The 144,179-nt window shown below is 39.9% G+C and overlaps 1 protein-coding gene across 1 annotated transcript; it reads left to right on the forward strand.

Moving 5' to 3' along the window:
- The first annotated feature begins 10,981 nt into the window (after window positions 1–10,981).
- On the forward strand, window positions 10,982–107,343 carry LOC130865136 (melanoma-associated antigen D1-like). The gene is given in 4 exon segments (XM_057756012.1): window positions 10,982–11,023; window positions 104,809–105,700; window positions 105,703–105,962; window positions 105,964–107,343. Coding segments are annotated over 4 exon segments (2,367 nt in total). The 3' UTR covers window positions 107,137–107,343.
- Window positions 107,344–144,179: the final 36,836 nt, after the last annotated feature.

The raw sequence follows: 144,179 nt of genomic DNA on the forward strand, positions 1-144,179 counted from the left end.
ATCACACTGAGTTTGAACAAATAAAACTAACAGAAGGAAAAGAGCCCCAAGAGAAAGCACAAGAATCAGAGACTAACTCGGGAGTCCTACAGAAATACTAAATCAAAAGCCATAATTACAAAGAACCTGGTGCAGTGTTAGCCCTGTGCCTGCTGTTTCAGTCTCTGTGAGTTCATATGAGCTTTACTCTGCTGATTTAGTTGCCCTTGTTCTCCTGCTGTCTTCTATACCCTCTAGGTCTTAACATGTTGCCTTCTCTTCTGCAGCATTTTCTGAGCTCTGAGGGGAAGGAAAAGGATTTGTTGGAAACATCTCATTTAGAGATGGTGTTTCCAAGACCTCTCTCTCTCTCTCTCTCTCTCTCTCTCTCTCTCTCTCTCTCTGTGTTTAATATCTGGCTATGAGTCTCTGTATTCCAATTTGCTGTAGATGGAAGTGTCTCTGCAGAAGGCTGAATAAGGTACTGAACTATGAGTATAACAGATTATTTACAATTATTTTACCGTTACATTTATTTACCTATCTATTTTTAATTTATTTTTGACTGGTAGTATTAGTTTTACTCTGTTTCTTGGCTATCTAGTCTCTGATTCTTGGTTGCCCCAATACTATCAAAAATGGGTTCCATTGCATTGAGTAAGCCTTAAGTCAAATCAGATATTATAGCATTTTTGTGTAGTCTTCACAAAGGAAAATTGTACCCACACAAATCTAAAAAAAAAAGTGGGTCTTTGTCTCTATCTCCATCCATCGCCAAATGAAGGTTCTCACCCACTGAAACAGTGGGACTAATCTATTGGGAGCTCACCAAGGCCAGCTGGACTGGGACTGAAAAAGCATGGGATAAAACCAGACTCTCTGAACTTGTCGGACAATGAGGGCTGATGAGAAGCCAAGGGCAATGGCACTGGGTTTTGATCCTACTGCATGTACTGGCTTTGTGGGAGCCTAGCCTGTTTGGATGCTCAACTTCCTAGACCTGGATGGAGGGGGGAGGACCTTGGACTTCCCACAGGGCAGGGAATCCTGACTGCTCTTTGGGCTGGAGAGGGAGGGGGAGAAGGGGAGAGGAGTGGGGGGAGGGAGGAGGAGTAGGGGAGGGAGAGGGAAATAGGAGGTGGGGAGAAGGTGAAAATTTTTTCAATAATAAAAAAATAAAAAAAAATTAAAAATTAAAAAAAATGGTCTCCAAAGAATCAGTATGTCTGTGGACCTCTGTACCTTAAATGAACATGCATTTACACTCTGTAGAGTTACCCTTAATATGAATCACTTGCATTATGCCCAGAAATTCATGCAACAGTGTACTGAGACAGGAGCATAGAGATACAACTCCTACATACTTCTGCTTGCTTTGTACAGATTTAGATATATTTTTGTCTGCTTGCCCAAAGCATACAGAGAGGTAAAAAATAAAATTACTATGGAAAGTTTGTTAAGATTTCTGCTCCAGACAAATTGGGGTTCCTGGAGGAACCATGAGATTAACTAGCTGTTTTCCCTTCCTGGTCTTTCTCCAGCCTGGTTTAATTACATTCTTAGATGAGGCAGTAAGCATGTCAGAACTGAACCCTCTTGTCAAATCTTCCCACCTTGGAAAGTAATATAAATACATTTCTCTGTCGAGGTCATTTTCATTTGCCCCAAAGTTAACAGAGATAACCATTTTCTAGAACCAGACCCACTTAACATTTTAGTAGCTCATCAGTGTCCTCATGAGCAGCTATGAAAATCAATGGGGTGGAATTTCTGAGCCACTGGAAGTTTGTAAAATAAGAAGATTTGGATTTTCACCTGTGCTCATAGAATTATCCTGCAGGTCTTGCGAAACTCCATATTGTTATCTTTCCCCATATTAGTGCTTTTTTTTCTAGCTGTCTACCATGCACACAGTAACAGTTAGAAACCACAAAACATCTCAGAAAGACTATGTCAGTACAGCTCTGTCCACCAAATACCTAACACAGGGGCTGATTCATTAACCCTAGAGTGTTAATTTAGCCATGAATGTATATGCTAGTAAAATGTTTGCATCTATAGGAGCCTGAAACTAAGAAGGTGAAACACAGTAGCCATTTGATTGTGTTTAGAAATATTTGGCAAAATGTTTGTGTACACTGGGTGTTTCTGGAAGGGTTTTCCATAGATGGCAAATTCAGATGGTACTCTGAATATGATCAGCACTGTTCAACACTTGGGCTCAGGTGGAGCAAAAGAGAGGGAGGAGGTGTCCATTAGATAACCTCTTCTTCCTGCTACCATGAACAGAGATTCTCTCTTTCACCACAGGACCAAGAACAATGCTCCAGCAGCCATGCAGCAAAACTTTTGCCACTGAAACAAAATTAATCTTTCTCCATTTAATTGTTTTCTTCATGTATTTATGAAAGCTTCAAAACTGTGAGTTGCCCAAAAACCATCAGGGGAGCTTTGTTTGAGATCCACATGCCTCACCCCACCAAGCCCTATTGAAAATCATTGTCTGCTTAGAACTCAAGTGTCATATTTCGTATGAATTAAAAAGGGATGATTTTTCTTGTCATAAATAATGTAATATAAAAATATATAATTGATTCTAGGCTTGTTTGGGGTTTTAGTTCCAAGAAACTCTACAAATACCGCAACAAAGGTGGTGTATAGTTTAGAACTTGCATTTGTCTTAAAAGCATCATCCCATAGGCTTTCATTCATGTCTATTGCTACTAATAATGGACACAAAGAACCTTTTTGCAAATGCTGTAAGTTTATGGATAAGAGCAAGAAAAAGAACCTGCAAATGTTTAGAATCTCTTATTTGAGACATTTTCAATCCATAATTGTCATGGTTTGTGGATACAGTACTTAAGGACACAGAGAGTGACTGGGTTTTCAAACTTTAAACCATATGACTTCAGGTTTTTTTCATAAAGAAAGAAGTTGAGTTGCGTGGATTGAAGGGTGTCTTCCTCAAATACATGAATCTCTCACTCCAGTAAAATTGCATTGGAAAGAAGGTCTGTAGGAACCAATCAGGGTAAACTGCGGTCATAAAGGTGAAGCCTTGTTCTGATAGAGCTAATATCAGGAGTTTTTCTCTTTCTCACAACTTAAAGGGAAAATTAGAAGTAAATAATTTCATTGCAGCCAGGAAAAGGGTTCTCATAATAAATAAAACCTTTCTGGGGTCATACCATGTGCTTTCCAACCTTTTGTATCATACTTAATTAACTTCATCAGGCAAAGCAGTGTGAATCTTTATTCTTAGAAACACCAGAGAAGCTGAGGCCCTAAGATAAATTAAACATAGGAATTCAAGACTAGCTAAGAAAACAATGTAAGGCAGGCTCAAAAAATCCAACAGCCATACATCCAAATTATTGGGTCTGTTACATGTGAGGTGTTCTTCATGTGCAATACAGTTTCAGTATTACATAGCTACAGACAAAACATACCCCAGAAAGAGAACACACATGGGACCTTGAGCAAAATATAAACATCAGAAAACATATAATGCAGATGGAGGCTTGATAAACAGTAGATTGAAGTGCTAGATATTTTCTTGTGTTTCCAGTTATTATTTATCAACAAAGTATGAGAGCATTGAGCCAGTCACTTCTGTAACGTTGCCATAGTTACTAATGGTGCGATTAATTTCCCTTGTCTTTGCAGAGAGAAAGAACACTGCACAGACTGACAGGACTGAACTGATTATATATCTTTAAGTTTTTAAAATATCTTACTTGACTAAAGGAAGCTGTGGAAGTCTCTAAAGGTGTGTACCATCCTCTGTAAACCTTCCCTGATAATTGTACATGACAGTGAAGTTTGGTTCCTGAATTTACTAATAGCAAATCTAGATACATGCTATAGCATACATTCCTCAAGTGCCATGAAGAGGGCTAAGAGATGTTCCAAAGGTAAATGAGTTTTGATCAGAAGGGAGTTTACTGATACTAAGGAGTTTACTGATACTATCTCTCTCATTTGCATCCATTGGATACAATATATCACAATCATTAGGTCTCTTGTTCACATTCCAGTTTATTGTAGTAAAGAGGTGAGCAGGTCTGCTTTTTGTCCCACCCAGCTCCCTCATGGCTAGCTTAGCCCCAGAATAATTACATGGAAACTGTATTCATTTAAACACTGTCTAGCCCATTAGTTTTAGTCTCTTATTGGCTAATTCTCACATCTTGATTAACCCATTTTTAATAATCTGTGTAGCACCATGAGGTGGTGGCTTACTGGGAAAGATTTAGCATGTCTGACTTGGTGGCTGGCTCCATGGCATCTGTCTCATCGTCTTCTTGCCATTTCTAATAATCCGTGTACCACCATGAAGTGGGGCTTACTGGGAAGATTCTAACCTCTGTCCATCTTGGGTAGGAGAAGCATGGCACCTGCCTGACTCTGTTTTCTTCCTCCCAGAATTGTGTTCTGTCTATTCCACCCACCTAATGGCTTGCCTATGAAAAGATAAAAGCAGTTTCTTTATTAACCAATGAAAGTAACACATAGACAGATGACCCTTCTACATCATTTCCCCCTTTTTTGTTTAAACAAAAAAGAAATGCTTTCACTTTAATATAGTAAAATAACATATAACAAAACTGTTATCAAGCAAGAATTACAGTTACAATATTTAAATCTATTTTATCTTTTATAATAACAAAGAAAAACTATAACTATAACTAACCATTTTTCAACTACATCAAAGACTCCAGAAGTATATAATATTACTTAGGTAAACAAGAAATAAGCAACGTCCAAACTCTAGAAATGACAGAGACATTTCGCTGCCTGTACAATCACCCAAAGTTCTTTTGTATCGTTGGGGCATCCATCATCAGCCTACAGGCCCATAGTATCTAGCAGACATTTCCATGAAGGAGGAAAATTTCAAAGACAGTTCAGTCACTTTCTGCTGTGTCCTGTAGAATGTCTCGTAGACTCTTTCATGAGTCAGGAACCCCAAAATACCATCTCACATTTAGGTAAGTTCAGCAGTCCTCTCTGTGTGGGTTCTCTGTGTCCAGTTTATGTAACAGTCCAAATGGCTATCAAACTCCATAAAGAGCCTCTTTGATGCCCATCTTCCTCTTGAAGTAGATTGGTAGTGCCAGGAGCAGATGTGTCTCATTGTCATGAAAAGACCTAAGTTATTAAACATTAAATATCATATTCTGTAGTCTTTGAAAATTATGAAGAATGCCTATCTGAAATATATCTATGCACATCTAGAAAATCTAACTAACATGACTACAAGTTTGACTATTATTGATGATTATCCATTAACAACCTATATTTCCTAATTATACATTACATTTTTAAATGAACTACACAATCACAATACCTTAATCAAGATCAGAAATACATATACATATAACATAATTGACCTTAAAATTCATACCAATGCAAATTATTCATATCTATATCATATCCCCCCTTAAATATAAAAGAACATTTATAAACAATATTTGGGAATATGGGAGCAGTTATTTCCCTCCAAACTGCTTCATGCGGAATGGGAGCACTATTAATCAGGTCTTTTATGGTGTAACCTGTGTGCCAGATTCATTTCAGTCGGCAGCTGAGTGAAGTAATTTTCTGAGGGTGTTCACAGGATGGCATGGTTTATCATACCATACTGGGACAGAAGCAATCCAAAGGGTTTCACCCTCTGTAAAACAAAAGAAGAACCTCCTTTTCCTTCATCAGTTTATTGTATAATATCTGCTTGAAAAAGAAAAATCTTAAACATAGAAACACATTTCTGGGTTGTTTTGAATTCTCAATTACTTTTCTGATGGATCTGTAAGAACTTATAAACTTACTAATTGAGGAAATGCGGGCCCCTGCTGCTGGGGTGCAGTGTCTGCTGTGCTCTCCTGGACCTGCTCTGCCTGCCCCCTATTTCCCTTGGTCCCTGGCTCATTGGGGCAACCAGGAGTCCCTGTGTAGGTGCTGAGAAGTTCCATCTGGACGGGTGAGTGTGTACTAGCCTGGGGCGGACTGTCCCGGTAGAGAGCACAAACCCCCCTACACTAAGGCTACCCAACCAGAGCAGTGAGTGCCTGCCTAGTGGGCAGGCCTCAGCAACCCCCAAAAGGGAGCGCAGGCACCTCCAGCTTGTACTGCAGTGTCGCCTGTGTTCTACTCGACCCCGCCCTACACCTTGCATTCGGCCTTCTTTCCGCGGGTCATTGGAATACCAGGCATCCCTGTTTTGGTGTTGAGGAGTTCATCTGCAAGGGAACGGTTCCTGCCCCTACACTGAGGAGATACACCCAGAGAGTTAGTCACAGCAAAGACTGGTCCAAGACACCAGGCCTCTCCTGGCTCCATTTGAAGGAAAAGATGGACAGGCGCCAATGCAAGAATTCCCCCAACAACTTGAAAAGCAATGAGACATCACCAGAATCCAGGAATCCCGAAATGAGAAGTGTACACCCTAATCCAGAAGAATTAGAAGAATTCGACTCAAAAGTAAATTATATGAAAATAATAGAGGAGCTTAAACAGGAGGTGAAAAACTGGCATAATCAATTAGAGATTACAAATAAAAAGGTAGAGGAAATGAATAAATATCTCAAAGATACCCAAGAAAACCAAGAGAAACAAGAAAAAGTAATCAAACAGGTAAGGGAAACAGTTCAAGACTTGAAGAATGAAGTGGAAGTAATAAAGAAAACACAAACCGAGGGAAGGATGGAGATGGAAAATTTGGATAAACGAACAGGAACTACAGAGACAAGTACCACCAACAGATTACGAGAGATAGAAGAAAGAATCTCAGACACTGAAGATGCCATAGAGAAAATAAACTCTCTGATCAAAGAAAACAGCATAACCAACAAATCCGAATCACAAAACATTCAGGAAATCTGGAACACAATAAAAAGACCAAACCTAAGAATAATAGGGATAGAAGAAGGAGAAGAAGTACAGCTCAATGGTCCAGAAAATATATTTAATAAAATTATAGAAGAAAACTTTCCCAACCTTAAGAAAGATATTTCTTTGAAGGTCCAAGAAGCATACAGAACACCGAATCGACTGGATCAAAAAAAAAAAATCTCCTCGTCATATAATAATCAAAACACAAAACATACAGAATAAAGAAAGAATATTAAGAGCTGCAAAGGAAAAAGGTCAAGTTACCTATAAAGGTAAACCTATCAGACTTACACCTGATTTCTCTATGGAAACCATGAAAGCCAGAAGGTCCTGGATAGATGTACTGCAGAAACTAAAAGACCATGGATGCAAGCCCAGACTGCTATACCCAGCCAAGCTTTTGTTCACTATAAATGGAGAAAACAAAATTTTCCAGGATAAAAACAAATTTAAACAATACGTAGCCACAAATCCAGCCCTACAGAAAGTAATAGAAGGAAAATCACAAACCAAGGAGTCCAACAATGCCCACAATAACTCAGACACCTAATGACCCTTCACCAGCACAACTTGAAGAAGGGAAACACACAAACTCTACTACCAAAAGAAAGAAAGAGAGAAAGAAAAAATGACCGGAGTTAACAACCACTGGTCATTAATATCACTTAATATCAATGGACTCAACTCACCTATAAAGAGGCACAGGCTAAGAGATTGGATTCGAAAACAGGATCCAACATTCTGCTGCTTACAAGAAACACACCTCAACCACAAAGACAGACATCTACTCAGAGTAAAGGGCTGGGAAAAGGTTTATCAAGCAAACGGACCTAAGAAACAAGCAGGTGTGGCCATACTAATTTCTAAGAAAGTTGACTTCAAACTAAAATCAATCAAAAGAGATGGAGAGGGACATTTTTTACTCATACCAGGAACAATTCACCAGGATGAAGTCTCAATCCTGAATATATATGCCCCTAATATAAAACCACCCACTTATGTAAAAGAAACGTTACTAAAACTCAAGGCAGTCATCAAACCACACACACTAATAGTAGGAGATTTCAACACTCCTCTCTCACCAATGGACAGGTCAATCAGACAGAAACCTAACAGAGAAATAAGAGGATTAAGGGAGGTAATGAATCAAATGGACTTAACAGACATCTATAGAACATTCCACTCAAATAAGAAAGAATATACCTTCTTCTCTGCAGCTCATGGAACCTTCTCGAAAATAGACCACATACTCGGTAACAAAGCAAACTTACACAGTTACAAAAAAATATCGGTAACCACCTATGTCTTATCAGATCACCATGGATTAAAGTTAGAATTCAACAACAATGCTATCCCCAGAAAGCCTATGAACTCATGGAAACTGGACAGTCAACTACTGAACCACACCTGGATCAAGGAAGAAATAAAGAATTTAAAGTCTTTCTTGAATTCACTGAAAACGAAGACTCAACATACTCAAACCTATGGGACACTATGAAAGCAGTGCTAAGAGGAAAGTTCATAGCATTAAGGGCCCACTTAAAGGAAACGGAGAAAGCACACATTGGAGACTTAATAGCCCACCTGAAAGCTTTAGAAAAAAAGAAGCAGACTCACCTAGGAGAAGTAGCCAAAACAATCTTATAAAGGATCATCTGGAGGCATTACCTTCCCTGACCTCAAACTCTATTACAGAGCCTCAGTATTGAAAACAGCTTGGTATTGGCATAAAAACAGAGAAGTCGATCAATGGAACCGACTAGAAGACCCTGATTTTAACCCACAAACATATGAACATCTAATTTTTGATAAAGGAGCTAAAAGTATTCAATGGAAAAAAGAGAGCATCTTCAACAAATGGTGCTGGCAGAACGGTTGTCAACCTGTAGAAGAATGAAAATAGATCCATATCTATCACCATGCTCAAAACTCAAGTCCAAATGGATTAAAGACCTCAATATTAGTCTGAACACACTGAACCTGATAGAAGAAAAAGTGGGAAGTACTCTACAACATATGGGTACAGGAGATCACTTCCTATGTTTATCCCAGCAGCACAGACATTAAGGACAACATTGAATAAATGGGACCTCCTGAAACTGAGTAGCTTCTGTAAAGCAAAGGACACTGTCACTAAGACAAAAAGGCAACCCACTGACTGGGAGAAGATCTTCACCAACCCTGCAACAGACAAAGGTCTGATCTCCAAAATATATAAAGAACTCAAGAAACTAGACTTTAAAATGCTAATGAACCCAATAAAAAAATGGGGCACTGATCTGAACAGAGAATTCTCAGCAGAAGAAATTCAAATGGCCAAAAGACACTTAAGGTCATGCTCAACTTCCTTAGCGATAAGGGAAATGCAAATTAAAACAACTTTGAGATACCATCTTACACCTGTCAGAATGGCTAAAATCAAAAACAGCAATGATAGCCTTTGCTGGAGAGGTTATGGAGAAAGAGGCACACTCATTCATTGCTGGTGGGAATGCAAACTTGTGCAACCACTTTGGAAATCAGTGTGGCGATTTCTCAGGAAATTTGGGATCAACCTACCCCAAGATCCAGTAATACCACTATTGGGAATATACCCAAGAGATGCCACATCAAATGACAAAAGTATCTGTTCAACTATGTTCATAGCAGCATTGTTTGTAATAGCCAAAACCTGGAAACAACCTAGATGCCCTTCAATGGAGGAATGGATGAAGAAAGTGTGGAATATATACATATTAGAGTACTACTCAGCGGTAAAAAACAATGACTTCTCGAATTTTGCGTGCAAATGGATGGAAATAGAAAACACTATCCTGAGTGAGGTATCCCAGACCCAAAGAGAGGAACATGGGATGTACTCACTCATAATCGGTTTCTAGCCATAAATAAAGGACACTGAGCATATAATTTGTGATCCTAGAGAAGCTAAATAAGAAAGTGAACCCAAAGAAAATCATATAGTCATCCGCATGGAGAGGGGAAGTAGACAAGATTGCAGGGCAAAAACTGGGAACTTCTGGGTGAGGTGGCAAGGGGCAAAGGGGAAATGGGATGAGAAACATGAGAAGGGGAGGATGGGAAGAGCTCGGGGGATTGGGATGGTTGGGATATAGGAAGGGAGGATACGGGAGCAGCAAAGTATATATCCTAACTAAGAGAGCCATCTTAGGGTTGGCAAGAAACTTGACTCTAGAGGGGTTAGCAGGTGTCCAGGGAGATGTCCCCAGCTGGTACCTTGGGCAACTGAGGAGTGGGAACCTGAAATGACCCTATCCTATACTGATGAATATCTTGCATATCACCTTAGAACCTTCATCTGGCGATGGATCGAGGTAGAGACAGAGTCTCAGTTTGGAGCAACGGTCTGAGCTCTTAAGGTCCAAATGAGGAGCAGAAGGAGGGAGAACATGAGCAAGGAAACCAGGACCACGAGGGATGCACCCACCCACTGTGACAGTGGAACTGATCTATTGGGAGCTCTCCAAGGCCAGCTGGTCTTGGACTGAATAAGCATGGGTTGAAACTGGACTCTCTGAGCATGGCGGACAATGAAGGCTGATGAGAAGCCAAGGACAATGGCACTAGGTTTCGATCCTAATACATGAACTGGCTTTGTGGGTGCTTAGCCTGTTAAGATGCTCACCTTCCTGGACATTGATAGAAGACCTTCGTCTTCCCGCAGGGCAGAGAATTTGGACTGCTCTTCAGTATGGAGAGGGAGGGGGAATGGTGTGGGGGGAGGAGAAGAGGAGTGGGGATAGGGGGAGGGGAGTGGGGGGAGGGGGCAATATTTGGGAGGAGAGGAGGGAAATGGGAAACGGGGAGCAGGTGGAAATTTTAATTAAAAAAGAATAAAAATAATAATAATAAAAAAATAAAAATAAAAAATAAATAAACTTACTAATTACATTACCTTGCTGGTCGGGCAGGCTCCCCCAAGGATATTTTTACTTATAAAGATTGCGGGCTCGCGCCCCGCCGCCCCTTCTACTTTCCTGTTCTTCACTGGAACCATGCGTTCTGTGAGTTTTTCCCTAATTAAAGCTGTACATATTATTACAATTTCTGTCTGCCTTCATTTTACGCCGATACACTTGGCGCAACAATGTCGGGCTTTTTTGCCCCCGCCCCTGAGAGGCTCTGGAAGGTAGGCTTGAATTTTAGTTTGTGAGAGCTGCACACTCCAATCTCGCAGCCCTCTGCCTGGGTCCTAAAAACACAGCACCCCCGCCAGCTCACCACAGGCCGCCTCCCCACAGTGGACTTTTTTAGTACGTGACTCTGGCCCCAGTGCCGAGTTCGAGATACACTTGGCTATGCCTGCCAGACCTACTCGGCCCGAGCAAGTTAACCCCTCCCTGCCAGGGCAGGGTTTCTCTGTGGTTTTGGAGCCTGTCCTGGAACTAGCTCTTGTAGACCAGGCTGGTCTCGAACTCACAGAGATCCGCCTGCCTCTGCCTCCCAAGTGCTGGGATTAAAGGCATGCGCCACCGACCACTTACGTAACTCGAAGCTGAGTCCGGCCTTGGCTCTGCCCCAATTTCCTGGTCCTCCCGTCTGCTGTTTACTGTTAACTTTCAGTTTAGAGGATTCCTTTCATACCGGCTCTGACTCCTGCCACGTGGACTCAGGTGCACTTTGCCATCACAACCATCTGCTGGCAGGAAACGGTCATTACAGGTAAAAAATTTTCCTTTATAAATAAAAATAAATACAGATTTGATTAAAAATGTTATTTAGACAAAAAGGGGAGATGTAGGGGAGACCCAGACAATCCCCTTGCTGGTAGGGCGGGGTCCCCCGAGGATATTTTTTACTTATAAAGATTGAGGGCTTGCTCCCCGCAGCCCCTTCTGCTTTCCTGTTCTCTGCTGGAACCATGCATTCTGTGAGTTTTTCCCTAATTAAAGCTGTATATATTATTACAATTTCTGTCTGCCTTCATTTTACGCTGATACACTAAAATGACTACTGTATCTTACAAGTTCCCACCTCTCATTTACTTGTTGAGAAAAATGCATAACATCCACCCTTGTAAATCTAAATTTTGATGACTAGGTTACTAAACCTTTTAATATGTCTGTTGTCTCTTTATTGTCTGTGAATGTGTTGTTTTGAGATTTAAAATATACTTTACTTGCTATTTAATGTTTTGTGTTCATTTTGTCCCTTCAAGCACCTTCTGTGCTTCTTTCCTAATGCTGTGTTTTGGAAATATGAAAACAAAAGTGCTGCAAACAAGATACTGATGTTGTAGTGCATAGATTAGAACCTTGAGAACACACACACACACATATAATATAATATATAATTATACAAGATACTGATGTTGTAGTGCATAGATTAGAACCAGGAGAACACACACACACATATAATATAATATATAATTATACAAGATACTGATGTTGTAGTGCGTAGATTAGAACCTTGAGAACACACACACACATATAATATATGATATATAATTATACAAGATACTGATGTTGTAGTACATAGATTAGAACCTTGGGAACACACACACATATAATATATAATTATACAAGATACTGATGTGGTAGTACATAGATTAGAACCTTGGGAACACACACGCACATATAATATATAATTATACAAGATACTGATGTTGCAGTACATAGATTAGAACCTTGGGGACACACACACACATATATATAATATATAATTATATAATATATATAATTTTATGTACAGGAGAGTCCCCAGAGCCTGTGGTAACTCAACATTCTATCTTTGTGGTATGTTACATATAATGTAATAAATAACATTAATTTTTACTTGCCCAATACCTATTCTATAAAACACCAACAACATAGTCTGTTGTGTAGTTAACCTGAATCTCTGACTGAGAGCCACAGGAAGATGAAAACTACTGGAGTCTATGTAGTGTCTCAGAAATCATAGAAGAGTCCTGTCTGGCTTAGATGGCTCTATCTTGCTTGGATAGGATGGAAGGATCATGGAACTGCGGCTCCTGTGATGAGATAGGTGTGAGGATCCCCCCCCCCGCATTGTCAGCACATGGATTTATTCTGCTTATAAAGATGATGTCTACATGTTTCTGTTTTTATTATGGCTTTTTAAAATTTGGTTTAAATATATTCAGATTATTGTTTGGATGTCTTAAGAAACTCTGACAGCTTCCTAGTTTTTTCCTTTTATTTATAATAGATTTTTTCTCTTATACTGTATGCTGATTACTGTTTCTACTCCCTCTACTCCTCCCAGTTCCCCTCTGCCTCCCCCTCATTCAGATCTATACACTGTTTGTCTGTAAATAGAAAACAAACAAGTTTCTAAGAGAAAATAATGAAATAATATATATTAAGATAAAACAAAACTAATGCAAAGGAAGAGGATAAAAAAACACAAAACATAAAACAGAAAGAAAAGAGCCCAAGAATAGGCACAAGAAACAGACATGGACACAGAGACCAACTCCTTTGCACATAAGAATTTTGTACAACCACTGATCTGAAAGCCATGATACATATGCAAATGACATGTAATATAAAGAGAGAGAGAAATCCGTGTATGTGTGTGTGTGTGTGTAAAATAAAATTAAAAATTGAGACTATTTTTCTAAATGGACCTGGCACAACACCGTGAGAACAGGAAGCTGCAAAGATGCCATCATTGAGATCATTCTTTGTTGGCCATCTATGTTGTATGTGCAGCCTACTTAAGGGCAGTTTATTTCCCCAGTGAGATTCCCTCGGAGAAACAAAAATTTTCATTTGTAAGTGGTTATCAGCTGGAGATAGCTTCTGGGTTAGGTATGGGGGCATGTATACCCTTCTGTTTTCAACTCTAGGACCTCATCTGATGCAGACTCTGATTGCTCCCTCAGTCTCTGTGATTTCATGTGTGTCAATCCTGTTGATTTTCAAAGCCTTGTTTCCTTGGTGTCTTCCATACCCTGTGAGTCTTACATTCATTCTGCCTACTCTTTCTTGGGGTTTCCTGAGACTTGAGGGGAAGAGTTAGATAGAGACATCTCATTTAGAGCTGAATGTTTCAGGGTCTATTACTCAAAGGATAGTGTTTGACTGTGAGTCTCTGTATATGGGGCTAGCAAAAAACCTGGCACTAGAGAAATTCCTAGGAATCCACAAGAATGATCCCTGCTAAGACCCTAAGCAATAGCGGAGAGGGTAAGCCTCACAGTAGTTGTGCATTCCTTTAATCCCAGCACTCGAGAGGCAGAGGCAGGCAGATCTCTGTGAGTTTGAGGCCAGCCTGGACTAAAAGTGCTAGTTCCAGGACAGGCTCCAAAGCTACACAGAGAAACCCTGTCTCAAAAGAGACAAAGAAAGAAAGAAAGAGAGAGAGAAAAAGAGAGAGAGAGAGAGAGAGAGAGAGAGAGAGAGAGAGAGAGAGAGAGAGAGAGAGAAAGAGGAAGGTGCCCAAACTGGGCTTGCCCTGTATCCTGTAGTTAGATATATGACTCTCTTAAATGTCACCATAGAACCCTCATCCAGAAACTGATGAAACAGAGGCTGAGACCCACAGAGGAGCCCTGGGATGAACTCCCAAAGTCCAGTTGAAGAGTGGGAGGAATGAGAATATGAGCAAGGACATCAAGACCATGATGGGGACACCCACTGAAACAGCAACTGGAATCAGAATAGGACCAAAGTAGACAGACCCTCTGGATATGGGTGACAATTCCATGCCTGGGACAGATTGTGGGCCCCTGGCAGTGGCACTAAGATTTATCCCTACTGCTTATACTTGTTTTTTGGAACCCATTCTTTTTGGATGCATACCTTGTTCTACCTAGATATAATAGGGAGGACCTTGTTACTTTCCTCTCTGAAGAGTGGATGGGGTGATGTGTGGGAAGGTGGAAGGAAGGGAGGAAGGGAAGGAGTGGGAACTGGGATCAGTATGTAAAATGAAAAAAGATAGTATATTTTCCTTTTAAAAAATGATATAAAATAAAAAGCTTTTCAGTTTTGTGAGGTCCTGTTTATTATTTGTTCATCTTAATGCCTGGATTAAGTTTTTTTGTTCAGCATGTGTTCTTTTTGTGAGGATTTCTAAGGAAGTAATGGGTGAATTGTCATTGGATCAGATTATCTCAGGAAGGAAGAATTTAACCATGGGAGATGTGCTAAAACAATTTGTGTGTTTACAGGAGGCTTCCATTCCTCTGTAAACAGAAGTATTTCTGGAATTAAGTGAGATGTTTACGGACTTTAAAGCCAGAGGAACTTAGCTAATAAATTGGACCCCTTACTTTCCTCAACACTATGAACAAATTCCTGGCCAAAAACAGTTGATGAGAAGAAGGACTAATTTGGTTCCTAACTTAAATGATACAGGCAGTCGCAGAGGGATGGTGTGGAAGACACCGTGGCTATAGGAGGACTTGGCTGACACCAGCAATCAGAGAGAGGGAGGGTTGTCAATCTTCCGGCTTTCTCCTTTCATTTTCAGTTTTGACCACAGCACATGGCACGGTGCCATTCATTCACTTTGGTCTTTATAACCTTATGCAATAAACTGAATTATATAATCCTATTTTGAAAAACCCATATATAGACAAGTAGAGGCATTTTTTTCTCAGTTATCCTAAATCCAATCAGGTTAACAAAAGATAAATATCATAGTATGAATATAAATGCATTTAATTTTCACAGGAAGTGGCTGGCCTTTAAAACTGAGCCTACGGTGTCAGCCTTTGCAAAATCAATTGCAGCATGTTCTGTAAGAGGCATTCTGAGAAGTTTAAGCAAATACTAAAACTAAAGAAATTGCAGTAAGTAATATAATATTTGGAGGATTTAAGAGAATCATTATAATTGTTGTACATATAAAAAGGTTACTGACTCTTTCACAGAAATTTTGATTATTAGAGACATTTCTTCTTGTTATAGTATTTATTTCTAGCATCTATGGCCACTTTGAAAGGAACAATACCCCTTCTGACCCCAGGACTTGACATTCATTATCTCAAGGATCCCCATATCTCTCTGGTACTAGTTTCATATCTGGTTTCTAGAATTGGTCCTGAGTTCTTTGTGATGTTAATGTGGATATAATTATACTGAATTGTTCTAAATCCTTGGTTTCCCCACAATCTTATATGATTAATTAATTTACTTGAACAATACCAGCAACAATAAATAGCAGAAATCAGGAGTTCATGCAATGAACTATTTATATACACAACTGACACCTCAAAGCCTTATCATAGCAAGCTAAGCAATTATCCTTAAACTTTAAATGTGCTTATTTTAAGAACACATACAGTACAAAGTATTTTTTAGTTTTGACATAAAATCCCTTGCAAGTGCAAGCCTTTATTTATTTTATTGTATTAAGCATTGATCAGTCAGTTTACTGTGAATGCAAGTATACAGAAATAAGTAGTTTAAGAAATAAGGTTTTCAGGTCATTTATGAAAAGGTGGGGGCTTATTTGGCATGCAAGTGGACAAAGAAAGAAGGATGGCATTTTATGAGAAAGGTAGGAAAAGTGAGAGTTCCACTGAAAATGTGATTCTGGCTGGGTAGAAAGACAAGTGAAGGAAAATACACAGAGATAAGAAGAGAGAGGATGTGACTTAGCAAATGAAACGTGGGCAACAGTAAACTGAGGTCAAGAGGAAAGGCTGAGAACTTTTAAAACAAATAGTCCTTCATTTTGTTAAATTTTATTTAAAAATTTTAATAATCCATTAAATTTTATGTTGGATTATGAACAATGTTTATTGGTTAACCATAATTGTCTGTAGTTGTTTTATTTTGCTGAATTTTGCATCCCACCAAAAAGTGAGAGATTTGCTCCAATGTGGGATTCAGACTAGAGAAGTGACCACAGAAATAACACAAAGAAGAGCAATCAAGCAAAATATTACCATAAGAAATGCTGACCGGTGTTTCTCAGGTGAGAAGGAATGTAGAAAATTCTTAATGATATTGATTGGAGTTTACCAGTTTCTTCCTGAGTGTGGTATGAAGTTGCATTAACTTTGGAAAGGGCTTTCATCAGGTTGCTGCCATTTTCACAAACGAACTGTGCCTAACACAGGTGAAGTAATCACTAAATGTAAGTCTCAAAATAGTGCCCTGTCATTATGAGGGAGAAGGACCACGGGTTCTGACTCTGCACAGGGGTCCAGGAAGTTTTCTCCCTTGCTCAGTGCTCACTCTAACTCTCTCTGCATAGTGCTATCTAGGTACTGTCTGGAAATATAAGCTTCAGTCAACTTTCTTTTTAAATGTCCTTACACGTCTTTAATTGGCAATAACTGAAAACCATGATGAAGATTATAAACATTTTAAACATGTAGCTACAAATATCTGCATGTTGTTCCCTGGAAAAGTAAAATGAATCTGGAAATTGTTAATCATCTCACAGGCATGTCATATACAGTTGACATCATGAATAAGAACTAGTATATTAACGTGTCCATTGAATACATTAATAGCTTGTGCTTGAAAATGTACATCAATTGCTTTCACACAGAGAGAGATAGTGTAGGTCAGAGTCCACCTGCAAGGCCATAGCTGGAGCTGCTCACTCCAGTCTCTAACTTGTCTTCAGACACTGTCACTGCACTCAGTATCTGAGCTGTCACAAGGGCTGTGCCTTCAATTTGATCTCTAACAGGTAATATCTTTCTCATTCATATGTATGTCTGCACAGGTGTTTGTGTTCATTAGTGCAGGTGCCTACAGTGGCTATAGCTGTTGAATGCCCTGGAGCTTGCACTGCAGGCCATTGTAAGCTTTCTGACATGGGTGCTGGAAACAGAATTCAGGTCCTCTACAAGAGGAGTAAGGGCATTCAGCCACAGAGACATCTTTCTAGACCCAAAACTTATTTCCTTTTATCGGTCACAATCATTGCTTTCAGATGATAACAGTACTTTCAAAACTCTTTAACCTTATATCTTTAAAACAAAATGAAAAGGAAGACACTGTATACCATTCTAGAGTTTGTAGGCCTTGTAAATACCCATATTAATTTTAAAATCCAAATTTTACAATTGTTTTAACAAATGAGTCAAATCTTAGCCCTAAAGAGATACATTTGGAGATTTGTTGTTGAAGATAAAGTGACTGAAATCTTTTCTTTCTCCACTGGTGCTTGGCTTGTGCTGTTTGTTCATTTGTTGTATCCAAAGAGATACCCAGATTACAGGACCCCTTAGAAGAGTTACATGATTTTAGAATTATCTTTAACTCCTGCACACATTAGGGAAATATAAAGAACTTGGTGCTTCTTGCATAAATGGACAGGGATAACTTGTATGAATTGCAGCTGAGAAGATCACACTATAAATCACACTATAAAGCCAAGAAATGACCTTATGGCCTTTTTAATTGCAAGTTCCTTTCTCCTCTTCCTCCTTCTCCTCCTCCTCCTCCTCCTCCTCTTCTTCTATTATTGTGTGTTTCTCTCTCTCTCTCTCTCTCTCTCTCTCTGTGTGTGTGTGTGTGTGTGTGTATGTGTGCTGTGCTATTCATAGAACACTGATGTAAAAGTGAGAGTTTGTTTCATTTTCATGGCCAAGGCCCACAGACAGCACTGAAGAGCTGAACAATCATGACAAAGGCTGGAGATCAGTCACATGACACTTTGTGCTCTACCTGATACAGAGACATTCTGACGAACTGTACAGTGTCGATAAAATTATAGCTCAACTGTAAATTGTCCTGACTTTTAAAAGAACACTTTTTGTTTCAAAGATCTAAAATTTAGAAGTCTGTTCAATAAAGAGTTAAACTAAATAATAAAACTCACAGAAGGCAACACAGTTATCTCTATGACTATAAACATTTGGGGGACAGTGGTTAAGTAACCTTAAGGATCAAGGCTTTGGAATATTTCTTTATTGTATACCTGAGAGAGAGAAAGAGAGAGGGAGGGAGGGAGGGAGGGAGGGAGGGAGGGAGGGAGAGAGATGCAAAGAGAAAAAGAATTTGAATTAACTAACATGTTGTAAAGTGGGCTGAAAGAAAAAAAACAAGAACAGAACATGAGTATCAGTGGAAATACTTTTTGCAAGACATGAAAAATGAATGATGTCACCAGGTAGACTGAGACCTCAGTCTGTTGCCCTTAATGTGTGAGGCAGTAATGATGGGGGACGAAATATGAGTTCTGTTTGTAATAAATGGATTGTTCAGTGTTACTTAGGAAGCTAGACAACATACATGCAAGCCAAGTACAGCACACATGTCTTTCCTTAGATGTATTGAAAAGCATGATTGATTCGCCTACAGATAAAATTTGGCATTCCTGAAATACCCGGGAGTGGGGAGACAAGCAAATGTGATAGGGAGGAATAGCTAAGCTGTAATTAGAAAATCCTAAGTCAGTCGCTCCCTAACAGACTAAGAAGAACACTTCAGGAAGAAGCCTGCTCAAAAGACTTACGGAAGCAGCCTGACACAGCTAAGGCAGTGTCCACTGCACTGACATGACTTCTGTCCAATTGAGTATCATGAACAGTCAGTGATCTTTGTGCAGTAGTTACATGGAGGCAAGGAAACAGACATAAAGGAAAGGCACAGGGCAGGCCAAGAAGAAAGGAGAGATGATCATGCCCTGGGCATGCACAGGGTGGTCAAGAGTTCTTGAAGCCCCATGTCGGAGAAGCAGAAAGCCTCACTAAACCCACACTCTAAAGCTGTCCAAGCATCCCATGCAGCTGTGCTGCACTTGCTGAGGAGGCAAAGGTGTCAGATGTTTTAAAAATCGTTTTTAAAATCATCACCCCAGGGCCTCCCTTTCACCGTGCAAGACATAAAGCACTTGACTTGTGGCTCCTCAACCCGACTCACCTCCAACACAGTCTCTTCAGAGCCCAACTCACTTCATAAAAGAGGAAATAAATGGCTGATACAACAACAGTGTTTGTAGCTGGACAGAGAGTATCAATGGCGGAAGCAGTTTGCAACTCCTTTCTGCTTTGCCTGTAGCATTTGTGGGGTTAGTTTATCCAGTGGTGCTTGGTGGATATTAACAGAAAGTCATCTTTCAAGGACATTGATTATGAGCATCTGTTTAGAAAAAGAAGAATGACTGGGAGCCACAAAACATTCACAATGTACATAAACATTAATTTATACTACCCTCCAACAGAAACAGAAATCATAATTAGTAGACATTAGTGTCAACTCATTCCTGTAAACTGAAGCTCATATGCTCATAACATGCATCCCACAAATCTATCCTTCCTGACTGAAGCTCATGTGCTTCTTACATGTATCCTACTGGAATTAAAATAAGTACTTTGGACAATGAGACCCCACTTCTTCAACACTTCAAGCATCTATTTGTTAGGGGAGGCTTCTCATTCGTTCCTGGACGCTTAGACCTGAAATAATCACTCAGAAACTATATTATTTGCAATACTGTTTATCCAATAGCTTAGTTATATTGCTATGTAGCTCTTATATCTTTGGCTTATCCATTTCTACTAATCTGTGCATTGCCACATGAGTGTGGCTTACAGGCAAGGTTTCAGCATGTCTGTCTCTGGCCACGGTTCCATGGCTTCTGGCCAACTCTGCCTCCTTTCTCCCAGCATTCAGTTTGGTTTTCCCTGCCTAGCTCTTTTGCCCTATCACAAGCCCAAGCAGCTTCTTTATTCATTAACCAATAAAAGCAACACATATGCAGAAGGGAATCCCACATCACCTATCATTACATTATTCTCCTAAAGAAATGAAATAATAAGCATTCAGATGCACATGTTAATAAAGGAAAAAAATTTTTTTTGAAATGTGAAATAAGGTGTCTATGGGCTTGCACTATAAAAGAAAAAAACATGATGATGGTGGTGATGATAATGATGATGATGTTGATAAGTTTATTAAATGGTAAGAGAATTCTGTCTGGATTTTCTATTTCTTTAGATATCTATGCCTTCATGTTCATAAATGGTGGTGAGAGCCCACATATAGGCTCTTGGATTGATGTGTTGCAGTGATGGGTTCCTATTACATATCCCTCCTCTTTCCACACACCATGGTGTGGTTCTCTTAAAGACGAGTACCACTGATTCATAGTGTCCCATGGAACCTCAGCAAATGAGATTGAAACAGAGGTTCAATAGAGGTAAGTTTATTCCCATGGGAAAATGCTGAAATATAAGACATCTACGAAGGATTGACTTGCTGAGGATAAAGGGAACTCTGTAGACAACGTGTACATAAGAATGATACCTCTTTGGATTTTCCATCATTATACACTTAGATAACTACAGCTGCAGCTGGGACATGGAGCACAGAGAGGTTAGTAACAGAGTGAGAGAAATACATGGTGGTTCCCTTAAACTACAACATTTTGGGGTGACTTATTGGGTGTCATGTGTTTATTGCTTATATGTGTTCTTTGGTTTTTAAAAACAACTTTGTGTATTATCTTAGTCAACGGAAATTAACCACCTTCCCTATAGTAAGAGCCATTAGCCTCATCCTCAACAATCTTTATGAGCATATACATAATATTCTTAATAGATAAATGACACAAACCCAATACACTCTTCTGTGCATTTATGCAACATCCATATTAATTTGTTCCCCCATAGCAAAATTTAGTCAGCGAAAATACATAAAAAGGTTTCTTGCAACAAATTGTATATTTTAAATGAAAATTCATCAAAATTTAGTATTAGCTATTTTCAGTTCCAATGCAGAAAAATGTAAAATCTTTTCACTCTTCATCAGATTAATTCTGCAGTATATAGATTCTCTGCCCCCCTTCCCTTCCTTATTACTCTATCTCCATATAGCTTTCTTTCTCCCCTTTAGACTTGAAAGTCTCTGGCAGATTCTGTCATGTCTAAAGTCATCATTATTTGTGGTGCCTAAAGACTACAAGTATTATAGAAAAAAACTTAAATAAAATTTATCCTGAACTGTAATTTTATTGATATTTTCTAAACACATTCTTTGTTTCTGTTTAGTTATTGACACATACAGGAGTTTGAGCAGTCTTGACACAGAAAAGCGAGGAAGAAAGAATCCCGTGATCTTCTCAGTTGGCTTCTGTCACCTCTTAGAAGTATTTGAAGGGCTCAGATGACTGTACGGTATTATGTGTGAATATATTTAGTTACATCTCCACCACAAAACTAGGTTTTATTCAGGGTACTATTTTGGCTTGTTAAATTATTTTTTAAATTTTATGTATGTGTACTACATTTACACAATTTCTCCTCCATCTTCTCCCTAATCCCCTAACTCTCAAGTGCATGTTCTCTTTTGTATGTATACACACACACACACACACACAAATGAATGTATAAATATACACTCTGGTACACTTAATGCTGCTCATACATACATGCATACATACATACATGCATACATACACATATAACAAAGACTGACCAGTTGGTATTAGATAACTAATTAATGGGCTCGTGCTGGTAAAGTGTAATTCTCCTTCTAAGTGGATATGAATTGTCTGTAAATCTTCACCTAAGAGTGGTTTTTCAAGTGACTCTTTGATGCCTTAAATTTACAATAAAATTAGCCATGACAACATCTGCTGGAACTACCACTCTTTAATGTCCCATAGTTTCTTCTGCTCAGATTTAGTGCATGTAGATTACAATGTCATCAAACTTGATTTGAAAATTTTCAAGATCCCTTTTTTTTCTTGTTACATGAAGGTTTCAAAATGAAATGTGACCTGCAGCCCCTGATTTAAACTACTTGAGGAATTGTTATTTTTCATTCAACTCATAGTGAAAGTTTGTTATGTGGTATCTGATGAATGTGGATACAGAAGGAAAGGCAGACATATCTACCCATAGAACAAGACATACCCTAACATATTGGTGAAACCATCAAACAGACAGAAAGGGAAAATTTCTGCTATCCATGTTAGCTGATATTTGACTATATCCTTAGCTTTGGATTGGAGGAAGGTGCAGAAAGTTTGTATACTCCCAATGGGTTTGTTTTGAAAGCACAAGGATTTTAGATAACACAAAAGAAGTGACAAAGAATGGTTATTTATTGAGGGTAGACAGCCCAAGATTATTTGGTGCCAGACATAGAGTAGACCAGTTCTCCATGATTCTTGAGTTGATCAGCAACATGAAGATTTTAGTGCAGGTGTAGCTTTTTGATGTTTTACTGAAAATCCAAGTTCACACTTTATAACAAAATTTTGTTTAAATCATCATTTCTTCATGTAGTGAAATGAAAGTATTTTTAATGCTCAGGAATATTTATCATTGTATTATCACACACACAGATGCTTGATGGACAAACTAGATATAGACAATAAAAGATTGGCTATATATATATGTGTATACGTATATATGTTTTTATATATATGTGTGTGTGTATATATGTACATGCATATGAATACACACACACCTTGGAATTTAAAAGGTCTATTAAAAGTTGTGTTTTGGAAAATAGTTAATGGAATGGAATTTGCTTTTTTGAGACAAGGTTTCTCTGTGGTTTTGGAGCCTGTCCTGGAACTAGCTCTTGTAGACCAGGCTGCTCTTGAACTCACAGAGATCCACCTGCCTCTGCCTCCCAAGTGCTGAGATTAAAGGCGTGCTCCACCACCGCCAGGCCGACTGTAGTGGTTTTTATTTTTTGTATAATTATCTGTGTTTTTCAAATTTTGATAATGAGCAAGAATTATTTATAACCACAGAAAAAGATATCACTGGAGAAAAAAGAAATAATGTATTTTAATATATACTATAAACAATGTATTTTATACTATAATATATAAGAAGTAAATTTTAGCAATGTCTTTTAAGTGGATTTTGCAAGCTTCTCATGTCAAGTGCTTCAAAACACACAAAAGTTTGAAATCCTTGTATGAGAAAATTGTGAAGAACTTGTCTTTTTTTCTAAATTGGTTTTCATTGTTTCCCTGTGGAAGCACTATTGAGATGTGTAAGCACAGAATCCCAAGGGTTCATGAACCAAGTCCGGTCAACTGCTACAGATGTAATATTCTGAGTACCTGTGACAATGTTTCAGCAAAGAAGACACTGAGTCATAACCTCCTGCTGTCCCTGGAACAGTGACAGGACAGGAAGTTACTGTGTGCAGGGATGAAGTTCAGGTATATTGGGCGACATCCACACTAGTATTTGTCTGCAGACAGTTGAAGTCATGATAGAGGAAGGTCATTGGCTAATAAAGAAACTGCCTTGGCCCATTTGATTGGCCAGCCTTTAGGTGGGTGGAGTAAACAGAACAGAATGCTGGGAGGAAGAGGAAGTGAGCTCATACACCTTAGCTCTGCTCTCTGGGGCAGACGCGATTCAGCCAGCCGCAGGTAAGACATGCTGAATCTTTCCCGGTAAGCGCACCTAGTGGTACCACACAGATTATTAGAAATGGGCTAAATTAATAGGTGAGAATTAGCCTAGAAGGCTAGATATAATGGGCCAGGCAGTGTTTAAAAGAATACAGTTTGTGTGTTGTTATTTCGGGGCATAAGCTAGCCAGGTGACCGGGAGCTGGGTGGCAGGAATGCAGCCCGCAGCTCCCTCAACAGAATGGGTGCCCAACGTGTGGACAACTGAATCCACAGAAAGCCTGAGAAAGCTTGGGAAAGAATAGAGTAAAGCATGTTTTCTTGGTAGCAGCAATTTCTCGGGTCTGCTCTGCTTGCTAGAGGCAAGCAAGCGATCTCATCTAAGAGAGGCTTCCTGACTCAGCTTTAGCTGCAAAACCCTGAAGCTCATAAGAGCACGAAACACTTAAATGGTATTAATAAAAGCTGGCTGCATGCTTGTTTGTTTTCAGCCATAGCAGGAAAAAAGTTGTGCTGTATTATTTAAAATGCTGACTTTCTGGGCCGTCCTGCCAGGGCAAACTCTGACTGTTTGAGGCAGAAGGGCCGACTACAGAGAGAGGACTTGAGTGTTGTCTGTGGACATAATGCTGCAGCTTACTTGCTGGCAGGGACCTTGAAACGCCATAGACTTGTGACAATAAACATGGCTACAGCCGGTACCTCCGCCATGAGGTTGAAAACTAAGGAATGGGCTGGATTTAGCTGGCAAAGCCACGGCTTTAATCCTACCCATATTGCTCAGTAATTTAAAGGCTCATGTGGTCAGAAAAAGAGAGATATACAGTAAAGAGAGATTCAAAGACAAAGAAAATTTCTAAATGATTTACAGTGTGTTTAAAAATATATGCAGGCTAAAAGTTAAGGTTCTTAAAAGTAAAAAAAGGAAGAAAGAGAGTAATTGGGTGTGGTAGTACACACCTTTAATCCCAACACTTGGGAGGCAGAAGGAGATTGACCTCTGAGACTTCAAGGTGTGGTAGCACATGCCTTTAATCCCAATGCCTGGGAGGCAGAGACAGAAGGATCTCTGAGAGTTCAAGGACAGCCTGGTCTACAGACTTATTCCAGGACAAAGATATACAGAAAATATAAAATAAAAGTAAAAATAAACAAAACAGAGGTCAAAATAAAGTGCACAAACATGGAAAATACACAGAGAATCTTGATACTGTATGCTATTATGCTCTCTTTGAATTGTTTGAATGCTGTGGAAGGAACAATAGCTGCTAAAAGATATTTCTTTATAAGTGCTGCTGAACTAATCCAACATATATATTTTGAAAATACCTTGACCTCAGAATTTGGATCTAAGGATATGATACTTTGGAAAAGAGTTTCTTCTTTTGTTTTCACAGAGGATTAAAACCCTGTGGATTGTTTCTATCTCAATATGGTATGATAGACCACGCCCTCCTAAAAGGTTGCTGTAAATACCTTTAAAAAATTACTTTGCTCAACTGCCGACTGAGATGAACCTAGCAGACAGTTTATCCCATAAAAGACCTGAATAACAGCACCCCCATTCAGCAGGAAGCAGTTTGGAGAGAAATAACTGCACCCATATTCCCAAACACTGTTTATAAATGTTCTTTTACATTTAAAGGGGGATATGATATAGATATGAATAATTTGCATCAGTATGGATTTGACTTTATTGATATAAATTTAAGGTCAATTTTGTTATATGTATGTATTTCTAATATTGATTAAGGTATTGTGATTGTGTAGTTCAGTTAAAAATGTAATGTATATAGGTTGTTAATAGATAATCATAATAGTCAAGTTTGTAGTCATGTTAGTTAAGATTTTTTAGATGCATATAGATGTATTTTAGATAGGCATTCTTCATATCTTTCAAAGAATACAGACTATGGCATTTTTAAGTGTTTTAATAACTTAGGTTTTTCATGACAATGAGACATGTCTGCTCCTGGCAGCACCAATCTACTTCAAGAGGAAGATGGGCATCGAAGAGGCACCTTATGGAATTTGATAGCCATTTGGGCAAGAAACTGCTCTTGCCTGGACTATTGTATAAACTGCACACAGAGAACCCACAGAGAGAGAGGACTACTGAACTTGCCTAAAGGTGAGATGATCTTTGGGGTTCCTGATTCATGAAAGAGTCTGCGAGACATTCTGCAGGACACAGCAGATAATGAGTGAACTGCCTTTGAAATTTACTGTTTCATTGAAATGTCTGCTGGAAACTATGGGCCTGTAGGCCGAAGATGGATGCCCCAACGGTACAGAGAAACTTTGGGTGACTGTCCAGGCAGCGAGATGTCTCTGTGACTTCTAGAATTTCGTAAGTTGCTTACTTCTCATTTACTTGGGTAATATTATATCCTTCTGGAGTCTTTGATGGAGTTGAAGAATAGATAGTTATGGCTGTTTTCCTCTGTTATGATAAAAGAGAAAATAGATGTAAATATTGTAATTGTAATTCTTACTTGATAACTGTTTTGTTTTATGTAATTTTACTCTGTTAAAGTTAAAGTCTTCCTTTTTTTTTGTTTAAACAGAAAAAGGGGAAATGATGGAGGAAGGTCATTGGCTAATAAAGAAACTGCCTTGGCCCATTTGATTGGCCAGCCTTTAGGTGGGTGGAGTAAATAGAACAGAGTGCTGGGAGGAAGAGGAATTGAGCTTATACGCCTTAGCTCTGCTCTCTGGGGCAGACACGATGCAGCCGGCCACCAGGTCAGACATGCTGAATCTTTCCTGGTAAGCGCACCTAGTGGTGCTACGCTGATTATTAGAAATGGGCTAAATTAATACGTGAGAATTAGCCTAGAAGGCTAGATATAATGGGCCAGGCAGTGTTTAAAAGAATACAGTTTGTGTGTTGTTATTTCGGGGCATAAGCTAGCCAGGCAACCGGGAGCTGGGTGGCAGGAATGCAGCTCACAGTTCCCTCAACAAAGTCATCTCACAGATCAAAGACAAGATCATGTCAAAGACACAACTTGAGTTATAGCATAACAATGAAGTTTCACCTGTCTTTACACCTCAGCATTTAGAAGATTTCTCTCCTAATTGACATTGACTTGACAATGAAGCCAAATAATTCAAGCAGAAAATGTCCAAGATTTAATTTCAATATAGTTAAAGACTGCTGAAGAATTAAGGTGACAAAGGATGTTGTATTTTTAGCATTTCCTGTATTAATTTCTCCCTGACGTGCCATTCAAAATATCTAAAAATTACTGAAGTCAATTTTTAATTTTTATAATATATCCAAATATGGGTTCATTATAGTATTAAAATGCATGCATCATAGAACTCATATGTTCCCTTCTATGAGGCTATGAATTCCTTGCTTTGGTGAAGGATAATAATATATAGTGTATTTTTTAAATGAATGTAACCTAAGATAAATAATTTCTCATTTATCAGTATACAGAAGAATATTGCACATTCTAAAATGAGATTAAGGAAAAATGAAATTACGAGGACTGTATTTATATCGCTGATGGACAATCTACAGATTTTTTGTATAGACATAAGAAGTTCAGTTTAGATCTCTGCTTAAAAGATACAATTTCTTTGCCTTCTTGTGGGACTATTTTCCTCCTACTGGATTGCCTCATCCAGGCTTGACATGAGGGTTTACGCCTAGTCTTTTTATACCTTGTCATTCTGTGTTCTGTTAATATCAATGAGAGGCCTGCTTTTTCTAAAAGGAAATGGAGGAGCAGTGGAACAGGGGGAGAAGGGAGGTGGGGGAAGCTAGGAAAAGAGGAAGAAAGGGAGGCAGAGGTCGGAATTTATTGTATGAAAGAAAAATAAAGAAAAAAGATACAATTTCATGCCTTCACAAAGTCATAACTAATGTTCATTCTCTTGAATAAACATCCTCTGCAGTTTCTAGGTGTTTCAATGAATGGAGTGGAGCATACACAGCTTGAAATCACTGCTTGGCTAAGTGATTGATTTCCGGATAACTAAGGTTATGGTGAGAATTATTTCAGGTAAGACCAGAAAGTCTGGACAGAATGCTTCTGCCCCACATTAGATTCTTAATCAGAGTGCAGTGCAAATACCAGGAGGTTTCTAAATTTCTATAAAAATATAACATCTTTGTTTTAATAACAAATATTTAGGATTTCCCCATTAGAATGAACATAGATAATGTCATAACTGTATTATGATACTTGGGCTTTAGTCCTCAATATAAATTAGAGAAAATTTTACTTAAAATGTGATGTTTTGCAGATTTCTTTATGGATCTTTTACCTGTTAACAACTTGGAAATGCAATAGTTAATACAACTTGTTTTACAAAGTTTTACAACTAGTTGATCATGATCTCATATTAATGGTTTTGATTTTCTATTTTATGTTGCCTTGTCCTTTGAGAAGAATCAGTAGGCTTCGTCAAGCTGAGAAGAATGGTTTACTGTCCATCACATCCTTAAGATGTATTGTTCTCAAAAGTTCTCCAAACTCTCCTTTTTCCATAAGTTACTTATCACACTGACGTGTCCTCTCTCCTTGTAGTTTTCTCGCAAATCTGAATACTGTCTCAGTTGGCGCAAGTTTAAGGTTGGAACTGGTATCAGTCTGTGTCAGCTGGAGGGATCTGATTTATTAGGAACCTTGAGCACTGAAGCATTTTGCTGCATTGTACTGATAAAGCTACAATTAAGTTATATACCCATAGATTAAAGTGTGTACACATAGAAAATTAAGCTAATGATGAATGATATTTCATGTGAGTTTAATAATTTAATCATCTATATATTGCCCTTCTCTGAAGGACTCCAAAAGATGAAATTTCGCAATTGTTTTTTTTCAAATAATCATATGATCTTTTTAAAATTGCATTTTAATGACAAAAACATGAAGATAACCTCTTATTTCTTTGAGCTCTCTGCTACAAGAAAGCTACACAACAGTAGGCTGGAGAGGTGACTCTGCATATAAAGACATATCCTGCTCTTGTGGAGGATCCTGAGTTCAACTCACTGCATCCACGTTTACCAGCAACTAGCTGCTTATAACTCCATCTCTGAGGGGTCCTGTGCCTCTGGCCTCCTCAACCACCTGCATATACTCATTCACACACACACACACATACACACACACACAGATACACACACACGTAAGGAAGAGATATCCATCACCAGAGGACTTGAGTTCTATAATGCTATGATTGTTGCATAAATATGGAAGCTATGCATAAAAGACAGAGGACAGAATGTACTGTAAATTGAAATTGAGGGGATAGAAGGAGACCTTGTTCAGTAGCTAGGAACATTTGATACTTTCCCAGATGACACAAGTTCATATAGCAGTACCCACAAATGATGGATGACTCACATTCTCCTGTAACTACAGGTCTACGTGATTTGATTCTTTCTTTAGTTCTCAGAGGTACATTCAGATGTACCCAAGCATGTGTGCATGAACACACACACATGCTAAACAAAACCAAGAATGCACATTTCTTAGCTCATTTACTAAAATATTCATTGAGTGCCTGCTCTCAAAAATATCCTTTTTAGATTCAAAACATAGAGCAGAAAATTAGTCACATTGATCCCTATAAGTCAGTGAGGAGGTGGATTATATGGACAATGAAGCAGTTTAAAATATATTTAGATAACTGGTTGTGGGAGGTGTCTTTCCAAAAACAATAAAATATTTGCCATTTAACATAGTTGATGAAGTGTTTTGTTGAGCTCAATTTGCATTAAATATTGTGAGTTTGGTTATTAAATCTTTATACAACATAGTTCTCATACAAAAGGAAAAATATTTCTAGGTACCTAAATAAATGCACACACTGTCAGGGAACTATTGAAAGGCTTAGGCAGATATTTAGAGTGAAGAAGCCCTAGCTCATAGTAAACCCATCAAAGGTGCAAACAGGCTGAAATAGAGTTTCATAGCATTGGCTAATTTAGAAGATTCCAACACAAAAACAAGTTAAATAATGATATGTAAATGTGAATCCATTAGGTTTTGAAGTTGCTGACATTTCGATTTCATTTTAATGACACAGAAACTGATTTGAAAATGTTTTTTAATTGAAGTGCTTTGTTCTTTGAGAAGACAGTACCACAAATTTTTGCAAAGACACAAGAATCACTCTTTTTTTTATTTACAGAAAGAAAATACGCCATTGAAGTGCCCTTTGCATGAGATATGATTTTACCAATATACGTGCTTGACTATTCTCCACAAGCTAAGTAAACTCAAAATGGTGTCTCAGGTCTGAAAATCACACACCTTCCTGGGGATTCATAAGGCAATAGAGAATTCAAACAGTTTGCATGTCATTTAACATTCCAAAATTTGGCAGTTTAAAGCACATTAGTTAAAGATAAATGATAGTTTGATATGCTCAACACCATAGTTAGATGTATAAATAAATGCTTCATGATACATTTATTTGAAGAATGCTCAAGCCAGAAATAACACTTGTGTAGAAACTTTTCACAAACTCTATAAACAAAGAACATTCTATATAAACACGTGAGCAGTTTATACATCAGCTCCGAAACAGCATGGCATTTCACCAGTGTTAAGAGCATGCAAGCTGCTGACGGAAGGCTTCGGGAAGTGGTTCTTACTACTACTACATCGGGCAGCAAGAACAGCTCTGAGACTACTACCTTTAAACCTCAGACAAGGCAAAAATCCTGGGAAGCAGCATCTGCTGGATTATCCAAATTCTTTACAGTATCCTGAAAACCCTGCCTCCACGAAGACCATACCACTCTCCCTGAGCAACAACAATCACAGCCCCCTTTGAAGTATGTCCCCCTGTCTACACAACATGTGTTGTCAACTAAACACTGTAGACTTGAATATTGAATTACAGGTTAAAAACAGCCAACAGATCAGAAGTAGGAGAAGAAAAGTGCCCTGCCCATCCTTCTTTATTAGAATGAGCAGGAAAGTTTATAAAGTCAAAATCAGAAGCAGGGTGGAGACCTGCAAATTCCTTACACTTCCTGTGTCCTCAACTCTGACATTCCTTGAATGTTTTTCCCCAATTATTCAAATTATTAAATAACAAGACCCGTCAGTTATATAAGGGGAACAATCAAATAATAGTTACATTTTATTTACGATGAAGATCCCATTTTAAGAAAGGAAATATACATTTTTTGAGTATTTAGCAACAAAAAGCACCAAGCAAAAGCATTGCCTAACTTCATCATTTATCTCAAATATTTATTCTTTCTCAGTAGCATTTGGTAGATCTCAACACCATTGTTTTAGAGACACTTCCATAGCCAGTCAATTTGCTCACAGAGAAAATAGCTAGTGGTAGAAAAGGCATTTAATTGCAAAGCCTGCTTTGTTGATAATTTATTTACTGTATTATGAGCACCACCTCTCATCTCCCGAGAAATCAATGTTATCTATGCAGGTGAAAGATTACAACAGTTTACCATAACTTACATTCCTTACTTCTAAATACCATAAAAATAAACATCCAAGATAAATTACTAAATTCTCCAGCTCTGTAAGTTACTGGGGATTTCTTTTCAATAGATGACTTACGGCCCATGTTTCAATGGCTTCTCTTAAATTATCTATTTTGTTGTATTACATCCTACAATCTTTGAAGCCCCTTTCCATTTAATTTGTTGTTTTTTTTTTATTTTTACTTAAAAATTTCCACCTCCTCACCTCCTCCTATTTCCCTCCCCCTCCCTCTGCAGTCCAAAGAACAGTCAGGGTTCCCTGCCCTGTGGGAAGTCCAAGGTCCTCCCCTCTCCCTCCAGGTCTAGGAAGGTGAGCATCCAAACAGACTAGGCTTTCACAAAGCCAGTATATGCAGTAGGATCAAAACCCAGTGCCATTGTCCTTGGCTTCTCAGCAGCCCTTCTTGTCCGACAAGTTCAGAGAGTGCGGTTTTATCCCATGCTTTTTCAGTCCCAGTCCAGCTGGCCTTGGTGAGCTTCCATTAGATCAGCCCCACTGTCTCAGTGGGTGGGCGCACCCCTCGTAGTCCTGACTTCTTTGCTCATGTTCTCCCTCCTTCTGTTCCTCATTTGGACCTTGGGAGCTCAGTACTGTGCTCCAATGTGGGTCTCTGTCTCTAGCTTCATCCATCGCCAGATGAAGGTTCTATGGTGATATGCAAGATATTCATTAGTATGGCTATTAGATGGGGCCATTTCAGGCCCCCTTTCCTCAGCTGCCAAGGATCTAGCTGGGGACATCTCCATGGACACCTGGGTACACCTCTAGAGTCAAGTGTCTTGCCAAAACTCCCATCCCATCTTTGACTGGCACTAAACAATTCTGGGTTAATAAAACTGATTTTCGCAGTTTCTTATATGCTTTTTAAAAAATTATATGTTGTTTCTTTTTAAATAATGGGATGAGGTTTGTCTTTTGAATATTCAGTTAAGCATAAATGCAGTCTCTACCTTTTTGTCAAGAAAATGATAAGCCAATTTCCTATAGCTTATTTTTTTCTTAAACTCACCTAACTATACCTTGTGGGTTTGAAGAGGGGCCTTGGTGCTGAAAAGCAAGTACTGCTGTTTTACAGGACTCATATTTGATTGCCATCACCCAGATCAGGCAGCTCACAATTGCCTGCCTTTCCAGCTCCAGGGTGTCTGATGTCTTCTTCATCTCTCTGCATATGTACAATTTTGTACATGTGTACAAATTATCCTTTCACTGCCTCTTATGCACACCAACTAAAAAACTGAATTAATCTAAAAATAAGTACTTTGCTATTTATAAATGATTTACATGATCCCAGCATTGAAAAATAATTGACATTGTACCCAAAGTGTTTGTACCATGACTTAACAACTTCTAGCTATATGAAATTGAAATGGAACTTACTTTTTGTCATCTGTAAAAAGTGTTTACTTCATACAATTGCCCTTGGCACAAATGGGATGCTGTTCTTATCTCTTGCCAGCATTAAGGGTTATGAAGTCCCTCAGAAATTAAAATTAAATATGTCCAAACCTTTCTAACCATGAAGAGAACATGTCTCATAAACAATGGAAATTCAGAGCAGATCTACTAACAAACTAAAGATTCAGAGAAGTCCGTCCTGACCCTAATCTCTACATATGTTCATTCCCTTCTCTCCAAAGTCCCTTGTAGATTGAACAGTGGGCTGCGTTCCTGCCTCCCAGCTCCTGCACGGCTAGATTTACTCAAAATAATTACACGGAAACTGTATTCTTTTAAATACTGCCTGGCCCATATCTCCAGTCTCTTACTGGCTAACTCTCACATCCTCATTAACCCATATTTAGTAATCTTTGTAGCACCACAAGCTCGTGGCTTACAGAGAAGGATTCTAGCCTGCTTTCATCTCGGAGAGGAGAGCTATGGCGACCAACCTCACTGCCTTCTTCCCTGCATCCTGTTCTGTTTACTCTGCCTATCTAATTTTCTGTCCTATTAAAGGGCCAAGGCAGTTTCTTTATTTAACCAATGAAATCAACACAAAAGAGAAGACTCTCCCAGTCCCTACTGCATGGGTCTAACTTTGCTTACATAAATGTGTTAGGTATCCACCCTGTCAATGTAACGCTAGTCATCAAGAAGCCTCCAGGCATTATGGAAAATAATAATGTGTATTTCTAGCATAAAATGTGTCCATTTATTTGCCAATTTCAGTGTGAGAAAAAAATAAGAAAGAGGGAACAAGAAACAGTGAATTGGGGTCTAAAGTACACTAAAGACAAGAGCCACGTAAGAGCTATTTCTGCCCATTTCTCCCCAGCTTCACATTAAAAAGGAAAATTATATGGAATAATTTGATAGCTAATTTAGTCATTTATGTAAAAAGTCTTTTATCACATTATGTTTTGTACAATCCTAAAAGTTGAGTTGGCAGGATTCCAGCAACTCATTTCTTTATAATGAAAATTAGGAGTAACTCTTCCATCCCATGCCATGTGGCTGGGGAGGGTGGGATTCAACTAAATGCAGTCTGGGCTTTCTAACCCTAGCCCTTGAAAGGACTCCAGCAAGACCATTGCACCAAACAGGAGCCCACTTGGCACCTCTTCACAGGGCAGTTGGGAACTATTATGATCTCTTTGTGGTGAGGAAGCATGGTCCTGCCCAGGGTCACAATGTATTGAGTAGAACAAGAACCACACATAGGCCTGGGGCAGTTTGCCCTGGGTTCCAAAGGCATCTTATGGTACCAGGCAGACAGCAACTACTATGGTAAACAAAAGTATGGTGTGATATGGAAGAGAGAGAAAGACAGAGGGTTCATGTCCTATGGGCAGGGGCAAATCTGAAGAGGTGGAAGAGGTGAAGAGTGGGCTGAGGTGGTCAGCTTCACTGCTACCCATGGCCACAGTCAAGTCTGGGTCTGAGCTGCTTTTGGGGTTCGCATCTGGGTTCATGGCACTGATGCAGCTGTGATCTCTGTTGCTGTCGATGGATCCTGATACCACTAAGGACGAAGAAGATGGGGTTGTACAGAATTGGCTCCACCCCTCACTGGCTGCAACACTAGGAAACTTGGTCCTTCACTATATAGAGCACTCAGCAGAGAACATCCTACACCTCATCCAGGCAGTACAATCTCACTGCTCCTGTTCGCAGGGGCACGGGAAATCTGACCCTTAGAGCGTGGTAGCATAGGTAAGGAAAGATAGCCTTTTCCCCTCACCAGGTGAAGCAGGTGGGGCATGTGATCCAGCCTCTTACAACATGCAGCTTTTGGGAGAACGGGCCCTGAGCCTCTCTTGAGCAACACAGTAGAGTTGACCCTGTAGACAGGGTCATGGCTGAGCTAGCCCTGAGGGTGTGATTGGAACATAGCTGGTACTGTCTTCCTCCTCTGTAGTGTGGTGGTGGAAAAATGCTTTCCACCCCACCACCAACCCCTCCAGCTGGCAAGACAGCTGCCCCTCCTCATGGTGATAAGGTTGAGGAAGAGTTATCTCTCCTTACCCCTTGCCCCTCACTGCCTGAGACAGACAAGGGAGCCCACCTTCCCCATTATTAGCTCAGCACTGGGAAAGCAGGTCCTGTTCCTCTCATGTGAAGTACAATAAAGCTGACCCTGTTGGAGGTGGAGGCAATGGGTGAGCTGGCCCTGTGTATGTGAGAGTGGGATAGCTGGCCACACTCGCCTAATCTGTCATGTGGTAGTGAGGACAAGGGAAAGATGCCCTTCTCCCCTTGACCCTACCATCTGTGGTGTATGAAGAAACTAACCCTTCCTCTTACCAGCTGCAGCACTTGGGAAAGCAGACCCAAACCTCCACTGGGCAGCACAGCAGAGCTGATCCTCTGGACAAGGGTTTGGCTGATCTGGCCAAATGAGCATTGGAGATGTGACCCTGCCCCTCATCTGCCCTATGGTGGCTTGGGAGGGAGAGAGATGCCTTCTATCCTCTCTATTCCCTTCTCACCACCTGTGGCAGATGGAAGAGCTGGACTTGAGGTCATTAGAACAGGAGAGTTGTTCCTGCCCCTCACCAGAAGCAATGCTTGGGAGAGTTGCCCCTACACCTCTCTTGGGCAACACAGTAGAGCCAGCACTGGTGGTGCAAGTGTAGGAGAGCCAACCCCGAGTGTGGGAAAGCAGGAGAACTGCTCATTCCTGTAAGGAGTGAACTGGCCAAAGCAATGTTGTTGGTGAGGACTGGGGAGAGCTGGCTGGTTGACCAACCTTGCAGCTAGCCAGGTCCAGAAACAGGGGTATGAGTTGGCTCATCCCTACATCCACCCCATCTATGCTCTGTGGGAGAAGGTGAAGGGCCCATTCCTGCACACCCAAACATTTAGGGCCTTCATGATATAGGGCAACCACAGGCTATCCAAGAGGAGTTCCAGTGAAGGCCCAGCATAGATAGTGTAGCAGAAATGAGAGGCTTCAAACCAGGCCAATGATTCTTTGCAATGAACACTTGCAAGTAAACATATATGGGCAAAGGTTTTACTGCATGACACACTGTGTCACACTGCAGATTCCATGTTGAGATTTATTTCCTTTTGTTCTTTCTTTCTTTCTTTCCTTCCTTTCTTCCTTCCTTCCTTCTTCTCTCTCTCTCATTTATTTTGGGAGGAGGTTGCAAAGGCACAGGGGTAGATAGGAAGGGACAGAGAAATGAATCAGATCAAGATGCATGATGAGGAAGACACAAAGAATAAATAAAAAGAAATTTTAAAAAGGTTGTTTTAAAAAAATATGAAAACTGGCCCTGCATCCTTCAGAATGTGGACACAGAAAATAGGTCATGGCACCTGTCATGCAGACAGAAGAGAAAAGCTCTAACTCTGGAGAAATTTGACTGCTGCTGCAACTGTGTTCCACTGTTTGCACACATGCTGACTTCCAAAACCCAAAGAAGAAATTTGTTCAATGAATGCCATTGTCAAGGTGCCCAGGAATTGGTCTTTCTGCTTTTAATATCTTTAATGTTTTAAAAATATTCTTACTGTACACATGATACATGTGAAGGTACGCATGTGCCACAGTGTGTATGTGGATGCCAGAGGACAACTTAGTAAAGTAATTCTCCTTCCACCTTTAAGTGGATGGATTCCAGAGTTTGCATTCAAATTTTCAGGCATGTGTATTGAGTGTCTTTACCCCACTGAGTCATTGCCTGGTCCCAGTAATTTTTCTTTTAATAATTTGTTAAGATTTTTGTTAAAGTAGTATTACTGAAAATTTTAATATGACTAAGTTGTTTTTAGTTATAGTAATCTTAAAATTTGTCATTAGTTCATGTGTATTCCTGAGATATCATTAAGCAATCATCATACATAAAATTCCATAATGTTGGACAAAAATAAAGTTAATATCGATTATACATGTGTTCAGCATAAGTTTTATTTTCCTATTATCTCTTCAGTCTTTAACAGATCAGGGCTTGCACACTGAATTTCTATATTTTGGCCTTTTGTGTTATTAATCATAAAATGGAACCGTAGTTCTACAAATCAAAGCTTTATAGTAATTAAAAGCAGCAGCAGAACAATCTAGTCAAATCTGCCACCATAATGTGGTCTCACTTACAGTAACATCTTCCTAATTTTGAACATCAGATCCAATGCCTATTTTAGTCTGTTTGTATTGATGAAATACCTTAGGCATAATATTTAAATGCCATAAATTTATGTCTTTTGTTACTGGTAGGTGGTTAGACCAAGATGAATTCTGCCTCTAGAGTTGTGGCGGTCTCTGCAAACAGTGGGTCAGGCAGAGTAATAATGCACATGAGGCAAGAAGGTAATCGAATTCAACATGAGTCAGTACCTTGGGTTGGTTCAAAATTCTGAAGTTTTACACTGGGAAGTTTTATTTTAGGCATATTGAAGTAAAGAACAATATGGGGAAAAAAGTTTCTAGTTGAAACAAAATTCCATGTGCACAAGGAGGCACAATCACAATAAATCTCTTCTCAAAGTACTTCTTCCATGAAGATGGGTTCTAGAGATAAGCTACAGGTCTACCTTAAGAGCCTAGGGAAAGACTGTGTGTGGTCTGGGTCATGTTTCTTTCTACTGGAGTCAGAATGACTGGACTGAGTATTTTTTTTTTTTTTAGTGAATTGAGACAGGAAGAGAGGCAGAGACTGAATGGTAATCAACTCTGATGGGAGTGAGTTGTTAGGCTTTCCCATTTCTTGTGTGAAATAGTTTGGAGTAATAGTGACTGTATGCTTGATTGTATAGCTTTCAGAAGCTGATGTCAGGGCACTGGTAAAACAATCAAAAGAAAGAAAGAGGAGGTGCTTGTTTTGAACTCAAAACCATGAACTTAAAATTTTCCCAGTAAACCTGATCATGGGAATTGTAGTACACAATAAGGGAAGGCAATAGAAAGTAGTTAGTATCAAAATTTTGTTTATCAAGGTTTCTGTCTTCTGATTTTCCTGACATTTAGGGAATTATGAGCTATCTGTGACTCTGCTAATAAAGACTGTCAATCACTGTGTGATTTTTCTGTTACAAGATTTAGTTGAGTATTCCACATAAAAAGCAACAAACACAGATATTGATAAACACAAGCATCACCTTGATCTGAAAGAACCCCATCACCTTGGTCAGAAGTACTACGATTTGCATCTGAGATGTTCTCGCAAAGCTCAGATTGAAGGCTTTGTCCTGACTCTGAACCTATAAGACAGCCTCAATTAAATGCTTTTCTTTATGAAAGTTGCCATGTTCATGGTATTGCTTCACAGCAATAGGACATTGACTAAGAAGGATCCCATGACCCTTCATGGGGTGCAGATGCACATGTACTCAAAGCATCTACAGACGTAAAATGCATGAACAAACAAATCTTAGCAATTTATTTTAGGTTACAAATCTAGCGTATGGATTTGACTTAGTATTTGAGATGAAAATTTTGCAGCTGATTTTTAATTAGTCTTCTTTTCACTTATCACGGGGTCTTGAATGGTGAGTGTGATAATTTTCTGTCTATCTACTGTGTACTCACATCTTTAGTTATGAGACTTTTTATAGTATCATGTCGCCTTTTGAAGCTGCAGCTGATTCGTTCATATTCTCTGAAATCTGCTCATTATTTTTTTTCAGCATTTTTCTCTTGTCTTGGATGATTTAAATTTCTTGCTATAAACCTATTAATACATGTTCAGCATTTTTAACCCATTATTCTCATAGTGGGAAGTATGGCCACATGCAAGCAAACATGGTGCTAGCCTCCAAACATTCCATGGAGTTACATTTATAGATGGTTCTAAACTATAATGTGGTGCTGAGAATTGAACTTGGAAACTCTGGAAGAGCAGTCAGACATCTTGAGACATCTCTCTAGTCCCCTAAAGGAAAGTTTTAAATTTTTTAGAGCCTTCGGTTCTATGTGACCTAATAATGTCAAACTCAGATTATTATCCTGATAAATACTGCAGAGTAGGATATAGATCATATTTCAAAATAAAATTCAGCTAGTCCCATTCTGCCACTGAACTGTGAAGGGGCAGGAACGGTTTTGTTGACAGTTAGGATTCAGTTTTAAATGAGTCTCTCAGTCATACATTGCTCTCAGCCGTACATTCAGAAATGGGAGCTGTCATTTAAGTTCCAGAACTATCATCTCTGGTATGAAGTACTGGCTCAGGAACAGCAGAAAATGGGTAATATTGCTGTCCACCATGGGTCTTTAAACACATTCAAGTGGAGTTAAAGTGATGGAAAACTGCAATATCAGCCTCAAATGTTTCTTCTGTGGCTCTTGGAAGACTTTTTTCAAGTCTCTCTGTTATCCAGCAGCCAAAATAGTCAGGAGAGCACAAGTTGATGCAGTTTCTAGGTTTTGGAAATAGCATGTCCAATATCATAACCCCTAAACTTGTTCCTTTCACCCAGTTATGTGAAAATACATGACAAAGGTGGACAGTCTCTAGCAACATTAAACAATGGACAGGAGATACGTTTTTTTAATTTCTCACAAACAGTAAATGAATTAGAAGTTGTGTTGCTGAATATGTGCTTACTTTGTTATGGCTGAGGAGATGAGAGCCCTGATTCAAAACATTAGTTGGTATGTCAAAAGACCTTGGGAAATATGCACTTTTGTGGGCTATATGAATTTTATTTCAATATAGTAATTTTGTTCTAGAAGCAGGAATTTGGTTTTCCAAATCTGTTTTTGAGATTCATAATCTTCATTCAATTCGTGTTTTAAGAACATATTACAAACTGTGCTATAAATGGCAGTTTATTTTTCCCTCAAAGTCAAATATTTACTGTTGAGAAGGAAATTATGTACTTTTTAGGTTAGATGGAGATATTTAATTTTGTCACAAGTGTGGTGCTAAAATTTCCTCAAGTAATATGTTCTCCAAGAATCTTAAAGAACGTGGCTCTCATAGGTATGAATTGAATAAGTAGTAGAGACTTTGGGATGTTTTCTTTCTTTAATATGTAGAGAAGGAAAGCCTCAGTAAGTCATATTGGTAGACAAAAAATGACATTATACCATGTTTTGTGTCTCATTATACATTTTGTACACACAGATAATACGACCTTATTTCCAAGTTCAAGAAATGTAGAAAGTTTCTTATCAAGTTATTTAAACCACTGTTTACTATTTTAAGGCAAACTGCAATCGTCCTGACAAAATGCAACCATGTAAATTTCACTGAATAGTGGAAGCATCCTTGAGATGAAGAAATATTTTAAGAAATTAATGATGAACATTCCAAAAGTAAACAAACCAAAAACATTTGATTTTACCCTAAGGTCTCCGGGATACCTAGTCTTTGCTTCTTGGTCACCCAAGCAATGCCACTTATGGGTCCCCTATGGATCTTAAGTCAATATAGACATTGTTTGGCTACTCTTGCAAGTTCTGTGCCATGACTGTCCTGGCATGATATTTATAAGCAGGACAGATCACAGGTCAAAGGATTTTAAGCTAGGTTTCCATTTCCCTTTCTCTTTTGGAAGCCCACAGAGTACCTCCCTGCACCATAGGCACTAGAGTGAAGATTCTATGTAGGTACCTCTTCTCTTCAGTAATTAGGCATTTCTGTCAATTTGCAGCAAACAACCAAATGTTTCAGTAAAAGCCTGGGTTTAGGGGGGTATTTCGTTGGAACCCTTTTGGACAACAACTCAAGCATATGCAATCTAGTCTTGGCATTGGAAGCTTCATGTGATGATAAATGATGAATTATTAGGCTTCCATATGCCCCATTATTAAGAGACATCGTTAAGATCAGCTTCTTATATTTTAGGAAGTTTCCACTGCACTAGGTCTCCATAATATCTCTCAAATGCCCCTCAATTTTATCTGCCTGTTCCAGCATTCCCTCCCTCAACACTATCCTTTCTTTTCCTCCCTACTTGACTCTGTAATTCCCATTCCCCCAGCATCTAGTCTACCAGTAAAATCTATTCTAGTTGCTCCTCTGAGGGACATCCATGTGTCCTCTCTAGTTCCTTTCTCTATAACTAACCTTTCTGTGACTACAGATTGTAGGTTTGTTATCACTTATTTAATAGATAATATTTATATAAAAGTGAATGCATACTACATTTATCTTTCTGGGTCTGGGAGTCTCACTCAGGATTATTTTTGTATAGTTCCATCTAAATTTAACAGCTGAATAATACTACATTGTGTAAATTATCAAATTGTTTTTAACAATATTTTATGAGGTACTTTCTAGATTCTTTCTAGTTTCTGAATAAAGCATCAGTGAACATTGTTGAACAAGCATCCTCATGAAAAAATTGGAGTGTCCTTTGGGTGAATAACCAAGAATGGAATAGCTGGATTTTGAGGTAGAACAATTCTGAGGAATAGCTCTATTGATAATGACCACAATAGTGACTGTACAAGTTTGTAACCCTCTCAGCAATAGTGTTCCCCTTGTTTCACATCCTCACCAGCATGAACTACCATTTGTTCTTAGCCATTCTAACAGTTTTAAGAGAGAATTTCAGATTAGTTTTGATCTTCATTTCCCTTATGTCTAAGAATGTTGTACTTTTCTTTAAGTCTTTCTCAGTCTTTTGAATTTTCTCTGTTGAGAATTTACTTTTGAGAACAATACCACATTTTTATCTGAATTATTTGGCTGTTAATACCCATTATCTTTATAAATTTTTGATATTAGTCATCTACCAGATGTGGAGCTGATAAAAATCTTTTCCTATTCTCTAGGCTGCTGCTTTGTCTGAATGACAGTATCCTTTACCTTACAGAAGCTTTCAGTTTCATAAGGTCTCATTTATTAGTTGTTGATCTCAGTATTTGTGCTATGAATGTTTTATTCAGAAAGTCTTCTTTTACTGTCAATGAGTTCAAGGCTATTGCCTATTTTCTATTCTAGCAGATGCAGTGTGTCTGAATCTATACTGAATTCTATATTGATTCTATATTGATTCACTTGGACTTGAACTTTGTGCCAGGCAATTTTATGGCTCTATTTTTATTTTTATACACCGACATCAGTTTGAATTGAATCATTTATTAAAGATGCATTCTTTTTCCCAGTATGTATCTTTGACTTTTTTAAAATCAAAATTCATGTGTATGAATTTAACCTAGTTCTTAATTTACTTCCATTCATTCTCTTGTCTGTTTTACGCCAATAACATGTGGGTTTTCTTATTATATCTCTGTAATATAGCTTGACATAAGAAATTGTGAGACCTCAAGCAGTGTTTTTTTTGTTTATGTTTTATTTTTCAATATTCCTTTAGAAATCTTGGGTTTTGTTTTTCTATATGAATTTTAGAGTTGTCCCTTCTAAGTCTGTGAAAAATTTTGTTGCAATTTGGTTGAGTGTTGTACTGAATCTGTAGATTCCTTTTGGTAGAATGACCATATTCCTATGTTAATCCTACCTGTCTATGAATATGGGATGGATTTTCATCAGGGACCTACTGCGATTTCTTTCTTCAAAGACATGAAATTTTTAGAATACAAGTCTTTTGCTTGTTTGGTTGCAATTACTTCAAGATATTTTATATTATTTGAGGCTATTTTGGGTGGTGCTTTTGCCCTTGCTTCTTTCTCAGTGCATTGTCATTTGCATTCAAGAAGCAAGGGGGTGTGGCTGGGTTAGGGGGAAGGGGAGATGAGGAGAGAGAAGGAAGAAGGGGAGGATTGGGGAGAGCTTGGGGGAATGGGATGGTTGAGATGGAGGAAGGGTGGATATGAGAGGAGGGAAGAAGATATCTTAACTAAGGGAGCCATTTTAGGGTAGCAAGAGACTTGGCTCTAGAGGGATTCCCAGGTGGCCAAGGGGATTTCCCCAGCTAGGTCCTTGGGCAGCAGAGGAGAGGGTGCCTGAACTGGCCTTTTCCCATAGCCACACTGATGCATATCTTGCATATCACCATAGAACCTTCATCTGGGGATGGATAGTGATGGAGACAGAGACCCACGTTGGAGCACTGGACTGAGCGCCCAAGGCCCAGATGAAGAGCAGAAGGAGGGAGAACATGAGCAAGAAAGTCAGGATCACTAGGGGTGCGTCCATACACGGAGATGATGGGACTGATCTACTGGGAGCTCACCAAGGCCACCTGGACTGGGACTGAATGAGCATATGATCAAACCAGACTCTCTGAATGTGGCTGACAATGGACTGAGAAGCCAATGATAATGACACCAGGTTTTGATTCTACTGCATGTACTGGCTTTTTGGGAGCCTAGTCTGTTTGGATGCACACCTTCCTAGACCTGGATGGAGGTGGGAGGGCCTTGGACTTTCCACAGGGCAGGACACCCTAATTTCTCTTAGGACTAGAGAGTGAGTGGAAGTGGGGGGAAGTGGGAGGGAAATGGGAGGATGGGAGGAGGTGGAAATTTTTAATTAATAAATAAAAAATAAATAAAATAAAAATAAAAAAGAAGGTTCTTTTTCTTTTGGAGTTAATATTTTACCTAGCTACTATGCTGAATGCTTTTCAGCTATGAGTTTTCATGTAGAATTTTTGTAATCACTTATGAATACTATCATACATTTTTCAAATAAAGATACTTTAGCATTTTCCTTTCCAATTTACATCCCCTTGATCTCCTTCAGCTGTGTTGTTTAGCTAAGACTTCTAGTCCTGAATTGAATATAGAGAGAGTAAACACGGTTATTTTGTTCCTCATTTTAGTGAAATTGTATTGTGTTTCTCTCTATTTGTCTTGATTTTCTGGATTTACTTGGACTTGATACTTACTTCTCCCTTTTCACTCATGATTTTATTAATACATATATTCTCTCTTGTTTTTTAAATTAGTTTGGATAAGGGTTTTTCTATCTTGATTTCCCAAAGAACCAGTTCTCTGTTGTCTTGTTCTCTTTGTTTATATTTTATTGATTTCAGCCTTGTTGGGAGCTGTGAACCCCCAGATCTTGAATTTCTTGTAAACAACTTTTTTCCCCGGATCAGAGTGCCTACACCTGCTCTGAGCATGAGACCCTCAGGAGTTCCTGATGGCATGGGTATGGTTTCTGGTGCGTTTGGCTGTGGCATGACTACCCCTATATAAGCTGCCCCTGTATACAGTTAAGGGGGCATTCTGGCATGGCCCCCTGAGGATGACCCATGTCTCTGTCTGTGAGTCTTTGTTCAATTTTGAGCCCCTTGCCTGGTTCACGAACTGTATGGTGCACATAGAGCACAGATGGGCTTGGTGAGCCGCACAGCCTCTTACATAATTACTGCCATCTACTCCTCTTGGGTGTGACTATTTCTTTTTTTTCTAGAGCTTTCATGTGTGCTACTAAGTTTTTAGTATAAGATCCCTCACATTTTTTTTTAAAATAAGTTCTTATTACTTTTAATTTGCTTCTTTAAGTATGTTCATTGTGTCCCATATGTCTGGGTATAATATATATTCATTTTCATTGCATTCTAGAAAGTTGTTAGCTCTTTCTTTGTATCTTTACCAATTTTTTGTTCAGTAAAGATTTTTTCAGTTTTCCTGAATTTGGAAACTTTCTGTGGTTTCTATTGTTTTTGATATCTAACAATAACCTGAGAAACTCTAATGGAATGCAAGGAATTATTTTAAGTTTTTCATATCTGTTGAATTGCTTTGTGTCCATGTATATGGTCAATTTGGAGAAAATTCCATAAAGTGCACAGTTTTATACATTTCTTTCCATAACTTCTTTGCGCTTTCCCTGACTTCTTTAAGGTAGTTATTCATTTTCTCACATTTTTATTTGGATTTTCCTGGATTTCTTTAAGGGATTTATTAATTTCTTCTTTTAGGACCTCTATAATCTTCACATAGAAGGTTCTTTTTGCTTAGATTTTTAAAAATTGAGCTCTACATTTTTCTCTGCTCCCTTATCTGTCTCTCCCAAGGTTTAAGGTTTTGTCTTGTTCTTCAGCTTTGTTGAACTATTCAGGGCCTCTAGTAGAACAACTGACCTCTCATGGAAACATATTGTCATGACTGTTTTTGGTTGCATTTGTTGTTGTTGTTGTTGTTTTTTTTTTCCCAACAGAAAAATATCCCGATGTGCTTGCTATAATGGGGGGTATTTCCATGGCCTGTTGAGTTGCTGTGTTGAGATGAATACCTGCTGATGTTGGAAGCTGGAATACTGCAAAGAGTTTGTGGGGGGAGGTTTGAGGAGAAGATCCTTGTGATCCATTAGGGATGAGGTCAGGGAGGAAAGGTATTCTGCTATGTAGTTGATGCCACTGGTAAAACTGGGTATTCTTTCAAAAGCTTTCAGTTTGAAGAGGTAGCTTGTGATAATGTGCCCTGAGTACCATCAACATATGTTGTAGACAATTTGTTTTCTTCTACATCTAATCAATATATTTTAGAAAAAAATATGTGAATTTATTTTGACAATAATTAAGGGGCAATGGTTAAGTACATTTATTTGGAGACTAGAGAAATCACCTCTGGAAAACAGAATAGTCTAGCAATTTTTATATAATAGCTTGGTATTTTATCATAATTTCAAGAATTGTTTGATATAATAGTTTTGTTTTTGGTTGTAGGAGTGAATATTATCAAAACTATTCTCCAAATAAGTATGTGTGAAAGCATTCTATACAATTTATTGTTGGGGTTTTTTTATGTGTATGAGTGTTTTTACTGAAGGTGTATTTCTGCCCCATATCTGTGCCTGGTTCCAGTAGGGGTATGATGTCCTTGGATTTCCTGGAACTGCAGCTGCTAAAGGTTATAGGCCACCATGTGATCAGGTCTTTAACAAGAGTGTACTGTGTTGTTATCTCTCAGCTGTCTCTCTAGCCCCTCTTATTAATTTTTATTATTATTTTATATTTACTTATATTTCTTTTTGCATTTTAATTTTTTATTTTAAAATGATACATACCAATTCCAGTTTTCCTTCCCTTCTCTCATCCCACTCCCCCAACTTTCCCTTACCCCACCCCCATATGCTCCTCAGGTATGATCCATCTCCCATGGGGAGTTAACTAAGTTTGTGACCTCACTATATTGAGACCTGACCAAAGACATCCCCTCTGTTTCTAACTGAGCAAGGTATCTCTCCATAGGAAATTGGCTCCAAAAAGCCAGTTCATGTAGTAGGAATAGATCCTGAACCCACGGCCAGTGGGCTCATAAACTGCCCAACCCACCTGCTGTCACCTGCATTCAGAGGGTCTGGTTCTGTCCTATCCAGGTTCTGCAGCTGTCAATGTGGAGTCAGTGAGCTCTCACTAGCTCTGATCAGTTGTTTCTGTGGGTTTCCCTATCATGGTCTTGACCCCTTTGCTCATGTTATCACTCTCTCCTCTTTTCCACTAGACTCTTCAGCCTCGGCCTAGTGGTTAGCTGTGGATCCCTTCATCTGCTTCTATCAGTTACTAGATGAAACTTTGACAATTATCATGGTCTTCAATCTGATTACAGGGAAAGGCCACTTCAGTCCCCCTCTCCACTATTGATAGAGGTTTATCTGGGGTCATCCTTGTGTATTCTTGGTAATTTTCCTAGTGCCAGATTTCTTGCTAATTCCATAATGGTTCCCTCTATCAAGATATTTCATTCTTTGCTATTTCTCTTTCCCACAACTTGACCTTTTTGATCCCTCATGTTCTCCTCCACACTTCCCTTCCTTCCTCCGTGCTCTCTTTCCACTCTCCCCCTCCCTCCCATGTTCCCAATTTATTCATATCTTGTCTATTTCCCATTCCTAGGCGCATATATATATATATATATATATATGTATCTCTAAGGGTCCTCTTTGTTACCTAGCTTCTCTGGGGTTGTGGACTATAGTCTGGTTATCCTTTGCTTTATGCCTAATATCCACTTAAAAGTGAGAACATACCATATTTGTCTTTCTGTGTCTGTGTTAATTTACTCAGAAGAATTTTTTTCTAGTTCTGTCCATTTGCCTTCAAATTTCAAGATGTCATTGTTTTAATGCCTAATCTCATTTACCCGTACTTGCCTGGTGTTTAGAAATGACCAAATGTAATTCCTACAAAACCGTGGGACTCAAGTATAAGACAGTCCTTATTGCTTTCTTGAAATGCTCTTCCTTTGGAAAAATCAGGATTCAAATCCACCAGCATCAGGACCAAATCAAGTCTATTCAATCATCCACCTCATCTTCAGATGAAGTAAAGAGGATTTCGAAAGAGGCTAGACATCAGTGAGTGAGGCTACTATCTGCTTTCCTATATTCCACTGTGGCATGACCCACAGAGATCCACTTAGTTCAAGGAATGAGACTTGAGTGCTGCTCTAGGAATGTGGGTTCAGGCCAGCTTTTCAGTCAGTGAGGAGCTCCATAATGTGGTCATTCCATAATGTGGTGGACCATGTTGGCACCCAGCACCTATTACAGATGTGCTATTGTCCAGCAGTTAGAAGCCAAGCCTGGGTTTCCACAGCAAGCTGCCAAATCAGACTAACCAAAATAACTAGGGCACTTCAGAGTCAATGAGAGACCCTGCCTAAGTAAATCAAGTTGAGAGATCATGGGGAAATATGCAATCTAAATAGACCTGTTAGTCGCGAAGAATTAGAAGTTGTTATAAAAAACCTCCCCACCAAAAAAAGCCCAGGTCCAGATGGCTTCAATGCAGAATTCTACCAGAACTTCCAAGAAGACCTAATACCTATACTCCTTAATGTATTTCACAATATTGAAACAGAGAAGTCATTGCCAAATTCCTTTTATGAAGCTGAAGTTACTCTGATACCAAAACCACACAAAGACACAACCAAGAAAGAGAACTACAGGCCAATCTCACTCATGAACATCGACGCAAAAATACTCAATAAAATACTGGCAAACCGAATCCAAGAACACATCAGAAAAATTATCCATTATGATCAAGTAGGCTTCATCCCAGAGATGCAGGGCTGGTTCAACATACGAAAATCTATCTATGTAATCCATTATATAAATAAACTGAAAGAAAAAAACCATATGATCATTTCATTAGATGCTGAAAAAGCATTTGACAAAATTCAACATCCCTTTATGATAAAGGTCTTAGAGAGATTAGGAATACAAGGGTCGTTCCTAACTATAATAAAAGCTATTTATAGCAAGCCGTCAGCTAACATCAAATTAAATGGAGAGAAACTCAAAGCTATTCCACTAAAATCAGGAACACGACAAGGTTGTCCACTCTCTCCATACCTCTTTAATATAGTGCTTGAAATTCTAGCAATAGCAATAAGACAACATAAGGGGATCAAAGGGATTCAAATCGGAAAGGAAGAAGTTAAACTTTCATTATTTGCAGACGATATGATAGTGTACATAAGCGACCCCAAAAACTCCAGCAAAGAACTCCTTCAGCTGATAAACACCTTTAGTAGCGTTGCAGGATACAAGATCAATTCCAAAAAATCAGTTGCCCTCCTATACACAAAGGATAAGGAAGCAGAGATGGAAATCAGAGAAGCATCACCCTTCACGATAGCCACAAATAGCATAAAATATCTTGGGGTAACCCTAACCAAGGAAGTAAAGGATCTATTTGACAAGAACTTTAAGTCAATGAAGAAAGAAATTGAGGAGGATACCAGAAAATGGAAGGATCTCCCTTGCTCTTGGATAGGGAGGATCAACATAGTAAAAATGGCAATTCTACCAAGGGCAATTTATAGATTCAATGCAATCCCCATTAAAATCCCATCAAAATTCTTCACAGATCTTGAGAGGACAATAATCAACTTTATATGGAGAAACAAAAAACCCAGGATAGCCAAAACAATCTTATATAATAAAGGATCGTCTGGAGGCATTACCATCCCTGACCTCAAACTCTATTACAGAGCCTCAGTATTGAAAACAGTTTGGTATTGGCATAAAAACAGAGAAGTCGACCAATGGAACCGAGTAGAAGACCCTGATTTTAACCCACAAAATTATGAACACCTAATTTTTGATAAAGGAGCTAAAAGTAGTCAATGGAAAAAAGAGAGCATCTTCAACAAATGGTGCTGGCAGAACTGGTTGTCAACGTGTAGAAGAATGAAAATAGATCCATATCTATCACCATGCACAAAACTCAAGTCCAAATGGATTAAAGACCTCAATATTAGTCTGAACACACTGAACCTGATAGAAGAAAAAGTTGGAAGTACTCTACAACATATGGGTACAGGAGATCACTTCCTACGTTTATCCCCAGCAGCACAGACATTAAGGGCAACATTGAATAAATGGGACCTCCTGAAACTGAGTAGCTTCTGTAAAGCAAAGGACACTGTCACTAAGACAAAAAGGCAACCCACTGACTGGGAGAAGATCTTCACCAACCCTGCAACAGACAAAGGTCTGATCAACAAAATATATAAAGAACTCAAGAAACTAGACTTTAAAATGCTAATGAACCCAATAAAAAAATGGGGCACTGATCTGAACAGAGAATTCTCAACAGAAGAAATTCAAATGGCCAAAAGACACCTAAGGTCATGCTCAACCTCCTTAGCGATAAGGGAAATGCAAATTAAAACAACTTTGAGATACCATCTTACACCTGTCAGAATGGCTAAAATCAAGAACACCAATGATAGCCTTTGCTGGAGAGGCTGTGGAGAAAGAGGCACACTCATTCATTGCTGGTGGGAATGCAAACTTGTGCAACCACTTTGGAAATCAGTGTGGCGATTTCTCAGGAAATTTGGGATCAACCTACCCCAAGATCCAGTAATACCACTATTGGGACTATACCCAAGAGAGGCCACATCAAATGACAAAAGTATCTGTTCAACTATGTTCATAGCAGCATTGTTTGTAATAGCCAAAACCTGGAAACAACCTAGATGCCCTTCAATGGAGGAATGGATGAAGAAAGTGTGGAATATATACATATTAGAGTACTACTCAGCAGTAAAAAACAATGACTTCTCGAATTTTGCGTGCAAATGGATGGAAATAGAAAACACTATCCTGAGTGAGGTATCCCAGACTCAAAAAGAGGAACATGGGATGTACTCACTCATAATCGGTTTCTAGCCATAAAATAAAAGACATTAAGCATATAATGTGTGATCCTGTAGAAGCTAAATAAGAAAGTGAACCCAAAGAAAATCATATAGTCATCCGCATGGAGAGGGGGAAGTAGACAAGATTCCAGGGCAAAAACTGGGAACTTGCGGGTGAGGTGGCATGGGGCAAAGGGGAAATGGGATGAGAAATATGAGAAGGGGAGGATGGGAGGAGCTCGGAGGATTGGGATGGTTGGGATATAGGAAGGATGGATACGGGAGCAGCGAAGTATATATCCTATCTAAGGGAGCCATCTTAGGGTTGGCAAGAGACTTGACTCTTGAGGGGTTCACAGGTGTCTAGGAATATGTCCCCAGCTGGTACCTTGGGCAACTAAGGAGAGGGAACCTGAAATGACCCTATCCTATACTGATGAATATCTTGCATATCACCTTAGAACCTTCATCTGGCGATGGATCGAGGTAGAGACAGAGTCTCAATTTGGAGCAATGGTCTGAGCTCTTAAGGTCCAAATGAGGAGCAGAAGGAGGGAGAACATGAGCAAAAAATCAGGACCACGAGGGATGCACCCACCCACTGTGACAGTGGAACTGATTTATTGGGAGCCCACCAAGGCCAGCTGGTCTGGGACTGAATAAGCATGGGTTGATTCCGGACTCTCTGAGCATGGCGGTCAATGAAGACTGATGAGAAGCCAAGGACAATGGCACTAGGTTTCGATCCTAATACATGAACTGGCTTTGTGGGAGCTTAGCCTGTTTGGACGCTCACCTTTCTGGACGTAGATAGAAGGACCTTGGTCTTCCCGCAGGGCAGGGAATTTGGACTGCTCTTCAGTATCGAGAGGGAGGGGGAATGGAGTGGGGGGAGGAGAAGAGGAGTGGGGATAGGGGGAGGGAAGTGGGGGGAGGGCAATATTTGGGAGGAGGGGAGGGAAATGGGAAATGGGGAGCAGGTGGAAATTTTAATTAAAAAAGAATAAAAATAAATAAATAAGTAAAAAAAAAAAACAAAAAAAAAACAAAACCGTGGGACTCAAGTATAAGACAGTCCTTATTGCTTTCTTGAAATGCTCTTCCTTTGGAAAAATCAGGATTCAAATCCACCAGCATCAGGACCAAATCAAGTCTATTCAATCATCCACCTCATCTTCAGATGAAGTAAAGAGGATTTCGAAAGAGGCTAGACATCAGTGAGTGAGGCTACTATCTGCTTTCCTATATTCCACTGTGGCATGACCCACAGAGATCCATTTAGTTCAAGGAATGAGACTTGGGTGCTGCTCTAGGAATGTGGGTTCAGGCCAGCTTTTCAGTCAGTGAGGAGCTCCATAATGTGGTCATTCCATAATGTGGTGGACCATGTTGGCACCCAGCACCTATTACAGATGTGCTATTGTCCAGCAGTTAGAAGCCAAGCCTGGGTTTCCACAGCAAGCTGCCAAATCAGACTAACCAAAATAACTAGGGCACTTCAGAGTCAATGAGAGACCCTGCCTAAGTAAATCAAGTTGAGAGATCATGGGGAAATATGCAATACCAGTCTATGGTCTGTGTGTCCCATAAATGTATATCCTCTAATTCAGGATAACTCACATAAACACACATATACACTGCCAAAACACGTGTGTGTGTGTGTGTGCATGCAACTGAGCACACATGCGCACACACACGCATGCACTCATAAAATTAATTATTTAAATTCATAAATTTAAATGCAAGGTATATATATTAGTGATGATGTCATAAGGCAGAATGACATCCAGTGAACAGGCTGACGAGCTAAACTCTTGTCTCCATTGATATTCTATATCATCAAATCACTTTCACAGTATCAGAAGCAATTTTCACATGGACACGGTGTGACTGAAAGAAAGGAAACTCATAATTTGCATAAACTCTTGAATTAAGATGTCCTGACTCTGTATCAACAGCAAAAAAAAAAGGGACACTGATTGTTTTATCACTGTGTAATTGAGGAACTGGGGACCTGGGAGGTAAAATGTATTCTGATGGGTAAAATAAAAAGTTCAGAGAAATATATGTAGGAATAAGAATTTAAAGTGTAGGGCATGTCGATAAGGACTCTCATTTCCTTCTTAATGATAGACTGCCATTAAATTACTTCTCACAGGGTCTAAGGCACATGAGTTATATTCTGCTTCTCATCTCCAAAACTTATTTTCAATGTCATTTTAACACAGAGATGGAATTTAGTGTGGGAATTAGCCACTCAAATCTGTTGACAGTCAAACTTTGAACTGAGGACTCACACAAGAGAATTTGAGAAGAGAGAAGATAAGAGAAGGGTTAAAACTGAGGCCAGCAAAAGAATGCAACTAAAATAATGCAATCTTTTAACAAACTTTTAAACAAAGACTCATTTAGTCTTTTTAAAAATCGCCACTTCTAATGGCTTCATAAAGGAATTCTGGAGAACTCCATAGATATAGACCTGGACTTGCACCCCTAAGTAATCTGTTGTGTGTGCTATACACATAAAAGAGAACACTGTAAAAAGTATTACAATTGAGTTTAGAGAAAGCAAAACAAAAATCTAAACTATTGTGGCTGTGCTTTCTATTAAAGCATATTCAGCAAACCTCTTGTAAACCTGTTACCTCTATACCTTATTACAGAATAGAAATGAATACATATGGCTATCCCCTCATGCATGCACAAAGGAGTGGAGATTAAAATAAAGTAACTGCTTCAAGAAATGTAGTTTAAAATCAGTGTGATGGTACACATCTTTAACACCAACACTCAATGGCAGAGGCAAGCAGATCTCTGTAGAGCAGATTCCAGGACAGTTGGGGCTACACAGAGAAACTAGGTCTCAAATAAACAAACAAATATAAAATTTAAATATTTAGTCTTTAAAAGAATGTTTTTAAATGGGAGGTGGTGGTTAATTTCTTTAATCCCAGCACTCAGGAGGCAAAGGCAGGAATTTGAGGTCAGTTTGGTCTTCAGAGTGATTTCCAAAGACAGCCAGGGTCAGGGTCAGGACTACACCCTGAAACCTTGTCTCAAAAGACCAATAAATAAATAAATAAATTCAAAAACGAAAAGAAATGTTGTTAAGCAATTATATTTAAAATCTTGTATATATTATAGTACAATTGAACGTAACTTTATTAGTCATAAAATAGAGGCCAAAGGCGCAGTTTCACAAACAGAGGAATAAACTTTTCTGATTAACTTGTAAAATTCAATGTATGTATCCATGTGCCAAAGGTAAAATGAGATTGTGTTGGACAAACTGTGAAAGATGGGCACAGTGTATGTAGAACAAGAGAGAAGGTTTAAAGGGACCCTCACAGAGAGTGAAGGAGAAACATCCCTAAATAGTAAACCAACTGCACATATGATATCATTATGTAGAACTTTACATGACAAGTAAGGGAGAAAATCATGTGTTCTTGTGAATTCAAGTGGCACTCACAGGAAAAACACACAGAAGTGTCTGGTGAAATATTGAAATGCTTACTATTTCATTGAGGTAGACAGATTAATAAAATGGTAAAAACTTGTAGCTAGAGAGTTGTTTCGGGAGTTAAGAGCATTTGTTGCTCTTACAGAAAATCCACGTTCAATTTCCAGCACCTCATGACAGCTCACAGCCTTCAGCTCTTGGGAAATAACACCCAGTTTCCAAATCCTCAGGCATTGTTTTCAACATGTGTATACCCAGACACAGAGACAGAGGACAGGCAGACAGATGGACGAGCTGACATTCACACACACAATAATAATAAATCTAAAGAATCACAAAATGTTGGATAAAGTGTAAATTCACACCCGATAAATTCAAACTAATCTATAATAGCCTTCAGAAATAATATTTCCCTTGTTACCTTGTTCCTTTATCTGGATAAGTTTCTCCTTCTGCTTGATTTTGTGAAAGTTGTGTTCTGGTTTGCTTTAAATCACTGAATTCCTCTGTTAGACCCAGTTCCACAGACCCCACCAAAAACCAACAAGGAGCCTGAGTCTCATAATAAAAGAAAAGGGTGTTTATTCTTATTCAAGTTCGGACTCCAACTTTCTATGTTCAAGGCATTGACACAATTGGGGTAGGGATTTTATAGTAGCAGAGGTTGGGTTGCAGGATTTCTAAGTTTCAGGACTTCTGACTGGCTGGCATTTGTCTAGGATTGTCCTAGTGTAAAGGGAATGGGTGTGTGTATATAAGGGACATTGAGTGATCCTATCTACGATGGTTGGAAGGTTAGGTATTTCCTTTGGATGGTCTGTACCTGGGTGCTGCCTGGGTGGTCTCTTTTGAGCCTATCATGGCTGGGCCCTATAATCACAAACTCTTATGCTGGCTACTATAGCAAGTTCATCGTATCATCAACAATCAAGGCTTGTTTCTGGTGCATAAAGCCTTGACTTTTCTCAACATCTCCAAATTTGTCTTCCTATGAAGCAAAGAAAAATGCACTCAGTGGAAGTGTACTTATCAAATAATGAGTGACTCTACCTTTCTTTGTGATGTCCTTAATTTATTTTCAGTGTAAAAGCAATAGGTGAACTAATCCGGTTGGATGCTGAAGGGAAAATTCTGCTATTTGGCTTCATATAAAGAGTGATCTCTTGCCAAAACACCAAGCCAATATTGAAGGATTCTAACAGGCCTGGATATGGCAAACATTTCAGAAAGGTTTTGCCCTTTTACCCCATTTTCTTTCCTTTGTTAAACACCATTACATTCCTAAAGTTAACCACCAAAGTCTACTTCCTTATTTGGACACTTCCTCATTACTCAGACAAAGCAACAAGTCTAACAATCAAAATTCATTATTTGGATAATGTTACTATTCAGGATTTACCAAGTCAATGTTTACCCAAGTGCAGACTCCCCATTTTCCTCTTAAAAACCCACTCATGCAGAAACACATTCTCTTAATTCTACTCTCTTTCTGTTCTTGCTTGCTTGAACTTGCTGCTGCTATTTTTGCAGCATCTCCAATCCCACTGCTAGCCTCTCCAGGATAATAAATCTATTTTGTGCTAAGAATTTGGTGTTGTACAAGAAAGCCCACTGAATGGACTAGTTTGGGTTCATAGGGGTTCACAGACACTGGACTGCCAATCAGGGAGCATGTATGGGTCTGATATAGGTGTTCTCCATGTATGTTATAATAGTATACCTTTGGTTTTCTATGGAACTCCTAACCAACGGAACAGAGACTGTAACTCTTTTGTTTACTTTTGGGTTCCTTTTCATCCTACTGGGTTGCCTCATCCTGCTTTAATACAAGGGTATATTAAGTGTATATCAAGTCTCACTGCAACTTGATATGCCATGTTTGATTGATATCCTTGGAAAGCCTGCCCTTTTCTGAAGAGTGGATGGGGAATGGGGAAAAGGTGACTGTGATGGGAGAAGAGGGATTTAATATACATATAAGAGAAGAATAAATGCAAAATGAAAAAAATTGGTATGTATGTATTGTATGAATTTTGGAGGCAGCAACCTCCCTTTCACATGTAGATTTCACTATAGATGTGCTTTTGTCAATGGAAGCAACCTATCTTATGTCTCTCACCTTTTTTGTAGCTGTTTACACTGAAATTCTCAAGCCTGCTGCTATTTAAGTATATTTAAAGCCCATGCTATGACTATGTCAGAAATCTTGGTAACTTTCCTATAATAGAACAAACTCTGCTGAGTTGGTTTCTTTTAAAACAGCAGTCAGTTTTTATAGGATACAGATGACAGTCCATTTTCATCAGACAAAAATGAAGAGCACACATTGTTCCCACTGTGCTTCACTGGTAGGTAACCTCAGAGTGGATTGCAAACACTTCTGAATGTTCTGTCCCATTTCTTTCATGCTCTTCTTCTCTCTCTCTTTCTGTACACACACACACACACACTCATTCATTTTTATTTATAATAATTGGCTCTCATCATTCATCAGGTAATAGCTTAAACATTTCCTAAGACATTTTTATTATGCTTTTTTTGTCAAGATACAGAATGACACTCAGACAAAATCTCCAGCACTCCACTATGGGGAGACTGTGTTCCAAGGGTCACTCATTGGAATGAATTCAGCCATCATGTCTGTCTGGGTATAGGCAATTTCAATAGATCCATCTTTGAAGCTTGATACACACCATGCTAAAGCTGACTGCATTCATCAACTACAGTTTTTGGACAATATTTCTTTCCATCTTTTAAATGAACAATTGCATTTTGACACTGTCTACTGCTCATAGTGGTGATCCTAAACATATCATTAAAAAAAAATCACCCCAAAATCTCAACTGTAGAACTGATAGCTATTACCAATAGCTAAGTTTACAATTATTCTGTTAAAATTTAGCACTGTTTTCTGGCATCATGCACTGTCAGCATAAAGTGCTGTCAAACAGTATAACCTAATCCTGGAGTAATCCCCTAGGATCAGTGAGGAAGAATTCTGCTTGTTGATGATGAATGGACACACTGTATGATCAGGACATGCCAGCAAAATCCATTGCCCTTCCCCAAGAGGTCTCTGTTAATCTGCCAAGCATTCATCAGGGACATTGCACGATAGTAACAATTTTTAGAATTACCCTTAATGAATCCTGGCATACGTTTGTTCTTAATCAAAGGCCATCACACTCTGTGTAGCAGATGCCCAGATGTCTTTATGGATTACGTGGGACATTATCATAAAATGAGTGCATTTTAAAATTTCTGTTATTTTTATTATTAGTAACAGAGCTCCTTTCAGAGCACAGCCTGCTCTGTGGATGCTGCTACATCTGACCTCAGCGTCCTCAACAGCTCTCAACATTTCTGATCCTGTTTTACAAATGGAAACAGATTCTGAGAACGTAAATGATCTCTAACAGCAGATACCCTCGAAGCTGTAAGGTTACTTATTAAATTAATAAAAGGAGTCAACTAAACAGGGGAAAGAGAGGAAATCCTTACATTTTCATGAATATTGATTTAAGTACTATTTTATAATATCATCTAATCTCAATTATCTTGCAACAAGAATAATGAGAGCTCAGTAAATCTGTGTTGTCTAAGCTCTTGACAAGCGGAAGGCAGAGCCAAAGTGATTCAGGTGGTCCCAGCAATCCTTCTTGTTTTCTTTAGAAGGTTCATCTCTATCACCAGGAATCCTGTGTGACTCTATTAACAGAGGAACTTTATGGAAAGTTAAAAATCAGATATCTGTGTTTATTGTGATAAGAAAAGTTGGAAGTAATTGAAATCATCAACATGCAAGTGTTTGATTTACACTGTTTGGTCTGCAAAGGCAGCTTGTTTTGGGGCATCTTAAGGACATGTGGGAGAGCTGTATCACAACACATCACAACCTGAGACTAGAATGGGGTCTACTCTCCACATCAGATCTTAAGACCTGGTCCCTCAACATGTTTCTCCAAAAGACAAGTGATTAGATAGATACATACTGCTTTGTGTCGATAAAATTAAAATCTAGACACAGGGTGTCCTAATTTTGTTTCAAAAGCTGCTTGGGGAAAATGTGTTTATCTGATGCTCAGGTCCTGATCAGAGTCTACCCTCAAGGGAAATCAGGGAAGGAACTCAAGTGGGAGCAGAGTCAGATGTCAGGATGGAACACTGCTTCCTGACGTGCTTGCCAAGGCTTTCTTAGCTTGCTGTTATATAGCACCTGGGGTCACCTGTCTAGGGGTGGCAACACCCACAGGAGGGTGACTCTTCCCCATTTGTCATTAATCTAGAATATGTGAAGTAGACATGCATACAGGACAATCTGTCAGAAGCAATTCCTTAATTGAGATTTGCTTTAATTAGATATATCTAGGTTCTGCTCAAGTTGCCAAAAACTAACCAGTACACAGGATTTCTGCTAAGTGGTCATACAGATTTTCTCTATAAACTCTGGAGAAGGCCTGCAGCCAAAGATGGAGGGCTGTAAGCATTGCTACTATCCATGCCATTATTGAGAGGGCTCACTGGTCAAGTGAGAGACGTGATGACTGGCATAAACCCTCCCATCTCAGTGCTCTCTCATCACAGCCCAACAACAAAGTCTAAAGTTGGGATTGGAACAACTTTACTCATCTGTTTTCAGCCCACCCATCATTGAAGATCTAGACTGCCCATTATATTTTTAATGTATTAGTTAATGAGAAAAAAATGATGGGGAAACATGAAAAGTTATACATAGTCCCGTACTGTGGAACCAGTGAAAACCTGATCTGCATGTTAGTAATCTTTCACAAGTCAGAAAGCAGGCATCTTTCCTAGAAATAAGTTAGATACACCATTTTCAAATATAATGTAAAATACAACACCAATAAAATATGAAATGTTATACCGCTTCCAACATTTTATTGAAAAGTTTGCTGCCTTTCATTTTTTTCAAAAAGTGGAATAAAATGCTAATATTTAGTAATATAGTTCTTCCACCTACAACTAAGAGAAATATAAATTGATAAAAATGTAAAATTAATTTTGGTTCTGTTTCTAGCTTTGCAAATTCCAAAGCTGCAATTTTATAATAAAATACCAGGTACATCTTCCAGTGAATTTAAGCTCATATTATATGACAGTATATTTCTTCCATCTGCACTCTTATTGAAACTACCACTGCAAGAGTAAAATGAGAAAAAAATATCCCAATGTAAACAATGTAGACTGTCAGCCCCAGAGACATTTGCAAAAGCCCTCAGGAAATGTTTGCTCACATGTTAAAATATTGAAAATAAGGTGTTTTAAAATTAGCAAGAATCTTGATGAATTTTACATATCCTATTAGTGTTAAAGCTATCTGGTGTATGTCCACCAAATTAAAGTACAGAGAAATGTAAAACTCTAGTTTTAAGTTCACAGAAATCACCTGTTCAGGGTCAAGAGAGGTGGAAGTGGGAGGTGAGGCTGTTTTCCTTCATTGACTTTCAGTGTAGGGTGGGTGGTTACCTCACAGCTCTGTTCATCAACACAGCAGAAGAAGACATGCCCCGTTCCATGGCCGTGGTGCAGGAGTGCTTAGGGAGAAATTACATATATATATATATATATATATATATATATATATATATATATATATATCCCATTTGCTTACATATGCAAACATATTGTGTAACATTATACAGCAGGAGGCCAGGTTCACAGCCCCTCTTTTGTGTTGTCAGTAGTGTTATCAGATCACCACGGATTAAAATTAGAAGGCAATAACAATGCTATCCCCAGAAAGCCAACAAACTAATGGAAACTGAACAGTCAACTACTGAACCACACCTGGGTCAAGGAAGAAATTAAGAAAGAAATTTAAAGTCTTCCTTGAATTTAATGAAAATAAAGAGACAACATACTCAAAACTATGGGACACGATGAAAGCAGTGCTAAGAGGAAAGTTCACAGCACTAAGTGCCCACTTAAAGAAAACGGAGAAAGCATACATTGGGGACTTAACAGCACACCTGAAAGCTCTAGAAAAAAAAGAAGCAGATGTGCCCAGGAGGAGTAGAAGACTGGAAATAATCAAACTGAGGGTGGAAATCAACAAAATAGAAACACAGAAAACAGTCCAAAGAATCAATAAAACAAAAAGTTGTTTCTTGGAGAAAATCAACAAACCCTTATCCAAACTAATTAAACGACAGAGAGAGAACACACAAATAAATAACATCAGAAATGAAAAGGGGGACATAACCATAGACACAGAGGAAATTCAGAGAATCATTAGATCTTACTACAAAAGCCTGTATGCCACAAAACTGGAAAATGCAAAAGAAATGGACATTTTTTTAGATAAGTACCATATACCAAAGCTAAACCAAAAACAGGTGAACGATCTAAATAGACCGGTTAGTCGCGAAGAATTAGAAACGGTTATCAAAAATCTCCCTTCCAAAAAAAAAAAAACCCAGGACCAGCTGGTTTCAATGCAGAATTCTACCAGAACTTCCAAGAAGAGCTAATACCTATACTTCTTAATGTATTTCACAATAAAGGAACAGAAGAGTCATTACCAAATTCCTTTTATGAAGCTACAATTACCTTGATACCAAAACCACACAAAGACCCAACCAAGAAAGAGAATTACAGGCCTATCTCACTCATGAACATTGATGCAAAAATTCTCAATAAAATACTGGCAAACCGAATCCAAGAACACATCAGAAAAATTATCCATTATGATCAAGTAGGCTTCATCCCAGAGATGCAGGGCTGGTTCAACATACGCAAATCTATCAATGTAATCCACCATATAAATAAACTGAAAGAAAACAACCATATCATCATTTCATTAGATGCTGAAAAAGCATTCGACAAAATTCAACACCCCTTCATGATGAAGGTCTTGGAGAGATTGGGGATAAAAGGATCATACCTAAATATAATAAAAGCTATTTACAGCAAGCCGACAGCCAACATTAAATTAAACGGAGAAAAACTCAAAGCCATCCCACTAAAATCAGGAACACGACAAGGCTGTCCACTCTCTCCATACCTCTTAAATATAGTGCTTGAAGTTCTAGCAATAGCAATAAGACAACATAAGGGGATCAAGGGAATTTGTATTGGAAAGGAAGAAGTTAAGCTTTCGTTATTTGCAGATGATATGATAGTATACATAAGTGATCCAAAAAACTCTACCAAAGAACTCCTACAGCTGAAAAACACCTTTGGGAATGTGGCAGGATACAAGATCAACTCCAAAAAATCAGTTGCCTTCCTATACACAAAGGATAAGGAAGCAGAGAGGGAAATCAGAGAAGCATCACCTTTCACGATAGCAACAAATAGCATAAAATATCTTGGGATAACTCTAACCAAGAAAGTGAAAGATCTTTAAGAACTTTAAGTCTTTGAAGAAAGAAATTGATGAGGACACCAGAAAATGGAAGGATCTCCCTTGCTCTTGGATTGGGAGGATCAACATAGTAAAAATGGCAATTCTACCAAAAGCAATCTATAGATTCAAAACAATCCCCATCAAAATCCCATCAAAATTCTTCACAGATCTGGAAAAGACAATAATCAACTTCATATGGAAAAACAAAAAACCCAGGATAGCCAAAACAATCTTATACAATAAAGGATTGTCTGGAGGCATTACCATCCCTGACTTCAAACTTTATTACAGAGCTACCGTATTGAAAACAGCTTGGTACTGGCATAGAAACAGAGAAGTCGACCAATGGAATCGAATAGAAGACCCTAGCTTTAACCCACATACTTATGAACACCTGATTTTTGATAAAGGAGCTAAAAGTATACAATGGAAAAAAGAGAGCATCTTTAACAAATGGTGCTGGCAAAACTGGATGTCAGCCTGTAGAAGAATGAAAAGAGATCCATATCTATCACCATGCTCAAAACTCAAGTCCAAATGGATTAAAGACCTCAATATCAGTCCAAACACACTGAACCTGATAGAAGAGAAAGTGGGAAGTACTCTACAACACATGGCAGAGGAGAACACTTCCTACGTACAACCCCAGCAGCACAGACATTAAGGAAATCATTGAATAAATGGGACCTCCTGAGACTGAGAAGCTTCTGTAAAGCAAAGGACACTGTCACTAAGACAAAAAGGCAACCCACTAACTGGGGAAGATCTTCACCAACCCCGCAACAGACAAAGGTCTGATCTCCAAAATATATAGAAAGTAGACCGTAAAGGGCTAATCAACCCAATTAAAAAATGGGGCACTGCGCTGAACAGAGAATTCTCAACAGAAGAAGTTCGAATGGCCAAAAGACATTTAAGGTCATGCTCAACTTCCTTAGCGATCAGGGAAATGCAAATCAAGACAACTTTAAGATACCATCTTACACCTGTCAGAATGGCTAAAATAAAAAACACCAATGATAGCCTTTGCTGAAGAGGTTGTGGAGAAAGGGGTACACTCATCCATTGCTGGTGGGAATGCAAACTTGAGCAACCACTTTGGAAAACAGTATGGCGGTTTCTCAGGAATTTCGGGATCCACCTACCCCTGGACCCAGCAATACCACTCTTGGGAATATACCCAAGAAATGCCCTATCATACAACAAAAGTATATGCTCAACTATGTTCATAGCAGCATTGTTTGTAATCGCCAGAACCTGGAAACAACCTAGATGCCCTTCAATGGAAGAATGGATGAAGAAAATATGGAATATATACATATTAGAGTATTACTCAGCAGTAAAAAACAATGACTTCCTGAATTTTGCAGGCAAATGGACGGAAATAGAAAACACTATCCTCAGTGAGGTGAGCCAGACCCAAAAAGAGGAACAGGGGATGTACTCACTCATATTTGGTTTCTAGCCATGAATAGGGGACATTGAGCCTATTATGCTTGATCCTAGAGAAGCTAATTAAGAAGGTGAACCCAAAGAAAAACATTTAGGCGATGAAAGGAGACAGAGACAAAGACCCACATTGGAGCACTGGACTGAAATCTCAAGGTCCAAATCAAGAGCAGGAGACAGAGCACGAGCAAGGAACTCAGGACCACGAGGGGTGCACCCACACACTGAGACAATGGAGATGTTCTATCAGGAACTCACCAAGGCCAGCTGGCCTGGGTCTGAAAAAGCATGGGATAAAACCGACTTGCTGAACATAATAGACAATGAGGACTACTGAGAACTCAAGAACAATGGCAATGGGTTTTTGATCCTACCGCACGTACTGGCTTGGTGGGAGCCTAGGCAGTTTGGATGCTCACCTTACTAGACCTGGATGGAGCTGGGTGGGCCTTGGACTTCCCACAGGGCAGGGAACCCGGATTACTCTTAGGGATGATGAGGGAGGGGGACTTAACGGGGGAGGGGGAGGGAAATGGGAGGTGGTGGCAGGGAGAAGGCAGAAATCTTTAATAAATAAATAAATAAATAAAAATAAAAAAGACTCTAAAAAGATGTATTCTACATGCTATATGGCTGAAAATAATGAAAGAAACCCAATTTCACTTTGTCAATAAAATTAATGGATGTTTTTCTGACCCTGTGAGGAAAAAAGAGAACATCAAGGATTTGTACAACCAGCAGTTTCTGTCACAGCATTTTGATTGCACCAGAATGAAGGATGCTAGAACAGCCTGAAGTCCTGATATGTTTACATGCATTTCAACTGGGTTTTGTGTGATTATTTTCCATATGATTTCCATGTGAAAAACTAAGCAACCTGAGGTTTCCATTTACATCCCTTAACTTATTATAGATGGAAGGTGCAGAGTTTAAAAACTTAGAAGAATTCAGCTGTTCTCTTTGCAAGATTCAGTAACTTACCGAATATATTTTCCTAATGCAAACCATTGTGGAAACACAACTTTTATAAAATAATATAACATTACAAAAGTAAAAGCAGACAGATCATTAAGTCTGCATGCCACCCCAAGAATGTACAATGCTGCAGAGTTTGGCGAATCTCTGTGTGTTCAAGACCAACCTGGTTTACATGAGCTAGTTCTAGGACAGGCTCCAAAACCATAGAGAAACTCTGTCTCGAAAAACCAAAAAAAAAAAAAAATGTACAATGCTGAATAATTCATTATCTGTTTAGCATATCTGCACTCCCCAGGAACCATACAAACTGTTTTTATTACTGAAATTTTCTTTAAATTTGAAAGAGAACTATATACTCACTTTTTATCCGTGGGATTTAAAAATTCTAGATTTGAAATAATTAATATTGTAATCTATCTAATTAAATCAATAGAGGAGATTCAGCAACGCTCTGCTGTATACTGAAATTAAGTGAGTGTCTCATTGAATTAAATAGAATGCATCTATCCCAGGTACTTTCTCAGCCAATTTGTTTGATGTACCATTTTGCGTAGAAGGTAAATAAATCTCCCTTTGATAGGCACCAAAAAACCACTGTAGTCTTGCTTTAACTATCTGATCTAGAAATCCATAAACACCAACAGTAAACTGTGCTGGACTATAACAAAGTCTGATGCAAGTTTCTTCTCTTTGAGATGACCACACTTTCACAGATAGATAGAAGAGCTATATATTGTCCTTTCATACATTAAGGAAGTATTCAAGCACCAACATCAGTAGAAGTTACTTCTTAAATCATACAACTAAAATAAGTTTAAAAATAATTAGCCTGCCTTGATACCTTTAACTACATTAAATATATATCTGTTCAAAAAGTCTTGTACAAATATGCAAAAATATTTCTACTTTATTAGATCACTCATAGATACCTGACTATTATCAAATAGCCTGGGAGATGACTGCCTCCTGCTTCAGGACATTTCTGAGAACTTTTAGTATGAACAGAGTTAATGTGAACTTGTAGCTGGAATTTAGAATCTGTTAAGATGTACAAAATTGCTGACTAAAAGAAAAATTCTAGGAGTTAGAGATAGCACAGCCATTAGGAACTCTTGCTGCTTTTTCCAAGGACTAGGGTTCAGTTCCTGGTACCTGTGTAGTGTAGCTCACAACCATCTGCAACTCCAGCTCTCTTGTAGTCTCCATGGCCACTGCATTCTCTCTATGTCTCTCTATTTCTTTGTCTCTCTCTCTCTGTTGCTCTGTCTTCCTGTCTCTCTCTCTTATACACACATGCACACACATGCACACACACACACTTCACCACATACAAACACATGAATAAATAAAAAGCAAAGTTTTAAAGACTGAAATTGCACTTTAAGGCTAGAATTGAGTAAAGGGGATGACAGGAATGTAAATTATGATGCTTATTTGAAATGTTTATCTTTGTTCAATGGCAGCTTTGAATAATAAACATTACTAAGTATATTTTTGATAAATCACTGTACATTGATTTTTCTATACTGCCATACCCTTAAGGAACAAATAAATTTCTTTAAAATCTGTTGTCTTCAGTTAAGATACAGTTAACTAATTTAATTACAGGTGACTTCTATTTAATCTTTATCATATATAATGGTATGTAATTAATGGTATCCCCAAAAGACAGAAATTAATCAACACCCATCATTACATACCTTTTCTTTTTTATTTTATTTATTTATTCATTTATTTTTACTTAAAAATTTCCACCTCCTCCCCTCCTGCCATTTCCCTCCCCCTCCCCATGTCCCTCCCTCTCCCTCTCTAGTCCAAAAGCAGTCTGGGTTCACTGCCCTGTGGGAAGTCCAAGGTCCTCCCCCCTCCCTCCAGGTCTAGGAAGGTGAGCATCCAAACAGACTAGGCTCCCACAAAGTCAGTACATGCAGTAGGATCAAAACCCAGTGCCATTGTCCATGGCTTCTCAGTCAGCCCTCCTTGTCCGACAGGTTCAGAGAGTCTAGTTTTATCCCATGCTTTTTCAGTCCCAGTCCAGTTTGCTTTGGTGAACTCCCATTAGATTAGCCCCACCGTCTCAGTGGGTGGGCACACCCCTAGCAGTCCTGACTTCCTTGCTCGTGTTCTCCCTCCTTCTGCTCCTCATTTGGACCTTGGGAGCTCAGTCCAGGGCTCCAATGTGGGTCTCTCTCCCTATCTCCATCCATCGCCAGATGAAGGTTCTATGGTGATACATTACATACCTTTTCAATATTAGATGATTGTTGGTGCTGGAGAACTGTCTGTATTCTGTCAATCATGTTAAAAATAAATGCTGATTGGCCAAGTAGGAAATATAGGTGGGAAAAACAGACAGGAAGTAGAAATGATATAATGAGAACAGGAGAATTCTGGGAAGGAGGAAGTTGATTCATCTCACTCCTGCCTAGATCACCGAAGCAGCAGGATGTGATCTGCCCCACTGAAAAAAAGGTACTGAGCCACATGGCTAACATAGATCAGAAAAATGGGTTAATGAAGATGTGAGAGTTAGTCAGTGAGAGGATAGAGCTAATGGGCCAATCAGCTTATAATTTATTGAGACCTATGTGTGATTTTCTTTGGGGATAAACAGTTGTGGGGTACCGGGTTGGACAAAAACCCAAACAAGCAGGCCTGGCCCCCCACTCATGCTACAGACTGGCACCCACGTGGATAACTACATCCGCAGAAAGCCTGAAAAAGCTTGGGAAAGACTAGAATAAAGCATTTCGGTTTTCAGCCATAGCAGGCAAAAATCAGAGCTGTTTTAAAATGCAGGCTTTCCGGGCCTTCCTGCCAGGGAAAACTCTGACTCTTTCAAGCAGGAGTTCCCGACTATGGAGCTATGGACACAATGTTGCAGCTTGCTTCCTGGCAAGGACCTTAAAATGCCATAGAAGCTTTTCAGTGTTGTTTACACACTGTTGCAGCTTGCTTCCTGGCAAGGACCTTAAAAGACTATAGAGTTGTGGCAATAAACTTCTCCATATTCCTTAGCAAATTAAAGACCCATGTGGTCAAAAAAAGAGAGATATACAATAAAGAGAGATTCAAAGAGAAAAAAAAACCTCTAAATAGTTTACATTGTGTTAAAAGTATATACAGGCTAAAGGTTAAAGTTCTCAGAGAAGAAAAAAGAAAAAAAGAGAGTTGCCTGGGAAGCAGAGACAGATGGATCTCTGTGAGTTCAAAGATAGCCTGGTTTACAGAGAAAATTCCAGGACAAAGATATACAGAAAACCTGTCTCAAAAAACCAAAAGTTAAAAGTAAAAATAAAAAAATAGAGGCTAAAATAAAGCCACATAAAGATTTAGCCAGTGAGAGGATAGAGCGAATGGACCAATCAGCTTATAATTTATGGAGACCTATGTGTGATTTTCTTTGGGGATAAACAGCTGGGGGTAAAGAACGGGACAAAAAACCAACAAGCAGGCCTGGCAGTTCATGTTACAATTGTTCTGCAAAGTGTTCAAATTACAAACCTAGAATTATTTGGAAATTTTATGAAATTTATGAAATTAAAACCTTTTCTCAGGTAATTCTATAAAAATCCATTTCTTTGCTCCCAAATTGCAAGGCAGGCAGGAATATGTCAGCATTGTTGCTTTGAGTTGTCTTTTCCAGACCCAAACTACATCTTCCATTATGTCAGTGCTGTACACTTAAATTTTTTGACTTTCCACAGTGTTCTCTGCTAGTTACACTGTAGTTCAGTCAAGTTAAATAAGAGAACATGTCAAATCAAACATTTATCAAGTTTCCACTTGGAAAGTAAACTCTATTATAGAACAACATAAATCATAAGTGCAAAATAAGGAGTATGTATTTAAAGGAGGCAGAAGGGGAGACTGATTTTTTCATTCCAGAGAAAGATAAGCAAAGTAAGAAATGCTAAGAATGTGCAGAATGGAGAGCTCAATTTCTTTCCTTTTGCTATTAACCAGCCTTTTGTGAGGTTCTACCCCTTGTCAGACCTCGAGTTCTGCTGGGCTATGCTAGGTAAATGGAGAGAAAACTTGTAGAACAGAAGTATTTAGTCTACCAATACAGAACTTTCAGTTCTTGCTGACCTGGCTCAGTGCACTTGAGTAAGAGTTAAGGATGATAAGAGAGTTTGGTGAAGGAAGTACCTTGCTGTCCAGAAGAAAGTATGTTACCTTTATTGCATACACAATGGGTCAACACCTGACAGGCCCTCTGGGTGGGGAAGAATAGTGCATTTCCTATTCTTACTTTTATACCCAACACTGGGTCTGCAGAGACAAAGTGAATCCCTGTGCAAACACTGTAAAATTGTACCCGTAGATGTGCGTTAGAAGTTGAACAATTGTGGGAACTGAATCATTTCACCTGGGGGAAGAGTATAGGATTTGAAAATTTTAAGAAGTATGTAAGGAATGTAAATATGGGCCCACAGGAATGTCGTGGCTTGTTTAAGTCCAAGGGATTGTTAGGGAAAATGTATTTTTGTGATCCTGAGACAACAGAGGCAGAATAAACGAAGGGAGCCATAGTTATAAACATGAATTGATAACAAAGATAAGCCTTGATATAAGGGAAATGGAAGCCATTCTTGTGCTGAACTGTGTTCTGGCCTTTTATGGATGGTAGAATTTCTGAGGAATGATATCACATAGGATGTATAGCTGAGGAGGTTTCTAAGTCAGTATTGATAATGTTTTCTCTTAAAATCACAGTAACATCTTGAAGGACAAACTTTCACCTAAGATGTCCACTGTCTTCTGTCCATCACTTCACAATGAAGCATCACTTCCAGGAGTCATATAATGTGGTTGCATTCTCAGCTCTCCTCTGATACTCTGACCTTAACTGTGGCCACTCAGTTCTCATGAGTCAAAAGAGGTAGGGACACTTTGTAGAATTTGGAGATCCCTAACTCTATAGTGTTAAGTTAATTACTTATAATCAAACTCTTTATGTATGTATTCACATACACACACACACACACGCAGCCACACACACATATATAATTGTATGTATGTATATATGAATTTGTTTATAATTATAGTATGTATATGTCTTAGCCCATTCAACATATAAGAAATTAATAAGTCAATGACAGTTAAAAGTGGAATTAGCTTGTTTTTGAAAACCCTTAAGAGCAGGTTATCCATCAAGGTGCTAGCAGATTAGGTGTTTAGCAAGAGCCATTGTCTTGTGCCATAGAGGACTTTTAGCTGTGTCTTCATGTCAAAATGAAGTTCTGACTTCTCTTTTGTAGACACCACTGAAGTCTAATGTGATATCAATGTAACTCTCCCAAATATCTGAAGATAATATATATTATCTTTAAAACTAGTAGAAAACTGCAGAAGGAAGTGCCTTAATAGTCACCTGTCCTCTTGTTGCCATTATCATAATGCCGCTAGCGGCTTCACTACAGGGAAATCAGACATCAGCACCACCTAGATTCCTTTATAAGCATTGTAGAAAGCAGAATATGCCACAGTGAACCATAACTACAAAAGAGTTCAGGATGTGGCATGCCACTTAAAGGATGCTGGTCATTCCATGTGAATGTGTGGTCATTATTTGAGGTTTAAGGCATTTGAAATAGAAGACAAATTCAGAAGAGGCATCTTCTCTGGCCTAACTTTATCTTCCCAATCACATGACCTCCAGGAAGGGCACAATTCTCACAACCTTGCCCCAGATTTTCATCTTTCACGAAACAGAACTTATCGAAGGTGCAGAGAAAAGGGTCCAATCATCCACAATGAGTCTTCTCTCCTGAAACATCCACCCCCTGCTCTGTGATTAAGATGATATACAAGCTCACAAAACTTCAGATTTTGTGGGAATTAAGTGCTTTTGTTATGGTCCACTTGTGCTTGAGGTATTGAATCTAACTTGTGTGCATGTATTTATTCATGTCAATCTGTTGCCAGTTTATTTCTCTGATTAACCTACGAAACTCAGTAAAGAACAAAGTCAGCTCTTGCCATCAATTGTAATTTTGTACCTAAGATGGCCTGTGATACACCACATCTTTTATTACCTAACCTTTGTTTACTTTGCCACATCATCAGATATTATTTGAGTATGATAAAATGTCCTTAGAAATGCCACTGTAAGCAGGGCTTGAGTTCATAATGTGACACAGCAAGGTGAATGTTTACACACAGCATTATCTTCAACAAGCTCATGCCCTTACTTCCTGACTCTCTCTAGATCTCAACACAAATGTTTATTCTTGGAAGTAATTTTTATCTTACCATTGTTGCCGGAGGTCCTTCTGCTCCTCCAACCAATAGCCCCTGATATACCAGCCCATTGGGGCGTGGTCTCTCTCCCTTTAAAAAAGCGGCCACTTCCATCCTGGCTCTCTCTTACTTCCTGCTCCGCTCCCGGTGACTAGACTCCCTTCCTATTGCACAGAGGGCTGTTGTCTGGGACGGTGATCTGTAAGTTTTTTCCCCTTTAAATAAATAACCATTCTATTAATCATAATTCCAAACTAGTGTGGAATTGTTTGTGACTTACGCCTTCGCCTTCATACCATTGTGAAGCACAACACAGGAGGTTAAGTGGAATTTGAATTTCAAATAAATTATTATATTTATTCAAGTGTTTAGTGTGTCATGCAATGGTACCAATGTGTGCATGCAACAGTTTTTAACTTGAAATTCAGATGTAAGTGACTATTGTATATATTCTTTTGTTAAACCTGGCATCCCATCCCCTTCTGTGTTATCATTCTTGGGCTCTGCCATCTCTGTAAGGTCTATGTCCATCTTTAGTGTGCCAGCTCACTTTCTGTACACAATGTTCTGATCAGTCTTCCTTGTTATACATCTGTCCCGATGATAGGGGTTGTACTGTGTTCTTTCATATATGGTGGTCTACACACCAGTAAAGGATCAACACTAATATTTATCCTTAAATCAAAGGGGAGCTGCTGTTGATGTATTCGTACTCAGCCTCAGCTCTTATCTATCACATCTGACTTAACTCACATCGTTACATCACATGAGAACTCCTACATTCATAGGAGGAATTTAAAATTTCTTCATGTCTTCTTCCTGAGGAGAAAAGCCTAGATCTATTGTTCACTCTTTTGCCTCTTATTTGTCACTCTTCCAATCTGTGAGGATTTCAGAGCAGCTGGATGTCAGGAGACATTAATCATTGGCTGCTAGTTTGGGGGAAAACCTTCTGTTGACTTATAATGACTGTTTTAAAAAAGTTATCCTTCAAAGATAGGCAAAGGAAGCAAAAGTTTGTCTCCCTTCAAAAGTCTCTCTCTTTCCTTGTGTGTGCGTGTGTGTGTGTGTGTGTGAGAGAGAGAGAAAGAGAGAGAGAGAGAGAGAGAGAGAGAGAGAGAGAATGTGTTATTCTACAGAAATTACTTCACATAGACAATATGGTTATTTTATAACTGCTGTTAGTTCATGTATGCAGCTGCCCTGTTGTGTGCAGGTGGTAATGTTTCCATATATTCACCCATAATCTGCGGCTTATAGTTTTTCTATCCACTTCTTTTACAATGAGCTCCAAAACTTGGAAAAAGATGTTCCATTTATGGGCTGAACATTATGCAAATTCCTATACCATGTACCTTGGCCAGTTGTGGGTCTTTGTACTAAGCACCAAAAAAGTGAAGCTTCTCTAATGAGGGTTGAGAGATGCATTGATGTGTGGATCTAATGATAAGTCATTAACAGTCAGTAGCGAGTTTTTCATTAGGTCCTAGTATCTGTCTGTCCTCTGGTTTTTGGCTCAACATTGGTATCAAGGATAAATTTCATCTTGCAAAATGGGACTCAAACACACTGAGATAGTAGTTGTTTACACCCGTGATGTTTTTGTCACTATGCATCAATGGACACATATTACCAGGATGGTGGTTGTACTTTGCAGGGGTAAAATCAAAGTAAGCTTAATGACTATTTTTTCTCTTTTGCTATCATCCACACTCTAAAAGCTATTCAGTAAGGACAGCTTCAAGGTCAGCCCCAGTTTGAAACCTCCACATTCTGTGACTCAGTATGTAGTATCTTCAGCAATGTCACCTTATAATCAAGTTATAAATGCTAACCTGGAGCATTGGCAATAGTCTTTAAAGTTGTGAGGCTCTGAGAATCACTGGCAACATCTCCCAAGATGTAACCCATTCCTGGAACTTGGACTTTTATTTTTCACTCTCTGGTGTCTAAAAATCATTTCCACCCATTACAGGGTAACTCCATTTTAACACTACAATTCTCTCTCTGTCTCTGTCTCTGTCTCTGACTCTCTCTCTCCCTTTCCCTCTTCCTCTCCCTAGTCAATTGTTATAGAAATATATTAAATAACAAATTGCTTGCTTAAGAACAAAGAAATCCCTCGCAAACAGATGTTGTTATTGGTGATAAAACTGGCTCCTTACACAGACTATTATATCACAAAGCCTAAAACTCTTGGTGGAGAGACTTAGAACACTCACATGATCATTACTATTATTACTTGTATTCATTCATTCATTCACTTTTGCATCCACTTTTTCTAGCTGACTACTTATCAGTACCAATTAGGCTAACCCTAAAACTCTGTGTAATTTAGAATGCAGTTTGTAGATGGTAAATGGTGAGCTCTGCTCACCACTGGTTAAAAGACTAAAGGAAACAGTAGCTTGAGGCTGGCTTGGATGAAAGACCAGGCTCAGACAATAGTAGTAATATCTACTTTAAAAGAACAATTCTTCATTGTAAAATGTCATTTTCTAGGCACTTGAATGCCTTTCTTTAATCTAATACTTTGTCATAAAATGAGAATTTATCAAATTTCCTGGCTCTAACAACTCATTTTATTTTAGGAAACAATGTGTATGTGTAATAGTTTTATTTGTTGATGAGTTCAGTGTGTCCTTTCAATCTACACACAGTGTGTGCTGACCAGAAATAAACTTCTGTTAATAAAACTGTGTGTTCATGAAACAAAAACCTCTCCCTCCCTACCTCTCATCTCTTTTCTCTCTCCTATTCCCTTTCTCCTCTTCTTTCTCTCTCTTCTTTTTCTATCCCTCGTTATTCTTTACTGCCTAGTGATAAAATGCACCTGTTTCCTTTGCCTACATCAAATAGAATTCCTAACAATTGATCTGGTTCCCCATCCATCAGACTGGTCTGAATCTGATAGCACATTTCCTTCACTGCAGTAAGAGATTCACCAGGCCTCAGGCAGTTGTCTTTCCTATATGAGAAGGCAGTTGCATTCATGTATGAGCCCTGTGGCAACAGCACTGAGTCAGAAAGGAAACAAGCTCTTTACATTTGTGACATCATTTTTCCTATAACTTCCCACAGCAATGTGTTTGCTATCTCAGTTTCGAACAAGGAAATGAGTGAAGCTTAAAATGCTGAGATTTCCTCCTTGGGAGCATGCATATAGCTCAGAAAGCAGACATTGGTGTGAGTTCATATCAGGATGACTTCAGAACCCAAATTCTTTCTCAGTGCATGGCAAAAATTCTGGGTCATTAGCTTTGCAGAGGGAAGATGAGCCACAGTGCAGAGGAATCCCACTCAGCCCATAGCTGCACCTTGCCTTCACAGCATCCCAAAGAACAGAGTTTTCCAAAAAAACCTCAAAAAATGTTATTTTAATTCAATTTGATTTTTACTCAACTTACACAGTGCTAGGTTCTTGGTGCTTTTTCAGCGCATGTAAATAGTTTACATGCAGAACTGTATTAATGGGAACTAATGATTCTCTGAAGGAAATATTGCTCTGTAAGCATGCCAGGAAACTATTAGTCTGCCTGGTGAGATGCTCATTTTATGATATATTGATAAAGGTATGCATTATAAAATATTTTCAAAGATATGATAGAGCAAAAATTTGCAATTGTATCATAGAACCTAAAGGAAAGCAAGCTTCCATGTGGTGGTTGCACATGTCTCCAATACCAGCACTTGGAAGGCAAAGACAGATGGATCTCTGTGAGTTTGAGGCTCACCTGGTCTACCAAAAGAGTTCCAAGACAACCAGAAAAACACAAAAAGATCTTGTGTCAAAACGAAAAAAAAAAAAGAAGGAAAGGAAAGATAAGTAAGATAACAGCATGTTCTGTTGAAAGTCATAAAAACTATCACAAGGAAAGGTAACATTCAGGAGGTAACTGAATGGTTGAATTGACAATCTATTTTCAAGTCAAGCTCGAGTCCAGGCTTGTCATTCCTCTTATGCGTGGAAAAATCTTGAATTATAAATGTTCTCTTGTCTATAAAGTGGCTTCATTTTTAATTTCTGTTTCATTTCCAGAAGATCGAACTGTTGAATTTACATGGTGGGCCATACTAATTCTCCATTGAAAACACAATGGGAAACAGTACTTCCCCCACCCCCACCCACATACACACAAACACACAAGCACACAAAGGATAAATAAGATCAGCTTGGATGTGTTGTCAGAAAGTGTCTAAATTCATAATATCATGTTATAGACTGCAGAGGTGGAAAAGGAATCTGTAGGTGGATTCAGGATGAGCAGGGACAGAGGTTATGCATACATAGTCAGTTTAAAACAGAGAGGGTCTGGGGCTTATGGACAATAGGCAGAATGAAATTATATAAGTCCATGTAAAGAGCCAATTTCAGCATCATTTGTTTTACATTATGGTGGGATCATAGTATACACATCGAATAACATGAAAGTCTTACATACTGAATGGAGCATAGCACACAGAGAGAATCCAGCAGCAGAGACATAGAGAAGGCAAGACTTGAAATGGTCTTGCATATTGTTGGATGCATTGCCAAACTCCAGCAGAGTTTGGAAAGCCTGGTACAATCCTAGTGGTTTTGCTGAATTGATAATAAAGGACAGGTTTCCATGAAAGTAAAGGAGACAAGAGCTTTCAGTGACAATAGGACACAGAGGAAACAGCACGGGAAGAGCTTCAGAGGCCACTGGGGCTCTCCCTAAGCACAAAGCTAAGGAACAATGTGGGTGTTAGAAGAGAAAGCAGAACAAGGCCAAGAAAGAAGATCCTTGTGAACTCTGACACCTTTTAATATCAGTGCATAAGTGACTTCAGGTGCTCTGCTGAGAAAAAGATACACAATTCATGAAGCCTTACACAGAGGTTTCCAGAGACCACTGTATTAGAAGGGTAGCAAAATTAGTCCTAAATGAATGGTTCCTTTTGCTGCATTTAAATGTCAGCCTCCAAAAGATCAACCTATCCAAAGAATGAAAAATAACTCATTTTCATCAAACATTCAAGAATGTTTACAGAGAGGAAAAACATTCAGCATCAATGATCATAAAATTTATGGTGGCCTTTGGCAAACAATTACTATTTTCAAAGAAACAAGGAGAGAAGGTTTAACAAACAGAAACAAACTGAGAAAAGGCATAGACTGATGATAGATTTTATTAATGACATCACATAATTGTTATTATTGAAAATGGAAATACATCTGTCAACATATTGTTTTAAGAGTCCAAGGAAAACCTGAACATGGTCATTAAAGAATATGGAAAATAATCCAAACAATCTAAATCAAACTTCTAGAGATGGAAAAATCAGCATCACCTGAGACAGAAATAAACAAACAAAAAGGATGAGATGGACAAAGTATCAACTTCTCTATAGAAGAGGGAATCATGGGAAGGCTTCCAGGAACTAACAAGGAAACACATTGATTTTGCTGGAAGTCTGGGACACAAAACCCTCCATGCTCACTAAGTCCGCAGCCAGTACACTGTTGCAGTTTTCCTTTGACTAGTCCATTATAATATTTATTTTATTTTTAGTTTGTATGTATGTACATGGGTAGTATGTAGGCACTAAAGGAGGTCAGAAGGGGCATTTGGACCACTAGAAATGAAGATACAGTGGATGTAGCACACCATATTGTTTTTCTCTTTTGACATTTCCCATAAGACAGAACAAATTAGCAAGAGAATATGGACTCTCTGATCAGACTTCCAGCAGTCTCTGTCACTCACATTCAGAGCATTGCCCACTACTGCCTTTAAACTCTACTGTCATGATGTTCTAACTCATAGTTCAGCAGTAATGGGAGATAGCATCATAAGAGACTTTTTTTCTGATTAATGTCATGAAAAATAATGTGACAGTTTTCAAATAACAAATAGCTTGCATTAACTTAACTGCTTGCAAGAAAAGGAAAGAAACTTAATGGTTGGTTATTTTACTCTTCAAGGAATTTATCACTTATTTTCATGACCTATATTTTGTATTTTGATTATTAATTGTGTGTATGTGCAATTGTGCTTTATACTGTTTAGTACTAGGTTGAATATTCTCTACATATTTATATGTGTATTCACACATATATTTGTAAATTAATAGACACACATATCAAAATTAACAATACAAAAAGTCCCTCAACTCCAGCCTGTCAATAAGAATGTTCAAGCATTGTGGTAGATAAATGTGGTTTACTGCATAGGAAATTTATATTTTACTTTCCACAGTATTGATTTATTTTGTACTGAATAAAGGTTTGTTTCTAAATATAACACAAATCTAAAATGCATGGCATGGATGCGAGTGAGAGTGGGACACACAGAATAGGAGGAAAATGTGTTCAGCATACAGACTGTCCCACGAAATTCCAATTTCTATTTGTATTAAATCAGCTCAGTGGCATCCTCTGCACTCAGTTACTCTCATTTTCAAAACTTTAAAATTTAAAGGTCTTTTATCAAGGTATATTTTTATAGGATCATTTGACACTCTTATGAATGTGAAATACTAAGTCTTCAATTTAATTCTTTGACTTTCTTAGTAAAATTGTTTTTAAATATTTCTTTATTATTATTTGAGGTCTCATATTTGGAAAAGGACAATAATTTTTTTAAATGCTCCATTTGATAAACTTGGCTCTTTTATTCTATATTCTTTTTTATGCTAACTTTAGCCCAAAATAATAAGTATTTGAATACATTTTCTTTTTTTTGTATCCCTTCTTCCTGACCATCTCTTTAGAAAGGTTGAGTGTAACATTGGCATTAGTATTGTTAGTGTTTCTTATAGGTAAAGGTAACAGCAAATACATCTTTAACATTTTCCTACCCAAATCTTTGGAAAACTGGCCAGACGTAGACTGCAATCAACGTCAGCCCATTTATTAAGGGGATATATTGAGAGCTGGATATTGGGTGACCTGTTACTTTGATCTACCTCAGCTGGAACTCTGGAAGACAAGAAGCAGATGGTAAAGTAGAAAGTTCTCCCCATGCATTAATTCAGGAGTAATTTGTGTCATCATAGTTAAAAAAAATTCTGAACTAGGAGTTAAAATAAGTGTGGACAGATACTGCCTCTCTCTTCTTGTCCCACCCAGCTTGCATCCAGAACCCTTCTTCCTTCTGCCCCCTTTACTCTTTGGGCACATAACACCATCCAGCTCAGTCTGTCTGGTCCTGGGGGCAAATCCTCAGGGCAAGTAGGCAGGCGAGACTTCCTTTGGTTCACTGGCCTGCCTGCACCAAGCAAGGTAAGGGCTTTGTTTAGGAACTACCCAACCTGCACGGAGATCTGATCTCGGCACCAGGAGAGACAGCAGCGGGGTGAGTTTGTGACCGGCGGCGGCGGAAGCAGCCCTGGACAGGGAACTCTGAAGTTCCTCATCCCCCACCCTATACTCCCTGGGCTCCCTGCAGGGGCTCTACACCCTGCATACTGCCTCTCTCTTCTTGTCCCACCCAGCTTGCATCCAGAACCCTTCTTCCTTCTGCCCCCTTTCCTCTTTGGGCACATAACACCATCCAGCTCAGTCTGTCTGGCGCTGGGGGCAAATCCTCAGGGCAAGTAGGCAGGCGAGACTTCCTTTGGTTCACTGGCCTGCCTGCACCAAGCAAGGTAGGAGCTTTGTTTAGGAACTACCCAACCTGCTCGGAGATCTGATCTTGGCACCAGGAGAGCCATCAGTGGGAGAGCTAATCTGGGTACCAGGAGACCCGTCTTTGGGCACGGAGATCTGATATTGGTACCAGGAGAGACATCACTGGAGCACCAGGAGAGCTATCACTGCAGAGTGCCATCACTGGGAAGATACATCAGTAGGCAAGGAGACCTGATCCGGTAAAAGAAGATCCATAGGGGAGCATTCGGAGAAAGAGATGGGCAGGCGCCAATGCAAGAATTCACCCAACAATCTGAAAAACAATATGAAACCACCAGAACCCAGCGACCTCACAACAGGAGGACATGAACACCTTAATCATGAAGAAGTAGATAAAATTGACTTTATGAAAGTGATTGACGCCCTTAAACAGCATGTAAAAAATGCCCTTATAGAAATGGATGAGAAGTATAACAGAAAGTCTGAAGAATTGAGTAAATCAGTGAATGATACCCTAGGAAACCAAGGAAAAACAATCAAACAGATAATGGAAACAGTTCAAGACTTAAAAACTGAAATGGAGGCAAAGAAGAAAACACAAACAGAAGGCCAGCTGGACAGGGAAAATCTAGGTAAACGAATAGAGACTACAGAAGCAAGCATAACCAACAGAATACAAGAGATAGAAGAAAGAATCTCAGATTCTGAAGATACATAGAGAAAATAAACACGCTGATCAAAGAAAACAGCAAGGCCAACAAATTCTCATCACAAAACATTCAGGAAATATGGGACACAATAAAAAGACCAAACCTAAGAATAATAGGAATAGAAGAAGGAGAAGAAGCGCAGCTCAACGGTCCAGAAAATATATTTAATAAAATTATAGAAGAAAACTTTCCCAACCTAAAGAAAAATATACCTATGAAGGATCAAGAAGCATACAGAACACCGAATAGGCTGGATCAAAAAAAAAAAAACATCCTCTCGCCATATAATAATCAAAACACAAAGCATACAGAATAAAGAAAGAATACTAAGAGCAGCAAAGGAAAAAGGCCAAGTTACTTATAAAGGTAAACCTATCAGACTTACACCTGACTTCTCTATGGAAACCATGAAAGCCAGAAGGTCCTGGATAGATGTACTGCAGAAACTAAGAGACCATGGATGCAAGCCCAGACTACTATACCCAGCCAAGCTTTCGTTCACTATAAATGGAGAAAACAAAATTTTCCAGGATAAAAACAAATTTAAACAATACGTAGCCACAAATCCAGCCTTACAGAAAGTAATAGAAGGAAAATCACTAATCAAGGAGTCCAACAATGACCACAGTAACTCAGACATCTAGAGACCCTTTACCAGCAAATCTCAAAGAAGGGAAACACACAAAATCTACTACTAAAAAAAATGACCGAGTTAACAACCACTGGTCATTAATATCACTTAATGTCAATGGACTCAACTCACCTATAAAAAGGCACAGACTAAGAGATTGGATACGAAAACAGAATCCAACATTCTGCTGTGTACAAGAAACACACCTCAACCACAAAGACAGGCACCTACTCAGAGTAAAGGGCTGGGATAAGGCTTATCAAGTAAATGGACCTAGGAAACAAGCAGGTGTGGCCATACTAATTTCTAACAAAGTTGACTTCAAACTTAAATCAATCAGAAGAGATGGAGAGGGACATTTTCTACTCATAACAGGAACAATTCATCAGGATGAAATCTCAATTCTGAATATCTATGCCCCTAATATAAAAGCACCCACGTACGTAAAAGAAACATTGTTAAAACTCAAGGCAGCCATCAAACCGCACACATTAATAGTAGGAGACTTTAATACTCCTCTCTCACCAATGGACAGGTCAATTAGACAGAAACCTAACAGAGAAATAAGAGAATTAATGGAGGTAATGAATCAAATGGACTTAACAGACATCTATAGAATATTCCACCCAAATAGGAAAGAATATACCTTCTTCTCTGCAGCTCATGGAACCTTCTCAAAAATCGACCTCATACTCGGTAACAAAGCAAACATCCACAGTTACAAAAAGATATTAATAACCACCTGTATCTTATCAGATCACCATGGATTAAAGCTAGAATTCAGCAACAATGCTACCCCTAGAAAGCCTACAAACTCATGGAAACTGAATAGTCAACTACTGAACCATACCTGGATTAAGGAAGAAATAAAGAAAGAAATTAAAGTCTTCCTTGAAGACAATGAAAATAAAGAAACAACATACTCAAACCTATGGGACACTATGAAAGCAGTCCTGAGAGGAAAGTTCATAGCACTAACTGCCCACTTAAGGAAAACAGAGAAAGCACACATTGGAGACTTAACAGCCCACCTGAAAGCTCTAGAAAAAAAAAGAAACAGACTCACCTAGAAGGGGTAGAAGACTGGAAATAATCAAACTGAGGGCTGAAATCAACAAAATAGAAACACAGAAAACAATTGAAAGAATCAATGGAACAAAAAGCTGGTTCCTGGAGAAAATCAACAAGATTGATAAACCCCTATCCAAACTAATCAAATGGCAGAGAGAGAATTTGCAAATTAATAAGATCAGAAATGAAAAGGGAGACATAACCACAGACACAGAGGAAATTCAGAGAATCATTAGATCTTACTACAAAAGCCTGTATGCCACAAAACTGGAAAATGTTAAAGAAATGGACACTTTTTTAGATGAATACCATATACCAAAGTTAAACCAGGACCAGGTAAACAACCTAAATAGACCTGTGAGTCGCGAAGAATTAGAAGCTGTTATCAAAAACATCCCTTCCAAAAAAAGTCCATGACCAGATGGGTTCAATGCGGAATTCTTCCAGAACTTCCAAGAAGACCTAATACCTATACTCCTAAATGTATTTCACAATATAGAAACAGAAGAGTCATTGCCAAATTCCTTTTATGAAGCTACAGTAACTCTGATACCAAAACCACACAAAGACCCAACCAAGAAAGAAAATTACAGGCCAATCTCACTCATGAACATCCACGCAAAAATCCTCAACAAAATTCTGGCAAACCGAATCCAAGAACACATTAGAAAAATTATCCATTATGATCAAGTAGGCTTCATACCAGAGATGCAGGGCTGGTTTAACATACGCAAATCTATCAATGTAATCCATCATATAAATAAACTGAAAGAAAAAAACCATATGATCGTTTCATTAGACGCTGAAAAAGCATTTGACAAAATTCAACATCCCTTTATGATAAAAGTCTTGAAGAGATTAGGGATACAAGGATCATACCTAAATTTAATTAAAGCTATATACAGCAAGCCGACAGCTAATATCAAATTAAATGGAGAGAAACTTAAAGCCATCCCACTAAAATCAGGAACACGCCAAGGCTGTCCACTCTCTCCATACCTCTTCAATATAGTTCTCGAAGTTTTAGCAATAGCAATAAGACAACATAAGGGGATAAAGGGGATTCAAATTGGAAAGGAAGAAGTTAAACTTGCATTATTTGCAGATGATACGATAGTGTACATGAGCGACCCCAAAAACTCCACCAAAGAACTCCTACAGCTGATAAACGCCTTTAGTAATGTGGCAGGATACAAGATCAACTCCAAAAAATCAGTCGCCCTCTTATACACAAAGGATAGGAAGCAGAGAGGGAAATAAGAGAATCATCACCTTTCACGATAGCCACAAAAAGCATAAAATATCTTGGGGTAACTCTAACCAAGGAAGTGAAATATCTATTTGACAAGAACTTTAAGGCATTGAAGAAAGAAACTGAAGAGGATACCAGAAAATGGAAGGATCTCCCTTGCTCCTGGATTGGGAGGATCAACATAGTAAAAATGACAATTCTACCAAGGGCAATTTATAGATTCAATGCAATCCCCATTAAAATCCCATCCAAATTCTTCACAGATCTTGAAAGGACAATAATCAACTTTATATGGAGAGAACATGAACAAGGAAGTCAGGACCATGAGGGGTGCACCCAACCACTGAGACAGGGGGGCCGATCTATTGGGAGCTCACCAAGGCCAGCTGGACTGCTACTGAAAAAAACATGGGATAAAACCGGACTCTCTGAATGTGGCAGACAATGAGAGCTGACGAGAGGCCAAGGAGAATGGCACAGGAACTTTCATCTGGCGATGGATCGAGAGAGAGACAGAGACCCAATTTGGAGCAACCGTCTGAGCTCTTAAGGTCCAAATGAGGAGCAGAAGGAGGGAGAACATGAGCAAGGAAATCAGGACCACGAGGCGTGCACCCACCCACTGTGACAGTGGAACTGGTCTATTGGGAGCTCTCCAAGGCCAGCTGGACTGGGACTGAATAAGCATGGGTTGAAACTGGACTCTCTGAACAAGGCAGACAATGAAGGCTGATGAGAAGCCAAGGACAATGGCACTAGGTTTCGATCCTAATACATGAACTGGCTTTGTGGGAGCGTAGCCTGTTTGGATGCTCACCTTCCTGGACCTAGATAGAAGTGGGAGGACCTTGGTCTTCCTGTAGAGCAGGGAATTTGGACTGCTCTTCAGTATCGAGAAGGAGGGGGAGTGGACTGGGGGGAGGAGAATTGGAGTGGGGATAGGGGAAGGGGAGCGGGGGGAGGGGGCAATATGTGGGAGGATGGGAGGGAAATGGGAAACGGGGAGCAGTTGGAAATTTTAATTAAAAAAGAATAAAAAAAAATAAAGACAATGTTAAAATACCAAAAAAAAAAAATAAGTGTGGACAATTGCTTTTACCATTGAATTGGCCTGGATCACTCAACCGAACGTACACACAAAATAAGTGATGTATTTCACTTTTAAATTTCAGTGATTTTTAAACTTAGCACTCCACTCATCTCCATGATGAAAATTGTGCAGGGTTGGCCTACTTTAAATGATAAAATTTTAGTTTGGGAGTGCTACAAATTCAAATTTGATATTCAATAATGCAGTGTTACTGATATTCAAATAAGCATTACACAACCTTGTGCTGAGAAGTTATCTGAAAGAATTCATACTGTTGAAATTGAAAATTAAAATCTGTTAAAGAGTTATGATAAGTTAGCAGATAGAGTATCTCTCCAGGAAGGCAATCTCCACAATATCAAAATAATAACTTTTGATGAGAAGTTATCATTGTTCTATGTTTAACATACTTTTAATAAGAGAAAAAAATAAGTGTGAACATAGAATTTAGAGGATGTATTCAACACATTGTTTATTCTTAAAAGCAATCTGGAAGGTTGGGACTTTTGCTTGTGTGGAATGTTGTACCTGTGCCCAGCTTGTTTTTCTCTTCTTGTGACTTAGCCTTAGCCTTCTCACCTAGGTTGGTCTGCCACATCAGCGTCAACACGGTGCTTCCATTGCCATACGCAATTCCATGTGGCCAACATGCCAGAATATGAAGTGTTGAAGTTCCCTACAATCAAAATCCCTGAAGTCTAAAACCAGTATTTCTTTTAGATAGATCCTCAGCAGTTATGTAGGGCTACCCTCAAACTCACTAGATAGCTCTAGCAGGCTGGACCTCCCAATCTCTATGCTTCATACTCATCTTGTTGAAATTTTAGTCTTCATGAGATTTTTTTTAAATTGATTTTAAAAGAGGATGTATTGGACATGTCTAAAACTCATGATAAGACATTGGTAATCACATTTTCACATGTGCGTTTTGTAAGGATGAACAATTGTATTAATGATTGTCACACAAATATGACAACCACCAGCAGATAAACCACATTCATAATGAAATTAAACAAAAACTGAGTGAAATGACTGTGGTTTGTGACTGCATTGTGCTCTTTTTACATTTATTGTTAATTAGGTATATAGGGATGCTGTTCTTTTTGTGGATTTGTGCATGTAAATAAAGGCACATGAGGCCAGATACACTGAATCTCCTGGAGCTAGAGTATCAGGTAGTTGTAATTCTCTCAAAGTAGGTTTAGGGAATCTGGATCCTCTCCAAGAGTAATACATACTCTTACCAACATAGCCATCTCTCTAATCTTGTAACTGATCTGGACTACTCTGATAGACAGTTGAAGTGCTGGGAAGGAATTTCTCAGGAATGACCTAGAAAACATAGCATTCCAAAAGCAACGACCTCAGCAAAATGAATCCTTTACAAATAACAGTGTACATAAGGCTGTACCTTCATTTCTAAAGAGGATTTAAGTATTTCTGTATATACAGAAATTCTGTACACATGGCAGTGTTGTGGCAATACATATAAGGAGTCAGAGGTTTTTAATAACTAAAAACAAAAAGAAATGTAAAAGGGAACCATTCATAATATGATGTATACAAATTCTGCCTGTAGAAAATGGAAAAAGAGAACCAAGGTTAGGCCATGTACTCCAGAAATTAAGAGTAATGTAAGAAAATAGGGGGAAGACAAAGAGTGTCTACCAAAGCAAAATAGATTCTAGGAACTCCAACATGAATTGCAATAAATATACAAGATAATAACAGAATACTCAAGAAAATAGAAGCCTATGTTTGTATTTTCTAAACTACAAAAATCACTAAGATTGTCTGAAAATACACTGCAAAATTTTACTTAGCAAATATCTGTTGCCATATTAAATCTGAACTATTTTTTATTTTTATAGTCATAAAAAGTAATAAAAAAGTAGCTAATAAGCTAATATACAATAAAATGAAATTGTTAGATAGAATAAATACATAAGAAGTCAAGAACTGAAGGGATGACAATGAAAACAGAAAAAAAATTAAAAACATTATTTACAAAACTTTGAAGTAAGTGTATTTGGTAACATCAACATATTATAAATAACAGAAAAGCAATGAACCTAGACTTCTGAAAGTTTAGAAAACAAGACTGCTATACATATCAATCTTACAAGCTAACAAAAAGGAAAAATATGAAGAAATTTGATTAAACAGAAGCAAATGGAAAGAAGTGTGACCACCAGAATCATTTTCTAATCCTCCATATAGAAGTATGTTTATATTTTTATAACAATCTATAATGTGCTGTGGATCTTCATTGGGAAAGAAGACATGACTTTAGCAGAAGCCAAGTAAAGACTTAACATATTTTGAGCAGGGATCTATACTATCCTAAAGAGTTACTGCCTGAAGCATGAGATGAAATGAAGATATTTATGCATCCTTATGATGACTTTGCTTTGATACATAATTTTATTACTGGACACCAAGCTCATGTTACTCTTCTTATCTATGGCTTTCAGAACTCCCTTGACCAGTCTAGTTCCACAAGGAGATATCCAGATTTTCCCACTCCTTCCATTGTTGAGTGTCCTCCAAAGATTGTTCCCTAGGGAAGAGGGTTTAAGTCTGATCAAGACCAAACACCTTCTTCAGACAAATATCACTTCTCAAGGGCAGAAAAGATAGGTCTCAGAAAAGGGCTGGATTTGAAAGAATGTAGACCTGATTTTGAACTTCAGAACCCACATTATATAAAGAATGAGCATGTGGCACACATTTGTGGTCGCAGAGCTGGGGAGGCAGTGATAGGAGGATCAGGATTGTTGAGTGTTCAGCAAGCCCAGCTGATCCAGAAAGATTTCTCTCTCTCTCTCTCTTTCTCTCTCTCTCTCTCTCTCTCTCTCTCTCTCTCTCTCTCTCTCTTTCTCTCTCTGTCTCTGTCTCTCTCTCTCTTTCTCTCTCTGTCTCTCTCTCTCTTTCTCTCTCTGTCTCTCTCTCTTTCGTGTGTGTATGTGAGAAAGAGAGAGACAGAGAAAGAGACAGACACACGAGAGAGGGGGGAGGGAACAGGGCGAAGGAGAGAGGGAGAGAGATAATCAAATATCCAAGTACTACATAGAAAATCTAAAGTTACAGTGACTAACCCTATAACATTTAGAGAAAAATTTGCTCATATTATATATGCTATTATTTGTATTTTCATAGTGTCAATTCCTTTAGGAAAAATATAATGGAGCTGGAAAGATAGCTTAGCATTTAAGAGCCCTTATTCCTTTGCTATAAGACCTGATTCAATTTTTAGCATTTATATGGTTCATAGCCATCTTTAAATGCAGTTCCAAGAGATTCAGAAATCTCTTCAGAATTATGTGAGCATTGTGTAGATATGCATGAAGGCAAACATCCACACATATCAAATAAAATTTATGTAAAAAATTAAGTGATCAATTGGTAGTGGCAGGCATGATGTTCCCTTCTTACTATATATGGTAGAATTCTCCTTTGTATGATTGCATACAGTAGATTTTGCCAAAGAATAGTGTCAAACTAGAAAATTCAAGGTACTTTCCTTATGACATAATCAAATTTTGTGTTAAAATTATTTTATCTCTCCCTGCATTTTTTGGCCTAGAAAAATATTAGTTCCATATCCTCTCTCTGATTGTAGATGTATACGTAACTTTAATGTACACGTAACCATGAACCATTTTTCATCTAAAAGTTCAAAGATTCCTGAAACATGGCCTCATTAACTGCCCAATTGATCATATTTTATCATATCCTTTTATAATCTCTCTGATGTGAGGAGATAATTGAAGCTAGGTGACTTGAATGACTTTTCCAAGGTCAAGATCCAAGCTATAAAGGCAATGCAGACAAGATAATGAATATGCTGCATTTACTGATGATGTCAAACCCTTTCATGGATGGTGATAAGGTCGAGTCCCTGTCTGATGCCTGAACAGGCATGGATACAAACAAAAAGATAAACTGTAGCACGACTGATACTGGGGTTCAACCTGAATGTCAGAAAAGCAAAACAGTAAGCCACTGACACTTATTTCCACCTCAGTCCAAAACGGCAATCCTAATTTTGGACTGAGGTAGAGGTAACAGCCAGAAGCTGACAGTTTTACTTTGCTGACCTTTAGATTGAACCCCAATATCTGTCTCTGGGTTTTTATTAATTGTCCTACAACAAACCGTGAAGGTATCCTTATAAAGCCAAGATATAAATCCAATCTAATATTTCAGAAAGATATAAAAAACAAAAGCCCTTATCAAAACTACAGATATATGTGTTATAATTTTTTGTGAAATTGTTCTTTTCATGTATGTTACTTACTAGAATTCAGTGAGCACACAGACAATGTCCTGGACAGATACAGCTCTGTTGCTTTAGTAGAAACCATCCTACTGCCCCAGCCTCTTCCCCAGGTCTTCAGCCTTAAGCACTTACTGCAAATGAAGTAGAGAAATAAGCACAAGGCAGCCTGAGAATTTTCTGTGAATGAAGTGAAGGGAGGCCCCAGATAGGGTTATATAGAGGGTGCACCATCCACTCCTCTCCCACTGCCCTGCTAGTCAAGTCCTGCTCTTCACCAGGACAGCCCTGGCCTGGGAATGTAGAAGGGGGCGCTACCAATGGGAAAACTCAGCTTACGCAGTTTGTAAAAAAACAACATAGAAGGACCAGCTGGGCTGTCACCTCTTCCCTGTGGGAACTCATTTTCCCAGCCACATCTGTCTGGTACTCTGGATAATCCCAGTCTCATCCACTGGAGCTAATTACAGCTAAGAGTCTGTCTCTGACGAAAAAGTGAGGCTGTGTCAGACACCCAGCGATCTTTGGGAAGTTCCTGGGAGCCTCTGCACCTATTCTGTGCCTTGGGAGGCTCCATAGAGGACAAGGTGCTGTTGTATAAATTAAGCATGCATAGAAAAGTGCTCTGAGAACATGAATTAAATTAGGCAGATGATTTCCAACATGCTGGGAAAACAAGTTCAACCACAAGGCAACCAGCACTGATCACACTCAAATATAGAAAAACACCCTTGAACTCTGTCAATCCTGTGTTAGGAGATGAAACAAGACCCTCAGCCCTTACAGGATGTAAAGTGTTGATGTGAGTAACTGCTAGTGCATCATATAAAAACACTAACTGTGAACTTGCATCTTCATGATATCCTTAAAATGAGAAGGGAACTGAGAGAAACCAGAAACCTAACAACATATTATACTGTTTTCATAAACTGAAAAGACAACAGACAACAAGTGTGTCTGCACCACTACCAGGATCAGAAAATGTAAGTTCAAGCTTGTACAAGACAGGTACAAAAATTATTTCTCAATGAGCTCTATAAGAACCATGAAGGTTCAAAATAAAAATAACGGAAGAACTATTTCAAAATATGATCATACATATATACATATAAAATCCAAATGAATTATTGTGTTTATATGTATAAGTTATTATTAATTCATATTAAATTATATACAAACTTTCTGTGGTGATCTCCTTTCTCTCTTTATCTGTCTTCCTAAATGGTGAATATAAAGATAAATAGAACCATACACATAGAGATAAAATAACCAAATACTATGAATGGGTACTTGGAAATCCAAAATTAACTAAAATTAATTATGTAAATATAAAAAGAGTACACAGGCAGTTTAATTGGATTTTGTATCACGGAGTGCAGATTCTAAATTAAATTTATCTCTAGCTAAAATTCATCAACTGACCAAATACCATGGACTTAGTTAATTTTTACCCTAAAAAAAGTTATGCCTTCGTAACTACCATTAATACTCTGCCCATAATATCAGAAAGATGGTTTTTATTTGTTAGAAATGAAATATGTATTTCTACTGTTGTCTTACAGATCTCATCATGTCATGCCCATGTCATACCCTGCCTCCACGCTGACCCTGGTCTGAAGTTTAGCCCAGCTTATGAGTTCACAGTCATAATCCTGCCCTAAACACAATCTTCAGACAGAACCACAGTACCATACCCCACACCCCAGGACAGTCTGAGGAGCCCTGCTCCTGCCCCAGCTTGCTGTGTCCACATCAGACACACAAACAACAAAAAGTACACATAACTCAATCTCTTCACAAAACACAAACAATATGAAAGGTCAAAACAGGATGTCTCTGCCCCCAAACCCACCTGTCCTCTAGAAATGGTCTGCAGTGAGAATTATGTAGTTAAAACCCCAGGACACAGATCTTTCAAAGTACTATCATACACTAAATCAAATTAATAAATAAATTTTTAAAAGACACAAATAAGAGAATGAATTAAAGAGAATAAATGCCCAACTGATATCCAGGAAAACACAAATATAAGGCTGAAAGAAAAAAAAAGGCAATCCAGGATTTGAAAACCAAACAGTGAAGAGAGCTAAGTCTGAAATGAAGATGGAATGGAAAACTCAATATCCCAGTAACAGAACTCCAGGAAACACCTTACAAGTAGAGGATAGAACACCATGTTACAAAGTAGAGGAATTAGGCCACACAAGTAAATATGAAAAAATTCAAATAATAGAAAGGAGTATGCAGGAATTTTGGGGCATTATGAAAATATAAAATACTTAAATTATAAGCATTGCTAAGGGAGTAGTCCAGTCAATGGCATAGACCAGTTCAAAAAAAATATGGAAGAAAACTTTCCCGAATTAAAGAAAGACATGCCCATACACAGAATACCAAATAGACAAGATGAAAATAAATAAGAAACTCCCCAAGTTGTACTATATGCATAACACTAAATATATATATAACATAAAAAGATTATTGAAAACTACAGGAGAAAAAACACAAGCCACAAGTAAAAGAAAACGCTCATCAGAAAACCAACTGATTTCTCACATAAATCTTTGGAAGCCAGAAGAGCCTGAAGCAGTGTACTTCAAATTCTAAAACACAATGCCAACCTAGACTCCTATACCCAGCAAAACTACCTACCATAGTTGATGTCAATAGGAGACACTTCTATGATACAAACGATTAAATGAATTCATGTGCAACAAGCCAGCCCTGTAGAGAATGCTGGAAGCAATAATTTGGTGTAAGAGACAAATAAATATAGGCTAGAGACTGTGGAAAGAAATCAAAGCAAAACTGCAGAAACAAAAACTGTCTAGGCACACAAGCTACAAAAAATGCCTGAAATCAGCACACAATTTTCAATAATAGCTTTAAATATTAGTGGCCTTGAATTCTTAATCAAAAGATATAGGCTAGTTGAATGGATTAAGAAACAAAATATATCATTCTGTTGCCTAAAAGAAACTCAGATCTAAAGGAAAAACACCTTCTCAAAGTGAAAGGATGAAAAAATATTCCAAGCAAATAGGACCAGGATGCAATCAGCATTGCTAGCCTCATATCTGAGAAAAAAATATTTCAAACTAGAATAAATGAAAGGAGATAAAGTTGGACAGTACATGCCAATCAAGAAAATAGTTAATCAAGAAAACGTTTTGTACTTTTTAATTTAAAAACTATCTTTTTCCATTTTACATACCAAAACCAGTTCCCACTCCCTCCCTTCCTACCATACCCTTCTCTTTCCCACACCCCACCCCATCCACTCCTCAGAGAGAGTAAGGCGCATTAATTTGAGGAAAGACCAAGGTCCTCCCTACTATATCGAGACTGAGCAAGGTATTCCTCCAAAGAGAACAGGTTCTAAAAAGCCAGTACAAACAGTAGGGATAAATCCTGCTGACAGAGTCAGTGCCCCCCTCCAGTCTGCCCAAGCCATATAACTGTCATCCACATTCTAAGGTCCTAGTTGGTTTTATGCTGGTTCCTTCCATGTCCTGCCAGAGTTGGTGAGCTCCTATATCTCAAGTAAACTGTTTTAGTGGGTATCCCCACCATGGTCTTCACCTCTTTGCTCATATTCTCATCTTTCCATTATTTGACTGGACTTCGGGAGCTCTGCCCAGTGCTCAGTTGTGGCTCTCTGACTCTGCTTCCATCAGTTGCTGGATTAAGGTTTTATGATGACATTTAAAATAGTTATCAATCTGACTACAGGGCGAGGCTAGTTCAGGCAGTCTCCAATACTGCTTAGGGTCTTAGCTGTCTTTTGAATTCCTGGGAATTTCTCTAGTGCCAGCTTTCTTGTCTGTCCCATAATGGCTCCATCAATCAAGATATCTCTTGCCTTGCTCTCCCTCCCTGTCTTTTCCCCATCTCAACCATTTTGTTTCTTCATATTCTCCTTCTTGCTCCCCTTCTTTCTTCCTCCCTGCACTCGTGCCCTCCCTTCTCCTTCACTCCCACGTTCCCAATTTTCTCAAGTTATCTTGTCTATTTCTCCTTCCCAGGGTGATCTATGTATGTTTCTCTTAAGGTTCGCCTTGTTACGTAACCTCTCTGGGGCCATGGACTACACGCTGGTTATCTTACATCTTATATCCACTTATGAGGTAGTACATACCATGATTACCTTGAATAAAGTCTGTGTTACCTCACTCAGGATTTTTTTCTAGTTCAATCCATTTGCATCCAAATTTCCAGATGTCATTGTTTTTGTTTTTGTTTTTTTACCACTGTGTAGTACTCCATTTTGGTTGAGGGGCTTCTAGGCGTTTTCCATGTTTTGGCTATTATACATACTTCTGATATGAACATAGATGGACAAATGTCTGTAGTATGTTTGAGCATATATCTTTGGATATATGTCCAAGAGTGGTAATGCCCTTTTCTCTGAGTGCTTCCCTGAGGCTGTTATTGTCAGGTAGATGGAGACCAAAGCCACACTTATTCTAGTTCCTGTGGAATTGGAGGCATGGTGAAGAGGTGGGAAGGAGTCAGACAGAAGGACTATCTACTGCGTGGACCACTCTGTTATCCAGCAGTGTGATCCCAATGGTAGAGCCAACTAAGGTCCCTGGAAGTTGAATTGGTCTGCAGACCCAGGGAGGAAACCCAAAGACAGGCTGAGCCATTCAGAGCCAAGCCAGCCCATAGCTCTTCACCCCTCCCCCATCCCGGCCACCCTCCAACCGGAAGTACTAGACACACCTCTAACGTCCAATTCCTGATGGGAATCCTCACCAGTAACTGTTCAGCACACATGGCCTTCAGCATCTGGAAGACGTGGAGTGGAGCCACATCAGACTCAGCAAGACCACCATGATCCTGGGGAAACATAGGCCAAGCTTAGTGAAACATGAGAGCCTCCATGAGCTGGGCCAGCTAGGCCACGGAGCTGAAATCCCATACAGGCACGCAGGAGTTTTCAGAACAGCAGATGGGGGCCAGAGGGGTCCTGAAGCAGGCTTATCTGCAAGTAGTGTGAGCTCAAACCCTGACCCTCGACTTCTCTCTTGAACACATGGGGTCGAAGACAGCACCAGCAGCCATTGCAGCCTTGCACAGCTCCTCTGTTCCCAGCACCTTCTTCAGCTAAAGGGCCCGCTTCTGCAGTGTCGCTGACTCCAGTCCTGTGGCCGTCCAGACAGAGTCCAACCTCACAGACTGCCACAGTTCCTGCAGCTTGAAAAAAGGTGAGCAATGGGCCCAAGCTGCACAGCGCCTCCTACTGTTCACCTGTTTCCATGCAGGGTCCCTGCAGGTCCCACACAGACAGCTCCACCGTAAGGGCGGGGTCCAGAAGGACGGTTTATAGTTGATCAATTGGCTGGTACTGAGCGCTTAGTGTGCACAGAGCAGTGTGATAGGCGTAGGGATAGTGTGGTGAAAACGGCACTCAGAGAACCGTGCCTGGCATACTGGGTTTTAGTAAATGCCTGTTGGGTGAGGGGTTTCAGGATTGCATGTAATTATCTCTTCTGCCGAGGGTCACTAAACAACTTTTGCTTTTATGCGCAGACACATTCCTTGGTCCTGGGATGCATAAATTTAGTTCTAAAGGGGAGTTGACCTCATCATTGCACGCACATGCCATTGTGGCCAACTGCTCTTGGTTCCCGTATTTAGTGGGGTTTTGTATTGCACATGCGCATTTCCCTGGCGGTTTTTTCCCAGTAGGCAGGCGGCGTGGCATAATGACACAGTTTGATTATGTCATTCCCAGGTAGTGTGGCTGGCTGATAGTGGCACCTGTTTGTGCAGATGGGTGGACACACACAATGATCAGAGATGAACTCAGCAAGTCAGTTTGGCTTGTGTGATGAGAATGGTAAATGTCTGACCCACCACCATGAGACAAGCGTCACTGCCACCCGTGCAGAGTGGACCTGAGGATGTAGTCCAGGAATGCCCGTGCAGAAGGTAGAGAACCAGGAGGGGCATTTTGGATTTGTGCAGAGGCACTCTGGGAGATGACTTCTCCCATAATGCTTTGTTTGGGCATTTTTAGCCTTGCAGGTCCTTTGCTTATATATGATGTTTCCATGTATGTGTTTTCATGGGTTTTGTGTGTGTCTCTTTGTGTATGTTTTTATGCTTTATTTTTATTGTTGGTTTGTTTTGTTTAATTTTGGTTAGATTTTTTTTGCAATATGACTCTTTGTGTGTGGGGGGGGGGCTTGGATTGAATAGGTAGGTAAATGGAGAGGATCAGGGAGGAGATGAGAGAGGAGAAACCAGGATTGAATTATTTTCAGTAAAAATAGATATATGGGATGAAGAGTCTCCATTCTTAGAAAACATTGTCCATTGCTGAGAGTTTAGAGCATCTATTCAGTACTCAGCCTGTCTTCTTTCTTCCCTGCACTGGGCACAGATATCCTGGATCTGCTGGTCTTTATTGCTTCACACCACCTACACTTTGTGAACCTCTGGCCAGTCACCAGGGTCCAGACCTCAGGACTAAACCCTGGGGTGAACTTGCAGTTCTGGCCCTCCAGGCTGCAGACATGGCTTTCCATGTTGAATGTGGCATCTGTCACAAATGAGGATCATGGTGATAGGAAGCTGCTGGTGACTGTGAAGAGCCAGGGCAGGTCGTGGGGAATGAGTTTGGCTCCAGGAACAGACATTACAGGATGCATGTGCATCTATCTGGTCCAGCACCTGCTTCCCAGGGCAGAACATCCAGATGCTTGCTTGTAGAATTTCATAACATTTCCTCAGGATTTTTGCAGAACTATGGCCATGATGTACCTGTAGGTCCTGTCTCTTCAGTTTCTCATGGGGCTGATGGGATTGCATGGGTGGAGGTGGTGGCTCCAGGATCCAACTCCTATTGCTCAAAGCCCCTAATCCTACTAACAGGAGGTGGATCCCGATGTTGTGCAGCACTATGCTAGCATAAGAGCTGTTATCTCTATGAGATCAGCTGTGACTGTTTGTAAGAGTGTATCTCCTCAGCCCGCAGACGGCTCTAATCCTTCATAGAAGTAAGGGCAAGGAAGGTTCATGGACTCTCCCAGGAGTCACTCTGCCTGGCCATTTGCATACGATTCTGCCCTAAGCACACATGGCCTGGACTCCAGAAGATACCAGAGGGTGAGATTGAATGAGCTGAGGGAGGTTAATAGAGTGTTCTAAAGACACACTTAGGCACTCAAATATTTACACACTTTTTCAAATACATTAACATGGCCACAGATAATCTCTCTCTCTCTCTCTCTCTCTCTCTCTCTCTCTCTCTCTCTCTCTCTCTCTCTCGTAGTTGGCTAGTGTTTTGTCAAGATGACATAAGGTAGAACATTTGGGAAGGGGAAATACCTTAGTCATATTGGCCTATGGCCAAACCTGTAGTACATTTTTTCATTGATGATTAATGCCAAGAGTGCCCAGCTGACTATGGGCAGTACCAAACCTGGACAGTTGGTCCTGGATGGAATAATAGACCAGGTTGAGCAAGCCATGGGAAACAAGCCAGTAAGTAGCACTTCTCCATGGGCTATGAATCAGTTCCTGCCTCTGTGCTCCTGCCTTGAGTCCATCCCTGACTTCCCCAGAAGATGGAGCATAACCTACAAGTTAAAGTAAACCCTTTCCTCCCCAAGTTGATTTTGGTCATGTACTTTATCACAGGAATGGAGACCTTAGCTAAGGCTCCCATCTTTCCACATTCTTTCTTCCTTAGAAATACACACTGTTTTTTCAGACCCAGGCCAGCTGGCCTTGGTGAGTTCCTGATAGAACATCCCCATTGTCTCAGTGTGTGGGTGCACCCCTCGCGGTCCTGAGTTCCTTGCTCGTGCTCTCTCTCCTTCTGCTCCTGATTTGGACCTTGAGATTTCAGTCCGGTGCTCCAATGTGGGTCTTTGTCTCTGTCTCCTTTCATCGCCTAAATGATTTTCTTTGGGTTCACCTTCTTAATTAGCTTCTCTAGGACCACGCATAATAGGCTCAACGTCCCCTATTCATGGCTAGAAACCAAATATGAGTGAGTACATCCCATGTTCGTCTTTTTGGGTCTGGTTCACCTCACTCAGGATAGTGTTTTCTATTTCCGTCTATTTGCCTGCAAAATTCAGGAAGTCATTGTTTTTTACTGCTGAGTAGTACTCTAATATGTATATATTCCATACTTTCTTCATCCATTCTTCCATTGAAGGGCATCTAAGTTGTTTACAGGTTCTGGCTATTACAAACAATGCTGCTATGAACATAGTTGAGCATATACTTTTGTTGTATGATAGGGCAAACCGGACTTGCTGAACATAATGGACAATGAGGACTACTGAGAACTCAAGAACAATGGCAATGGGTTTTTGATCCTACTGCACGTACTGGCTTTGTGGGAGCCTAGGCAGTTTGGATGCTCACCTTACTAGACCTGGATGGAGGTGGGTGGTCCTTGGACTTCCCACAGGGCAGGGAACCCGGATTACTCTTAGGGATGATGAGGGAGGGCGACTTGATGGGGGAGGGGGAGGGAAATGGGAGGTGGTGGAGGGGAGAAGGCAGAAATCTTTAATAAATAAATAAACAATAAAAAAAAGAAATACACACTGTTCTACTCTCATAGGCTCACATAACTTACACATCATATACTCACAATTACTCCCATTTTTCATGGAATTATATTCTCACAATATTGAAAGCTCACACCCCATCACATATAAATGAACATACTGTCTTGTTCGTGCCTGTAAGAGTATGATTTAGTGTACATGGGTTTGAGTGTAGGATTGTGGTTTCTGGGTATGTGCTTGAAAGTATAATAGAATGGTGTGTGCCTTTAATCATTTGACACAGAAATGACTACAGACATGTGACATTGCCATGTATACACACAATCACAGTCCTACCTTTACACATTCTTCATACATTATTGCACATACTTACACACTCTGTGCTAGTTAGTTTTGTCAGCTTAACGCAAACCTAGACATTAACTGAAAAAAGAAATCTCAATGGAGGAGCTGTCTCTGTCAGTTTGGACTGTGGGCACATCTGTGAGGCATTTTCTTAGTTACTGTCAGGGAAGGAGAGACCAACCCACTGTGCACGGTGCTGTTCTTAGGCACACGGGCCTGGTCTGTGTAAGAAAGGTAGCTGAGCACACCAGGAGAAGCGAGCCAAAAGAAGCAAGCCAGTGATCTCCTTTACTCCATGGTTTCTGCTTCCAGGTCCTGCTTTGTTTTCCTCCCTTGGTTTCCCTCACTGGCGGATTAACCTGTGAGCTGAAACAAACTTCCTTTCCATGTTGCTTTGGTATTGATGTCTATCACTGCAACACAATATGAATTAGTCATGATGATACATACTTTCACACTACAAAGCACACACTCAATATACGTACTGCCACTGATGCTCGTGTGAACGCAGTCACACATGCATACTCTTCCCTCAAACAGTCACACATTCATACTTCATTCTGGGCTCATAAACACACATTCTTGCATGGGGTCACAAACTCCTTACATTTTGCACAGCTACTGCATTGACACTTTCACTCAGCATACTTATGCCCTTGTCCATTGTACACTGTCACTTCTGTGCACTATTTCACTCACACACACACACACAGGCACATGTGCGCGCACACACACACACCATTCCATTATACCACCAAGCACATACCAAGAGAAACACCATTCTATACTCAAATCCTTGTACATCAAGTCATACTCCTATTATAGGCATGAAAAATACAGGCATATAAACACACACATCATGACACTCAAATGTGCTATTGTACTTACCCACATCATGCTCATACACATATGGTCTCATGCTGTCTTAAAATCTCTGACTCTGAAATATCCCTAAGCCATTAATGCTCTTAACCATAGCCCTAATTCTAAACCAAACCCTAATAGTATGCCTAACCCTAACCATATCCCTATCCTTCCTTCAAGATGCACTAGGGTAATAGTGACACAAAGCTTGTGGGAATAACCAACCAATCTGATTGGATTTAAGGCCCAATCCATGAGATGAACCATCCCTGACATTACTTGGGGCTAAGAACCTTAGACTGGTTAGCCCTGGGACCTGGGAAAAGAAAATACTACTGTTCTGCCAATGGAAAATAGTAACAAAAATACTCCTAATGGCATTCTGTTATCTTGTAGATCAGTGTCTTGCTCGGTCGTCACAAACTTTCTTCTGTAGTGATGGAAACAATAAAGAGACCCGCAGTCAGACAATTTGCAGATAATTAGAGACATTGAACACTTAGTCCTAAATGGGATGTCTCCATCAAATCTCTCCCCTCAGGCCTTAGAAAACCTGCAGAAGAGGAGGCAGAATGAGTGTAAGAGCCAGAGAGGATGGAGGACACTGGAAAGCAACAGTGTCTTCCGTACACAGCAGAATCAGTGGAGATACGAACCCAAAGAGACTGTGGCATCAAACAAAGGGCCTGCATGGGTCAGGGTCAGATGGAGTCCAAGGGCTGTGTGTGAGTGACTGCATCGACATGTGTTTCTTCTACTTTTTCTTCTTACATGTTTTGGTTTCTTGGTTTGTACTGTATCTTATTTTGTTTTATTGTATTGCTATTTTTAGATTCCTGTTTGTAGTGTTATGAGAGAAACACAGGGTGTAGTTTGGGTGGGATGAGAGGACATGTGGGCCATCTCCCATCACAGCTATGAAATGGCGCTTGTTCCCTCCAGAGTTCTTATCTCAGACTGAGCCTTTAAATCTCATCAGCACCGAAATCTCACAGAATTTCGGCCAAATTGCTGTGATGGACAGTTTCTTTCTGGACCCAAATAAAGCCACTGCTTGTGCTGCTTTCCTTGACAAGGTGACTACTACATTTTGATTCACAAAATTTCTGAGAGGAACAACAAACAGCAAAGGGCAGCAAAACCCCCAAAACCCTGTGCTATAAGAATTCTAATTTATTCTCATTTAGCTTTTAGATGTTTATTTACATTATAAAATATAAAATGAGATACTCTCAACCAGTGACCTATAAATTTTTTGAAGTGAGTCTGTGGTGTTATAATTTTCCTTATGAGGACTGATCTAAAAATACTACGAGTATAGACAGTACCTTCCTCATTTTCTAGGTTAGACCTACTGTTGGCTTAAGAAACACCATGACCTCCTACCAGAAAGGCTACAGAGATCCACAAATTCCCCACCAAGCTATTCCTATGTTCTAGAAGAAATTGGAATCAGAAATGGATAAGGTAAATATATTTACATTTTTTCAGAACATAAATACTAAAAATTTTTATATTCTGTCTATCAACATAGCAAATCCATTATATATGTCCATGTATGTGTTTTGTGTTTGTGTATAATTTTAAAGAAAACTCGGTTTTAGAAAGCATATAAGAACTGAGATGTGTGGACTTTTAAGAGAGCCAGTTAAGTAGTAGGTGAGCTACACCCACTTGTCAGCTTTTTATCTGTAGCATAAAAAATGGTAAATTCTCAAAATCTATTTCATTCCACTAACATCAGCTTAAGGAACAAAGCCATGAGTTCTTCCTTTAGAAATCCCTTCTGTGTTTGCTCCGTCTGCATTCCTTATTCCAGGATATGACAAGATAGGAGGAATTCTGTACTGGCCAGGAAACTAACACCCAAGACACACATACAAGCAACTAACTGGTCATTCTTCATTGATGTACTGTAACACAATTAATAAAAACCCAGTGACAGATATTGGGGAAGGGGTTTCAACCTGGAGGTCAGCAAAGCAAAACAGCCAGCCATTGTGTCTTACCTCTGCCTCAGTCCAAAATGGCAATCAGAATGAGATTGTGTGTGAGAGCTGTCCCCTGCCATCTTATGTTCCTCTCTGAAGCTCGGATTAAAGGCGTGCACTGCTACTACCTGGTTTCTATGGCAAACTAGCGTGGCTACTAGGATTAAAGGTGTGTGTCACTACTGCCTCGTCTTTAAGGCTGACCAGGGTGGCTGTTTTACTCTCTGATCTTCAGGCAAGCTTTATTTATTAAAATACTAATGATTTACAGTATTTATGTCTTGGACATTTCTTTAATGATAGTTCATGTCCCCAATATCTCCATAGTGCTCACGTAAGCAGCGTTTGAGAGGATGATAGATTTCAAAATTTAAGAACAGGAAAATCCAGCTGTAATAATAATTGACCTAAGGGATCTCACAAAGATACTATGTTTGATCTCTTCTCAATGTTATTGGTACACCTAGGAATTCAGGGCATCTGTGACACCCCAGACACCTCATGATCTAGGACCATCTCAACCCAAGAAGCTTCCCACCCATGAAAGGAATGTCTGGCCCATATGAACAAAATTCACATTCAACTAGTGATTATCCTTTCTATACATCACCTACAATGCAAGAAGTAAGAGCAAGATGAAGAGGAAAAGATGTGACAGGCTTATGGGGATGATTCTAAAATGTGTTCAGTGAGGTTCAGAGTCTGTTGTACTTTTAGGAGGCTGGTGAGAAGAATGTAGCTGTATGGGGGCACTGGGTAGATTTGGAATCAATGCTCTAAGTAAACAATCCCTTAGAACACTCTGGATGGTGTTAAAGAGTGTAGTTGGTTGTTTTGTCAGTCTTTACTCTTTTAGGAGTCCACCAGCCAGCTCCCAAATGAATACACATGGAAGCTTATTATTACTTATAAGTCCTCCTGGGCTTAGATTGGATTATTTCTAGCCACCTTTTCTTAACTTTAATGAAACCATCCACCTTTGGCCTCTGGGATTTTTCCTTTCTCTTCTTCTGTATATCTTACTTTTGCTCCTACTCTGTGACTGGTTCTGTTGCCTGGAACCTGGGCCCTACCATCCTCCTCTCTTTGTTCTTTGTCCTCCTTCCATTCTCCAAGACATAGCCTTCTATGTATTCTCCCTGCCTGCTGGCTCTGCCTGTCCTTACTCCTGCCTTGCTATTGGCCATCCAGCTTCTTATTAGACCAATCAGGTGTATTAGATAGGCAAAGTAACACAGCATTACAGAGTTAAACAAATGCAACATAAAAGAATGCAGCAGATTTTTGTATCATTAAACAAATGCTCCACAGCATAAACAAATGTAGCACAGCTTAAATTAATATTTGACAATGAAATAGAGTGATCAGTCTTTTAGTAATGATGGGGAGAAATAATAAATCAGCAGAAATGGAGGACTAAGGCTAGAATCCATGTTGCTTTAAAATGAGGAGCAGAAGGAGGGAGAACATGAGCAAGGAAGTCAGGACGGCAAGGGGTGCACCCACCCCCTGAGACAGTGGGGCTGATCTAATGGGAGCTCACCAAGGTCAGATGGACTGGGACTGAAAAAGCATGGATTAAAACCGGACTCTCTGAACACTGTGGACATTGAGGGCTGATGAGAAGCCAAGGACAATGGCACTGGGTTTTGATCCTACTGCATGTACTGACTTTGTGGGAGCCTAACCTGTTTGGATGCTCACCTTCCTAGACTTGGATGGAGAGGGTAGGACTTTGGACTTCCCACAGGGCAGGGAACCCTGACTGCTCTTTGGACTAGAGAGGAAGAAGGAGGGGAGTAAAGGGAGGGGGAAGGGAATGGAAGTCAGGGGGGAGGTGGAAATTTTTAATAAAAATAAATAAATAAATATAAAAAAGGAAAAGGTTACTAGAAGTATTGTCTTAACTATCTCTCCCCTTTAAATGCTTGTGTTGAAATATAGCCCAACAGAGACTTCATCTGAAACCAGAGTCATTTACATGGAAAAATCTTGAATGGTTAGGTAGGTGATCTTACAAAAATATCATTGGAGCGCCTGCTCTTGTTTTCTGTGTCAACAGTGAGAATATACCATTTGTGAGCCAGTGTGGACTCCCAACAGACTCTGGATCCTCTTGAATTCCCAACTTGTACTTAACAGGCTCTATAACTATAAAATTTAGTACCTTTGGTTTGTAAACTTAGATCCTTAGGGTGTTCTGTTTCAGCTCGCCAAATTGTGTAGGATTCAGGAGGAAGCCAAGAGACCAATCAAGACCAGGTGATGTCACATGAAGTGAGAGAGAAACAGGATCACCACACTGACTTATATCTGAAGCCAGTAAAAGGCACTTTACACTCTAGTTTATTAAAGCCTTCATAAATCAGAAATCAATGTGAGGAGGGAGGACTGGACAAGGCTAGGACATTCCAAGAGTTGGTTTCCAAACTTGACCAAGGGCTGTTATGGCTGTCTCTGATATGACTCTTGTGTGAGAGATCTTCATTTGGATAAGAAAAGGAGTTGGTAGGATGGGGAATTGAGATACTAGGAGTTAGATCCCCAGGGGGACAGATAGGGAGAGTGGCCATGACTAAGTAATACAGATAGTGTATTTCCAAAACTTCTGGCTTCACACTTAGCCCCCTGAACTGACACAAAAGCCTGATGGCTCCAAAGATTTTCTAGGCCTTATTCTCCTGCCAGCAGTCCCTCTTCAGATGGACTCACTCAGTAAGCTCCTTGGAACCAAGAACCGGACACTTTACACAACAGTTTTGTCCCATGGCTCATCCTGTCTCTCTTCAAACTGATCAGATCAAGTGAGGAGAGGAATACTCTTCAGAAGCTTAAAAGACCCAGCCTGAGAAGAGAATGGCGTTTGATCTTCCTGAGCTCTCCTTTTCTCTGTGTGCTGCATGTGTGTTTCCTCTCCCCCAGGGAACTTCTTTCTGTCTGCTGTTGTCTCTGTGTGTACACAAACAATGTTTTGGTGTAGGTGCATGTAGAAACCCCAGAAAAGACTCTGCTTGTTCCTCAGACATATTCACTGGTGTGTGTGTGTGTGTGTGTGTGTGTATGTGGAGACATAGTCTCTCAGTCTCTCATATATAACAAGGGCTCAGTCATTCAGGTAGTCTGGCAGGTCTGTGACCCTCAGGAATCAGCAGGTCTCCACCTTCGCAGTGGTAATGCTCCAAGCCTATGCCAGCATAGATGTTTCTTTCTTTTTTTTTTTATTGAAAAAAAAATTTTCTGCCTCCTCCCCGCCTCCCATTTCCCTCCCCCTCCTCCCGCCCCTCTCCCCCTCCCCCCACTCCTCTTCTCCTCCCTCTCCAGTCCCAGGAGCAGTCAGGGTTCCCTGCCCTGTGGAAAGTCCAAGGTCCTTCCCCCTCCATCCAGGTCTAGGAAGGTGAACATCCAAACTGTCTAGGCTCCCACAAAGCCAGAACATGAAGTAGGATCAAAACCCCGTGCCATTGTCCTTGGCCTCTCGTCAGTTCTCATTGTCCGCCATGTTCAGAGAGTCCGGTTTTATCCCATGCTTTTTCAGTCACAGTCCAGCTGGCCTTGGTGAGCTCCCAATAGATAGGCCCCACTGTCTCAGTGGGTGGGTGCACCCCTCGTGGTCCTGACTTCCTTGTTCATGTTCTCCCTCCTTCTGCTCCTCATTAGGACCTTGGGAGCTCAGTCCGGTGCTCCAGTGTGGACCTCTGTCTCTATCTCCATCCATAGCTAGATGAAGGTTCAGCTTTTGTTGAGATGAACAAACTGATTCTGTCATTCGTGTGTAAATGTCAGATCAGAGTGATGCGTGACAGGGCTTACACAGCAGTGCCATGTAGAATCAACAGCTCCTTTACCTGGAGACATTGAGGTATCTGTGACATCTAGAGATAGGAATTGGTTTTCTCCCTTTACTATGTGGGTCCTGGATTGAACTTAGGTCATCAGATTTGATGGTAAGCATTTTACCTATGGAGCCATTTCTGGCCTAGTGCCATTGTCCTTGGCTTCTCATCAGCCTTCATTGTCTGCCATGCTCAGAGAGTCCAGTTTCAACCCATGCTTATTCAGTCCCAGACGAGCTGGCCTTAGTGGGTGTCACAGTGGGTGGGTGCATCCCTCGTGGTCCTGATTTCTTTGCTCATGTTCTCCCTCCTTCTGCTCCTCATTTGGACCTTAAGAGCTCAGACCATTGCTCCAAATTGAGTCTCTGTCTCTACCTCGATCCATCGCCAGATGAAGGTTCTAAGGTGATATGTAAGACATTCATCAGTATAGGATAGGGTCATTTCAGGTTCCTTCTCCTCAGTTGCCCAAGGTACCAGCTGGGGACATCTCCCTGGACACCTGCGAACCCCTCTAGAGTCAAGTCTCTTGCCAACCCTAAAATGGCTCCCTTAGTTAGGATATATACTTCGCTGCTCCTGTATCCACCCTTCCTATATCCCAACCATCCCAATCCCCCGAGCTCCTCCCATCCTCCCCTTCTCATGTTTCTCATCCCATTTCCCCTTTGCCCCATGCCACCTCCCCCGCAAGTTCCCAGTTTTTGCCCTGCAATCTTGTCTACTTCCCCTCTCCAGGCGGATGACTATACGATTTTCTTTGGGTTCACTTTCTTATTTAGCTTCTCTAGGATCACAAATTATATGCTCAATGTCCTTTATTTATGGCTAGAAACCGATTATGAATTAGTACATCCCATGTTCCTCTTTTTGGGTCTGGGATACCTCACTCAGGATAGTTTTTTCTATTTCCATCCATTTGCACGCAAAATTCGAGAAGTCATTGTTTTTTACCACTGAGTAGTACTCTAATATGTATATATTCCACATTTTCTTCATCCATTCCTCTATTGAAGGGCATCTAGGTTGTTTCCAGGTTTTGGCTATTACAAACAATGGTGCTATGAATATAGTTGAACAGATACTTTTGTCATTTGATGGGGGCATCTCTTGGGTATATTCCCAATAGTGGTATTACTGGATCTTGGGGTAGGTTGATCCCAAATTTCCTGAGAAATCGCCACACTGATTTCCAAAGTGGTTGCACAAGTTTGCATTCCCACCAGCAATGAATGAGTGTGCCCCTTTCTCTACAACCTCTCCAGCAAAGGCTATCATTGGTGTTTTTGATTTTAGCCATTCTGACAGGTGTAAGATGGTATCTCAAAGTTGTTTGGGCATAGATGTTTCTTAAAGGAGCAGGAGTTGAAATCAATGCCTCATTCTTCCCTACTGAGTACATTACAGACAAGGCTAATTAAGGGTGCCCCTCCACATTTGTGAATGCCAGTGATGTCAACTCTGGTCAATTATCAGACTGTTGGAGAATCTATTAAGTTCTCCAAAGAGACTAGAGAATTGGAGATGGATGAGACAGTATCTCTCCAGTCTAATGCACAGAATCTACCCACCCCAGCACCGTATCCACCCTTCTCTCCATCTCAACTATTCCATTCCCCCAAGCTCTCCCCAATCCTCCCCTTCTCCCTTCTCTCTCCCCATCTTACCCCAACCCACCTTCACCCTGCTCCTCCCAACTTTTGCCCAGTGATCTTGTCTACTTCCAATATCCAGGAGAATAACTATATGTTTTTCTTTGGGTTCACCTTCTTATTTAGCTTCTCTAGGATCATGAGCTATAGGCTCAATGTCCTTTGTTTATGGCTAGAATTCACTTATGGTTGAGTACATACCGTATTTCTCTTTTTGAGTCTGGGTTACCTCACTCAGGATAGTGTTTTCTATTTCCATCCATTTGCATGCAACATTTAAGATGTCATTGGTTTTACCTCTAAGTAGAACTCTAAAATGTATACGTGCCACAGCTTCTTTATCCATTCTTCTATTCAGGGGCACCTAGGTTGTTTCTAGGTTCTGGCTATTACAAATACTGCTGCTATGAACATAGTTGAACAAATGTTTTGTAGTATGGTTGGGCATCTCTTACGTATATTCCCAAGAGTGGAATTGCTGGGTCCTGAGGTAGGTTGACTTTCAGTTTCCTGAGAAACCGCCACACTGATTTCCAAAGTGGTTGCATTTCCACCAACAATGGATGAGTGTTCACCTTATTCCACAACCTCTCCAGCAAAGGCTATCATTGGTGTTTTTGATTTTAGCCATTCTGACTGGTGTAAGGTGGTATCTCAAAGTTGTTTTGATTTGCATTTCCCTGATCGCTAAGGAGGTTGAGCATGACATTAAGTGTCTTTTGGCCATTTGAACTTCTGTTGAGAATTCTCTGTTCAGTTCAGTACCCCACTTTTTAATTGGGTTAATTAGAGTTTTAATGTCTAGTTTCTGGAATTCTTTATGTGTTTTGGAGATCAGAATTTTGTCTGTTGCGGGGTTGATGAAGATCTCCTCCCATTCAATAGGTAGCCTTTTTGTCTTAATGACAGTGTCCTTTGCATTACAGAAGCTTCTCAGTTTCAGGAGGTCCCATTTATTCATTGTTGCTCTTATTTTCTGTGCTACTTGGGTTATACGTAGGAAGTGGTCTCCTGTGCCCATGTGATGCAGTCTACTTCCCACTTTCTCTTCTATCAGGTTCAGTGTGGTCAGATTTATTTTGAGGTCTTTAATCCATTTGGACTTGAGTTTTGTGCATGGTGATAGATGTGGATCTATTTTCATTCTTCTATAGGTTGACATCCAGTTATACCAGCACCATTTGTTAAAGATGATTTCTTTCTTCCATTGTATAATTTTAGCTCCTTTGTTGAAAATCAGGTGTTCGGCTGCCGCGCTGGCATTTTCTCCTGGACACGGAGAGAGTGCGGAGTGCGGCTGCCAAGAGCGGAGCCCAGCAGTCCTGATTCTCTGAGTCGTGAAGAAGGAAGGCAGCAAGGGGGCTGGGGTTAGAGCCTGAGGCAAGGCTCTGCTCTTGCCACCGAGACAAGACCGGTGGCTCAGAAACCGGACAGCGGTGCAGGCCTCCACGGCTTCCAGGCTGAGGCCCCTGTCGAAGACCGCACCTTACATGTGCAGACCTTGATGGAAGCCATCCAGATCTCCGAGGCTCCACCCACCAACCAGGCCATGGCAGCTGCCAGTGGGCAGAATGCTAGTCCCCAGAGTTCACAGCCCCCAACTGCCAATGAGGTGGCTGATACTGAGGTTTCAACAGCTGCTGTTAGGCCTAAGACAGGCTTTAAAGCTCAGAATACCAAGGGTCCAAATGATTTCTCTCAGGCACGTAATGCCAAGGAAATGCCCAAGAACCAGTCTAAGGCAGCCTTTAAGTCACAGAATGGCACCGCTAAAGGCCCAAATGCTGCCTCTGAGTTTTCCCAGGCAGCAAGCGCAGGCAAATCAGCAGCTAAAAAGTCTGAAATGGCCTTTAAGGCCCAGAATACTAAGGCAGGCCCCAGTGCCACATACAATTTCTCTCAGTCTCCCAGTGCCAATGAGATGGCCAACAACCAGCCTAAGACAGCTACTAAGGCTTGGAATGATACCACTAAGGTCTCTGCAGCTGATGCCCAGATCCGGAATGTAAACCAGGCCAAGATGGCTGACTTAGGGACCAGCCCAGGTATCTCTGAAACTGATGGCGCAGCTGCACAGACCTCAGCAGATGGCTCCCAGGCTCAGAATGTGGAGTCCCAGACTATAATTCAGGGCAAGAAGACCGGCAAGATTAACAACTTGAATGTGGAGGAGAACAGCAGTGCGGATCAAAGACGGGCCTCACTGGCTTCAGGGAACTGGAGGTCTGCTCCAGTTCCAGTGACCACTCAGAACCCACCTGGCACACCCCAGAATGTGCTGTGGCAGACCCCACTGGCTTGCAGAACCTGTCAGGCTGGCAAAACCAGAAAACCAAGCAGACCCCACCAGCACGTCAGAGTCCCCCAGCTAGGCAGACAGCATCAGCTTGGCAGAACCCAGTTGCATGGCAGAATCCAGTGATCTGGCCTAACCCAGTGATCTGGCAGAATCCAGTGATATGGCCAAATCCCATTGTCTGGCCCGGTCCAATTGTCTGGCTAAACCCAATGGTCTGGCAGAATACAACTGGATGGCAGTCCCCACCCACCTGGCAGGCTCCCACCCAGCTGGCAGAACCCTCAAGATTGGCAAGGCCCTCCAGATTGGCAGTTACCCCATGACTGGTCACTGTCTCCTGACTGGGCAGTTCCCACTGATTGGCCTTATCCACCTGACTGGATCCCTGCCGACTGGCCAATTCCACCTGACTGGCAGAATTTACGACCCTCGCCCAATCTGAGATCCTCCCCCAACTCTCGTGCCTCAGAGAACCAGGGTGCACCACAGCCCCGAGATGTGGCCCTTCTTCAGGAAAGAGCAAATAAGTTGGTCAAGTACCTGATGCTTAAAGACTACACGAAGGTGCTCATCAAGCGCTCAGAAATACTGAGGGATATCATCCGAGAATACACTGATGTTTATCCAGAAATCATCGAACGCGCCTGCTTTGTCCTGGAGAAGAAGTTTGGAATTCAGCTGAAGGAAATTGACAAAGAAGAGCACCTGTATATTCCCATCAGTACTCCTGAGTCCCTGGCTGGTATACTGGGAACGACCAAAGATACACCCAAGCTTGGTCTCCTCTTGGTGATTCTGGGCATTATCTTCATGAATGGCAACCGTGCAAGTGAGGCTGTCCTTTGGGATGCACTGCGCAAGGTGGGACTGCATCCTGGGGTCAGACACCCCCTCCTTGGTGATCCAAGAAAACTTCTTACTTACGAGTTCGTGAAGCAAAAATACCTGGACTACAGACAAGTGCCCAACCTCAACCCTCCTGAGTATGAGTTCCTCTGGGGCCTCCGTTCCTACCATGAGACTAGCAAGATGAAAGTGCTGAGATTCATTGCAGAGGTTCAGAAGAGAGACCCTCGTGACTGGACCGCACAGTTCATGGAAGCTGCAGATGAAGCATTGGGTGCTCTGGATGCTGCTGCTGCTGAGGCAGAGGCCTGCGCTGAAGCATGAACCCGCATGGGAATTGGAGATGAGGCTGTGTCTGGGCCCTGGAGCTGGGATGACATTGAGTTTGAGCTGCTGACCTGGGATGAGGAAGGAGATTTTGGAGATCCTTGGTCCAGAATCCCCTTTACCTTCTGGGCCCAATACCACCAGAATGCCCGCTCCAGATTTCCTCAGGCCTTTACTGGCCACATTATCATCCCCAGTGGTACAGCTACTGCCAACTTCGCCGCCAAATTCAGTGCCATTGGCTTCTTCTGGGTTGAGTAAAATGTCCAATCCTGCTCATCATTTGCAATAGTTTTCCCTCTGAGTAAGGCTGAAGCCTCAGATTCCTTCAGAACCCAGCTATCTAGAGAGCCACATCCTCTTGACTGAGTGGTATGCAAGATAAATTTATTTGCTATTCTATTACTTTTTTTTTCTTGTGTGTTGCCAAGTTTTGGTATCAGAAATAAATGTTGAAATTGCAAAGTGAAAAAAAATCAGGTGTTCATAGGTTTGTGGGTTAATATCCAGGTCTTCAATTCAATTCCATTGGTCAACATCTCTGTTTTTATGCCAATACCAAGCTGTTTTCATTAATGTTGCTCTATAATAGAGTGTGAAGTCATGGATGGTAATGCCTCCAGAAGTTCCTTTATTGTATAAGATTGTTTTGGCTATCCTGGGTTTTTTGTTTTTCCATATAAAGTTGATTGTTGTTCTCTCAAGGTCTGTGAAGAATTTTGTTGGGATTTTGATGGGGATTGCATTTTTACTATGTTGATCCTCCCAATCCAAGAGCATAGGAGATCCTTCCATTTTTTGATATCCTCTTCAATTTTTTCTTCAAAGACTCAAAGTTCTTGTCAAATAGATCTTCACTTCCTTGGTTAGCATTACCCCAAGATACTTTATGCTATTTGTGGCTATTGTGAAAGGTGTTGCTTCTCTGATTTCCCTCTTTGCTTCTTTATCCTTTGTGTATAGTAGGGGACTGATTTTTTGGAGTTGATCGTGTATCCTGCCACATTACTAAAGGTGCTTATCATCTGTAGGCGTGTTTTGGTAGAGTTTTTGGGATCGCTCATGTAAACTATCATATTATCTGCAAATAATTAAAGTTTGACTTCTTCCTTTCCAATATTAATCCCCGTTCTCTTATGTTGTCTTATTGCTATTGCTAGAACTTCAAGCACTATATTGAAGAGGTATGGAGAGAGTGGATAGCTTTGCCTTGTTCCTGATTTTAGTAGAATGGCTTTGAGTTTCTCTCAATTTAATTTGATGTTAGCTGTTGGCTTGCTGTATATAGCTTTTATTATATTTAGGTATGATCCTTGTATACCCAATCTCTCCAAGACCTTTATTATAAAGGGGTGTTGAATTTTGTAAAATGCTTTTTCAGCATCTAATGAATTGATCATTTTTTCTTCCAGTTTATTTATATGATGGATTACATTGATATATTTGCATGTGTTGAACCAGCCCTTCCTCTCTTGGATGAAGCCTACTTAATCATAATGTATAATTTTTTCGATGTGTACTTGGGTTCAGTTTGCCAGTATTTTATTGAGAATTTTTTTTGCATCAATGTTCATGAGTAAGATAGGTCTGTAATTCTCTTTCTTGGTTAAGTCTTTGTGTAGTTTTAGTACCAGGGTAACTGTAGCTTCGTAAAAGGAGTTTGGCAATGACTCTTCTCTATTTTGTGAAATATATTAAGGAGTATAGGTATTGGCTTTTTAAGGAAGTTCTGATAGAATTCTGCATTAAAACCATCTGGTCCTGGGATTTTTTTTTTTTTGGAGGGAGGTTTTTTTTATTATTAATTAATTAATTAATTAATTTAATTATTAAAGATTTCTGCCTCTTCCCTGCCACCACCTCCCATTCCCTGCCCCTCCCCCAATCAAGTCTTCCTTCCTCCTCAGCCCAAAGAGCAAGCAGGTTTCTCTGCCCTGTGGGAGGTCCAAGGACCACCCACCTCCATCCAGGTCTATTAAGGTGAGCATCCAAACTACCTGGGCTCCCACAAAGCCATTACGTGCAATAGGATCAATAACCCATTGCCATTGTTCTTCAGTTCTCAGTAGTCCTCATTGTCCATTATGTTCAGCGAGACTGGTTTTGTCCCATGCTTTTTCAGTCCCCGGCCAGCTGGCCTTGGTGAGTTCCCGATAGAACATCCCCATTGCCTCAGTGTGTGGGTGCACCCCTCGCCGTCCTGAGTTCCTTGCTCGTGCTCACTCTCCTTCTGCTCCTCCTTTGGATCATGAGACTTCAGTCCAGTGCTCCAATGTTGGTCTCTGTCTCTGTCTTCTTTCATCGCCTGATGAAGGTTAATATTCAGGGGGATGCTTATATGTTTTTCTTTGGGTTCACCTTCTTATTTAGCTTCTCTAGAGTCACGAATTATAGTCTCAATGTCCTTTATTTATGGCTAGAAACCAAATATGAGTGAGTACATACCATGTTCCTCTTTTTGGGTCTGGCTTACCTCACTCAGGATAGTGTTTTCAATTTCCGTCCATTCAGTGTGGCGGTTTCTCAGGAAAGTCGGGTTCAACCTACCTCTCGACCCAGCAATACCACTATATACCCAAGAGATGCCCAAACATACAACAAAAGTATATGCTCAACTATGTTCATAGCAGCATTGTTTGTAATAGCCAGAACCTGGAAACAACCTAGATGTCCTTCAATGGAAGAATGGATGAAGAAAGTATGGAATATATACATATTGGAGGGAGGTTTTTGATGACATCTTCTGATTCGTCGCTACTTACAGGTCTATTTAAATAGTTCACCTGGTCTTGATTTAATTTTGGTATATGGTACCTATCTAAAAAGTGTCCATTTCTTTACCATTTTCCAATTTTGTGGCATACATGCTTTTGCAGTAAGATCTAATGATTCTCTGAATTTCCTCTGTGTCTGTGGTTATGTCCCCCTTTTCATTTCTGATCTTATCAATTTGCCCGTTCTCTCTCTGCCGTTTGATTAGTTTGGATAGGGGTATTTCAATATTGTTGATTTTCTCTAAGAACCAGCTTTTTATTTTATTGATTCTTTGAATTGTTTTCTTTGTTTCTATTTTGTTGATTTTGGCCCTTAGTTTGATTATTTGCAGTCTTCTACTCCTTCTGGGTGAGTCTGCTTCTTTTTTTTTCTAGAGATTTAAGGTGTGCTGTTAAGTCTCTAATGTATGCTTTCTCTGTTTTCTCTATGTTCGCACTTAGTGCTATGAACTTTCCTCTTAGCACTGCTTTCATAGTGTCCCATAGATTGGTTTTGTTGTGTCTTTATTTTCATTGAATTCAAGGAAGACTTTAATTTCTTTCTTTATTTCTTCCTTGACCCAGGGGTGGTTCATTAGTTGACTGTTCAGTTTCCATGAGTTTGTAGGCTTTCTGGGGGTAGAATTATTGTTGAATTCTAACTTTATTCCATGGTGATATGATAGTACACAGGTGGTTACTACAATTTCTTTGTATCTATGGATGTTTGCTTTGTTAGCAATTATGTGATCAATTTTTGAGAAAGTTCCATGAGATTCTGAGAAGAAGGTGTATTCTTTTCTGTTTGGGTGTAATGTTCTATAGATGTCTGTTAAGTCCATTTGGTTCATTACATCTGTTAGTTCTCTTATTTTTCTGTTAAGTTTCTTTCTGCTTGACCTGTCCATTGGTGAGAAAGGAGTGTTGAAATCTGCTACTATTAGAGTGTGGAGTTTGATGTATGCTTTGAGTTCTAGTAATGTTTCTTTTATATATGTGGGTGCTTTTATACTAGGGGCATAGATATTCAGGATTGAGACTTCCTCCTGATGAATTGTTCCAGTTCTAAGAATAAAGTGGTCTTTTCCATCTCTTCTGATTGATTTTAGTTTGAAATCAATTTTGTTAGATGTTAGTATAGGGACACCCACTTGTTTCTTTGTTTCATTTGATTGGAAAACCTTTTCTCAACTATTTACTCTGAGGTAGTGTCTGTCTTTAAGTTTGAGGTAAGTTTCTTTTAAAAAGCAGAATGTTGGATCCTGTTTTCGTATCCTTTCTATTAACCTGTGCCTTTTTATAGGTGAATTGAGTTCATTGATATTAAGTGATATTAATGACCAGTGGTTGTTAACTCCAGTTATTTTTTGTGGTGGTAGTGTTTGTTTGTTTCCTTTCTTTGAGTTGTGCTGGTGGAGGGTTGTTAGTTCCTTGTGTTATTATGGGTGTTGTTAGCTTCCTTGGTTTTTGGTTTTCCTTCTTGTATCTTCTGTAAGGCTGGGTTTGTGGCTATGTATTGTTTAAATCTGTTTTTGTCCTGGAATTTTTTTCTCCATCTATGGTGAATGTAAGCTTTGATGGATATAGTAGTCTGGGCTTGCATCCATGGTCTCTTAGTGCCTGCAGCCCATCTATCCAAGACCTTCTGACTTTCATGGTTTCCATTGAGAAATCAGGTATAATTCTGATAGGTTTCCCTTTATATGATACTTGACCTTTTTCCCTTGCAGCTCCTAATACTCATTCTTTGTTCTGTATGTTCTGTGTTTTGATTATTATATGGCGAGGGAATGCTTTTTTTTTTTCTTTTGATCCAGTCTATTTGGTGTTCTATATGCTTCTTGTACCTTCATAGGAATATCCTTCTTTAGGTTTGGGAAAGTTTTCTTTTATAATTTTTTTGAATATATTTTCTGGGCCTTTGAGCTGTAATTCTTCTCCTTCTTCTACCCCTAATACTCTTAGGTTTGGTCTTTTCATGGTGTCCCAGATTTCCTGGATGTTCTGTGTTAAGAATTTTTTGGATTTGTTATTTTCTTTAATCAATAAGTTTATTTCCTCTATAGTATCTTCGGTGTCTGAGATTCTTTCTTCTATCTCTTGTATTCTGTTGGTTATGTTTGTCTCTGCATTTCCTGTTCATTTACCCAGATTTTTCATATCCAGTCTTTCCTCGGTTTGTGTTTTCTTCATTTCCTCCATTTCATTTTTAAAGTCTTGATTGTTTCCATTACCTGTTTGATTGCTTTATTTTGTTTTCCTTGGGTGTTCTTGAGAAATTTACTCATTTCTTCTACCTTTTTGTTTGTCTTCTCCATTTCATTACAGCAATTTTTCACATCTGGTTTAAGGTCCTCTATTATTTTCATAATGTTATGTTTAAAGTTGATTTTTACTACTTCTTCTGGAATAGGGTGTTCAAGTCTTCTTGTTGCATGATCCCTGGAATCTGGTTTTGTCATGTTGCCTTTCAGGTTGTTGGAGGAATTCTTGCACTGAAGCCTGTCCATCTCTTCCTTCAAATGCAGCCAGGAGAGTCGTGGCTTCTTGATCCAATCTACACTGTGACTGACTCTGGGAGGATCTCCTTAGTGCAGGAGCAGGAACTGTTCCTGGGCCAAGGACCAGTCTGAATTGTTGTCCTCAGCACAGGGACATGGACCCTTGGAGGTCCAAGGACCCCACAGACAAAAGGGTGAACTTGGGGGAGGGGGAAGGTCGTGTGGAACTAAGAAGTTCCTGCAGCAGGAGCTGGAGGTGCCCTGCACTCCCCTCTGGCCAGGCAGGCGCTCACTCACCCCTCTGGGTGGATAGCCTCAGTGCAGGGGTAGAAACTTTTCCTGGGCCAAGGACCTCACAGACAATAGGACAGGCTTGGGGGAGGCAGGGTCATGTGGAACAAAGAAGCCCCGGCAGCAGGAGTTGAAAGGACTTGTGCTTCTTTACTGGAAGTTCTGCCCTGCCCCAGGATGGCACCCAGGGAGTTTAATCTTGGATTATGTGTTTGGGGTCTATGAAAGCCACACACATAAATCCCACCAACAATACTGCCTACACCTGAGATGAAGAAGAAAAAGAGCAATAGACATGACAATGTGGCCTGGTTGATGGGTGGAGCAGTGAATGCTGGATGTCTCATCCCTACAGCAAAACCTGTAGGCAACTTGGGAATGCTCAATTCAAGAGCCATTGTCTTCCTGGGGAAGTGTTAACTGATTGTTCAGTATCAAATGGTCAGTCCTGAAAACATAAACATATGTACAAATAACATCCAATGTTGTTTGAATTTATTTCTTAGGAACACACGTGGGCACACACACACACACACACACACACGGCACCACCACCACCACCACAACCAGCAGCAACAGCAGTAATAAAAACTGATGTAAAAAGAAGCACAGAATTTGAAAGCCAGAAAGGAGGGGTATATGAGAGGGTTTGGAGGGAGAAAAAGGAAGGAAGATATGATGTTGTTATATTGCAATCGCTTTAAAAAAGAAATAATATTAAAATGTTTTCATTTTTTCCCTATCATGATGATGATCATTTTAACTATGGATATGAACTTTTCACCTTGATAATATTTACAATGGGATAAATCCATAACCATTGCTTTTTACTATGTAAATTATTAACCAAACAAGATGAACCTGACTGAGCCCATGCATATCTAAAGCAAATCGGCCAACTTAGGTCTGAGAGGCTCTGGTTTGTATATTGCATACAACCCCACCAACTGGCCACTCAAGTGAGGCAACAATCACTACAACTGATTTTTCTAGTTAACCTTTACAGCTGTCATTTCCTTTACAGACCAGTAGGAAGCAGGTGGCTAGAACAGCACAACACTGTAACAAAGCTGGTGCAGGAAACATCAGAGGTAACTGGACAGAAGCAAAGAGCAATCTCACTCAGATAATTAAGGACATCTGATAAAAGATGAATTTACCAGTAAATACAGAGAGGCCATGAGTGATGATAGTAAAATCTCAGAGAGGCTTGTTCAGCCTCAAATTTACAGACATAAAAATAGCAAACAAATAAACATCACTCAGACATAGCTCTGCCCTCTGCCCAGCTCCCTGCTCCACTTCCCTAGTGGTTTCTCATCTGGGTTGGATTCACAGCTTCCTTTCTTTGTTCTGTCCTCATTTCCTACCAGCACTTCTTCCAGTGACTTCCGTTTTTTATACCAAGGGGCTCATATCAGAAAAATTTAGATGTAATTTTTGAGAACTTCTATTGCACCTCTTTAAATATGACTAACCACTTTTCTTTCTACTTCCAAGGGTTTTATTGCTATGTTTTTTCTGTAATTTCTATATAATTAATTTTACTTTTGACACTAAAGAATAATTTCACATTTTCTACATGCCTCAACCACTCCCATTCACCCCATGCTCTCTTTTAAATCATGGTCTCATTTTCTTTCATAAAATTGGAATTGTTTGTTATACATAAATACAAACAGTGCATTCTATAATACACTTTTTACTTCTCTGTATATTCTTTTCAGATCTGACTGCTTGCTATTGGGTAGTCAACTGGGGCTTTTTCCTGGCGAAGTCTATTTCTCCTGCTCTCAGCATTTCTTAGGAGCCTGTAGTTTTTGTAAGAACGTGGGACTCCATAATTATTCCCCTTCTCATGTAAGGATGTGTGTTGGTGTTGTTTATGTTCAGGAAACTCTGTTGATAAGATTTCCTTCTGCAGTTCCTTCTGACATTCCTAGGAGACATAGTCTCAGAGGAAGCTTCATGGCCTCTGACTCTTATAGTCTTTCCTCCCCTTATTCCTCTATGACCCCTGAGCCTTATGTATGGGAGCTGTGTAGTACATGTGTCCCTTATATCAGTACATGGGTCGGGCTAATGATTGCTTCCCTCCCTTGGAAGTTTGCACAGTATCTCCTGGTACCATATAAGCTAGTCTGGAGGGAGAGAGCTTTCAGGTCAAATTCAGCTTGTATCTTCCAGGTTCTGTATGGGAAGGACAGAACATGGTGTCTTCATCAATAGGGACTTTTAGCCTATAACCTTTTGAGAATGTCTTGAACAACCTTGACCAACAACTCAAGAGGATTTTCATGCTCGGTGTTAGAGGTGTGATTGATGGTCCATCAACTTGAAGGGAGCGTTGCCAGCCAAGGTGAGAAATTTTAATATATGTGGATATTTATATTCACACTCATGTGTAAGGCAGATTTACACTGATATGATCCTTTATGACACTTTTAGACATCCTTACTATTCTTGTATTCTCCTCCCTCTTTTTTTCTGTATTGATTATTTCCTCTCCGTAATTAAAGACCTCCAGTTTTCCAATTTCCCTCTGCCCCACACTATTGATGCCCTCCATAGTCCCTTTTGACTTCCCTGTTTTCTGTGTCTATTCACATAAAAAGATTTGGATCTAGGAAAGACATATGAGAAAGAACTTATAATGTTTCTTATTCTGGGTCTTGGTTTTCTCACTCAGCAAAGTATTTTCTAGACCCTTCCATTTACCTATAAATTTCAATATTTATTTTCTTTTATAGCTAAGTACTATTCCTCAGTGTGTATGTACCACAATTTCATTATCTGTTTATCAATTGAAGGATGACATTTATGCTGTTTCCATTTCATTTTGTGAAAAGAACAGAAATTAACATAGCAGGGCAAATATCTGTGGAGAATGATATTGACCCAGTAATATTGCTATAGGCATACTTTTATCCACATATCCAAATTTCCAAGAGAATCTTTTCTTGGATTTCTGGCCCTTCACTGTACCCTTGTTGACTTTTCAGGGGCCATGCTCATAGAGAAAACGAACTCCCCTTCCCCCTCCAGATACCAACAGCAGCATCTGGCTAGTGGTGGGATTAATGGCCAGGTCCCCTTTCCATGTTAGAATTTTGTCGGGCTTCAACTTTCCCATGTCTTGTGTTTATTGCCACAACTGCTATGAGTTCAAAGGTGCACCTACCTGCTGTGTCCAGAAGGCACATTCTTTGTAGTCATTCACAGCTTTGATATTTTTCACCCTTTCTACTCTCTCTTCTGCAATGATCCCCGAGCCTTGGGGAGGAGCATGTTTGGTATAGATGTTTATTTAGTAATGAGACTTCTGCTCTCACTTATTCTCCACACTGTGGGCAGCTGCGAGTTCTCTGTGTTAATTGTCATCTACTGTAATAGAAGCTTCTATGATGATGGTGCAGATATGCATATATAGGTATAACATCAAGCAATTAGGAGTTTATCTAATACTATTTCCCATTAGGAGAACAACAGTAATGTGGTCTCCCCTACCATCTATGACTTGTATAGTCATATGTTTTAGCTTAATAATCATGCCAGGTATGGTATGGGTTTCAACTTCTGGAGTGTTACTTAAATTCAAGTAGAAAATTGTTGATTATTCTTAGGGTTTCTGTTGTGATGCTAAAATTCCATGACAAACCAATTTGAAAAGGCAAGAGTTTATTTCATTTAAACATCAACATCACATCCCCTCATTTAAGAAATTCATGGCAGGAGCTCAAGGCAGGAACCTGAGAGAAGGAACTGAAGCAGAAGCCATGGCAGAAGCCTGTTTACTGGCTTGTTCTCCATGACTTGTTCAGCCTGCATATTTATACAACATAGAACCACTTATGTAGGAATGGTAGTGCCCACAGTAACCTGGGCCCTCCCACATCAGTTATTAATCATAAAATGCCCCTACGTGCTTGACTACTGATGGAGGAGGGTCACATGTCTATTGATTAATAAAGAAAACTGCTTGGCCTTTGATAGGACAGAAAATTAGGTAGGCAGAGAAAACAGAACAGAATGCTGGGAGAAAGAAGCTGAGTCAGGCAGTCACCATGATTCTCCTCTCTGAGATGGATGCCCGTTAGATTCGTCCCAGTAAGCCACACTCAAGTGGCAATACGGATATTAGAAATGGGTTAGATCAATATGTAAGAGCTAGCCAATAAGAGGTTATAACTAATGGGCAGGCAGTGTTTAAGAGAATACAGGTTCCGTGTAATTATTTCAGGTGTAAAGCTAGCCGGGTGGTGGGAAGCGGCCCGTCGCTCCTTACAAGTCCACAGACAATCTCCTTGTAGCATTTTCTCAGTTGAGGTTCTTACTTCCAAAATAAATTTAATTTGTAACAAGTTGACATAAAATCAACAGCACAATGGCACAGATATACTATAGTTTCATAACATTTTTCTTGCATTTACACAAGGAAAAGTTAATTTTTGAACGCTTTGTCTCAGACAACAAATCCTACAGATACTGGGACCTACTTATCATGCTATCCAGGGAAGAAGGTAGTGATCTTCAAATATTCAGTCTACCATCTCTCTCTCTCCATCATATACAATTCTCTAATCTCATCCCAGCTATACACACCTGTTATATCCATAGTACACCTGTTCTATTACCTCCATTACACCTGTTATATCTCATCCCAGCTATACACACCTGTTATATCCATAGTACACCTGTTCTATTACCTCCATTACACCTGTTATATCTCATCCCAGTTATACACACCTGTTATATCCATAGTACACCTGTTCTATTACCTTCATTACACCTGTAACACCTCATCCCAACTATACACACCTGTTATATCCATAGTACACCTGTTCTATTACCTTCATTACACCTGTAACACCTCATCCCAACTATACACACCTGTTATATCCATAGTACACCTGTTCTATTACCTTCATTACACCTGTAACACCTCATCCCAACTATACACACCTGTTATATCCATAGTACACCTGTTCTATTACCTTCATTACACCTGTAACACCTCATCCCAACTATACACACCTGTTATATCCATAGTACACCTGTTCTATTACCTTCATTACACCTGTAACACCTCATCCCAGCTATACACACCTGTTATATCCATAGTACACCTGTTCTATTACCTTCATTACACCTGTTATACATCATTCCAGCTATACACACCTGCTATATCCATAGTACACCTGTTATATTACCTTCATTACACCTGTTATATCTCATTCTAGCTATACACATCCATTATATCCATAACACACCTGTTCTATTACCTTCATTACACCTGCTATATCTCATTCCAGCTATACACACCTGTTATATCCATATTACACCTGATTATTACCTTCATTACACCTGTTATATCTCATCCCAGCTATACACACCTGGATATCCATAGTACACCTGTTATATTTCCTTCATTACACCTGCTATATCTCATCCCAAACAGAAGACTGTTGGAAGCAAAGACCTGTATTTTGAGATCTGTATTTTGTTTATGCCATCCCAAGTTCACAAGTAAGATATTCAACTTTGTAGGGCAAGGACTAAGAAATTAGCCTAGTGAGACCTGTAGGCCCCAGGCTTTAGAAGTAATTAGCATTTCCTTTGTTAGTTAATAATTACAGACCCTCAGTATTTCCTTATTAGCTAGGGATGTCTCCAGGCCTGAGTTCCATCAGACCTGACACACCTCCCCTTCCCCTTGCCAATTTGCTATATAACAGCTTCTGAGGGATAAAAAAATCGGCAGCTTGATCAGAAATCCTGCCTTTCATCGTTTCTCATGTCTCTTGTTCCTTCCATTCTTCTCCTCCAGGTTTATCAGGGACCCCTGTTCATATCCCGCTGGCCAGGATAGAAGATCATCTTTTTGTTATCGCCTTGCTCACCACTACTTCCCTTTGTCTCAGCCTCCAGCACTAACAGGCGTTCACTGGGAACCATAGGCTTCGATGGACAGAGAAGCAGATAGGACAGAGAAGCAGTATCTACACCTACAAGTATGTCAACCTAATTCCTACCAGGCCACCCCAAACCACCACATTCTCCTTAAACTAGAGAGGGAATCAGAAACCAAGGAATCCACCAACAAACACAAGACCAGATCTCCACACCTAAAAATAGAATCATCCTAAATCCAGATGCCTACTTCTGAGTATAAAACACAATTAGTAACTACCAGGACAATATATGTCAACCAACAACAATAATCCTTTTAAAGTAAGTCCTGAGAAATGTAATTTTACTGAAGTAAAAGATACGAACTTGAGAATAGCCATTAGTAATATGTTAGAGATCATTAAAGAAGAAGTGTATAAATTCTTAATTGAAATCTATGAAAATACAAAAACTAGAATTTAGGAAAAGAACAGTTTAAGACTTGTAGATGGAAATAGAATCAGTAAAGAAAAAACAAAGTAGGAAAAGTTGAAAATGAAAAATTTAGGAACTAGAACAGGAACTTCAGATACAAGTCTTTTTCAACAGCATTAAAGAGATGGAAGTAAAAATCTCAGTCATTGTTATCAAGGTAGAGGAATGAGATATGTTGATATTGGAAGACCCCCGGAGTTGGGAGACTCTCACTCAAGTCTTGGGATAACATGACCCCCAAGAACTCATGAGAGACCATTATTACAGTAATCACACAAGGTTTATTGACAGGAACCAGTGCGGTGGGGCCTAGAATCATCCCACACAGGGGTAGAGGAGTTCAACCCCAAGTATCTGGGAGAAGGGGTATTTAAGTGAAGAAACCACAACCCAAAGAGGATAGGGAGGGCATCATTGGAAAATCCAAAAATACCAGTGATAGTCACAAGAGGGTAACTCCCCATTTCTCAAGATTATAATATAACTTTGTGCTTAGCCAGTTCCTAAAACAAAGTCACAGAACCGGTTAACCTAGACTTTTGGCTCTTCTCTTCCCACTAGGGGGTCTGGATTTATCCTTGTCTTTCAGTATAAGAAAATGTTAAATCTACAAAATCCCAGGTCAAAAAAATAGAGAAAATCTGGTACACAAAGAAAATAAAAAAATGTATAAATGAGAGAAATAGGAAACAGCAAAGAAACCCAGGGTAAAAAAAATTTTTAAACAAATTCATAGAAGAAAATATTCCCAATCTGAAAGTGGATATACTTATCATGGTACAAAAAACATGCAGAATACCAAATAGACTGAGATAGAGAAGAAGTTTCTTTCATCACATAATAATCAAATATTAAACTCAAGAACAAAGGAAAAATATTAGAAACAGCAAAGAAAAGCTAAAATAACATGAAACATATAATCTTAAACCTATTAGAATAGTCTTTGGTTCTTCAGTGGGGACTCTAAATGTCAAAAAGGCCAGAACATATGTTCTACAAACTCTAAGAGACCACACATATCTACCCAGATGACTATACTCAGTCAAGCATTCAATAATAAGAGATGAAAAAAATCTCATAATAAAACAAAATTTGAGCAAAATCTATCTGCAAATTCAGCCAAACAGAATGAGCTAAAAGGCAGACACTTACCCAAAGAGATTAACAATACCCACAAGTACCAACAGGAAAAAATAAGAGAACATCCAAAGCAAATCAAAAGAAGGGAGAAAAATCTACACAACAACAACAAGATAGCAGGAATCAACAACTGGGACTCATTGATAATTCGCAACATCAATGTTCGGTTTTACCCAATAAAAGATCATACATAGACTTAAGAATGGATGTGAAAAAGATACAACCTTCTGCTGCATCTAAGAAACACACTTTAAAACCAGTGATAGGCATCCCCTTTGAGTAAAAGTACAGAGAAAGTTATTCCAAGAAAAGAGACCTAAGAAGCAGTCTAGTGAAGTCATTTTAATATCTTGTGAAATAAACATCAACTGAAAACTAATCAGAAGAAAGGCAAAGACAATGTACTCATCAAAGGAAAAATCTACCAAGAGGACATTGCAAATATTAACAGCTATACATTGGACCCAAGGGCTCAATTACTAAAGTTTGTAAAAGATGCTCTACTATAGCTTAAATTCATATCAAATCTCCCACTGTTGGAGAACTGGCTCAGTGGTTAAGAGCACTGTCTGCTCTTCCAAAGGTCCTTAGTTCAATTCCCAGAAACCATGCTCCAGGATATGATTCTGTAAGACATATGCAATTTTCTATGCTGAAGAGAACAGCTTTGATTATTATAACATTAAATAGGAATATCAGGAATCAATCACATATTACAAAGGTGATCTATCAGTCTCTCTGTCCCATAATCTTTCTTTCTTTGTTTTTCCTTTTACCCTATCTTTCTCTCTGCTTTCTTGGTTGGATGCTAGCTGTACGTAGGTTACACAGTGACTTTAAAGGCTCAAAGTCAGACTTCAGCAGACTTCAACTTCAGAAGCAGGATATAGAATGAAAACATAGTCTGCAGTGAAAAGGGAAGAATGGAAATCAAGACTTGGTAGACCTGGGAAAACAGCCTGGGGGTAAGATTAGAGTTACAGACTTGACTCCAGCTGCAAAAGAAAGAAAACAGGACAAGGTCCAATGAAGGACTAGCCAGACATATGGACATCAGGTTCTACAAGTGGAAAAAAAGAAAATGGCAGTGGATTAAGCTATATGAATGGGATGAATCACCCAAGCTGAAATTCTAGGGACAGTCATGAGTTCTCCATCTATCAATCCTTGAAAAGTATACAGGGTTGACAACCAGAAGTTTTGTATGAAATCTGTTAAATGATACTTTTATGATCTTCCTTCAATTTAGACAGTTTGTGTCCATGCAGAACAGAGAGGCAGATCATGTCCAATGCCTGGAGAAACCCATGTTGGTCATTTGAAGGTAATTGGCCCCTACAAACTCACATGGAGTGGCACTAATAGAAGGTGTGGCTTTCTTTCTTAAAAAAAAGGCATGACCTTTTGGACAAATTATGTCACTGTTGGGTAGGCTTTGAGGGTTCATACAAGCCCAAACTACACCCAATGTCTCAGTTTGCTTCCTACTGCATTCTGATCAAGATGTAGCTCTCAACATGTCTGCCTTCACTCTACCAAGTGCCCTGCCATGTTGATAATTAATTGAATCTCTGAGCTATAAACAGACACCTCAATTAAATGCCTTCTTTTATAAGGGTTGCCATGGTCGTGGCATCTCTTCACAGCAATAGAAATTCCTAACTAAGACAGAAGTTGGTACCATGAACTGGGGTATTGCTCTGATAGGGCTGACCATGTTTCTGTTTGGAGTAATGTGGGCTTTGGTGATTTGGGTTAAGAAAGCAATAGAATACTTTAAGTACTGCTTAATGGGCCATAGTAAACCATGGAAAACAGTGGTGCTATGAGTTATTTGAACTGTCAGGGACTGGCCTGAGAGGATTCAGAAAAGTTTAGAATGATGCCTAGAGATTGTTCTTTTGATATTTTGGTAAAGAATGCAGCTGCATTTTACCATTGTCTGAAGCATCTGCCCGAGTCTAAAGTGAAGAGATTAAATTAATTCCACTGGCAGAGAAATCCCAAAACTTCCTAGTACAGGCTAGGTCCTGTGAATGTTAGTGGTAACTCTAAAGAAGATTGATAGTAAAAAGGAGCAGGCTGAGGAGGGAAAATTATAAAATATAAAATTTGAAGGGAAAAGGAACACAGAAAGGGGAATGGAACTAAGTCCTGTGTTCAAAAAGATAAACAGATTAAAAATGAAACAAAGGATGTGGTGATCAAGGGAAGATTCCACCCAACTAAGTTTCCAACTTGTGAGAGGAAACTGAAGAGAAGATTAGAGATGGGTATAGTGGCACACGCTTTTAATCTCAGCACTTGGAAGGCATAGGCTGCAAGACCTCACTAGATACATTGTGAGGTCTTGCAGTCCCCGCCCATTGAAGGCATTGGCCAGTCTGAGTCTTGTCCTCACACTGCAGAGAAGGTGTTCACTTGTTGGTTTCATGGAATTTGAACTCAGAATTTGGGTCGTGTTCACAAGGTTATTATTGATCACTTGGAAACAGACATGTTGATCTGTTATTTATTTATTTATTTATTACAGATTTCTGCCTCCTTCCCACCACCGCCTCCCTTTTCCCTCCCCATCCCCCAATCAAGTCCCCCTCCCTTGTCATCCCAAAGAACAATCAGGGTTCACTGCCCTGTGCGAAGACCAAGGACCACCCACCTCCATCCAGGTCTAGTAAGGTGAGCATCCAAACTGCCTAGGCTCCCACAAAGTCAGTACGTGCAGTAGGATCAAAAACCCATTGCCATTGTGCTTGAGTTCTCAGTAGTCCTCATTGTCCGCTATGTTCTTCAAGTCCGGTTTTATCCCATGAATTTTCATACCCGGGCCAGCTGGCCTTGGTGAGTTCCAGATAGAACATCCCCATTGTCTCCATGTGTGGGTGCACCCCTCATGGTCCAGTCCTGAGTTCATTGCTTGTGCTCTCTCTCCTTCTGCTCCTGATCTGGACCTTGAGATTTCAGTCCAGTGCTCCAATTGTGGGTCTCTGTCTCCTTTCATTGCATGATGAAGGTTAATATTCAGAAGGATGATTATATGTTTTTCTTTGGCTTCACCTTTTTATTTAGCTTCTCTAGGATCACGAATTATAGGCTCAATGTCCTTTATTTATGGCTAGAAACCAAATATGAGTGAGTACATCCCCTGTTCCTCTTTTTGTGTCTGGCTTACCTCACTCAGGATAGTGGTTTCTATTTCTGTCCATTTGTATGCAAAATTCAAGAAGTCATTGGTTTTTACCGCTGAGTAATACTCTAATATGTATATACTCCATACTTTCTTCATCCATTCTTCCATTGAAGGGCATCTAGGTTGTTTCCAGGTTCTGACGATTACAAACAATGCTGCTATGAACATAGTTGAGAATATACTTTTGTTGCATGATAGGGCATCTCTTGGGTATATTCCCAAGAGTGGTATTGCTGGGTCCAGGGGTACGTTGATCCCGAATTTTCTGAGAAACTGCCATATTGCTTTCCAAAGTGGTTGCACAAGTTTGCATTCCCACCAGCAATGGATGAGTGTACCCCTTTCTCGACAACCTCTCCAGCAAAGGCTATCATTGGTGTTTTTTTATTTTAGCCATTCTGACAGGTGTAAGATGGTATCTTATAGTTGTCTTGATTTGCATTTCCCTCATCACTAAGGAAGTTGAGCATGCTCTTAAGTGTCTTTTGGCCATTTGAACTTCTTCTGTTGAGAATTTTCTGTTCAGCTCAGTGCCCCATTTTATAATTGTGTTGATTAGCCTTTTACGGTCTAGTTTCTTGACTTCTTTATATATTTTGGAGATCAGACCTTTGTCAGTTGCGGGGTTGGTGAAGATCATCTCCCAGTCAGTGGGTTGCCTTTTTGTCTTAGTGACAGTGTCCTTTGCTTTACAGAATCTTCTCAGTCTCAGGAGGTCCCATTTATTCAATGATGCCCTTAGTGTCTGTGCTGCTGGGGTTAAACGTAGCAAGTGATCTCCTGTGCCCATGTGTTGTAGAGTCCTTCCCACTTTCTCTTCAATCAGGTTCAGTGTGTTCTGACTGATATTGAGGTCTTTAATCCATTTGGACTTGATTTTTATGCATGATAATAGATATGGATCTATTTTCATTCTTCTACAGACTGACATCCAGTTTTGCCAGCACAATTTGTTGAAAATGCTCTCTTTTTTCCATTGTATACTTTTGCTCCTTTATCGAAAATCAGGTGTTCATAGGTTTGTGGGGTAAAGTCAGGGTCTTCTATTCGATTCCATTGGTCGACTTCTCTGTTTTTATGCCAGTACCAAGCTGTTTTCAATAAAGTAGCTCTGTAATAGACTTTGAAGTCAGGGATGGTGATGCCTCCAAACAGTTCTTTATTGTATAAGATTGTCTTGACTATCCTGTTTTTTTTTTCCATATAAAGTTGATTATTGTCTTCTCCAGATCTGTGAAGAATTTTGATGGGACATTGATTGGGATTGCATTGAATCTATAGATTGCTTTTGGTAGAATTGCCATTTTTACTATGTTGATCCTCCCAATCCAAGAGAAAGGGATATCCTTCCATTTCTGGTGTCCTCTTCAATTTCTTTCTTCAAAGACTTAAAGTTCTTGTCAAATAGATCTTTCACTTCCTTGGTCAGAGTTACCCCAAGATATTTTATGCTATTTGTGGCTATCGTGAAAGGTGATGCTTCTCTGATTTCCCTCTTTGCTTCCTTATCCTTTGTGTATAGGAAGGCAACTGATTTTTTGGAGTTGATCTTGTATCCTGCCACATTACCAAAGGTGTTGATCAGCTGTAGGAGTTCTTTGATAGAGTTTTTGGGGTCGCTTAAGTATACTATCATATCATCTGCAAATAACAAAAGCTTAACTTCTTCCTTTCCAATACGAATCCCCTTGATCCCGTTATGTTGTCTTATTGCTATTGCTAAAACATCAAGCACAATATTGAAGAGGTATGGAGAGAGTGGACATCCTTGTCGTGTTCCTCATTTTAGTGGGATGGCTTTGAGTTTTTCTGCATTTAATTTAATGTTAGGTGTCGGCTTGCTGTAAATAGCTTTTATTATATTTTGGTATGACCCTTATATCCCTAATCTCTCCAAGACCTTTATCATAAAGGGGTGTTGAATTTTGTAGAATGCTTTTCAGCATCTAATGAAATGATCATATGGTTCTTTTCTTTCAGTTTATTTATATGGTGGATTACATTGATTTGCATATATTGAACCAGCCCTGCATCTCTGGGATGAAGCCTACTTGATCATAATGGATAATTTTTCTAATGTGTTCTTGGATTCGGTTTGCCAGTATTTTATTGAAAATTTTTGTGTCGATATTCATGTGTGATATAGGCCTGTAATTCTCTTTCTTGGTTGGGTCTTTGTGTGGTTTTGGTATCAGGGTATTTGTAGCTTCATAAAAGGAATTTGGCAGTGACTCTTCTCTTTCTATATTGTGAATTACATTAAGGAGTATAGGTATTCGGTCTTCTTGGAAGTTCTGGTAGCATTCTGCATTAAAACCATCTGGTCCTGAGCTTTTTTTGGAAGGGAGATTTTTGGTAACAGTTTCTAATTCTTCACGACTAACAGGTCTATTTAGATCGTTCACCTGGTCTTGGTTTAGCTTTGGTATATGGTACTTATCTAAAAAAATGTCCATTTCTTTTGCATTTTCCAGTTTTGTGGCATACAGGCTTTTGTAGTAAGATCTAATGATTCTCTGAATGTCCTCTGTGTCTGTGGTTATGAAAGGAAATTGAAGAGAAGCTTAGAGCTGGGTATAGTGGCACACACTTTTAATCCCAGCACTCGGAAGGCATAGGCTGGCAGATCTCTCAATTTGAGGCTGGTCTGTTCTACAGAGTAACTTCAGGACAGCACAGCATACCTAATGAAAGTAACCATTAGAAAAAAGATGGTGAAGATGTAATTAATAAGGGGATGGTGGGTTCCAGGCCCAGCAAGCAGCAGAACTTGGCAGTTTGGTCACATGGTTCTCGGTTGAGAGGTGAGGTCAGAAAGAAGAAAGGAGTTATGAAGTGAATCTACTGAGCCAGGTATGTGTCAAGAATGTCCCTGATGGAGGCAAAGATAGGTCATTGGGTAAAACAGCAAAGTTGAAGCCTGGACAGCCTTGGAGACTCCAAGATGTTAGAGATGTAAGAGCTGTAGCATATCTGCTGAGGAGAGCTGCTAACAGTAAGTGGAAACAGCCCAGAAAAAAAAGAAGTATGGTATAGTCAACAAAACTGAATGGAATTGAAGATCTGAAGAAAGTTTTGACATCAGACATGGAGATGTATAGAGTTTGGAAGTTGCCCACAGGGTTGGTCTTGTTTTGGTTCAGTATTTCCTCACTATGCTTGATCATTTACCTATATATTGGAATGGTAATGTATGTACTGTGCCATTATTTATTGGAATTGGTGATCTGCTTTTTGATTTTGATTTTACTGGGGATTACCGTTAAGAGATTGCATGAATTGCTGAGCAGTAGTGATGCATGCCTTTAATCCCAGCACTTGGGAGGCAGGGGCAGGCAAATCTCTGTGAGTATGAGGGCAGCCTGGTCTACAAGAGCTAGTTCCAGAAGAGCTAGGGCTCTTTGTTACACAGAGAAACCCAGAAAGAGAGAGAGAGAGAGAGAGAGAGAGAGAGAGAGAGAGAGAGAGAGAGAGAACGAATCTCAGAAGGAACTTTAGACTTTAAACATTGTGGAGACTGTGATAAACTGTGGAGACTTTTGAAGTTAGACAAAATCCATGTAATATTATGGTGTTGTCATAAGCTTTTGGGGACCAGGGATTGGAATGTGGTGGTAATAAGCTCATAAGTGTGGCACTATTCCGAGGTATAGTTCTGTTAGAATAGGTATGACTTTGTTGGAAAAAGTATTTCACTGTGGGTGTGAGTATGTGGTCTTCCATATGCACATGCCATGCCCAATTGCTAGGTTTACTTCTTGTTTCCTTGTGATCAAGACATAGACAGCACTATGCCTGCACGCCTGCCTGCTTCCAAGTGCATCACCATGATGATAATGGTCTGAAGTTCTGAACTGTAACCTGCTACCTCAAAAAGATGATTTCCTTTATAGGAGTTGCTGTGGTCATGGTGTCTCGTCACAGCAGTAGAAATACAAAAGAAAACACTACCTAACAAAGTAAGCAGAGTGTAAGCCACATAAATAAAGGACTGAGTTCATTCCTTCTGTTGAGTAAGCAGGAGACAAAACAGAATTACAAAGAAAAAAAGCAGATAACTTCTACCCTTCATCTCTTGAGAGGTTCGTCCTGACTTCATTATTGTCAAAATAACAAGAAATCTATTTTCAAAGTGTAGTAATGATGGAAACAAAGAATTTAATCAGAGGGCAAGGATGGCATGGCTCCATCACATGACACTAGAAATAAAACATTTTGTGTAGAGTTGGTGTAGGAGTTCCTTCTGTTTGTGTGTTGCTTTCATTGGTTAATAAATAACAAAAACTGCTTTGCCCTGATAGGGCAGAACTTAGGTAGGAGGAGAACACAGAACTGAATTCTGGGAGGAAAAAAAGCAGAGTAAGAGAGAAGCCAGGGTTCCTCCAACTGAGACAGATGTCGCCGGTTAGCATCTTTACGGTAAGCCACTGCCACATGGAGATATACAGATTAATAGAAATAGATTAAATCAAAATGTGAGAGATAGCCAATAAGAGGCTAGAGATAATGTGCCAAGCAATGACTTAATTAATACCATTTCTCTGTGATTATTTCAGGCCTAAGATAGCCAGGTAGCTGGGATGAACAAGTGCCCCCCCCCTTACAAGATATAGTACTCTGGAATGACTAGACTTTCTCATTAATATTGTGACAATCAATCACTATTTTATGAGATCTATGGATTCTGATGGGAAATCAGATCAAGGTTGTAGTACTAATAATAAAATCCTAGAGACAGAAATTGGGGTTCAACCTGAAAAGCAGAAAAGCAGGCAACTCACTAAAGAAGTCTTACCTCGATTAGTCCCTGGCTCATTGGGGCATCCAGGAGTTCCTGTGTAGGTGCCGAGAAGTTTCATCGGGACGGGTGAGTGTGTGCTATCCTGGGGCGGACTGTCCCGGTAGAGAGCACAAACACCCCCCCCCCAGCTCCTGCTGCAGGGCTTGCTCTCCTACACACCCGCCCCCACCCCCACCCCCAAACCTGCCTTGTCTGCAAGGTCCTTAGCTGTGGAACAGTTTCCTGCCATTTCACTAAGGCTACCAACCCAGAGCAGTGAGTCCCTGACCAGAGGGCAGGCCTCAAGGTCCCCGCCAGGGAAAGCGGGCCCCTGCTGCTGGGGCTGCAGTCTCTGCTGTGATCTGCTGGACCTGCTCTGCCTGGGCCCTACTTCCCTTAGTCCCTGGCTCATTGGGGCATCCAGGAGTTCCTGTGTAGGTGCCGAGAAGTTTCATCGGGACGGGTGAGTGTGTGCTATCCTGGGGCGGACTGTCCCGGTAGAGAGCACAAACACCCCTCCCCCAGCTCCTGCTGCAGGGCTTGCTCTCCTACACACCCGCCCCCACCCCCACCCCCAAACCTGCCTTGTCTGCAAGGTCCTTAGCTGTGGAACAGTTTCCTGCCATTTCACTAAGGCTACCAACCCAGAGCAGTGAGTCCCTGACCAGAGGGCAGGCCTCAAGGTCCCCGCCAGGGAAAGCGGGCCCCTGCTGCTGGGGCTGCAGTCTCTGCTGTGATCTGCTGGACCTGCTCTGCCTGCGCCCTACTTCCATTAGTCCCTGGCTCATTGGGGCATCCAGGAGTTCCTGTGTAGGTGCCGAGAAGTTTCATCAGGACGGGTGAGTGTGTGCTATCCCGGGGCGGACTGTCCCGGTAGAGAGCACAAACACCCCTCCCCCAGCTCCTGCTGCAGGGCTTGCTCTCCTACACACCCGCCCCCACCCCCACCCCCAAACCTGCCTTGTCTGCAAGGTCCTTAGCTGTGGAACAGTTTCCTGCCATTTCACTAAGGCTACCAACCCAGAGCAGTGAGTCCCTGACCAGAGGGCAGACCTCAAGGTCCCCGCCAGGGAAAGCGGGCCCCTGCTGCTGGGGCTGCAGTCTCTGCTGTGATCTGCTGGACCTGCTCTGCCTGCGCCCTACTTCCCTTAGTCCCTGGCTCATTGGGGCATCCAGGAGTTCCTGTGTAGGTGCCGAGAAGTTTCATCGGGACGGGTGAGTGTGTGCTATCCTGGGGCGGACTGTCCCGGTAGAGAGCACAAACACCCCCCCCCCAGCTCCTGCTGCAGGGCTTGCTCTCCTACACACCCGCCCCCACCCCCACCCCCAAACCTGCCTTGTCTGCAAGGTCCTTAGCCGTGGAACAGTTTCCTGCCATTTCACTAAGGCTACCAACCCAGAGCAGTGAGTCCCTGACCAGAGGGCAGGCCTCAAGGTCCCCGCCAGGGAAAGCGGGCCCCTGCTGCTGGGGCTGCAGTCTCTGCTGTGATCTGCTGGACCTGCTCTGCCTGCGCCCTACTTCCCTTAGTCCCTGGCTCATTGGGGCATCCAGGAGTTCCTGTGTAGGTGCCGAGAAGTTTCATCGGGACGGGTGAGTGTGTGCTATCCTGGGGCGGACTGTCCCGGTAGAGAGCACAAACACCCCTCCCCCAGCTCCTGCTGCAGGGCTTGCTCTCCTACACACCCGCCCCCACCCCCACCCCCAAACCTGCCTTGTCTGCAAGGTCCTTAGCTGTGGAACAGTTTCCTGCCATTTCACTAAGGCTACCAACCCAGAGCAGTGAGTTCTTGACTAGAGGGCAGGCCTCAAGGTCCCCGCCAGCGAAAGCTGGCCCCTGCTGCTGGGGCTGCAGTCTCTGCTGTGATCTGCTGGACCTGCTCTGCCTGCGCCCTACATCCATTAGTCCCTGGCTCATTGGGGCATCCAGGAGTTCCTGTGTAGGTGCCAAGAAGTTTCATCGGGACGGGAAAAGATGGGCAGGCGCCAATGCAAGAATTCCCCCAACAACTTGAAAGGCAACGTGACATCACCAGGATCCAGGAATCCCGAAATGAGAAGTCTAAACCCTAATACAGAAGAATTAGAAGAATTCGACTCAAAAGTGAATTTTTTGAAAATAATAGAGGACCTTAAACAGGAGGTGAAAAACTGCCACAACCAATTAGAGATTACAAACAAAAAGGTAGAGGAAATGAATAAATATCTCAAAGATACCCAAGAAAACCAAGAGAAACAAGAAAAAGTAATCAAACAGGTAAGGGAAACGGTTCAAGACTTGAAGAACGAAGTGGAAGTAATAAAGAAAACACAAACCGAGGGAAGGATGGAGATGGAAAATTTGAATAAACGAACAGGAACTACAGAGACAAGTACCACCAACAGATTACAAGAGATAGAAGAAAGAATCTCAGACACTGAAGATACCATAGAGAAAATAAACACTCTCATCAAAGAAAACAGCATAACCAACAAATTCTCATCACAAAACATTCAGGAAATCTGGGACACAATAAAAAGACCAAACCTAAGAATAATAGGGATAGAAGAAGGAGAAGAAGTACAGCTCAATGGTCCAGAAAATATATTTAATAAAATTATAGAAGAAAACTTTCCCAACCTTAAGAAAGATATTCCTTTGAAGGTCCAAGAAGCATACAGAACACCAAATCGACTGGATCAAAAAAAAACATCTCCTCGTCATATAATAATCAAAACACAAAACATACAGAATAAAGAAAGAATATTAAGAGCTGCAAAGGAAAAAGGTCAAGTTACCTATAAAGGTAAACCTATCAGACTTACACCTGATTTCTCTATGGAAACCATGAAAGCCAGAAGGTCCTGGATAGATATACTGCAGAAACTACGAGACCATGGATGCAAGCCCAGACTACTATACCCAGCCAAGCTTTCGTTCACTATAAATGGAGAAAACAAAGTTTTCCAGGATAAAAACAAATTTAAACAATACGTAGCCACAAATCCAGCCCTTCAGAAAGTAATTGAAGGAAAATCACAAACCAAGGAGTCCAACAATGCCCACAATAACTCAGACATCTAAAGACCCTTCACCAGCACAACTTGAAGAAGGGAAACACACAAACTCTACTACCAAAGGAAAGAAAGAAAGAAAGGAAAAATGACCGGAGTTAACAACCACTGGTCATTAATATCACTTAATATCAATGGACTCAACTCACCTATAAAGAGGCACAGGCTAAGAGATTGGATACGAAAACAGGATCCAACATTCTGCTGCTTACAAGAAACACACCTCAACCACAAAGACAGACATCTACTCAGAGTAAAGGGCTGGGAAAAGGTTTATCAAGCAAACGGACCTAAGAAACAAGCAGGTGTGGCCATACTAATTTCTAAGAAAGTTGACTTCAAACTAAAATCAATCAAAAGAGATGGAGATGGACATTTTTTACTCATAACAGGAACAATTCACCAGGATGAAATCTCAATCCTGAATATATATGCCCCTAATATAAAAGCACCCACTTATGTAAAAGAAACGTTACTAAAACTCAAGGCAGTCATCAAACCACACACACTAATAGTAGGAGATTTCAACACTCCTCTCTCACCAATGGACAGGTCAATCAAACAGAAACCTAACAGAGAAATAAGAGGATTAAGGGAGGTAATGAATCAAATGGACTTAACAGACATCTATAGAACATTCCACCCAAATAGGAAAGAATATACCTTCTTCTCTGCAGCTCATGGAACCTTCTCGAAAATAGACCACATACTCGGTAACAAAGCAAACTTACACAGTTACAAAAAAATATCGGTAACCACCTGTGTCTTATCAGATCACCATGGATTAAAGTTAGAATTCAACAACAAGGCTATCCCCAGAAAGCCTATGAACTCATGGAAACTGGACAGTCAACTACTGAACCTCACCTGGATCAAGGAAGAAATAAAGAAAGAAATTAAAGTCTTTCTTGAATTCAATGAAAACGAAGACTCAACATACTCAAACCTATGGGACACTATGAAAGCAGTGCTAAGAGGAAAATTCATAGCATTAAGTGCCCACTTAAAGAAAACGGAGAAAGCACACATTGGAGACTTAATAGCCCACCTGAAAGCTTTAGAAAAAAAAGAAGCAGACTCACCTAGGAGAAGTAGAAGACTGGAAATAATCAAATTGAGGGCTGAAATCAACAAAATAGAAACACAGAAAACAATCCAAAGAATCAATGAAACAAAAAGCTGGTTCATGGAGAAAATCAATAAGATTGATAAACCCCTATCCAAACTAATCAAACGGCGGAGAGAGAATACGCAAATTAACAAAATCAGAAACGAAAAGGGAGACATAACCACAGACTCAGAGGAAATTCAGAGAATCATTAGATCTTACTACAAAAATCTGTATGCCACAAAATTGGAAAATGTTATAGAAATGGACACTTTTTTAGATAAGTACCATATACCAAAGTTAAACCAGGACCAGGTGAACAATCTAAATAGACCTGTTAGTCGCGAAGAATTAGAAGTTGTTATAAAAAACCTCCCCACCAAAAAAAGCCCAGGTCCAGATGGCTTCAATGCAGAATTCTACCAGAACTTCCAAGAAGACCTAATACCTATACTCCTTAATGTATTTCACAATATTGAAACAGAGAAGTCATTGCCAAATTCCTTTTATGAAGCTGAAGTTACTCTGATACCAAAACCACACAAAGACACAACCAAGAAAGAGAACTACAGGCCAATCTCACTCATGAACATCGACCCAAAAATACTCAATAAAATACTGGCAAACCGAATCCAAGAACACATCAGAAAAATTATCCATTATGATCAAGTAGGCTTCATCCCAGAGATGCAGGGCTGGTTCAACATACGAAAATCTATCAATGTAATCCATCATATAAATAAACTGAAAGAAAAAAACCATATGATCATTTCATTAGATGCTGAAAAAGCATTTGACAAAATTCAACATCCCTTTATGATAAAGGTCTTAGAGAGATTAGGAATACAAGGGTCGTTCCTAACTATAATAAAAGCTATTTATAGCAAGCCGTCAGCTAACATCAAATTAAATGGAGAGAAACTCAAAGCTATTCCACTAAAATCAGGAACACGACAAGGTTGTCCACTCTCTCCATACCTCTTTAATATAGTGCTTGAAATTCTAGCAATAGCAATAAGACAACATAAGGGGATCAAAGGGATTCAAATCGGAAAGGAAGAAGTTAAACTTTCATTATTTGCAGACGATATGATAGTGTACATAAGCGACCCCAAAAACTCCAGCAAAGAACTCCTTCAGCTGATAAACACCTTTAGTAGCGTTGCAGGATACAAGATCAATTCCAAAAAATCAGTTGCCCTCCTATACACAAAGGATAAGGAAGCAGAGATGGAAATCAGAGAAGCATCACCCTTCACGATAGCCACAAATAGCATAAAATATCTTGGGGTAACCCTAACCAAGGAAGTAAAGGATCTATTTGACAAGAACTTTAAGTCAATGAAGAAAGAAATTGAGGAGGATACCAGAAAATGGAAGGATCTCCCTTGCTCTTGGATAGGGAGGATCAACATAGTAAAAATGGCAATTCTACCAAGGGCAATTTATAGATTCAATGCAATCCCCATTAAAATCCCATCAAAATTCTTCACAGATCTTGAGAGGACAATAATCAACTTTATATGGAGAAACAAAAAACCCAGGATAGCCAAAACAATCTTATATAATAAAGGATCGTCTGGAGGCATTACCATCCCTGACCTCAAACTCTATTACAGAGCCTCAGTATTGAAAACAGTTTGGTATTGGCATAAAAACAGAGAAGTCGACCAATGGAACCGAGTAGAAGACCCTGATTTTAACCCACAAACTTATGAACACCTAATTTTTGATAAAGGAGCTAAAAGTATTCAATGGAAAAAAGAGAGCATCTTCAACAAATGGTGCTGGCAGAACTGGTTGTCAACGTGTAGAAGAATGAAAATAGATCCGTATCTATCACCATGCACAAAACTCAAGTCCAAATGGATTAAAGACCTCAATATTAGTCTGAACACACTGAACCTGATAGAAGAAAAAGTTGGAAGTACTCTACAACATATGGGTACAGGAGATCACTTCCTACGTTTATCCCCAGCAGCACAGACATTAAGGGCAACATTGAATAAATGGGACCTCCTGAAACTGAGTAGCTTCTGTAAAGCAAAGGACACTGTCACTAAGACAAAAAGGCAACCCACTGACTGGGAGAAGATCTTCACCAACCCTGCAACAGACAAAGGTCTGATCACCAAAATATATAAAGAACTCAAGAAACTAAACTTTAAAATGCTAATGAACCCAATAAAAAAATGGGGCACTGATCTGAACAGAGAATTCTCAACAGAAGAAATTCAAATGGCCAAAAGACACCTAAGGTCATGCTCAACCTCCTTAGCGATAAGGGAAATGCAAATTAAAACAACTTTGAGATACCATCTTACACCTGTCAGAATGGCTAAAATCAAGAACACCAATGATAGCCTTTGCTGGAGAGGTTGTGGAGAAAGAGGCACACTCATTCATTGCTGGTGGGAATGCAAACTTGTGCAACCACTTTGGAAATCAGTGTGGCGATTTCTCAGGAAATTTGGGATCAACCTACCCCAAGATCCAGTAATACCACTATTGGGACTATACCCAAGAGATGCCACATCAAATGACAAAAGTATCTGTTCAACTATGTTCATAGCAGCATTGTTTGTAATAGCCAAAACCTGGAAACAACCTAGATGCCCTTCAATGGAGGAATGGATGAAGAAAGTGTGGAATATATACATATTAGAGTACTACTCAGCAGTAAAAAACAATGACTTCTCGAATTTTGCGTGCAAATGGATGGAAATAGAAAACACTATCCTGAGTGAGGTATCCCAGACTCAAAAAGAGGAACATGGGATGTACTCACTCATAATCGGTTTCTAGCCATAAAATAAAAGACATTAAGCATATAATGTGTGATCCTATAGAAGCTAAATAAGAAAGTGAACCCAAAGAAAATCATATAGTCATCCGCATGGAGAGGGGGAAGTAGACAAGATTCCAGGGCAAAAACTTGGAACTTGCGGGTGAGGTGGCATGGGGCAAAGGGGAAATGGGATGAGAAATATGAGAAGGGGAGGATGGGAGGAGCTCGGAGGATTGGGATGGTTGGGATATAGGAAGGATGGATACGGGAGCAGCGAAGTATATATCCTATCTAAGGGAGCCATCTTAGGGTTGGCAAGAGACTTGACTCTTGAGGGGTTCGCAGGTGTCCAGGAATATGTCCCCAGCTGGTACCTTGGGCAACTAAGGAGAGGGAACCTGAAATGACCCTATCCTATACTGATGAATATCTTGCATATCACCTTAGAACCTTCATCTGGCGATGGATCGAGGTAGAGACAGAGTCTCAATTTGGAGCAACGGTCTGAGCTCCTAAGGTCCAAATGAGGAGCAGAAGGAGGGAGAACATGAGCAAAAAATCAGGACCACGAGGGATGCACCCACCCACTGTGACAGTGGAACTGATTTATTGGGAGCCCACCAAGGCCAGCTGGTCTGGGACTGAATAAGCATGGGTTGATTCCGGACTCTCTGAGCATGGCGGTCAATGAAGACTGATGAGAAGCCAAGGACAATGGCACTAGGTTTCGATCCTAATACATGAACTGGCTTTGTGGGAGCTTAGCCTGTTTGGACGCTCACCTTTCTGGACGTAGATAGAAGGACCTTGGTCTTCCCGCAGGGCAGGGAATTTGGACTGCTCTTCAGTAACGAGAGGGAGGGGGAATGGAGTGGGGGGGAGGAGAAGAGGAGTGGGGATAGGGGGAGGGAAGTGGGGGGAGGGCAATATTTGGGAGGAGGGGAGGGAAATGGGAAATGGGGAGCAGGTGGAAATTTTAATTAAAAAAGAATAAAAATAAATAAATAAGTAAAAAAAAAATAAAATAAAATAAAATGAAAAAAGTAAAAAAAAAAAAAAAAAAAAAAAGAAGTCTTACCTCTACCAAGGCTTGATGGCCACAGACTAAGCAGACCAAGCCTCTCTCTCCTCTCACTTTTATGACCTATACTACTGGGATTAATTATGTGACTCTCTAGTACTCGGATTAAAGGTGTGAGGCACCACTACCTGGAATTGCTTGTGCATTGGTCTTGTGTAGTCCAGGGTAGCAATGAACTCTCAGAGATGTTTTGTCCTCTGAATCCCTAATCCTGGGGTGGGGGGGAGATGTGTTCCAGCATTATTTGAACTTTAGTGGTTTAGCTATGCCTCTGGTCTTCAGGCAAGATTTATTTATTAAAATATAAAAAATATAACTTAATATTGGTTCTTATGATACAATTATGATGAAGCTTCATCCTCTGAGGCCCACAGAGGTTCCTCACATGGCCTTTGTTGCATTGGAAACAGAACATCTTATTAGAGCCTCTCAGTGCCAGTAAGGGACCACATCTTTTAAATCTGTCAGTTTAAGTTGAAAGCAAAAGGAATTGAATACTCTTGATACAGAGATGATGAGGATTGGAAAAACCAAATGTTGATACAGAATTAAAGGTCACAATTCTCAAGGCCATTAAAGAATCCTACATAACTAATCAAAATCAGTCTCCATAACCCAAGGAACCAGAAATCTTCCTGAGTCTATCATTTTCTTTCCCCTTATTTATTATTACCATTGAGGGTAAAAGGTCTTTGTCATGGGTTGAATTTGATATATCCTCTACTGTCTCATATGCTTGATCCCTTGTGCCCCTTAGGCAGTTCTGTTTGAGTAATTAGGAAATTCAGGGATGTGTGGCCTGGCTGGAGGTGGTTGGTTTTTAAAATCCCTGGGAAACTATCAATACAGTGGTAACAGCTGCCTCACACTCTTCTGTCAGGGCCAGAAGCTGAACCCAACACTAAGCCAAGTCTGGCAGTCAGAAAGCATAATACAAGACAACCTGTGCCTCTCGAAGTTGTATTTTGACATAGATTTGGGAGGAGCCATGAAAAGAACTAGAAAAGAGTGAAGGATTTTGGCTAGCTGTGATTGGTCCACAGCTTGTATGACCTCACAAGGAGCCACTATGAGGAAAGACTGTCCCCAGCCTATATAAGGGAGCAGCTTGGCCTGGACCTTGTCCTTATACTGCAGCAAAGCTATTTGTAAGCTAAAAAGCAGTGGGACTCAGACTTTTGTTCTGAGAGAATTAGTACTGCATCCGTCTTTGGAATTGAACATCGGTGATCGCCACTGACTGGAACACAGTGAGTTTGTTACCTGGGGCACTGGAGTGGAGGAACAGTTGATATTGCAGTATAGACTTGGGTTTACTGTTTGTAGTTTTGGATTTACTTTGTGAATTTACTTCAGATTTTCTCTTTTTATTACCAACCATTTTCTACTACCTGCCAATTTATCTTAGCCATTTTGTACATTGGTTTATTTCTAAACCTAAAGCTTTTGTCAGTACATATTAGCTTTAGAAAATAGTTTGACTATACCATGCACTTGGACCCAACTCAATAGTTTTGCTCCTTCGCACAGCATTTCATTGGCCTTATGAATTCCCTTATCATTGTAAGACTCATCCTCTGGCACCATCCTACTCATAAAAAATATGAATTTGGACATCTTGACGAACAACACATTTCCTAATGGCATCACAGTGTTTAGGACAGGATACCATATGATTCCCATAACTGGGATTTAATAAAAAAGGACTGTGTATCATGCATAAAGAAACAAGGAGGTCTGCAGCAGTCAGAGTCACTAGAGAATTTGAGGTTCTAGGTGGAAGTAATATTGACAAAGCCCACGTGTCCACTGTCCAGTGAATAACACATCACTAACTCGGTTCAGCAGGCAGCGCACTGAGTCTATTCTTGGTGTTACTGCTATTGTCCTTATACTCAAAATGTTCTCATGAAAATTTGTAAGACAGAGATTATAACACTATTTCATATCTCTGAATTCCTGGTCTCAGCAAGGGGGTGATATCTGGGAAGGATGTGAAACAGCTGGGTGGTAGAAACCAGAAGGAAAAATTGGGTCATTACAGGAAATGGAACCCAGAACAGCCATGCAAGCATGCTTGAGATCCATCTTCCCAAGTCTCCATTCATGCCTTTCCTATGCATTGTGAGCCAGAGAATGAGTGTAGGACTTATAGAAATGATGTTTCTTCTCAAAAATTTGGTCGCAGCCAGGGAGAAAGAAATGCCATTCTGGGAGATAGAAGGAGGAAAAATTCTTAGGTTCTGAATAGCATGAGTACTTTCTTGCAATGACCTCACTGGATACATTGTGAGGTCTTGCAGTCCCCGCCCATTGAAGGCATTGGCCAGTCTGAGTCTTGTCCTCACACTGCAGAGAAGGTGTTCACTTGTTGGTTTCAGTGAATTTGGACTCAGAATTTGGGTCGTGTTCACAAGGTTATTATTGATCACTTGGAAACAGACATGTTGATCTGTTATTTATTTATTTATTTATTTATTTATTTATTACAGATTTCTACCTCCTTCCCACCACCGCCTCCCTTTTCCCTCCCCATCCCCCAATCAAGTCCCCCTCCCTTGTCATCCCAAAGAACAATCAGGGTTCACTGCCCTGTGCGAAGACCAAGGACCACCCACCTCCATCCAGGTCTAGTAAGGTGAGCATCCAAACTGCCTAGGCTCCCACAAAGTCAGTATGTGCAGTAGGATCAAAAACCCATTGCCATTGTGCTTGAGTTCTCAGTAGTCCTCATTGTCCGCTATGTTCTGCGAGTCCGGTTTTATCCCATGAATTTTCATACCCGGGCCAGCTGGCCTTGGTGAGTTCCAGATAGAACATCCCCATTGTCTCCATGTGTGGGTGCACCCCTCATGGTCCGGTCCTGAGTTCATTGCTTGTGCTCTCTCTCCTTCTGCTCCTGATCTGGACCTTGAGATTTCAGTCCAGTGCTCCAATTGTGGGTCTCTGTCTCCTTTCATTGCATGATGAAGGTTAATATTCAGAAGGATGATTATATGTTTTTCTTTGGCTTCACCTTTTTATTTAGCTTCTCTAGGATCACGAATTATAGGCTCAATGTCCTTTATCTATGGCTAGAAACCAAATATGAGTGAGTACATCCCATGTTCCTCTTTTTGTGTCTGGCTTACCTCACTCAGGATAGTGGTTTCTATTTCCGTCCATTTGTATGCAAAATTCAAGAAGTCATTGGTTTTTACCGCTGAGTAATACTCTAATATGTATATACTCCATACTTTCTTCATCCATTCTTCCATTGAAGGGCATCTAGGTTGTTTCCAGGTTCTGACGATTACAAACAATGCTGCTATGAACTTAGTTGAGAATATACTTTTGTTGCATGATAGGGCATCTCTTGGGTATATTCCCAAGAGTGGTATTGCTGGGTCCAGGGGTACGTTGATCCCGAATTTTCTGAGAAACTGCCATATTGCTTTCCAAAGTGGTTGCACAAGTTTGCATTCCCACCAGCAATGGATGAGTGTACCCCTTTCTCGACAACCTCTCCAGCAAAGGCTATCATTGGTGTTTTTTTATTTTAGCCATTCTGACAGGTGTAAGATGGTATCTTATAGTTGTCTTGATTTGCATTTCCCTCATCACTAAGGAAGTTGAGCATGCTCTTAAGTGTCTTTTGGCCATTTGAACTTCTTCTGTTGAGAATTTTCTGTTCAGCTCAGTGCCCCATTTTATAATTGTGTTGATTAGCCTTTTACGGTCTAGTTTCTTGACTTCTTTATATATTTTGGAGATCAGACCTTTGTCAGTTGCGGGGTTGGTGAAGATCATCTCCCAGTCAGTGGGTTGCCTTTTTGTCTTAGTGACAGTGTCCTTTGCTTTACAGAATCTTCTCAGTCTCAGGAGGTCCCATTTATTCAATGATGCCCTTAGTGTCTGTGCTGCTGGGGTTATACGTAGCAAGTGATCTCCTGTGCCCATGTGTTGTAGAGTCCTTCCCACTTTCTCTTCAATCAGGTTCAGTGTGTTCTGACTGATATTGAGGTCTTTAATCCATTTGGACTTGATTTTTATGCATGATAATAGATATGGATCTATTTTCATTCTTCTACAGACTGACATCCAGTTTTGCCAGCACAATTTATTGAAAATGCTCTCTTTTTTCCATTGTATACTTTTGCTCCTTTATCGAAAATCAGGTGTTCATAGGTTTGTGGGGTAAAGTCAGGGTCTTCTATTCGATTCCATTGGTCGACTTCTCTGTTTTTATGCCAGTACCAAGCTGTTTTCAATAAAGTAGCTCTGTAATAGACTTTGAAGTCAGGGATGGTGATGCCTCCAAACAGTTCTTTATTGTATAAGATTGTCTTGACTATCCTGGTTTTTTTTTTCCATATAAAGTTGATTATTGTCTTCTCCAGATCTGTGAAGAATTTTGATGGGACATTGATTGGGATTGCATTGAATCTATAGATTGCTTTTGGTAGAATTGCCATTTTTACTATGTTGATCCTCCCAATCCAAGAGAAAGGGATATCCTTCCATTTCTGGTGTCCTCTTCAATTTCTTTCTTCAAAGACTTAAAGTTCTTGTCAAATAGATCTTTCACTTCCTTGGTCAGAGTTACCCCAAGATATTTTATGCTATTTGTGGCTATCGTGAAAGGTGATGCTTCTCTGATTTCCCTCTTTGCTTCCTTATCCTTTGTGTATAGGAAGGCAACTGATTTTTTGGAGTTGATCTTGTATCCTGCCACATTACCAAAGGTGTTGATCAGCTGTAGGAGTTCTTTGATAGAGTTTTTGGGGTCGCTTAAGTATACTATCATATCATCTGCAAATAACAAAAGCTTAACTTCTTCCTTTCCAATACGAAACCCCTTGATCCCGTTATGTTGTCTTATTGCTATTGCTAAAACATCAAGCACAATATTGAAGAGGTATGGAGAGAGTGGACATCCTTGTCGTGTTCCTCATTTTAGTGGGATGGCTTTGAGTTTTTCTGCATTTAATTTAATGTTAGGTGTCGGCTTGCTGTAAATAGCTTTTATTATATTTTGGTATGACCCTTATATCCCTAATCTCTCCAAGACCTTTATCATAAAGGGGTGTTGAATTTTGTAGAATGCTTTTCAGCATCTAATGAAATGATCATATGGTTCTTTTCTTTCAGTTTATTTATATGGTGGATTACATTGATTTGCATATATTGAACCAGCCCTGCATCTCTGGGATGAAGCCTACTTGATCATAATGGATAATTTTTCTAATGTGTTCTTGGATTCGGTTTGCCAGTATTTTATTGAAAATTTTTGTGTCGATATTCATGTGTGATATAGGCCTGTAATTCTCTTTCTTGGTTGGGTCTTTGTGTGGTTTTGGTATCAGGGTATTTGTAGCTTCATAAAAGGAATTTGGCAGTGACTCTTCTCTTTCTATATTGTGAATTACATTAAGGAGTATAGGTATTCGGTCTTCTTGGAAGTTCTGGTAGCATTCTGCATTAAAACCATCTGGTCCTGAGCTTTTTTTGGAAGGGAGATTTTTGGTAACAGTTTCTAATTCTTCACGACTAACAGGTCTATTTAGATCGTTCACCTGGTCTTGGTTTAGCTTTGGTATATGGTACTTATCTAAAAAAATGTCCATTTCTTTTGCATTTTCCAGTTTTGTGGCATACAGGCTTTTGTAGTAAGATCTAATGATTCTCTGAATGTCCTCTGTGTCTGTGGTTATGAAAGGAAATTGAAGAGAAGCTTAGAGCTGGGTATAGTGGCACACACTTTTAATCCCAGCACTCGGAAGGCATAGGCTGGCAGATCTCTCAATTTGAGGCTGGTCTGTTCTACAGAGTAACTTCAGGACAGCACAGCATACCTAATGAAAGTAACCATTAGAAAAAAGATGGTGAAGATGTAATTAATAAGGGGATGGTGGGTTCCAGGCCCAGCAAGCAGCAGAACTTGGCAGTTTGGTCACATGGTTCTTGGTTGAGAGGTGAGGTCAGAAAGAAGAAAGGAGTTATGAAGTGAATCTACTGAGCCAGGTATGTGTCAAGAATGTCCCTGATGGAGGCAAAGATAGGTCATTGGGTAAAACAGCAAAGTTGAAGCCTGGACAGCCTTGGAGACTCCAAGATGTTAGAGATGTAAGAGCTGTAGCATATCTGCTGAGGAGAGCTGCTAACAGTAAGTGGAAACAGCCCAGAAAAAAAAGAAGTATGGTATAGTCAACAAAACTGAATGGAATTGAAGATCTGAAGAAAGTTTTGACATCAGACATGGAGATGTATAGAGTTTGGAAGTTGCCCACAGGGTTGGTCTTGTTTTGGTTCAGTATTTCCTCACTATGCTTGATCATTTACCTATATATTGGAATGGTAATGTATGTACTGTGCCATTATTTATTGGAATTGGTGATCTGCTTTTTGATTTTGATTTTACTGGGGATTACCGTTAAGAGATTGCATGAATTGCTGAGCAGTAGTGATGCATGCCTTTAATCCCAGCACTTGGGAGGCAGGGGCAGGCAAATCTCTGTGAGTATGAGGGCAGCCTGGTCTACAAGAGCTAGTTCCAGAAGAGCTAGGGCTCTTTGTTACACAGAGAAACCCAGAGAGAGAGAGAGAGAGAGAGAGAGAGAGAGAGAGAGAGAGAGAGAGAGAGAGAGAACGAATCTCAGAAGGAACTTTAGACTTTAAACATTGTGGAGACTGTGATAAACTGTGGAGACTTTTGAAGTTAGACAAAATCCATGTAATATTATGGTGTTGTCATAAGCTTTTGGGGACCAGGGATTGGAATGTGGTGGTAATAAGCTCATAAGTGTGGCACTATTCCGAGGTATAGTTCTGTTAGAATAGGTATGACTTTGTTGGAAAAAGTATTTCACTGTGGGTGTGAGTATGTGGTCTTCCATATGCACATGCCATGCCCAATTGCTAGGTTTACTTCTTGTTTCCTTGTGATCAAGACATAGACAGCACTATGCCTGCACGCCTGCCTGCTTCCAAGTGCATCACCATGATGATAATGGTCTGAAGTTCTGAACTGTAACCTGCTACCTCAAAAAGATGATTTCCTTTATAGGAGTTGCTGTGGTCATGGTGTCTCGTCACAGCAGTAGAAATACAAAAGAAAACACTACCTAACAAAGTAAGCAGAGTGTAAGCCACATAAATAAAGGACTGAGTTCATTCCTTCTGTTGAGTAAGCAGGAGACAAAACAGAATTACAAAGAAAAAAAGCAGATAACTTCTACCCTTCATCTCTTGAGAGGTTCGTCCTGACTTCATTATTGTCAAAATAACAAGAAATCTATTTTCAAAGTGTAGTAATGATGGAAACAAAGAATTTAATCAGAGGGCAAGGATGGCATGGCTCCATCACATGACACTAGAAATAAAACATTTTGTGTAGAGTTGGTGTAGGAGTTCCTTCTGTTTGTGTGTTGCTTTCATTGGTTAATAAATAACAAAAACTGCTTTGCCCTGATAGGGCAGAACTTAGGTAGGAGGAGAACACAGAACTGAATTCTGGGAGGAAAAAAAAGCAGAGTAAGAGAGAAGCCAGGGTTCCTCCAACTGAGACAGATGTCGCCGGTTAGCATCTTTACGGTAAGCCACTGCCACATGGAGATATACAGATTAATAGAAATAGATTAAATCAAAATGTGAGAGATAGCCAATAAGAGGCTAGAGATAATGTGCCAAGCAATGACTTAATTAATACCATTTCTCTGTGATTATTTCAGGCCTAAGATAGCCAGGTAGCTGGGATGAACAAGTGCCCCCCCCCCTTACAAGATATAGTACTCTGGAATGACTAGACTTTCTCATTAATATTGTGACAATCAATCACTATTTTATGAGATCTATGGATTCTGATGGGAAATCAGATCAAGGTTGTAGTACTAATAATAAAATCCTAGAGACAGAAATTGGGGTTCAACCTGAAAAGCAGAAAAGCAGGCAACTCACTAAAGAAGTCTTACCTCTACCAAGGCTTGATGGCCACAGACTAAGCAGACCAAGCCTCTCTCTCCTCTCACTTTTATGACCTATACTACTGGGATTAATTATGTGACTCTCTAGTACTCGGATTAAAGGTGTGAGGCACCACTACCTGGAATTGCTTGTGCATTGGTCTTGTGTAGTCCAGGGTAGCAATGAACTCTCAGAGATGTTTTGTCCTCTGAATCCCTAATCCTGGGGTGGGGGGGAGATGTGTTCCAGCATTATTTGAACTTTAGTGGTTTAGCTATGCCTCTGGTCTTCAGGC

The sequence above is a fragment of the Chionomys nivalis genome, chromosome 23 (assembly GCF_950005125.1).
Source record: "Chionomys nivalis chromosome 23, mChiNiv1.1, whole genome shotgun sequence".
Taxonomy (NCBI): domain Eukaryota; kingdom Metazoa; phylum Chordata; class Mammalia; order Rodentia; family Cricetidae; genus Chionomys; species Chionomys nivalis.